This window comes from Micromys minutus (assembly GCF_963924665.1).
Source record: "Micromys minutus genome assembly, chromosome: 8".
Taxonomy (NCBI): Eukaryota; Metazoa; Chordata; class Mammalia; order Rodentia; family Muridae; genus Micromys; species Micromys minutus.
Window position 1 is genome coordinate 66318183 of NC_137977.1, and position 124938 is coordinate 66443120.

The window sequence follows — 124938 nt, forward strand, 5'->3', positions numbered from 1 at the left end:
TCTAGAATTCCTTATACACTCTATAATCCCTTATACACTCTAGAATCCCTTATATACTCTAGAATCCCTTATACACTCAGCACCTTTTATGCACTCTAGAATACCTTATAAACTCTAAAATCCCTTATACACTCTAGAATTCCTTATACACTCTAGGATCCCTTATACACTCTAGAATTCCTTACACATCTAGAAACCTCTAGACCCTAAGGCCACAAAGCCTCCTGTAATTAGAGCAGAACTGCCCACAAAAGGGTTGGAGGAGCGGCTGTAATTTCAGGTGAGAGTCCAGACTTCACTCAGTTCCTCAAATAACAACAGTCCAGAGGCCCAATCAGAATAGTCTCCTGCAGCAAGTACGAATGCTAAGATGACAATGGAGGCTGTTTGGCTCTGACGACCCTATATTTTCACACTACTCTGGGAGGTCCATCCAGTGCCTTTGAACAGACCTTAGTGACCTGAACTCCTGAGTCCCATTATCCAAACCCACAGGCCTCTCCCACGCTCCCTGCTCCAGTACAGACACTGAAGTCTTTAGCTTGTACATTATGAAAGACATTGGTAGACAGACATTCTAAAACACAGAAGGTCAGAAAGAGGTGCACAGAAGTCCTGATCGCCACATGAAGCTTGTCTCTGGGTCCAGACCCACTGGAGCTACCCTCACCTGCTGCATTGGCTGGTTCTGTGTCAACTTGACACAGGCTGGAGTTATCACAGAGAAAGGAGCCTCCCTTGAGGAAATGCCTCCATGAGATCCAGCTGTAAGGCATTTTCTCAACTAGAGATCAAGGGGGAGGGCCCAGCCCATTGTGGGTGGAGCCATCCCTGGCCCAGCCCATTGTGGGTGGAGCCATCCCTGGCCCAGCCCATTGTGGGTGGAGCCATTCCTGGGCTGGTAGACCTGGGTTCTATAAGAAAGCAGGCTGAGCAAGCCAGGGGAAGCAAGCCAGTAAGTAACATCCCTCCATGGCCTCTGCATCAGCTCCTGCCTCCAAGTTCTTACCCTGTGTGAGTTCCAGTCCTGACTTCCTTTGATGATGAACAGCAATGTGGATGTGTAAGCTGAATAATAATTTTCCTCTCTAACTTGCTTCTTCGCCATGATGTTTTGTGCAGAAACACAAACCCTGACGAAGATACCTTCCTTCCTGCATACCATGAAAGGGCTTCAGGGAGAATCCAAAGTGGTTTCTCCAAAACGGAAGCAGCCAATAGAGTTTGCCTTCTCTCCCCTGATCTGGCAGCAATATCATCTATCATAAATCCAGGCATTAGAACAAATTAATAATGTTAGAATAAATAAATATAATTTATTAATTAATTATAAATAAATATAAATAAATAAAATAAAGTAATAGTTAGGATTTCTATCTTCAGCTGGAAATAAATTTCTGTTTTCCCAAAGGCTGGGGTAAGACTCAAATGCTCTAAGCTCAAATAACATCCTGCCATATTTCGAGGCTGACACCAGCTGCACTCTCTATCGTGAAACCATCCATCATTCAGAAGAACGGGGTGAGTTCTTCAGGAAACTGGCTAAGATTGCATGTGCCAGGGTAAGTCTGTAGAGACGTCTATCAAGGGCTCATTGCATATGAATTCCCACCACAGGCCAGAGATGATTAAATAATTTTTGTAGAACAGCATTTAAAAATTTTCTCTTGTCCATATTTTTTCATAATAGTCAGCAGAAAACGGATTACAGTTCTGCCAGAAAGGAATAACGTGGCATTTGAAAGGAGTCCAGTGGCACACGTTAGCACAGGAAGCTCATTAGACCCTGAGAAGGGGGACGGCGGGTGGGGGGGTAGTTGGAGTCCCTCCGCAGGGCTTCATCTCTGACCCGGGAAATGTTACTTTTTCTTATTTTTTTAAAGCATGACGCTTTGAACGCAGAGGGCAATTGTTTTCTTCACATTTACACAGCGTGGTAAACAAATGAGAAACTCATCCTCACGTCTGCCCGGACAAAATGCAGTGTTAGAAGTCACGCTTTGCTACGTTAAGAGCTGAGAGAAGCCTGTGCTTCAGTCCAGCTGCTGGCATTAACCGCCATGTCAGTCATGGCCCAAACGCTTTGATGACCTTAGGAGGAAGCAATAACACATGAGCTTAGCCAGTCAGTGTGCCTGAGGTCACCTAGTGCCCATCATACATGTACACATAAACACACGTGTGTGTACACAGATAAACACATGCTTGCACAAACACAAACACATACATGTACACAAATAAACACATACAGGTGCACACAAACACACATACATGTACACACATAAACACATGCAAAGTAAAAGTAAGGCTGGGGAAATATTTTAAATGGTAGGGTATTTGTCTGACATGCACTGGCCCTAGGCTCAACATCAGCCTTGAGTAAAACATCTGGAAAAGCCATCCTCGTCAAGGCTCCCTCTGGCAGAGACCCACGGCCTAACATGAGGTAAACAGAGAACTCAAATTGAAGATCTTCATTGGGCCCCTTCCTTGGAACTTGGGGAACCCCTTGGAAGAAGGGGAGAAGAATTGTAGGAACCAGAAGGTCCAAAGACTCCAAGAGAACACATCCCATAGAATCAACTAAGCAGGGCTCCTAGGGGCTCCTAGAGACTGAGGCAGCATAGCAAAGCCTGCATGGGTCTGTCCTGGGTCCTTTGCATGTCTGTCACAGCTGTAGGCTTGGTCTTTCTCTGGGGCTTCTAACTGAGAGCAGGGCTGTCTTTTACTTTCTCCTGCTTTTGGGACCCCCTTTCTCCTCCTGGGTTGCCTCACCCAGCCCTGACATGAGAGCTTCAGCCTCTTCATAATGCAGCTTTTTATGCTGTGTTCAGACGACATCACTCAGAGGCCTGCTCCTTTCTGAGGGGAACTGGAGGGGGAGTGGATCCGGGAAAGGAAGTGAGTAGGTGGGAACAGGAGGAGAGGAGGGAGGGAGGCTGTGGCAGGGTGTATTGTATGAGAGAAGAGTAAAAGAAAAAAACATGGGAAAGGGGAGACTGCTTTTACACAACCCCGACCACATTGTGTTGCCATGGAGACAAGGCCATAGTTACACAGTGTGTGGCTATTGCTACATCTTTCTTATTTTAGTAACTTTGTGGACAGAGTCTAGTTTCTTAACTGGAGTTGAATCTTCTGGTTGTCATACAACCAGTTTTATATAAGAACATTCATCTCTAGAAACAGGAATGTCATACAGATGAGCTAAACATTGCCCGGCGTTCTTCACTTCTGCTGGATCCTTTAAGGGTGACACAGATAGAAGCAGAAATTCTCTGGGTCCTTTGGCTTGGGACCAGTTGGGGTGCAGTTCAGTGGTGGAACTCTTGCCTAATAGACGTGAGGCCTGGACAGCCTCCCAGAACTCTGTGCTTGCATTCTCACACATACATTACTGAGTAAGTACCATTTCACTTACACAAGCTAACTGTGTGCTTATAATTAGTGTCGATGTGTTTTATAAAATGCACGCATGTAACCTGTGCCCTGAAGGCTGTCGGTGTTTTCTGAACGCCATATCACCTCTTCCTTCTTCCCTTGGAATAATGAAGCTGAAAGTTTGACCCGAGAAGATTCTTGTGAGTCTGTGGACAAGGAGAAACCCACCTTATTCCAAAATCTTGTTTTTATTTGTTTGTTTGATTGATTGATTGATTGATTGATCGATCGATTGGTCAGTTGCTAGGTTTGTTTCCTCTGTTCGGTTTTCTAATGTGTGCCTGCAAGACCAGAGACACAGCAGACATACAGGAGAAAAGGGAGGAGAACACTGAAGTTCCACCCGATGCTGCTGAGAACCAGATTTGAGAATCAGGTTTTCCTGAGAGTATCCTGTCCTGCACTCTGTCTACGGTGACCCGCTGGCCTCCAAACTGCTGGTGCAACCTGTGTCACCCTTCCTGTGAATAAGTAGGCTGGAACGACACACCTGTCCTCTAGGGGGCACATGAGCACCACGGGCTGGGTTTCCTGTCACTGTAACAAGGTGAATTTAGGAATTTCCACTGCCAGTCTGGAGTTCTTCTGACATTACATCTGTTTGTTAATGATGCGGATAACTGCCAGGCAAATGAGCAAGCCTCTCGACACTTCAGAGTCACATGTCTGGGCTGTGGAAAGAGCCCAGCCACGTGGTAAGGAAGCCATTGTCTCTACACTGCAAATGGAGAGCCTGTGGCTCAGAGAGGAGCAGACCCCCCCCTTGCCACACAGACACACAGCTCAGCTACCCTGGCATGGCTCACAAAGAAGCTGTCCCCAAATGCAGAGACAGAACAGGGAACATCAGGCCAGGAAAGCAAACGGGGAGGTATATAAGCAGGTTGCTGTTAGGTAGATGGGTTCAGCAGATTTACAGGATGGGTCAGCTGCCCTTCCCCAGTCTTCTCCAAAGGGAGGCAAGAGCTTCTCTAGGAACTCCAGATAATGCTGGGTCACTGGGCTGACCCTTCTCTGCTGTTCTCTGTGCTGAATTAAAGACAGGGATGATCGCACGCCTGCGCAGGATGTCTTCTGCCAAGCATGAGATGACCAGGTGCCAACCAGGCTGAGTTCAGAGCTATCCCACCCATGTGGGATTTGGGAAAATCTTGTCTTTAGCTCCAGACCCTCCCGGGACCACTGAGTAGGCCTGCATGGGGACTTTGCATGGCACCTGGGCTCCACTCCAAACCCACTGACTGATCCTAAGTGTGCCTTGCTGGCTCCTAAGCTCAGGTTCCCCTCTGAACAGCTTCAGTGCAGGGATGGAGAGAGTTAATTCCACAAAGCGCTAGGTCTCTGGCAGATGTTGGCTAAGCATCAGTTGTGACTTGATTGCTTTGCAGTGGTTCCCTGGGGCTTGGTGGCAGACCTGTCCTTTGACCTACCTGTTTCTAACAAGTTCCCCAAGTGCTTCCGTTCCCTTCCCTCCATCTGGCCAGTTCCTATGCTGTTCAGCACTGCTCCGCAGGCTCTTGGGGCTCTGAAGCTCTGCCTCGTGCTATAGACCCTGTTCTCTAGGCCTGCATGCCCTTCCCTGTTGCCAAAGGGTTCCATGTTCCTCAAGAGAAGCACCTTGTCTTCATGCTTCCTGAGAGCTGGCTTTTGTTGTTGCTGTTCGTTTATTATTGTTGGTTTATTATGTTTTACTAAAGAAGTAAGTGAATGAGTGTCAGGAAGTATGAAATTCTTAATAATTAAGATTGATGTTTTAAAAAGTGTTTCTTTCTCTGTGGTTATCTACACAGACCACAACAACCCCTCTTCTACATTCTGCCTCTCACCGACGCTTGCAGCCACCTTGGCACACAGCACACCCAAGCTTGGGGCTGAAGACAACCAATGAACTGCACTCACAGCCTCTGTGGGTCTGAGCTTGGGAGCACAGTAAGCAGTGACTTGTTTCTGCTCTGTGCTGTCTGAGCTCAGCTTGGGAGGACTCAGAAGAGGGTGACCCCACGGCGGACTTCCTGAAAGGCTTGTCCCTTCTCACAGCTGGCAGTGTTTCATGCAGCTGTCAGGCAGAGGGTGTACACGTGGCTACTCCACGATTCTGTCTGGGCTGCCTCAACCCAGGTTCCAAACAGGACAGCTCTTCTGAGAAACCTCGGTGGCGTTGCTGTGATCCAGCCTCCGACACGCAGCCTCCTTCACGCCGCGGATGGCGCTCAGTGGTGGCGCGCAGAGGATTGTCTGATGACAGAAGAAACTATAACGCTTCTTCGAGGTTCGCAGGGAGGAGACAGACACTGCACGCCCACAGCCCAAGTGCCAAGTCACACAGGAAGGCAACAGAGTGAGACTGGAGATGATGTTGGGCTTACTGTGGGAAATAAATTACCATACTGACTCCAACTTGAAGTTAAAGCCCCCATGGAAGCATAACCAGAGTCTCGCCCGTGGATCTCTATAGGTTGTCCAGAGCATCCGGGCCCTAAAGATAACTACATGCTTTTGTTTAGTCCACACAATTGTGAAACTCCAGTTAAATGAGAATATTATGTCTTACACCTGATAAAATAATAACAGATTGGTGGTGAAAACTGTTTTCTCTCAACCAGACGCCCCTGCCCTAATTCCACAAGAAGTGCAGCAAAGGAGCTCTGATGAGTGTGCACTTGGGTCTACAGCCCCACGTGCTCTTCTTGTTAACGTCAGGCATTCCTCAGACTGTACTTTCTGTAAGACACTCACCTGGTTTCCTCACAGCCTGCGAACACGGCCAGTCCCACTCAGTCGTTCACTAGAACACGTAGTGAGACAACAGACTTGGGGCCGGTTCTCTGCAAACTGCAGATCACAGAGCAGGGGTGAGAGTGAAATCCAGTCCTTTCACGGTCGGATGGGATTATAAATGTAACTCTGAAAGGAAAGACCGAAAACTCAGATATGAACACGCTGAGAGGTATTTAGAACAATTTTATTCTGTGTACATGTATGTGACTGTATTAATATTTGCATATGGAAGACAGAAGAGGATACCAGGCCTCCTCCTCTCCCTCCTCTAATGCTTCCCACTTTATTCCCTTGAGACTGAGTCTCTCACTGAGCCAGAAACTGGCTGTTTTGTTTTAACTAAGCTGGCTGGCCAGAGAACTCTGGAGAACCACCCACCTCCCCGTTCCCCAGGTACCTGTGATCACAAGATCAAGGAGGCCTGAAACTCAGGCCCCCAAGCTTGCACACCAAGCAAACTCTCCTCAGCCTTAATCTCCATCTTAATTTCCCATGGTGCATTTGGAGTCCGACTTGCTAAGTGCAGGTCTCACACAGAAGCCGATGGCGCCTGCTGAGGTGTAAGATTGACCGATTATGTGGCTACCCTACCCTCTAGGGGCCTGAGGTTTTGTGAGAGAAGGAGGTAACTGTACTGTGTACCATAGCTCCTTAAAAATACCAAAGACAACAGGAGGCCTTGTCACCTCTTGACAAAAAGTGACTATCAATTTCACCCAAAGGGCTGAATTGCAGCCATTTTGCTAAGGGTAAAAGTTGTCTCCACAGTGAGACTTGCTTTACCTCCTCTGGTCCTTGGATCTTGTGTTTTTTCTTTAGCCAGCAGGTCAGGAAGCTGCTAAGCGGTGGCCCTTCAAATACTGACCAATGTCCCTGCTAGATAGCCTACTCCACACATGATTCTTTCTGTGAAAATCTCTATGGAGTTTGGGTATCTGATCTCCTATCTACCCCATGCAGTTAACATTCCATAAGTCCTTTGCCAAGGGTCTAACAGGACAGTCGTACAGGTTCTCTGCCACCCCAAGAGAACCCTACTGCTTCTGAAAATCAGCAGAAGCCTTGGAGGGCAGGAGGCTTTGTTCCCATAGTGGCTAGTCAGCTCTGGGAAGCCCAGATTCATTGACACCGGGGGGGGGGGGGGGGTGCTGGGACACATCTGTTTTCTGGTTGCTGACAGGGAGTTTTGATGCATGAAGTGTGGGACCTAGCGTTCCAACATCCTCTGATGTCCTGGGTACCAAGGGTGACCTGAGCAACTGTGAGCGTTATATGTCACTCTCCTGGGTGACCCCTCTTGCTTAAAACAAGCTTATGGTCATTCTGTCTTAGGTTGGACCAGCACCTTTTTTCCTGCCTTCCTATTCTTACCTCCAAATCCCAGAACCTACATCCCTCCCCAAACACACTCCATAGGCTTCCTAGGTAAGGACCAACTGACCAGGTGTATCTAGACTGCTGTAGAAATATTTGCCTTAGGAAGACTGGCATTTGGACAGTCACTAGGTGCTCCACCTTCCAGAGGATGTGAAACTCCCTGGGAGTCAGCTCTGAGTCGGCCTGCCTTCTGCTCGCCCTTGTATGCCTAGTCTGTGCCCCGGGTTGTCTGAATAATTCCCTAGTATGATTTATCTTAGGAAGAACTGCAGACTTACTCTGTGGTGGTCCCGTCCACTAGTCCCTCCCACATATCCAGAACCAGGCCGAAGGAGTCAATAGCCATGTGCTAGCAAGGAACTTGCATCCAAGAAAGCAGCGTCTACACAGGGGGTTCCTGAGTGGCAGAACAGTAAACTTCCTTGCTGGAGTCCCACGAGCCTACTTTGTGATGTAACAACAGGCATCCTAGGCCTTCCAGCCAGCACCTGTGGTCTCAGCTCCAGCTTCAGGCCCTGAACATAGAGATGCACCTCAGGCCTAATGGGGGGGGGGGGGGGCAGGTTCCAGGGCTCAAGGTATCCCGTGGTTCTGGGCGATGTCGTTTAGACCTCTCTGGAGAGACCCTGTTCTTCAGATTTCTGGATCCAGAAAGTCCTGATAGCAGCGGTGAGGAACGAAGGGCGGTGACGAGCAAAGCCCCGCCCCACCGATCTCAGGGCTGCCCTGCCCCTGGGTCTCCGCGTGTCCCCCGCCCTCCCAGTGGCGTGCGGTTACCTGCTTGCAGGCAGGGGGAGGCGGAGTGGGGCGGGGCGGGGCGGGAGCAGGGTGCGCGCCCGTCCCCAGGCTGTCAGTCACCGTCGCTGCGCGCCAGCGAGGACGAGCCTCTGGGCTCAGGCCGCCGGAGCCTCGCGACCCCGAAACGCAGTACTCACGCCCCAGCAACCCGGAGCCCAGCGCTGGGTCCCTTCTGCTGGGCTCCCGGGCCTCACTTGGCATCCGAGCCGCAGCCAGCACCGGTAAGTGGTCGTTAGCAGGGACGCGCCGAGCGGCCCTGGTGCCTTTGTCTCGGGGCCCCTGCGAGCGGGAGACTCCAGTACGGAGTCAGACTCTCAGAGAGGCGAAAGAGGGGGCGCTCCATGAGAGCAGCGGAACTCTTTCTCCTTCTTCTAGACCAGGAGTGCCGGGGTCACACCTGACTAGAGGTGCAGGTGGCCCGGCAGGTGGCAGCTAGGCGACCTCCGGAACCCGTCACCACGTCGGCAGCCCCATCTTTCTTAGAAAGGGTGGACCCGAGCATAGACTCAGGTCTACACCAGTGGGGACTGGCAGCCTAGGAGCATACTGGGGTGGTACCAGCCAGGCCTTGAGATCCTGGGGTCGCTGAAACTCGTGAGGCCTAGGCATGGTCGGGGGTGGAGTTTAGGGATAGGAGGTGACCTCTCTCTAGAGATACCGCCCTCGGCTACGGAGAAGGGGTCTGATGGGCTCAGAGGCACACTAGTGGTCTGTCCCAGCCTGCGGTGCCTGCTGATCACACACCTGCTGCCCAGCGGGCGATCCTGCCCTGCCCTTCCCCACGAGGAAGGAGAAGCAGTTTCCCTTTGAGCAGAGGGCGGCGACAGGCACTTGTCCAGGCTTCCGCCTTCTCGGGGCTTGTCTCAGGTTCCTAGGCCCTTGGGCGCCACGCTCAGCCCCTAACCCACCTGAAGCCACCTGCAGCCACCTGCTGGCACTGAGTCCAGCCTGGCCCGATGTTCCCTCGGTAACTTTATCTCCTGGTCCTGCTGAAGCGCGGGGTTCCAGCGGCCCCCGGGGACAGTCCCGGTGTTTTGCTGTGGTTTGTGATAAACTCTGGTTTTTAGGGCAAGTTCGTGCGGCGGCGGGTGTCCCGCTTGGGATTTTGAAATGGTAGCCCAGGCCCCTGGTTTGAAACATGGAGCAAGGCTTGGACGAGGGTTTGGTTCTCCGAGGCTCAGGTCTGACTCCTTGTTATCTGCCAGCAGAACAGCTGCTGATCCTCACAACACAAGAGTGGATCTCTGTGCTGGGGAAAGTCTTGGAAATTGGATTGGGAGACAAACATCAGGCAGACATCATCTCTGCCTGTGCGTGCGCGCACACACACACACACAACTAGAACAACTTTTTCAGAGGAAGAAAATCTTAGAAGGTCTCATTTAAGACCTGTGACTTTGGAGAGTTTATCTAGCTAAATTCAAAGGACCACCCACTCACTACCCATGGCTCTTCCAAATAGAGTTTTTACCCTGCCAATATGTCTGCGGTGGGGGTGGGCACTTGGGGTTCCGGGAAGAGGCCGTCCCAGGCCAGAGCGCCTGAGAACCAGAGGCATGTAGTGAGTTCTCAGACAACCGTACAGGTGCACACCAGCCCAGCTTGTGGAGCCATCCCCAGCTAGATTCTCGGAAACTTGAGAGAGAAAATACAGTTTGAAATAATCCTGAACGTGAGATGCAACTCCGAAGGATTTAATGTTCTGAAATGATGACTTTTTTATCAACTTGAGACTGAAAAAGAAAACCTAGTGTGTTAAAATCCACTGTGTAAATCCATTTAAGGCATGACTAGATATGGTGTGTTGGTTCTTTGTGGAAATGGTGTGTGTGATTTAAAAAAAAAAAAAAAAAGTGTGAACTCGGAAGAAGAACATAGCCCATCCTCCAAGGATGTTCCAATTTAGACTGATCCTGGGGCGCTGACGCTCATTTTGTTTCCTTTTTGGGTTCCCTGAGTTTCCTTTAATCTTGATTACATTTACTTATTTATGTGTATGTGTGGGTGAATCCGTGGAGGTCAGAGGATAGTTTGCAAGGAGTGAGCTCTCCTTCCACATATGGGTTCCAGGGATAAATTCAGGTCGTCCAGCCTCGGTGGCAAGTGCTTTTTACCCACTGACCAGTCTCACTGGACTCTCTCCAGCTGCCTTTCCAGTAGCAGGTGGCAGTGACTGACCCCTCACTAAGGCTCCCTGCTGAGAGCTGTTAACTAGGGCATTTGCATCTTAACTGCCTTGAGAGAGCTCCATCCCCTTCATTACACACAGACTGAAGTAAGGTGCCTCTGTGAGATTGCCACCTGGCCCCATTTGACCCCCCATGGCCACTTGAAGGTACCTCAGTTTCCTTTCTCCCTGAATACTCACCACTCGGAGCTGGAGAGATGGTTCTGTGGTTAAAGATGCCCCACTGCTCTTGGAGAGAGGACTGTAGTTTGGTTCCCAGCACCCACATCAGTTGACTCACAACTGCTTGTAACTCCAGCTCCTGGGAATACAACACAGCTTCTGGACTCTTGAGCACACCAGCGCTGACAATACGCACATACCCTCACACAGACATGCATACATTACCCAAACCGAAACGGTAACCTACCACTAGTGAACGGCCATGCCCATTAAAATGCCCAGTTTCCATCCCCAGGGTCACCCACTTTGTTGATATCTCTTCTTTGGTTTCCATTGCTGTCAATAAAGAAGAAAAGCAAGTGCCCCTGTGCTTCAGAGGGCTCTTGAGTGTAGTACAGGAGGTCTGGGAGGGAGAGGGAACACATCGGAAGCCCCCTGTGCCTGCCAAGTAGAAATGAAGAGCTGCTGGAGCTTCCTCCCAGGAAGACTGAAATCTCTACTGGGAAGACTTTAGCCACAAAACAAAGTCAGTGGTAGATACCCATTAGCCATCCAAGTTGATCCTTTTGGAGGCAGCAGCTCTGAAACTCAGGAGCCTGCTACACTTAGAACAGATGGACAGAGGGGTGGCTGGACTCTCAAAGGCACACCCAGACTGCTGAGCAGGGATGGGGCTTTCTCTCTGACTGCTGCTGCTGCTGGCTACTCAGAGCACACTGTGTGTTCTGAAGCCTGCAGGATATCTGCCCGCTCAGGACATTTACAGATGTGGTTCGATGGTTCGGAAGGTTCTTTTGTTTTGGGCTTTATAAGCAAATCCAGGAAGCTCTGGGTGCAGTACTATTAAAATGAGAGAGAGGAGGACGGAGACAGAGAGAGAGGAGAAGAAAAGGAAGACAGTGGGCAGTGATGTTCCTGGTTGGGTTGGTAGAGAGCAAGAGCATAGAGAGCTCGCTTAGTGTGCACAAGGCCCTGGCTCGGTCCCCAGCAGCCTGTTACCCCAACTCTTGGGAAATGAAGGCCGTAAGACCAGAGTTCAAGGTCAACTTCTGGCAAATAGAAAGCTTCAGGGCATCTGAATAATGAGGCGTGAGACCCCATCTCTAATAAAAATAGAAATAAAAAAGATGTCTGAAAAATGGAATCGACAAGCAAGCTTAACCTCTGGGACTTGAGACACTAGATGTGTGACTAGACACTCCCTAAGGCCTAAGAGATCAACCCCAAATAGATTAATAAGGTATAAAAAGAACTTCAGCCCACAACTAATTATCGGGGGGGGGGGAGGGAACGAAAGCAGTGATAAGATACAGTTTCACATTCTTTATGCCAGTGAGGATTCTTAGATCCTGACTGTGACAAGTACGAAGGAAGATGTGGAGAAGGGGCTCGCCATTATCGATTGGGCGTGTCAGCAAGAGATAAACGTCTTACTGAATGACCTAGAAAAGCTGGTGTTGCATATGCCCAAAGTAGGCTCTAATTTCTGAATATCCTGAGAAACCTAACTTAACCCTAACCCCTAACCCCAACCCCCGACCCTGACCCTAACCTTCTGAGTGACTCGTAAGTGTGTATTCAGTTGAAACAATCTGTTAAATGTTTCTGTTTGGGAATAACAGCAGCCCTATTGCAACTGAAAGATATCAGAGGGAGCCGGGGGTGGGGGGGGATGTGCCTGTAGGCTCAGGAGGATGGCCGGGGGTGGGGGGGGGATGTGCCTGTAGGCTCAGGAGGATGGCCGGGGGTGGAGGGGGTGGATGTGCCTGTAGGCTCAGGAGGATGGCCGGGGGTGGAGGGGGGGGTGGATGTGCCTGTAGCGCTCAGGAGGATGGCCGGGGGTGGAGGGGGGATGTGCCTGTAGGCTCAGGAGGATGGCCGGGGGTGGGGGGGGGTGTGCCTGTAGGCTCAGGAGGATGGCCGGGGGTGGGGGGGGGATGTGCCTGTAGGCTCAGGAGGATGGCCGGGGGTGGAGGGGGTGGATGTGCCTGTAGGCTCAGGAGGATGGCCGGGGGTGGAGGGGGGGGTGGATGTGCCTGTAGCGCTCAGGAGGATGGCCGGGGGTGGAGGGGGGATGTGCCTGTAGGCTCAGGAGGATGGCCGGGGGTGGGGGGGGGTGTGCCTGTAGGCTCAGGAGGATGGCCGGGGGTGGGGGGGGATGTGCCTGTAGGCTCAGGAGGATGGCCGGGGGTGGAGGGGGTGGATGTGCCTGTAGGCTCAGGAGGATGGCCGGGGGTGGAGGGGGGGGTGCCTGTAGGCTCAGGAGGATGGCCGGGGGTGGGGGGGGGGTGTGCCTGTAGCGCTCAGGAGGATGGCCGGGGGTGGGGGGGGTGGATGTGCCTGTAGGCTCAGGAGGATGGCCGGGGGTGGGGGGGGTGGATGTGCCTGTAGGCTCAGGAGGATGGCCGGGGGTGGGGGGGGGGATGTGCCTGTAGGCTCAGGAGGATGGCCGGGGGTGGGGGGGGATGTGCCTGTAGCGCTCAGGAGGATGGCCGGGGGTGGGGGGGGATGTGCCTGTAGCGCTCAGGAGGATGGCCGGGGGTGGGGGGGGATGTGCCTGTAGCGCTCAGGAGGATGGCCGGGGGTGGAGGGGGTGGATGTGCCTGTAGGCTCAGGAGGATGGCCGGGGGTGGAGGGGGTGGAGGGGGTGGATGTGCCTGTAGCGCTCAGGAGGATGGCCGGGGGTGGGGGGGGGATGTGCCTGTAGGCTCAGGAGGATGGTGAGTTGGCCACAACTTTCTGGGCTACATAGTGAGACTCTGTCCGAAAAGAGAGAAGGAGAAGATGGGATGGAGAGAGGAAGGAAGGAAGGAAGGAAGGAAGAAAGGGAGGGAGGGAGGGAGGGAGGGAGGGAGGGAGGAAGGAAGGAAGACAGGCAGGGAGGGAGGGCGGAAGGAAGGAAGGAAGAAGGTAGAAGAAATTAATACATAGCTCACACACACACACACACACACACACACACACACACACACACACAGCCCTCACCTTGTCTCCCCAATGATAACATCTTTCAGATTACAGCTCAGAACACAACCAGAAATTTAGCTGCGACGCCAACCATTAACCTTGCTCAGACTGCAGGCTCCACCCGTTTCCACACCAACGTCCCTACGCACTATCTGTGTCTGTGCATCAGGCTGTGTCTGTGTCTCTGTGCGTTTTGTGCCTGTGCCTATGTGTTTGTATCTGTGTGTGTCTGTGTACTTTGTGTGTGTCTATCTGTCTGGATACATGGGATATCACCATGTTGAACATCTGACTGATAACATCATCAAGGGTGAACCAGAGCCATCTCTGCAAGCTCCGTGCTGTTCTTCATAGGGGAAGCCAACTTCCTCTGTTCCCCTCACTCAGTGCAGGCCTCCAGTTCTCCTCCATTTCTCTGGTGCCGGCATCTCTGTACAAACGCATTGATGTTGCACCTCCCGGGCTCAGCATTTTTCCTCGGTTTTGAGTTTCACCATCACACAGGTGCCTGAGTGCTTGTGCCATGGTGTATTCTGTGTTGTGGCTGCGGCGACCTTTGTGGTGCAAAAGCTTCACCGTCCAGCCACCTTGGAAAAGTGCTTGGGTCCTTTCGGAATGGAGTTGTTGCACACACAACTTCTATGAGCATCCACCATTGCTTATGTGAGCATGGTTTTCATACCTCTGGGATCAACACCCAAGTGCACTTGCTGAAGCTCATGGTGAGGACCTGCTTACTTTTGTAAGGAATGGGCACCTCATCCCCAGGATGCTGTGACACTCCACATGCCACTCCACATGTCTGAGAGACTGGATCTCACACACGTTCGGGATTGTCGCTGGCTTGGGGTTTTGTTTGCTGATGTGTTTATAAAAAGATAAAGAAAAGATATGTCCTGGGTTTCGGCACCAGTGTTATGAAAAATATGAAGAGAGTGGAGGACATGTTCTGTGGAGGCGTGGTGAGGTGTGGGGGAAGGGGGTGCCTTCAGCAGACCCATGTTGAGGCATTTCTTCTCCCTGAGGGACCTGCCACACGATGGTATAGTATGGAATAGAGTTTATTCAGGTCATGGGGAGGGGAGCTACGAGGGTAGTAGAGACAGAGAGAGAGAGGGGGGAAAAGGGACGGAGGAAGGGGGGGAAGAGGGAGAAGAGGTGTAAAGAAGTAGGGGCCAGCCATGAGCACGTGAAGAGAGGGGGGAATGGGGAGAGGAGGGACAAAGGGGTAAGAGCAAGAGGAGAAGGGAAGCAGCCCCCATTATAGTGCCAGGTGACTGGGGCGGAGCATACCTGGCTGCTTCCAGGTAACTGGTGTGTAGTTTAGACTGAATCCTAACATTTGCTCTTCTGACATACGAATGGGACACCCCATGGTGGTTTTGACCATGTCAGAGATGAAGTGTATGCATTTGCCATCCTCAGTCCTTCAGCAAGAAGGCTGCTTGCTTCTTCCCCTCACGTTTGCATCAGGTGGCTGGTTTCTGTTACTATTCTCTTTGGCTTGTTCTTCTACTCCGGAAGCCCCGACTTCTGGCTCTTTGCTGACAGTTTCTCCCGCCAGCGTTTTCACATCGTCCATGGGATTGCTCAGAGAGAAAGTTGGCTCTATCATTATTATGTGCAGTTCGGGGAATTCCTTTTCCCTTTATTCACCTTTTCCATTTATAACACCTTTATTTTATATAAAGGTATAAATGGTAGTATATATCTTCACTCCCAGCACTTGGGAGGCAGAAGCAAGGGCATATCTGTGAAGTTCAAGCCAGCCAGAATGAGACCTTATCTCCAAACAAACAGAAAGGAAAGAGAAAAAAGAAGCCAGAGACTTCCCTACCTGTTTCAGGGCTAGAGACCCTTTTGCTTTTCTTTTTCTGTTGCGTTGACAGAGTTTGGTTTCTCATCTCAGACTTTAGCCAGTGATCCATTCTTAGTAACTTTTGTGAAAAGTATGAAGTTTAAGCTGAGGCCTTTGGTTATGCTATATTTCGGGCTTAATGAAAGACTGTCAGAAAGGATAAACCAGGCAGGGTAGCGGATAGCTTTAATCCCAGCACTTAGGAGGCAGACACAGCTGGATCTCTCTAAACTCTAGGCTGGCCTCTTCAAGTTCCAGGCTAGCCAGGGATACACAGTGAAGCCTTGTCTCACAAGAAGAAAAAAAAGACAAACAATGGAAAAATGTTTTTGTTTCTGTGTCTCGTCCTGTTGTCTTTGCTGGACCCTTAAGTGTTGTGCTGAATGAGATTCCCAGGACTGGCCGGAGAACAGAGCATTCTGTGTTCTTTGATTCATCATTTGTATGGTAAAGAAAGTGTCTACCCCTCTGCTGTGCACATCCTTCTGTAGGGGTGGGGCTTCTTGGTGCTGTTGCTCACACTGCATAGCAGCCCTGCAAGTGTGTGGCCCATCTTTGGGAGTACCAAGTGACAGTTGTCCTATCAAATGTAGCTCACTTGGTACAGTGTTTGCCTTAAATACATGAAGTGGCCTTTGATACATCTGATCTCACTGTACAGAGGAGGCCCAGCAAAAGCCTGCACTATACAGAAATCAGACATCTAAACCTGCCTTCTGCCTCTAGAAGCCAGATGAAGGGTTAAGGCGTGGTTTCACTGTTGCCTTAAGAGACCAGGTACATTAAATCAATGATTGAAAAATCTAGAGTATAAGAAAAAATGATTCTCTCATGTTTTAGGAGCTATATTTCCTCTCCCTGTTGTCTTGAGTTTTGTGGTGGTGATGATGGTTTGTGTGTGTGTGTTTGTATGTGTGTGTGTGTATGTGTGTTGTTGCTTTGGTTTGTTTTGTCCTTGAGTTTGGCTCTCATGTAGTATAGGTTGACCTCAAACCCATTATGGAGAAATGGGGGGTGGGGGTGACCTTGACCTGATTCTCTTACCTCCAACTCTCAAGTGCTGGGATTACAGGCATGTGTTACCATTCTCTTGTTTGCATGTGTATGTGTGCGGGAGGGATAGCTTGTATGTAGGAGTAGGGGTGTACATGCATTGCATATGGGAGGGAAAGATGTGGGGGAGGCTTCCAGGGTGCCTGTTTGTGGAATGGGGGCAGAACTGCTGGTTGTTTTTATGTAGATGTTTGATGACATAATAACCGTGGGGTATCCTGAAGTACAGTGTGAACATTAGCTAAAACTGTCGTCCTAGAAACAGCAAGAGTATACACCATATTTCACAAACAGGCATGATGTGTGCACCACATCATATGCCACCATACGTGGCAGTGTTTGAAGCACTGAGCTCTAGGGGAGATGGTGGCTCTTAATTACATTATCATCTCCATGTGTCCAAACCCATTGCTGCAGAGAGAAGGATTGAAAGCAGATGCTAAAAGCCAGCCCTGCTGGATTCCAGACTGCTGGTTGGGAACTGTTATAGACTATTTATACACTAAATCTATAACCAGACTAAATAGATAAAGAAATGACAAATGGATGGGTGGATAGATAGATAGATAGATAGATAGATGATAGATAGATAGATAGATAGATAGATGATAGATAGATAGATAGATAGATAGATAGATAGATAGATAGGTGATAGGTAGATAGGTGATAGGTGATAGATAAATAGATGATACATAACACATGTATAAAGGGGAAGATGAATAGATAATAGAAAGATTCACGGGAAGTTAGTAAAAGAAAGAAGAAAGGAAGAGGAAAGAAAAAAAGAAGATAGACTAGATAGGCTGACTCATAATAGAGAAATGGATTAGATACACACACACACACACATACATACACACACATACACACATACATGCATACACACACACACACATACACACATACATACATACACACACACACATACATACATACATAACATAGTAGACAGGTGACAGAGAGATGGTAGGTAGAAATAGATGATTAATAGATAGGTAATATAAAGAGAGAATAAATAATAGAAGAAGATTTATGGATTAATAGATAGATGATGGGTAGATAATGCACACACACACACACACACACACACACCGATGAGCACCAGTCTTCAGGACTTCATTGACTGGTCTTCCCGACACAGGCAGAGTTTATGAGACTCAGCCTAAAGTCAGAGGCTTACATGTGCCCTCTTTCTACTGAACTAACTTAAGTATTGGGAGCAAGGGGCTGCTCTGAAACACGAGCAGCTGCCCTCCAACTCCAGCATCAGCTCAGCCTTCTCTGGAGAGTCCCATCCCCTGCCTCTGGAGTCTTCCGGGGCTGCTGATGAGAGGCATTCAGGGATTAATTACACCACTTACTAACACAGAGCTCCTGTGTTCACATGGGGCCCGTGCCCGATAAACCTGATGAAAACCCAAAGTCCTTCAACCTGAAGGCACTGCAGTAATCGCGGCTTCCAGGACAGCAAGGCCTAGCCACTCATTCCATGGTAAGATGGCAGAGAGCTCAGAACTGGCTGATACTCTGCTGGGAGTGAGAAGTGGCACGTGTCTGTGAGTTCCTTCCGTCCTGTAGTAAACTGCACACTGAATTGTCTGAAGGCAGATCTTCTGTTCAGGGCAGACCCGGAGACTCGAAATATGAAGGTAGACAGAGAGTAAGGGTGAGGTGCCAAGCCCAGCAGTGTCTGCAGGCTTTGAGGAAGAAAACAGCACCCATCTGAGGTCACCGCACTGTGGTGGCAGCTGCAGGCTGCACCTTGCCCAACATCACACCCTATCCTATTTGAAACGGATCAGTGTCTACGGTACCCTAGTGTCACAGATGGTCACAGCTGTGCTCTCTGCGGGCTGACCTAGTTTTGATACTTCTGCTTTAGCAAGGTCTGGCTGGAGCCTCAGGAGAGTGTGTTCCGCCCACTAGGACCGGAGGGGGGAAAATAACTCATTCATAGAAGCGCCCTTCCCCCACGGCTCTGATCTTACTTATGTTTACTGAGATACTGGGATTGTGACAGACACATTAAATGGAGAGTGATCCTTTTTGAAAGGCACAGTCCCACCGTTGGAGACTGGAGATCTCACAGTCCTGCACGTAGGGGTCTGACCCTACCGTGGCCACCAGTCAGCACATCTGAGGCGCCAGCCACCTGCTCCTTCCCTCCTCCTCTGCCTCACTGGGTTCTAGCATGTAAGGTGTCAGCCCAACATGAGGGAGGGCAGGCCTTGAACACTCAGAACTTCTCTCCTGGGTCCTGGCACCTACCTCTGCAACAAGCTTTGCTTCCAGTGAGTGCTCCCTCAGGAACAGTGTGTGATGAGGTGAACCTGCTTGTGCAGGGGTTCCTTCTCCCGATGCGTCTGCAGCCCTTAGCTACTGCTCCCCCTCCAGCTGTGTAAAGGTGCGTGGTCTCACTGCCTCTGTAGCTCCTGGTCCTTATGCCCCTGGTCCTCACAGTGCCCAGACTCTGGTTTTCACACTGTCCAGTGCAACCTTTCTTGTTTATATGCTGTTTGGGTCTAATGCCACGCTACAACTCAAGGGGCAGTCTGACACCTGTGGAACATGTAAACATCTCCTTTCTCCCACCCCCACCTCTCCCCCCCCCGGGGTGTGTGTGTGTGTGTGTGTATGTGTGTGTGTGTGTACTCCTGACCTGGGTAAGAGAAAGTGACCTTAGAACTTTGCACTTCTTTTAACTGATCGCACTGAGCACCTACTATGTACTATCGCAATTCAAGGTGCTGAGGACACCTCAGTGCATAAGGACCCCCTTTGCTACCTTCCCAGTGAGGTGATGAGAAAGCAAAGGCCCTGCGTATTATCCTAGAGCAGTAGCACCCAGAGTCTGGCTTGGAGAACTTTCAGAACACCCAAGGTCAAATGAAGCAAGTCTAGAGCTGCTTCCTGGGTTCCCCTCCATCACGGGATGGGCAGAGCTCAGGGGTGGCCTAGCACAGCGGCAGGCTGGGAAAGCAAGCAGGCAGTTTCTCTGCCAGAGCTCTCGGCTGCCTCTGGCCCTGGTCACTTGGCAAACACTGCGACACTGACTGTTGTCTCTCACCTTGGACTTGGCCTCCAGCATCATGAATCCAGTGTCAGCAGCTCACACCTCCTCAGGAAATGTTGTGCTTCTAAAGATACCCCTGTCCCTGAGCATTCACAGCAGGTTCACACCTATCCCAACAGATATCAGAGCGCTGCAGAGGCGAGGGCGAGGGGAGCTGAGCCTTCCAAACCTGGTCCCATGTTCTGAGACAAAAACTGGACCACACTCAGAGACCAGGGGACTACCAACGACAGGGACAGGAAGAATTCAGGCCTCTTGCTCCAAGGCCATTTCCTCCTGCTCCACCAAATACCCCTTTAAGTAGATTCTGCTGCCCTTAAAACACACACTCATGCAAACACAGACACACATACACACACTCACTCACACACAAACACATACTCACTCACACACATACTCACTCACACACAAACACATACTCACTCACACACACACTCACACACACACTCAGTCACACATACACACTCACACACACACACACACACATACCACACTCACTCACACACAAACACACACACACTCACTCACACACACACACATACACACTCACACACACTCACACACACACATACACACACTCACTCACACACATACACACACTCACTCACACACACACTCAGTCACACACACTCACACACACACACACACACACACTCACACACACACACACATACACACACACACACACCACTTGGATTTTATGACCGGGAACAAAGAGAATGTACAGATTTTATAATTTGGAGAGAGGCATGATCACAGTTTACCGGGCAAGACCCCACCATGATATTTGCATTTCTCAGGCCAGCTTCCCCTGCTATGTTTGACAGGCATGCCTTAATCATCTTGATTTCATTAGAGCGATAAGATCATACAGCCTCAGTCTCCTGACACTCACTCGGGCCTTCAAAACGACCCTCACCTTTTTTAGACCCAAAGGTATTATTTAAACCTCATGTGGCATGCAGAAAACACTTAAAGCTGAGACTCAAGGGACAAACTTCTTGGTCCCTGCTGTGCCCGGTGAGAGTTGGACTCTCTACCTCTTTATAACACTGGACAGGCTTGTTAATTATTCAGTTAAGCCCATTTCTCAATAACTGTTTGAAAAGGCAACTGATTTCATGCTGCATTCTTAGAAGTTTCCTTATGGGGCTAAAAAGATGACTCAGTAGTTAAAAGCATTGGCTGCTCCTCCAGGGGACTGGGGTTCAATTCCCAGACCCCACATGGTGCCGCAGAACTCCAGTTCTGGGGAACTCAACATCTCTTCTGTATTCCCCTGGCACACTCGCATAGTACACAAACATACAAGTACGCAAACTCATGCACACAGAATGTTTCCTTATTTGTTGACATCTTGTGATTATTTTTTTCCCGGTGAAGGAAAGGCACACAGAAGATTGTCAGTCATGTTTCAAGTAGGCGCAAGTCGCAGGCAGAAGCGACTCCTCTAATCTTTTGTCAGAGCTCCTTAGTCTAAGACTGGCACCCATCCAAACCCCTCTTTCTGTAACACCAAGACATCTGGTCAGTTTGTGCACTTTGAGCAAAATCTCCAAAGGCAGTGTTCTGCACAGAAGTCAGGAGTGGGGCCCAAGTGAGCCACAGGACACTTCTGTCCAGCTCTGCCTGTGACTGCTATGTGGACTTCTGCCACTCAGTGTCACCAACCCTCACATATGTCCATGCTTAAAACCTTTAGGTTGCATCAGAAAGAACCTTTCTGGAAGTACAGGCAATCCAGCATATGCTAAGTTAGACAAAGGGGGTCCACCCAGAGTCCTCTGCATCATGTCTTACTGTCCCTTCCTTTAAATGACATTGCCACTTACTGCATTCTGTTATCTGGTATGTAGTATGTGTGTATGTGTTTGTGTGTGCATGCATATGTGTTTGTGTGTATATGTATGTGCATGCATATGTGTTTGTGTGTGTATGTGTGTATATGTGTGTGTGTGTGAGTGTGTGTGTAGGCCATAGATGATTGTGTTCTTCCATCTCTGTCCTCTCGTGTTTGGGGACAGAGTCCCTTTGTGAACATGAGACTCAGTGCCTAAGCTCGACTTCCCAGCACTGGGGTTACAGGTTTGCAGCACCACACCTCGTTTGTTCAGTGGGTTCCGGGCTCCATATTCAGACTCTCAGTAAGCCCTTTACTCGCTGAGCTGTCTCCCCAGCCCATTCACAGAATCTTTATCTTCTGTCTTAGGAAGACTAGTTACAAGTTAATCCCATGCCTTTGTGAGGAGAAAGGGCATTTAGGAGAGAGACCAAGCTGTTTCTCCAAGGTCACCGTGAGTTTACGCTTCTTATTGCATTCTTTTCCCTGATTATGATCTGAAAGGCTCTGGAAAGTTCCAGAGAGTCCTAGAAGGAAGTTATTCAGTAAAATGCCACCGGTGCCTGTAAAGACATGGCACCCATCAGGAGATGGGATCCAGGCCAGGTCTCCCATGAGACTAACGTCACAACATGACATAGACCAACAATTCTGGGATGCTGTCATCTTGTTTCAGAGAAGGCAAGTTTGTGTTCAGCATGGCCCAAACTCTAGGTCACCTGAGGTCACCTGAAAACTGTGACCAGTGCATGAACCAGCATATGGCTCCCTCCATAAGTCATGCTAAGCCCCTGGAAGTCACATTGAGGAGGCTGAGCTGGAGGAGGGCAAGTACCACAGACAAACATAGTTCTGCTGGTTGTCACTGGTATTCCGTGCCCGGGGTGTGTGTGGCTTCTGTAATTAGCATGTTTTGCTTTAGTCATGCCAAACTTGTCATAGCAATGGTGTGACTACCCACCATTTTGGGAGGGAGATGCCCAAAGATAAAGTTGGGGTCTCATTCATGTCCCTGCCTGCATTCATTACTAGAACTCCATGGAACCACCAGCAAGTGCAGTGTGCCTCGTGGGCATTTACAGATAAGGAATAGCAGGCACCAAGTCCCCAGGGAAGGTGGGACCCATAGGACGCTGCCCTAGCATGTCTGTTCCTAGAGCCTCGGGTATTTCCTCTCCAGTACCATCCCAACCAGGGCGGGGCAGCTGTGCACCACATGCTTAGGATACAATGCATACCTGTGACCCGGCCTCACGGAAGCCAGCGGGGTGGGACATTTCTTCCTCATGACCAGTTCAGACAAACATGACTTAGGACCCAGCAGGGATGGCACAGGAAGGGAGCATAACTGCAGATACCTCGGTGAGTCGTCCTTCTCAAGAGCCAGGCCCCCAGGGGTGTGCCGCCCCAGCCTGTCTGGTCTCACAGACCTAGCAGCTCCCGAGTGACCCTATTATTTTCTCTTGGAGACTTCTATACCTTCCCATAAACACTGCCAAAGCTGAACATCCTTTCTAATTCCATAGCTAGACAGGTACAGAAACCTCAAGCAGAAATCTGTGGAGGCGGCTCAGGAAGTGAAGCGCGTGCTTGTCACACAATCATGAAAGCCTGAGTTCTGTCTCCAGAGCCCATGGGTAGGTAGGTGGCGTGCACTGATAATTCTGGCGCTGGGGAGACAGAGATAGGCAGATCCCCAGGACTCACTGAAGGGTCAGACCAGCCTAATCCCTGAGCCTGAGGTCCTAGGGAGAGACCAGGTCTCTAAAAACAAGGTGGAGAATGCCTGAGGAATGGTGTCTGAAGTTGACCTCTGACCGACACACGGACACATGAACATGCACACATACACTTGCACGCTTACACACACTCCTGCCTGTGCATGTGTGCACATACACACATAGTCCTGTAGTTGACCCAGCCTGGGCTGGAGGGAACTACTGTGCAGTCTCTAGTCGGTTCTGTACTGGGAAGGATGTCCTGAGAGCAAGCCTGCAGCCTCAGGACCAGAAGTCCGCTGATTCACTCTGGTGATGGTTTGCCAGAATCAGCTGATGCTCTTAAGTGATAAACTCAAGGGATGAAATTGAATCAGGTTTCCACAGATTCTGTTTTTCCTGCAGTTCTGGAACATTCTTCTAAAGTGAATTTTAATAACCTTCAGACAGTGTTCTGTGCTGGAGACCTACTTAAACCTACCAAGTCTCAAAAAGACAGGCTAGCGATAAGCAGATGGGTGTATTCCCTGACACTCCAAAGCAGTAATTCCTGGGTCCAAAAGAAAAGACCCGGAAGAGAAGCCATAAGTAAGACATGTCCTCAGCTGGGAGGATGGGGACACAGGATGGAAGGAAGCCACATAGGAAGCAACTTGGACCCAAGTGCACACGCACTCACACGCACACGAGAGAGAGAGAGAGAGAGAGAGAGAGAGAGAGAGAGAGAGAGAGAGAGAGAGAGAGAGAGAGAGCAGAGTCAGCGTCTGCACAGGACAGAGAGGGAGAGCTAGAACCAGCCAGAGAGGCAGGGAGGGACCTGCCCTGTCTGCTGTTTCCTAGTGATAAGCAATGTCAAGTTCTGCTATAGAGGAGATCCCAGTCCAAGGAGCCAGAGACAGGTAGTAAGAAGGAGGGCTCAGGGAGGGACAAACCAATTGGTGGAAGTGCTGGGACGGGAACACAGGCTATTTAGCCCTTAATGAGTGTGGTTTCCTGACTTTTACACAACTGAGGTGTGGTGTGTGTACCGGACTAGATGGGGATGCTCATGGGTCAACAGCCAGCTGTTACTTCTTGGTTAAAGTAAGTTTATCCCAAAGTCCCTCCACTGCAACTATGAACCAGTCGGTCCGTTCTGTGTCTCTCTCTCTCTCTCTCTCTCTCTGTGTGTGTGTGTGTGTGTGTGTGTGTGCCCATGTGTTCTGAGTGTATATAGATTATGTCTATACATGTCTGTGTGTATATTATGAATGCATGTCTTTGTGTGTGTATATGTGAGCATATATCTTGTATACGAGCATCTATGTATGTCTATGTATATGTGTGTCTGCATGTGTGACTGTATGTCTGTGTGAATGCATGCACACATGTGCTGTTGCTTTGGTGATGCTGCTTGTTAGCCGTTCCTATGCTCTGAGCACAGGGTGTTACAAGAATGTTGGTGATGGAGCAGTGATCTCATAGGTGCTGACAAAAGTGTGTGAGGCAGAGGAGAGGGATGAGACGCAGGAAGAGACAAAGACAGAACGAGACGGGCTCAGAGAGGACCTGGACACCAAGGTCTAAGCCTGGCCACTCAGCGCCTGTCCCCTTGCGATCTTCTATTTTAGGCATGGCCCGTGCTCTATTGGATTTCTATAAAAATCAAGGAAGCAGAGCCACCCGTGTCTCCCACAAGAAGCTATCTGTGTCCACATCCTGGGTGGGACTTATTTTATCTGCTAAAGGGGGCACCGGAGAAACTACCCAGCTTAGTCCAGGCCGGAGTGTCAGTCTGTAGTCTGGGAGTTCCTGAGGGGAATAGGAGTCTCTAAAGAGGTCATGGGCCTGCTGAGCCTGGTACACAGGAACCTGGTACACAGGAAGAGTTCTTGTTGCAGAGTCTAGCAGGAAGCCTCCTGTCCTGCAAAGGGAAGATGCTAGACTTCTGAAACGTCCCCTCTCCAACTTATATCTCCTTTAGTCATCTCCGGATCATCAGTCTCTGTTTTCAACTCAACTCTACCCAGGTTTTCTTCAAAGAAGCCTTATGACCCATGCAGTCTACACTTCTTTTTTTTCGGCGGAATTCTTCTAGACCCATTGTCTGTCTCCTCCCAAGTACTACAGCGTTCCCATGAGCGTTAGTTCCACGACTGATGCTAAGAACAGTCTCTAGGAACTTATGGCCTAGGGCTGGAAAGCAGAGTCACTGGGCAGTGCAGATACCTAAATCTACAAAGACCAGCAGCCATGAATAGTGATAAAATTCATGGGCTGGCTGCTGAGAATTCAGCTTGAAGGACTTGGAAAGGCAGAGAAGGCAACCGCTCAACAGGGACTTTGTTTACTCTCCTCTTTCCTCAGTCACAGCTACTGGGATAGTTTTATAAATTCTGTCTCAATGAGTATGCTTTGCTAGAGAGTATCCTGTGTGTGTTACAGTCTACAAATACAGAAAGACTTGTTTATTTGGCGACTCTTCATATATATACTATGTGTGTCTATATGTGTGCGCACATACATGTGCATATGTGGCAATCGGAGAACAGCTTTTAGGAACTAGTTCTCTCAATCCCAGGGCTGGAATTCTGATCCTCCATCTTGAAGGTCAGGGCTCTACCCACTGAGCTATCTTAATGGCCCCAGGATCTGTTCTGTTTAAACATTCACAAAGGCGGCTTTCTTGGGAAGCCTAAGAGTCCTCTTTTGCATCACACATGGGGAAACTCCTTTCTGTAGAGCTGGACTGAAAGTCCCATCTGCATTGCAACCCCTCAGCTTGGCCACAGCGGTGAGAGAGAAAGTAGTGTGGAGTTCAAGCAAGGCAGAGGCTTGGGCCAGGCAGCTTCAGACATTTCTGATGCATGAGTCATGGTTTGTTGACTCTTTATCTGCATGAAAGGGGCAGATTCCTCGGGAATTAAGCTTAAATGAGATAAGCGGATCTGCTGAAGTAAACCAACTCTCAGACCCACCACCCACCTTCCTTTCTCCGCCCTCACCGCTACGCCATCGGCGATGCACAAAACTCTCAAAAGACACCTCCAAGTTTTGAGCCAGACAGAAGTAGAAAGATCATCACTTCCTCGTTCTCCTGAGCGTCACTTCCTGAGCCGTGTACTGGGATGGGGCTGGCAGGGCTAGTGCTGTAGAGTTTCTTAGTTTCCAAGGTTTACGGAAACGTGAGGGATAAAGCATACGGTGGCAAAAAATAATCCCCGCAGCTCCATGGAAACGCCTATTTTAGGACCGCTTTCTTGAACACAAATTTAGAAAAAGAAAAAGAAAAAAGAAAAACACTCACACACACACATTTTGCAATCAACAGCATGTCCTTTAATGAGAGAGAGAGAGAGAGAGAGCGTGCCAAAAGCACTTGAAATCTGTGAAAGACTGTAGCTGCCATGCGTGTCCCATGTACATCCCGTGTATGTCCTGTGTATATGTCCCGTGTACATGTTCCATGTATGTCCAGTGGTCCACTGGACACCTCTCTTCTTCATGTTCAAGTACACACTGCAAGTGCTAAGCCACATGCCCTGATAAGCAGCAGACACTGTGAAACACATAAGCATCTCCTGGACATTGTATATTTGATATCTGGACAGCAACTATGGTCACTCTTTCACCAGATCGGCTTTTGGGAGGAAGAGAAGGTGGCGTGGAAGCCAGTCTTCTGGCTATCTGTCTTCTACTGTCCCTCGCAAATATGTCTCAGTGAGGTTTTTATAGAGGCCACTACGATTGTGTTAATCTCAGAGCTTTGAGGAGAAAGAGCACAAACGCAAATCATGACCAAATTTATTAAGGAAGAAAATTGATTAAAGCAAGTTTGCTTATTCTCATATAAGGGCTATCTCTCCCTAAAGGCAGGGTTCAAGAGATTAATATTGGAAATCAACAAGATAAGGGTTTTTATAGTAGGGAGTAGGGGGCTTCCAAGTAGGATATTTGGCAGAGGATTAGGTGGGGTTACAGAAGCATGGCAAGTTGGTTATAACAAGGTGGTCATGTACGGGTGTCATTAGAACCTTTTCATACAAGGGCATTGTGGTTTCCTGAAAGTACAGAACCACTTGTAGTGGGGTAATGCCCAATTCTTGAGAAAGGGAGATTTAATCATTGACAAGAATGAACCTCGTTTTCCTTGACTATAAGATGCCTTTTAAGCCTAAGATGGAGGCAGGCTGGTTATCAGTTGCACTCAGTCATCTCAGAAACACCCTGTGCACATTTGTGTAATACCCAAAGGTCCCTTGGAACTTCAATGGTTGCTCTTGCTTCCTTTCTTTCCCCACCTCCCCATGCACGGCTCTCAGTGGGTCTCCCCCCACCGCCCGCCCTTTTCTTTACTTGGCTGTGGAGTTCGCATCTTGGCCAACGGTGTTATGTAATTCGAGGGACTCTTGGGGCACTGGCATTTCGGCCATTTGCCCTTCCATTGGCCTTGGCAGTTTCAGTGGAGGCTCTTGAAGCTGGAAAACCTTGTCTCAGCCTCAGCAATATGCTAAAGGTAGAGAGGAGATGGCGTCACCTCATCTGCTTACCAAGTCTACACAGGAGGTGAGGCCTGAGCACTGGAGACAGACAGGAACAATTTACCCCTCAAGCATCTTTACCCTGATCCCAGCCTAACCACCCCTACAGTTCCCAGGCTTCCTGGTCACCCCAAGGCAGGATGAGAACTTGATCACTTCAACTACATAAGACATTGAGGTTCAAAGGAGTGGCGCCTCACCCAATGTCACCCTCCTGAAGGCTCCATCAGGACGGGGTTTCACTTGTCCCTTGTGCCCGTCAGAAAGTCTAAGCCCCTTGCAAAACACTGGTGGGAAATTTCCAAGGAGCCAGGTACCCAAATCACTGGTGCCTTCCACAGGTGCCCAGGGGCTCCGATCCAGCTGGTTCCTCCAGGGTAAATTTTGGAAGCACATAATCAGAAATAGAAATAAGAGTTAAGACTGGGTTTGCCTCCTACCACATCTTGGGGAATAACTATCCCCAAGAGTTTGTTTCAGGTTCCACTTGGCATCGGAGAGATAGTCTTAGGACAGACACGGTCCAAGACTGTCCGAAGTCCTGCGGGCTGAGAAGCTGACCACTGTAGAAGAATGTCACAGTCTCATGGGTGTCTCCCTCATCCTTCAGCCTGCGCGACCACCAGGCTTCCTACAGAGTCTGTGCTGCCACCATATTTTTTCTCCTGCTCCAATACTTAGATTCACTGCAAGACTGGACCTAAAATAAGGCTGACTGCAGACACAGGCAGCTCTTCCCAGAAGCTGCTGGTTCAAGTGCCCAGTCCCTAAGCAGGGACTAAAAGCAAGGCTAACTGTCTGTCACCAGGGCCTGACAACAAAGGACCCACAAGCTTCCTGTTTCCACACTAAGCAAGGACACAGTCCTGGAGGGCAAGCCTCAGGAGGCCCTGGACACCTGCAGGCACTTTATGTCACTTGCCTTTCTTCTGCTGCCTCACATGTCATGAAGGCCGATCACACCGAACCAGTGTTATTTATTATTGCTGTTATTTTAAAGGCAGGTTGTTACAATGTAGCCCTGGCTTTCCTGGAGCTTACTGCTTAGACCTAGGCTGGGCTCAGTCTCCCCAGTATACCGTGTCTCTTCACTATAACTAAGTTCATGAGTCTAGTTGGTGATTTTTTTTTCTTCTTTTTACTGTAGTGGCAGTTGTGTCTGGCACCCTGGAGGTTTTAAAATATTGGTGGAAATTATCATGTATCAGCATGGAGTCTCGCTACAAAGTATGATGAAGTGTTGGCTTGGTGGGACAGCTAAACTTGAAAGGCCTGAATCAAGCCAGTTCCCCTTTGTCTGGAACACATAGGTGTGGGGGAGGGGCTAATAACTAAAATCTGGTTCCCTAATTGTTTTGTGACTGGGTCAATAAAGACAGCAGAGGCCAATTGCTGGCCAAAGGGAGTAAGGTGGATTTTACAGGTCCCAGGAGGGACAGGAAGGGATGAGGAGAGATTTGGGGATTGGAACCAGGCTGAGGAGGGAGAGAAAGTAGCTAAAATGCAACTGATAGTTTGAAACCTTCGCAGGTGGCTGCCGAGGCTAACTAAGGAGGCAAAATATTCTTCACCCAGCAGTTGGGTTATCTGGATGGTTGTAAAATATTAAGGCTGTCTGGTGTTTCCCATCCACAATGATAAGGGCACAGCCTAGGGGCGGTCATTAGAGGCTTGGCAGAGCTTGTCGTGGGAGCTGGTTGAGTCACCATTGCTGGCACCAGGCAAAAAACAAGAGTGCATATTTTAAGATTACATGCAACACATAGGTGGCCCCACAGTTTCAACTTGGGACAAGTCTTGGAGGCTTGCTTTTTGGAAGAAGGGAACATCACAACTGGGCTTTTAAAAAATGGTGTGGAACTGGAGGTCAAAGTTCAGAATGATAGGATGCATTCCTAGATTCAAGGTTGACCACGCACAAACAGTACACAAGCTTGGGTCCCACCGCAGGAAATGGAAGACTCATTCTTTCATAGTCTTTTCCCTCTCCAGTCTTTTAAAATCCCAAAGCCCTCAAACCTCCAACTCCCATTGACAGGGTTGTTTCAGAAGAGTTGTGTCAGTTTAAATCATTTGATAGACCAACCGTGGGTGCCTAAGAAGCTTTGCCTGTTACAGACCACACACACCAAATTCAGGGGTCGCCCTGTTCTTCCTCATTGGTAGCCATTTTCAGGACCTTGTCTTTCGTTTCCCAGACGGAGCATGGTGGCTACTTCCACGGAAGTGGTCTCTTCCACTGAAGAGCTCTTTAATACCCCACCCACTCAGACCCAGCTACCTGGAGTCGCTAACGTCTCTCTACACCCTTTCCCCTTTGCACAGGGCTATTACCACCGCACCTGTGGGTCCTGTACCCGGAGGGGACTGCCACCCTGTGGGCAGAATTGCAGAATAAGTTCTTGGTGCTGTTTTCGGTTGTATGTTGAACAATGCCATGACTTGGAGTGAGTGTCAGAGGGACCCACAGACATGGTTTGTAAGATGGAAAACATCACTGACCTGTAAGATGTAGTCAGAGAGCTGGACAATTCACATCAGGATGCTCGTGTTGTGGCTTTTAAGGATTAAAATACTTGGGGTGCTGCACTGTTAAACCAAATGGAATCTGCAGAGTTTGGGAATCTGCTCTGTACTGGCTGGTTTTGTATGTCAACTTGACACAAGTTAGAGTCATCAGAGGAGAAGGAGCCTCCACTGAGGAACTGCCTCCATGAGATCTCTCTCTAAGGCATTTTCTCAATTAGTGATCAATGAGGGAGGGCCCAGCCCATAGCAGGTGGGTCCATTCCTGGGCTGGTGGTCCTGGGTTCTATAAGAAAGCAGGCTGAGCAAGCCAAGGGAAGCAAGCCAGTAAGTAACATCCCTCCACCTCTGTATCAGCTCCTGCCTCCAGGTTCCAGCTCTGCTTGAGTTCCTGTCCTGACTTCCTCCAGGGATGGACTGTGATCTGGAAGTGTGAGCCAAATAAACCCTTTCCTCCTCAACTTACTTGGTCAAGGTTAAGGTCAAGGTCATGGTCATGGTGTTCCATTGCAGCAATCAAAGCCCAGTCTGAGGCATACTGTGTTCCTTCTCTTTTCCAAAAGGTCAGACAGCAGCTGCCTTTATGCTGGAAGACTGGAACCCCAGTCTAGTGACCCCATATCAGTAATCCAGGCTGTGGGGGTGGGCACTGAGAGGGAGACCTGTGCCCAGTACCAACATCTCTTCCATCCTTCTTCCTCCTCACTTCCTTTTCCTCATTTCCTCTTTCACCTTTTTTGTTTTGTTTGTTTGTTTTTTTTTGGGGGGGGGGGTTCATGGTTTTCTCTTTTATATTTTACTTTTGAGAAAGGAACTCATATGGCCCATTAACCCTATCTGGCTTTGAACTAGCTAAACAGCAGAGGACAGCCTTGAACTACTAAACTCCTATACATCGCTAGTGCTGAGATTACATGTGTACAAACCACTCAAGTCACTGAAGTGCTCCAGGTGTGGGCGGGATGGAAAGCCTAGTGCTGGGCTCCTCGAGTCCATGAAAAGAGCGAATTTTAAATGTGCCTTTTTATTTGGGTTGCTCTGTATCCTGCTTTGTTTCTACTTTAAAAATCAAAGGTACTCGGACAACTCCTTTTGTTACGTTTCCTGGGCTTGACAGGGGAGCGAGCTCTGGAGTGCTCAGATCTTTAAGTGACCCTTAACTGATTTCCTGGAATAATCAGATCACAGGCTGGACAAGTGCCACTCTATAGAAGGATTGGTTAGTCATGGCCGGAACTGGTGGGTTGCGAATGGCTTTGACCAAACACTTCAACTCTGTGCGTCTGTTGGAAGAGAATGGCGTGTGATTGCTGCTAACACTGAGGCTAGAAAATGAAAATGAGGAGCACATGCTTGTCTTTATCCAATTTTATCTTCCCCACAAATTCTGCACATCCTTTGGATAGTTGTAAAAGAAACAGCTTGGCTCTGACCTTGGCCACCCATAATGGCCAGTCTCTGCAGGAGGAGGCATGAACATCTGTCCATCACCTTCCATTTGGAAAATTATACAGAAGATTTTCTGACATCTCAGCTCATCTTTCCCACCCATCCTCCTCCCCATCCCCACCCCCACTCTGTGTTACACTCAAATCTGAGTTGGAGCCCTGGGTAACTCTGTGCTTGATGGTTGGTGGGGTCTTTAATGGGCGGACATCTTTATAGATGATCAAACACTCAAAAGTTGGTCACTGAGCAGAGAGTTAGACAGTTGCTGCCGTTCTGTTTTTCTAGATCTTTCCCTGAGATCCGAGGAACAATAATTGGGGGCAATTTTGAATTCTCAAGGACTTCTGTGGATCATGGGATTTTGCTGTGGTCAAGGCCCTCCAGAAATACTGATTTTTGAAGCTGACACCCTCTCTTCTCTTCTAGCTCTGGAACACCCCACTGAGTCACCATGGGAAACCACTCTGGAAAGCGAGAATTAGCTGCTGAGAAGGCCAGTAAGGTAAGGCTTGGCTGAGGCCAACTCTCCAGCTCCCCCCCCCCAGGGGGTCAGTTAGTTCAGCCAAAGTCAAAGTGGGGCTTTGATAAGAACAGCTCCAGAATGGCTGGGTCCTGCTGTTGTCTTTAGGTATTGTTTTCATTTATTTTGGATTGCCTCTCAGTGGGTACATCCTAGCCTGGGGAGCCAATGAAGAAGGAGAGGGATGTCTCGGCACACAGGGAGAAAGAGAGGGAGCCAGGGGTGAGGAAGAGGCTCCACCTCTGCCATTAGACTCATCGTAGACTCAGTATTCTCTGGAGGAAAGGGACTGTAGGGTCCCTTTGCTCTCGGGAAAACTTTTGCCATATAGCATTTCTTATTTGTGACAGCATTTCTAAACTCCACTATCTGCTTAACCTCTCTGTTGAATCTGTGAACCCCGATCCTAGTCAGTAATGAACCCTCGTTCCCTGCATTAGCGCACCTCCCTACGCTGTAGAGAAAGGGCCCTTTGGGGTGGGAAAGCTGAACCTGAGTCTCGGGTGTGGTCAAAGGTGGGCTGTTTCCTCTGCCTGGTGTGATCAGACATCTGCCTTCTGAGGTCAGCTGTGGAAAATGTAGGTAGATTCCCGGGCTTTCCCCCATGGAATCAGACACATCTCTCCTGGTTGTCACCCAGGGTCTTGCTCTGCCCTGTCTGTACCTCAGAGTCCCCAACAGTCCACAGGAAGACGCTCCGCTGCGATATGCAAGGCTCCTTCGTCTACTGTCATCCCACACTTGTATGACCTCTTTCCTGGTGGGGTCTGACCAGTGGTGTTACTGTTATTTTCTGAGTGTCTCCACACTCAGTGTCTTCACACGGACCCTACATGACCACAGAGTACCATTGCCCAAATTATTGTCCACTCTTCACCACGGAAGAATCATTTCTGATCATGAGGAAATACAGTCTTAGTTACTTTTTTATTATGATAAAACAATATGACCAAAGCAATTTATGGAAGCCAGGGTGTACTTGGGTTATGGTTCCAGAGGGATAGAGTCCAGAAGGGTGGGGAAGTGTAACTGCAAACAGTATGCATGCCAGCCGGTGGGAACTGGATGCTGAAAGCTCACATCTTGACCCACAAGCATGCAGTAGAGGATGGTATCGATCCTTTAAGCTCTCAAAGCCTACCCCCAGTGACATGCCTCCTATGGTGACATGTGTCCTCCAACAAAACCACATCTCCTAACCCTATCCAAACAGCACTACCAACTGGGGACCGCATGTTCAGCGCCTGTACCTTGGGAGCATAGTCATTTTCATTCAAACTTCCACATAGGCCCAAGTGTAACAGCTTTCTGAGCCCCGTCCCCGATCCCACCACCGCCTAAAACATAAAAGAATAAAAACTGTCCAAATTCTTTTCCATCAGTCTCGTGCCCAACATAAAAGAGTGTGCCTACCACTATGCACAAGAGGTGATGGGTAACTCCCATAGGAGCACTTTTCAAACACCCACCACTGCCCCTTTGCTGCAGCCTGGATAACATTCCTTTTATACCAACAAACAGTAAGGCCTGTTTGTCTGACTCCCAGGTGAGATTCGATTTCCACGTCAGCCGAGAAACAACCACACAACTTCCTGAGTTCTGTGCTGCCCGTGCTAGGACTTTACCTGAAAGTGTAGAGCCGGATTATCCAGCTTCTCAGTTTATAAATATGTAAACGACCATCCGAGATATTGAGTGCCGTGGGGGTGACTCATCACTGTAACACAGTTAAATGCTGATGATAGGTTTGTGGCTGTGGTTGTCTGTAATGTTGGACCCTGGCAGGTTTGCTCACGGTGAGGAACGTGCTTTGGCCAAGGCTGCTTGATTAGCATCTAACTCTCCCCAAAATCGAAACTGTCACAGCCTGAGGGCATCCCACCTCTCAGAGTGACTGATTTGAAACCCCAGCTTCAAAAAGCTCCACCATCTTCTTCCTGTGGTCTGACACTGTAAAACAACACGGTTAAGCTTTGAACTTGCTTCTTCCTGTCAAAGGAAGATTACAGCTCCCAAGTGAAGCCTCTCTTGAGCCACCTGTCCCCTGAGAACTTTCTTTTAAAGCTCTGAGGATTTAAAAGCCACATCTCTTTAAAACTATAGTTTCCATACAGAAGAGCTCTTTCCCAGGCATTTTGTTGTTCTTGAGAGGCCAGAGGGAAAATCCTCTTGCTTCAGAGCCCTGAGCTATCCTCTGGGGATAGGGAGGATCCTGCAGGGAGAGCTTGTCCCCCATTCATTATCCACCCACCCACCTGGAGTCACAAACTGGGACTGGCCCAGAGAACTACAGGTATCTTTTTCCCTTGAGGAATTCCCCTCCTCCTACTCTGAGGCACAGGGGCAACCCAACCAGCCTTCCCTGCCTCTCCTTACAACTTCAGCCACGCAGCTGCATGCAGATAGTCTTCTCGGTTTATCTCTGAACGTCCATGAAACAGAATAAGGCGCCCCCAATGCTGTGTCTCCAAGGCTTGGGCACCCCACCCACTACAACAGACCCTCAGGTGCCTGGCAGATGAACCCTAATTAGCACTCTTCTCCCTGACACTCAAGCATCCCTGGCCTCTTTTCTCTATGCACCATGCTCTAGTTACCAGGCAAGGTTTTCACAGAGGGAAACATCTTTCTGCTGCTGAGGAAGTGAGGGGAAGGTCAAGTGTGCCATGCGGGGATATTGGCAATCCCTAGCTGAGACACTGCTAGGCAACCCCGGCCCTGCCATCCAGATGAAGAGGAGGGTGCTGGAGTCCCAAAGAGGAACAGAAGCCACTCATTGGGGGTGGTGGGACTGGGCTCCTGAGTCACGATGTAGTTTCATAGACTGGGTCTCGGTTCCTCCAAATACTGTTCCTACTTCCTGAGACAGGGAAGTCCTCATCTTCGGTGGCTCCTTCTCAGTCATAAACAGCTGTCCCTCGCTAATTCGCCAGATTTTTTACCAGTCTTTCCATTCGATGCCCTGTGTCCATCTGTGCTGTTGTAGTTTGGAAAATCAGGGGAGGAAATGACTTCAGCGGTCCTAGGTAGTTCAGGTGACGCACTCAAGCGTCTGTTCACAGAGCTACACTCACGAAACTGCTTCCAGGAGCGAAAAGCAGACTCCTGCCAGTGATGCCCTATGCTCAGCAGCCCAGTACAAGATAGTTATTTTCTGAGCTGAAGCTTAACTGAGTTTCCTCATTGAGGGCCCATCTTTAGATAGTTACTTTCTGAGGTGCTGGGAGTTAATATTTCAGTGGATGAATCTGAGAATAGGAAGTTCAGTTCCCAACATATGTATTATTTGATTAAGCCCCGGTAGCCACTGGATGGTAGAGAGATTATCGAAGAGAACTCTCTAGGCCTAGCTTGGCACTTGGCTTCAGCATCTGAGCCCTCACCTGAGATGCTATCGACTCCTCCTGCCAGACAGATGCCATAGCATGGCCCAATTTATCATCCTGTCTCTCTCCAGAGAGACCCAGCCACATGACACCTCAAGAACTGGCCTAACCCACAGGGCCTGCGGGTGCCTGTGTCTTATCTTCTTGGCATCCTCTGGCTTGACACAACACTTGTAATCCCTAAGTGGCAGCATTCCCTCAAAGTCCAGATATCTACCGGGTCTGGAATAGTTCACTCGAGCATTCTTTCATGCGCCCTCAGTGTCTTCCTGAACGCCCAGGAAGCGCTTGGCACTGCTGCACTCACAAAAACCCCACCTCAGGTCACCAGCTGCTCAGATGACACTGGGCTACAGCCTCCTCAGCTGAAGTTATACTCTGGATGGAAGCCAGTGAGGTCCACTGCATTCAGAGGCGTAACAGGATTCAAGATGGCACTGGGGCTGCTTAGCTCCTCTTGTCAAGTTGGCAGGCGGGAGAGTCACCTGAGGAAAGGGAACCTCAGCTGAGGGGATGCCTTGATCAGACAGGCCCGTGAGAGATTGTCTTGACTAAGGATTGATGTGGGAGGACACAGTTCACTGTAGGCAGCACCATCCCTAGGATCCTGTGCTGTGTAGCAAAGCTAGGTGTAGGCAAACTAGTGAGCAATCTAGCAAATAGCATTTCTCCATGATTTCTGCTTCAGTTTCTTCTTGCATTTCTTCTCTGGATTCTGTCAGTGACAGGTTGTCACCTGGAAGTCAGTATGAAACTGTTTTCTCCTCCCCCTTGCAACAAGGATGGAACGCAAACCTCCTAGTGATACAAAGAAGGCAAACTAGACTAGTGATACAGAGAAGGACCACAGAGCAAGCCCAAAGGAGCCTCGGGCCTTAGAGAAAAAGATGTGGCACTTTAGCACGTCTGAGGATTGGACAGAGGTCAGAACTTTCTGAGGATTGGGACAAGTGTGTTAAAATATGATTTTAAAAGAAAAGAAAAAGAAAGAGAGAAGATGTTTTGGTGCTCACAATACCATCCTTTGCCACAAACCTCCTCAGAGTGCTGGAGGCCATGGGGTCTGTGATTCAGCTAACTTCTCCCCCATACCAGCTTTCTAGCCAGGGAGAGCCCGTGTCCTTAAAGGTCCTGTTCTGTTGCTCATCATGACACTTGTCATAGAGGATGCTGGAAAACCTGGGTCCATTTTAAGGATTGCTGTTATTGAGGTTGCTAGCTTCTTCACAACCCCTGGGATCTCCATTTTCTTTCATAGTGCCAGGTGGAGGGAGTGTGTATCCCTCAGCACATGCTGCTGAGAAAACAACCTGAAGGACATCCCAAGGGTCAGCTGCTTCCCCGAGGAACATGAAGACACGGGTGCCATTGTTCCTTATAGCCTTTGCCAGACCAGCATTTTCCAGAGAAGAGGGGTCACCCTGTGAAGTGCAGAGGACAGATTCATCACTAGACAGTCAATAGATAAAAGGGGATATGAGAGACCATGGGCCAGGCAGGGCAGCGTGTGACCCTTCGGCCACCCCTGCCTTCAGTGGAGAAGCCCGATGCTTAGCCCCACTGAGCATAACCTTCGGAAGCCAATTGCTCAACAGTTCACCAGCATTGCTCTGTTGGTGAGGGGAAGTCACTGGAATGTTCTGGAATAGTTCTGGTCTTTATAGTCCTCTGGGTTCACTCCCAGCCTTCTTTGTGGCCCCCCTTTCCACCCATAGAAAAGACTGGGTTTCACACTGTTCAGAAACTTTTGTTGGACATTAGAATTCTCTCACATTTGGCTTTTGGGTGAAGAAGTTTTGGGTCCTTACTCTGGGGTAACCTATCTTTGGCAAATAATCTGCATAGTGTAATCATTGTCACAACCCTAAGGGGGGGGGGCTCTCTCTCTCTCTCTCTCTCTCTCTCTCTCTCTCTCTCTCTCTATCTATCTATCTATCTATCTCTATCTCTCCCTCCCTCCCTCCCTCTCTCTCCCTCCCTCCCCCCTCTCTCTCTTTCTCTCTCTCATTGAGACTGATATTAAAAAGACATTCTGAGAAATGAGACACTTAGTTTGCAAATATAGACAGAGTTGTCGAAGCAACACAAAGCTTTCCACTGAGATGAAACAGTATTTCACTCTGACAGGAAAAATCTGTTTCCATGAGAACGCAGGCACCACAGCTGTGAGGGGTGTGTGCAGACAGCTCCTCGGGGGCGCTCTGTTTGGAGCTTCCGCTCTTTAGGGGATGTGCTGCCAGGTCTATAGCTTTTCAGTAAGCTGTGTTCCTTCACTCACACCGCCTCAGGAGTGAAGCGGCTAGACTCTGACAAACTTGGCTTACACTGCCAAGTCTGCTCCCCACACAACTTCAGTTCAGATGGGGCAGCCATGATGTTGCCCTGCTGATGAACACACCAGTGGCCCCAGGTCATGCTGGCGTCCAGTCATGGCTTGCTGAATGGCCACCCAAACACTATAGCCAAGCTGTTCGGAGTGTTCCAGGAGGTGCCGTGCCATGCCACGCCCTGTCAGTGGCTATCGGTGACGTCTTCGTGGAGAGGGCAGGGACTCCCTGTCCTCGGTGCCCAGATGGGAAAGGGGACAGGACTTCCAGGCTCTGTTCCTCTTTCCTGCTGACACCCTGGATCTTTCTGTATCACAGAACAGGGGAAGAAAGTGCCCAGACGCTCCCCACACACACACCTGAAGACACCCACATCATTGTGAAAAGGCTGTGCTTGATGAATATCAAATTCACTGGGGAATTTTACCTTTCTGTTTGACGGCAGTGTGTGGGTGGGGGGTTATCGACTGTGTGGGCCGGGTAGGGATTGCGCCTCTGTGTGGGCGAGGTTAGACCCACGCATGTGGAAGCTCCATCTTTTAGGCAAGTCACATAAACACTGTGTTTTGAGAACTCGGGCAGTTCCCAGTTACCACAGAACGAATGAGAGTTTAAGGGCTAGAAGGCACGGGCTAGGTGACACCCACGTGGAAGTGCCGGGCAGTGCCCACAAGGTTCTTGGTGGAAATGTTCTTGGGTGCGTTGAGTTACAAATGATTTTTCTCTGTGGTGAATTCAGAGCAAAAGGCTTCAAAGAACAAGCAGAAGGTAGACTCGGGCGTCTGTGGCAGGTGTTCTACCGATCCAACAACTGGGGAACACAGACACCTTTGTCAACCAAGGGTGGCCACAGGTCTCAGCTAAGAAAGTGTAATTATTAACTAACAGCAGGCTGTGTAATTAGCCAGTGGATCCAGAGTCTCCACCCCTGAACTGAGAATGTTGTTGCTGCTGCTGCTCCTGTTAGAAAGCTGAATGCCTCCGGTCACAAAGCCCAGTGAAAAGCCAGCAGCCCAGTCACGTGGTCTAGAAACACAGCCCCAGGCTCCGTTCCTCTCAGATTCTGGATCCAGCTGCAGCCCCTTGTCTCCAGCAGGCTGTTAGGGATCTCTGGGCCTCGTCACACTTTCTCTGAGTTCACCCTGTGGACTCAATGCTCAGCAGAGTCGGGTGTGTGTGTCTTGGGGGTGACATCAAAGTCCAGAAGAGCTCTGACCACCAGCTTAGGCCTGGGGCCTTGGAGGGATGAAGGCTGAGAAAACCCCAGGGCACTCAGAGCCCAAGAAAGATAACATCTGCTCTTTTACCCATATTGCAGGATTTGTCTGGCTAGCTGGCTGGCTGCTTTTGTCTAGCTGGTAATGTGTTTGGTTTTGTCTGTCTGTTTGTTTGGTTGTTTGTTTGGTTGGTTGGTTGATTGGTCGGTTGGTTGGTTAGTTGATTGGTTGATTGGTTGGTTGGTTTTGGCTAGTGAATTGGTTTTATTTCTTGGCTCATGAGCTGACCAGTTTTTGTTGATTGATTGGTTGGCTAATTGGTTGGGTTGGGGTTGGTTTTCATTAGTTTATTGCCTAGTTGACATCATAGGGTTTTATATTATTATCATTATTAGAAACTGACACAATTTGTAAACATCTGTCACAGAACTTTCAGGGCACAACAGTTGTTAAATATAAGCAGTCTGTTTGGCACTGGATGTTAAGTGTGAATGTCATAGACTTCACAGCAGTATAAACAGAAACAACAGGGTGTGCCCCCCCCCAGATCTGTATACTAGGAAGCCTTGGGGTACAGAAGAGTGTAGCTGATATCCAAGAACCCAGGACCCAAAGCTCTGGGGGTTCCCCATGCTCACTGGCAGGAGCCCCGATTACAGGCAGATGCCAGAAACACAACAGTCATCAGAGATGGAATGCCCACCCAGACAGAGCATGATGTCTGGTGCCTTATGAAGCAGGGCCATGAAAGTAGAGAGCAGGAAGTTTGTGAGGGACTTAAATTGTTACACATTCAGTCATGGGTTCACACCTGATTTGAAGGAATGCAAGAAAGACAGAGCAGGCGTTCATTTCGACCTCTTGGTGACTTCCCACAAAGGCCACCATGCCAGTTCAGGAGGGTGGGTGGGGCTTGCCTTTCTGGAAGCATGTGCATTTCCTTCAAATGTCACAGGGTCAGAAGGCTGTGGTTGAATGCACGCTGTTTGCATGGTAATTGTCCTGCTCACCTGTCCTCTTGCTTGTGAACCTCACTGGGCCACCACTTACTGTCCCATTCAAGAAAAGCCCAGAAATGCCACTGGTGACTAGACCTTTGAGGCCATGTTCACCTCAGACTCTGAAAGTGTAGAGAGTTTCCTTCATAAGGTGGTTTTTCTCCTCAGTGACCTGGTTTGTAAAGCTTTACACTGGAATCAAGAGGGACTTTTTAAAGATGGTTTTTATTATTTGTGTGTGTGTGTACACACTCGTGTGCACATGTGAATACATGTGTGCAGGTGCCACAGAGGTCAGGGGTTTTGGATCCCCTGGAGCTGGAGTTAACAGGCAGTTATGAGCCACCTGATGTGAGAATTGAGAACTGAACTTTGATCCTCTACAAGAGCAAAGTGCGCCCTCAGCTCCTGAGCTATTATCTTCCCAGATTCAGAAGCAAGGTTTGTGATGGTACGAATGTCTGTGCTTGTATGTGTGAATGATCTGAACTATGTGTGTATGTGTGTATTTATGATGTGTGCTATGTGTGTGTGCCCATGCTATCTGAACTGTGTGTGTGTGTATATGTCGGTATGTGTGTATTTGTGGTGTGTGCTATGTGTATATGCACTTGCTGTATGTGTATGTGTGTGTATGTGCATGCTCTGTGTGCATGTGTATACACACATGAGTGGTATGTACTATGCTATGCGTGTGCTCTGTGGCTGTGACTCTCCCTCACAGAGGCCAGCTCTGAACCTCTCGACATGAGCTGCAGGCGAAGCTTCTTTTACTCAGTTTGAAGTTCTGCATCAGGTTGGTTCAAACACACCTCGCTATTGCAATCTGATGCCTCCATTAGTCGAAGAATCAAACCTTTAAGACGTAGTCACCAGGTAGTTGTGGAGAAAGTTCAACTTTATGCTTCTGCCTCGGATACTTGGCACAGAGTTCTCATTATTTAATGTCTCCTAATTATACTCCATAAGCCCTAAGCAACCAAACACGCCTTAGTAAATAAACTAGGCAGGCCCCAACTGTGCAAACAGCCTGTGGTGATACAGGATCCTTGCCACATAGATTATTCACCCTGTGGCAGTTCATAACTGTACTAAGGCATATGACCGAGACCCTTACAGGTGAATGGGGGCAGGGTAAAGCCGTGTAGGGAGTGTTGCTTCCTCTCTGGCAACCTCCACGAGGAGGGAAAAGAGCTGCTCTGAGATCCCTCTCCCTCGTCGCCTGGAGTTGAGAGCTTTGGTTCCAAAAGCTTGTTGCTTACTACCCGGGCTTTGCCCTGTGCTGTAGGCCCTCTGGCTGCACTGAGTAATGGAATTCCATAATGTGAAATACGGCGGCCTCACTCTGGGTTCCTCCCAGGGTGGGAAAAGATGACAGAGAACTGGAAGGAGGGGTCGAAGCACAGAGTAAAGCTACCAGGTGCACCCACCCTCCCTCAGGCCGAGGAGCCCCTCACACACACTCTGTGGTATAGACCAGGTACAGTTCCGCATTCTGCCCCTCCGCCACCATGGCTCCAGGTTACACTTTTAGCCTTTACCACTTACTTGCGGCAGCCATGACTCCGATGGTTTGGCTTAACTACCAAAGGGCACAGTGACTGGAAGAGCATTTGTATTTAAGTTTTTCAAATAACATGAATTAAAACAATCGGAGGTTGAGTTCGATGCTTTTGAAGCAGATTATTTGATGTATTTCAAAAGGAAACTCGGCTTAGGGCTCGAAGGCTGTCGGGAGAGGGTGCTGCTTTTGACCAGGCCTTCCACACATGAGTTTTTCTGCTTCAATACTGAAATCTACAGTACCTCACCACTCTGAGGAGGGACAGCCCAGCCCGAACCCTCCTAGTCAACACCTCAACCTTGACAAAACAGCTCTGAACACACAGTACCTAGGGTCAAACCACATGGAGGGAGCTGAGTGTAACATCTCTAAAGTCCTGCTTCTCTTAGTGCTTAAAAACCTAGCTTCACAACTAGCTCAGAAAAACCCCCGTGCATGCTTCCCGGGCCGTCATGTGACCTGTGCACATGAGCAGAAAGCTCTAGAAGGTTTTTCATAATACCTTTACAACTTGGATCTTCTGGTAACCACATAGTGGTTTGATTTTCATCTCCACATGGAAACCAAAAGATATCTGGGGTGCAGACACCTTCCTCTGAGCACATTTTTTGCAAAGAGGTCCACACACAGATGGCTGTTAAGAGCTGGCCTGTATTGATCTTGGTAATCGGCAGCTCCTTGCTGTGTGCGGTATACTCTCCACCCACAGTGTATCCTTTCCAAAGCTCAAGTGATTGACCGTACCCTGGGTTGTGTGGACAGGGCGCCAGATGGGTGTGTTTCCCCAGCCCTCCCAGCAAGCTAAAGAAGGGTTGCTACTCCCCACGACTCACCCTGAGGCCACAGGGCCACAGAGCTGACTTTGAAAGAAGCGCTGCCGAGATAGAAAGGAAAATCCATTTCACAACCTGGGTGTGGTTCTTTGAGGCAAAAGGGTGGCGTGTAGCTGCTATGACAAACTCCAGGGAGTTTCAGTCTGGCTCCCTGTCCTCAGTCCTGTTGCATTGATACATTCCTTCTGTATCTTTCTGATCTTCCCTGAGCAGCTTTTATTGTTACCTTTCCAAAATGTGGCAGTTCAAAAGCAGTGAGGAGAGCCGGTAGCCTTGGACTAGCAACAGTGCCCACCTTGACGGTTTGCCCACATGACCTGCCTGCCCTGGGAGAGGGAAGGACTCTGGGAGATTCACATATATTCAGGGAGACATCTGCACTCTTGATGCATTAGTCTTTTGTTTTAAGCAGAGATAGGTCTTATCTCAAAGACAGGACCTGACTTAAAGTCGTTAAATAGGGGACTACCCAGAAACATAGAGGGCTATTCTACAGAAAGATAACAAAGCAGTTATGTGTTACACAAAACTAAAGCGTTTGCCTTCCAAAAGGCAGCTTACTGTTTCTAAAATGTGGCTACATTTTAATTAAATAAAAATCCCTCTGTAACTTCTTTTGGTATTACCGTTCTGGGTTACATAAGGGCATTGTCACGCAAGTGTATAAAATACTTCGAGCCCCTGTCCTCTGGTGTGTCACCAACCCTCTTCCGTTCACTTCCTAGACAGTCTTGCTTCTGTTTCATGGCAACCAAATGAGTCTGTGTAGCTACATAAAATCTAGGGCCCAGGAAAGAAAGAACGTATGCGGCGGTGTTTTTTCTGAGGCTGGCTCCATTCACTTTGTAATGAGTTTGTCTTAGGCTCTTGTTAGTCTGGAAACTCACTGAGCGTTAAACTACAGTTGACTGCACCAGGCTGGGCAGATGCATCCCTCTCTCTTGTGCCCTCTGAAGGGACCATCCTTCCCATTACTGGGCCAGCTGGGGTAGCAGTAGCAACCAGGAATAAACAGCAAGGTATCTGTGCTCCTAAAATAGAAGCCAGTTTGTCCAGTTGCATAACAGACCTCAATAAGCAGTCTCAGTGCTTCGCTGAGTAGTGTTTACCCGGCTGTGACTTCCCAAAGCCGGTGCTCAAACAAAATCCTGAGTGCATTTCTGTGCATTCATTATTTAAAGACCTCTGCACTATTAATCACATCCCAAAGAGATCTCCCGAATGCTCTACTGTAAAGCAAAGATGTTACAGGACTAAGCTAAGGAGGTGTTTCCGCAGGACAATGGCTTCAGAGCTGCCTGCAACCAGATTGCTTTGCACAGTACACCAGAGTTCTCACTTTGGGCAAAACCTGCAAACAGTTTTATGGGTGTGGGACATTTTTCCTTTAATCTTCTTTTTATTTTTCAGTGCTAAGGGGTGGAACCTAGTGTCTCTTATGCTAGACAAATGCTCATCAGTGAGCTGTACTCCAGCTCTATAGGAAGGGTGTGTGTGTGTGGGTGGGTGGGTGTGTGTGGGTGTGTGTGGGTGTGTGCACTCGAACAAGAGTGTGCATGCCTGTACATGTGCATGTGCATGTGCATGTGTGTGCATGTGTGAGGGTGTGTGTGCACATTCCACGTTCGTGTGCATGTGTGTGTGTCTGTGTGTTTAACACCTTTGCTAAGGTGTAGTTTTTATATGTACAGACTGAAAATGTTCAATGTGGTTTCAGCACATCCACAGCTGTGTGCTACCATCACACCGTCGGGTTTTAGAACAGTGACTCAGATAAACCACACCTGCCCCCACTGTCTCCTGCCCCATCCCTCAGAAGCCCCTGTCCTCTGTCTCTGTATTTCCCCCATTATAGGAGGTCACACGGATGGGATCATCTGGGTGGCCTTTGGTATGGGGCTTCTTTCCTAAAACACTACATTTTAAAAATTTCTATCTTACTGCACCTCTCTTTCCACTCCTCCTCTCCCCTCCTCCTCTCCCCTCCTCCTCTTCCCTCCTCCTCTCCCCTCCTCCTCTCCTCTCCTCCTCTCCCCTCCTCCTCTCCCCTCCTCCTCTCCCCTCCTCCTCTCCCCTCCTCCTCTCCCCTCCTCTCTTCTACTCCCTTCTTCTTCTCCCTCCTCTCTCCTCCCCTTCCTTATTCTCTCCCCCCCTTCCATCTTCCCTCCCTCGACCCTCTCACTCCTGACTGAAGTCCCATTGTTCAGACATCTTATGTTTCAATTTCATGCTCATAGGTTGATGGGTATATGGGATGCTTCCTCCGTGAAGTTATTATAAAAATCCTTCCATGAATACTTACACACAGGTGTTCAGATAGACTTGTGTTTCGTTTCTCTCAAGAATATACCTAGGAATACAGTATATAATTCATCGCTACCTATGTTTGGCTTTCTGAGAAAGTGCCAGAACTGTCCACAGCAACTGTACCATCTGGCTTAACTCAGAACTTGTCTGAGGGCCCCATACTTTATCCTACAGCTGGTTCTGACTGTACCATTTATATCTAAATGTCCAGAGCTGGTTCTGAGGGCTCCAGCTGAGATGCCCAGTCTCACCACACACCACAGCCTTCCTGGTGTGTGAGATGGGGCCTCACTGTGGCTGTGATGTGCACACTGGATGGGTAAGGATATTGAGCACCTTTTCATCATCTACTGGCCAGCTATAAACCTTCTCTGGGGAAATGACCCCTACTATCGCTTAAATTAGATACGGTGCTTGTTGTTGACCTGTTGGAGTTTGATATACTATAAATACTTGACGCACATCAGATAAAAGGTTTCTAAGTAGTTTTCCTATTATATATATATTTTAAAAACTTTCTTGTGTAATGTGGTGTGATATGGTATGTGTGTATATATTTATGATGTATGTATAAGTGTGTATGTGTTTATGGTGTATGTGTGTGTGTGTATGTATGTATGTAGGTGTGTATTTATGGTGTATATGTAAGTGTGTGTGCTTATGGTGTATATATAAGTGCATGTATGTGTGTGTATATTATTTTAGGGTGCCATAACATACTAGTGGAAGTCAGGGAAAGTTTTCAGGATGCAGGCCTCTCCTTCCAACCTGGAATCTAGAAACCAAACTCCTGTGGTCTGCACCTGCTCACTGGCCCCTAGCCAGCTGTTACTCACCCTAACTCAAAGAAGAGCCACAATCAGAACAGAATCTGCTTTAGAGAAAATAAAGTCCGGTCTGGTGGCACAAGCTTGTAAAGTTGGCACTTTATGGAGCTGTGAGCAGCAAGAGTTCCAGGTCAGCCTCATATGTGGAGTTTGAGGCCAGCCTGGAATACATGGGGCCCTGTATTAATACATGGAGGGGTGGTGAACAATACATTCAGAATTTTTTGTAGTCTGACTAGCACACACAGTACTTTTTCTTGTGCTAGTTCTTCAGCATTTTGATGATTTCAGCCACATTGTCACCAGATTTAAATTTTAAAATATACAGCAGTATAATGGATCACATACCGCCCCCGAGGGCGTGCGGACGCTGCGCACGTGGACTGTGGGAGGTGCTGAGCCTGTCTGTGTCTTATGGGGCTCAAGGAGCTGCTTCTCCTGGAGTCTCTAGCAGATGAAGCCCAGAGGTCCCTTGGAGAACACTGGACTGAGAATTTGGGTTGTGTATGTGAAGGAGAAAGGCAGAGGGCAAGAAAGGCCACACTCCACTGGACCTCCTTGTGTCCTGGAGTGGGGGGGGGGCGCTCAGCTTCCGGGTCTCTGATCCCAGGCACTGATAATGGACACTAAAGTGTACTCACCACGTGGATATGAATGTGGCCACAGGCTGCCTGCCCTGCTGAGCCATCCTTACTGGAACCTCTTACTGGAACTTTGTCACAGGCTTACCCCCAGCAGCTCAGCTATACTTCAACCTGAGGGCCCCAGGGCAGCAACTCTTTGGTGACCTCTCTTCTCAGCTGAGCAATCCTAAGTCATTGTCACTTGTCTGTGATGTCTTGCCTAGTCGCTTTGGACACCTCTCTGCTGAGTCTCCCACTGAAGCTGGGACTGACAGTCAGGAATGACAGGTTTCCTCTGGGTCTGCGTAGTATGTGCTCTCCTCGGGCATTGGGTCCCAAACCTGGGTTCTGCAGGTTTCAGCGATGGCCCTCTGACTCACCTACAGACTCACAGAGTCTACACTCTTCTGGGAAGATCATGGCAGGGTGCCCTGGCACGGCCCAGGTTCCACAGCCCCATGACTGAGCACGTGACGCAGTCCCTAGCTCTCGGCCACAGGGAAGACCAGGAGCCAGAGCTCTGAGACAAAGTGTGTGCTTGAGGGCTACAGTCGAGGACCAAGTGGGGACTGGAGGAGAGATGGCAGGATCTGATGAGCAGAACCTACTGGAGTAGGCGAGGAAAGAGGAGAGCCACACCCTTTACCCAGGGCCAGCAGATGGTTCCCGCTTATGAAGACTTGCCAGAGGACGGCATCCACATTCCCCTTGTCCCAGATAGAGGAGGAAGAGGTGCAAAGCTCATAATCTCTGGCACATGGTCTAATATTTTCATGTTTATCCTGCGCCCTGCTCTCCTGAAAATCCCTTTTTATAGACACTCATGGCTGTACATCGTTTACAGAGAGGATCTCATGCGGTACTGAACTCCCTGTGTGTTCAGCCATTAAATGTTTGAACCTCCTGCCGTTACCTCCTCAGCCTGAGACTATGCATTTGTACTTGTCTGTGTGGGGCTACGCGGATCGAACACGGCGCTTCATGCATGAGAGGCAAGCACTCTACCCACTAAGTTACATTTGCAGCCCTCTAACTGTTTCTCTCTGAAATGGCATTGTCAAGACAGGTACCAGGCTAGGCTTGCGCAGGACTGTGATCCTCTGTCCAGACTCCAGGGTCTCTAAGTGAACACCCCTGCCTGGAATGCTAGCTCCTGCTTTGGGTCTTAGGTATTAGACATAGATGCTTCAGGGTAGCCAAGGTTTTGGGCAACCTACATTGAGAGGAGAAGTTAACTTCTGTCTATAACCTGTTCCTTTTTGACCCGTTGGGTTTTAAGGGATTCAAAACCCTCAAACTCCACTCTTACATGTGCTTTTAGTCTGTGGCCATGGTTCAGAGTTTAACACACAACTGGTTCTGTAGTGCACGGCTCTGTGACATGTCTCAACACCGCTGTTCTCCTAACTGGTCTACACGTGAGTCAGAACACTGTAATGTCTTCCTGTCCCAGAGCCTCTTCTGCTACCTCCCAGAACTGTATACAATACACATCAACATATCTTCTGACCACTTGAATCCCTGATGCTTCTCACCATTTATCCCCCAGGAATGCCAGGTAAACAACCAGCTGCTTGTGACTGAGTAGACCCAGAAATGCTGTTGGTGAGTGGGTGTGTGAATTATGTGCACAGGTGTGTGCCCATGTGTGTACTATGCAGAATGCTAGTGGCTATGCCCACTAGAGGAATGACTGAATAGCAGGTGATACTCTTCTGGGACTGTGTGTCACCCAAGTGCCTGGACACTACTTAGGAGCACTTGGTGCCTGGTTCTGAGTCACACTAGGATTCCTCCACTGTATTCAGCCTAAATCTGGCTTGGCAGCTCCAGTCTGGGGTCTCAAGAAGACCCACCATGTGCAGCAGGTCTGAGGAGGACAGAGAAGATGGAGATGAAGCCTGGGCCCCTAGGTCTCTTCTCCCAGGCCTCACACAAGCCCCACCCAGCCCATGGGAAGCTGCTCCCTGACATTTCAAGGTCAAAGGCCACTGGGGGTTCTCTTTCAAGTTTTGAGGTGAGGTGGGTTACGGGCTCCTGATAAATCAGAAGCATTCCTTAACACTGATGTCACCGCTTTCCTCCCTCCGCCATCTTTGGCTGTGTGTGCTAACATTTGTCTGAGGCTGGCTGTCAGGATGTGGCTTCAACAACAGTCACATAAGTCAGAAACCTACACAGCCAGACCTTGATCTTATTGAAGTGGTAAGGAGCTTGTTCAATATTCTAGACGGCCAGAGGGGGTGTCTTACTGACGTCCCTGGCTCTTAGGTGGCCCCATTGTCTTTCCTGTGTCACTACCATTCCCTATGCATGGTTAAGTGCGCTTTCCCTGTAACAAGGACTCCATTCACTAGACCAGGCCGGCACTAATTTCTCTTAACTTTATTGATGCTGTGAAGGCCTTATTTCCATACAAGGTCAGAGTGCCAGACGGCAGAAGTTATAACACAGACATATTTTAAGGACTAGGGAACCCAAGGAGGGGAGTGAAGGTCAGCAGTTAACAGAATTGGAAGATTTGGGAAAGGTACCAACAGATACCAAAGACCCTAGCAATAAAGTTTGTTGAAAGACAGGGAAGAGGAAAGGCACGTAACGGGCATGATTATCGGTAGGAAGCTCAGTGCATCTGCTAGCACGAGCCTCAGCAGGCGCTTGTGAACCTTGGTGTCGAGCATGTGGGTTAGCTGCAGAGACATCGCACTGTCCACAGTTGCTTTGGGAATTAACAGGTGTTGCTCGCCCTCCGTGTCATTGATGCTGTAAGCACCCAGAACCCGAGTTTGCTAAGGGATCCTTGGCTGTGTCTCTCATCTGTCTTCTTTATAGAAAGGTGAAGGAAGAGGGAATGTTTGGTGGCTGTGTAACCAGGTGTGGGGTAAGGCGGTGCTACCTCAGGCTCATACTGAGGCATCCCTTTCCCCTGAGGGACCAGCTATAGGATGGTATAGTGTAGAATAGAGTTTATTTAGGACATGGGGAGAGGCGTTGAGAGGGTAGTTGGGGCAGAGAAAGGCAGAGAGAGAGAGCAGAGAAGTAGAGAAGTAGAGGCCATGAGCATGTGGAGAGAGGGGGAAGGGGAATGGGGAGAGAAGAGAAAGGGGCAACAGGACAGAGTGAGAAAGGAAAGCAAGAGCAAGGGAGAGAGGAGGGGGCAAGCAGCTCCTTTTATAGTGAGTCAGGCACACCTGGCTATTGCCAGGTAACTGTGGGGCGGAGCTTAGACAAAATGCTAACATCATCCATGGCCAGTCAGATGCTGCAGCTGGGTCCTCCATAAATGAGTCACCTGTCTGCCGTAAAATGTTAGCATCCCACCACACGGCCCCGTGAACCACCACCCACCCTGAGTGCACACACACTCATCACAACCCACAACTGGTGGCACATGCCACATCTGAATCCCACACATTTTTCAAGACCTTCTTCTCTTCGGGCATCAAATTCAGCTCCTGAGACCGAGAGATCTGTGTGTCTGGGGGCGGGGGGAGTTCCAGTGACAGGAGATATCAGGTGCTTTACCAGCAGTCACTCAGACACAGCCAAACCCGGGACACCCAAGGACGCTGGAGCCCTTCTCCGCCTCTGCAGCCCCGTTCGCTTATCTAGGCCGCAGCCCCATTCGTTCTGAATCAAGGGTGCCCAGATGACTGGGTTCACAGACGGCTGGGTTGTGTGGACTTTTGGAGGTGGGAGCTGTTCTTGGACCTGCTTTCTGGCGCCATGTATGCAGCTCATTCCTTACAGAGCAATGCTAGAACAAGGGAAGGGAATCCCAAGAAAAGGGAGCCAGGCAACAACATCCCACACGCATACACAAAAAGAAAAAGACCTGGAGCCAAGCTGGGAGCATTACAGGCACCAGGGAGCTGGTTTACCCGGAAGGCATCCACCTCGGTTCCATCTCCTTTAACAGGGCATTCATTTCTTCTGCATAGAGGACACTGGGGTGCAGAGAGGTTAAACCCATGCCCTAGGTAACAAGTCTAAGTTGTTATATACGCCTAGGCTTGTTATCCCAATTGCTGCCTGCCCCTCTACTTCCCAGCGACCCCATGCAAGGAGGAAAATAAAACGAGACCCTGTATCTGACCTAAGCTGAAGGCTCTTAGAAAAGGAGGGGCTGACCAGTGGTGCAAACTGGTGTGGAGGCACCAGGGATGTGCATTGGTGGCAGATGACAACCAAGCAGAGGCCCGTGGTGATGGGTCTGGAGAGGGTGGCAGCCTGTTCTCTCTGCTGCAGAAGTCCCCCTACCCATAGGTGCCGCGGCTGTGAGAAGCTGCCCAGAGTTGGCCAGGCACCGGTTATGACTAAAATCACCATCTGGAAATGACCAGAAGGGACTCCAGGGCAGTCCAGCAGGGCCATTATTGTAATGATTCTGAGCTGGGGGAAATCATCCCAGGGATTCACTTTCTGAGGACTGCAGGGAGACAAGGAGGTGGGGCAGGACAGAGCACTACAGCTGGGTGTGAATTTGATATGCTCTGTGAATGTGACGAACTAAAATTAACCAAAGAGATGGTCACACATGCATAAGGGAACAGAATTAACTGTACGCTAAATGTTTCAACTTAATCGCCTGACCTCAAAAGCCACACATGGTGGTGAACTTCTAGGATCTGACACTTGGGGGAGGCAGAGGTGAGAGGGGGCTACAAGCTCAAGACTTGGCCTGGCAAGTTCCAGTCCAGCCAGAGCTATCGAGTATAACTCCGTCTCAAAATAATTTAAAAGAAAAAAATCAAGTAATGGTGACGCCTACTTGTAATCTCTGTTCCAGAGAGGTGGGACAGTGAGAGGTGGGACAGTGAGAGGTGAGACAGTGAGAGGTGGGACAGTGAGAGGTGGTGGGACAGTGAGAGGTGGGACAGTGAGAGGTGGGACAGTGAGAGGTGGGACAGTGAGAGGTGGGACAGTGAGAGGTCTGGATGTTACACTCATGCATGTGCACCCATGCACACACACACACACAAAACAAAATAAAGCTTATAGTCCTGCTCTGTTTTCAGCAGAAGATGGAAGAGCAGGCAGGAACTTTCCCTTCCTCCCACACAGAGTCCCCCCAGGAGTACCAGGAACCTAGTAAGGGGTGGCCCAACCCTCCCTGTGGGCCATTCCTTTCTTCCGAGGCACACAATGTTGAAGTTTGGTCTCTTTTTACTTATTGTGATGCTAAATACTGACCCTCCCACAGAATCTGGTTGCCTCAGGAATGAGGAGATCCTCCTGTACATCCACTGACGCTATGCAACCTTGTTTCTTAATTTAAAACTATTGGTTGAATAAACATGCCTAAAGCCTGGAGCTGGGCAGAAGAGAGGTGGGCGGGGTGTTGGTTCCCAGGCCTGGGGTCTGAGGCAGGATCACAGAAGGAGAAGAGAGAGGAGGTGAGAGGAGAAAATGCCATGGGGTTGATGAATCTTGAAAACATGGCAATGAAGGTTGACCAGTTGGAGTAAGAGCAGCCCATGCGGTACATGGCTGGTCATAGCCCAGTGTGTTGATGGGGAAGTAGGCACTAAGAGCTTATAAGGGTAGATATGTGCCCAGCTCCAGTGCTTTTACACTTCTCATAAAGGCTTTGTGTCTTTTATCTTGGACCTGAATGATCAAAGGTGGGGTAGAAACCCCTAACTGAGATTAATTTATTACCACAACAAGGCATGGCTAAGTGTTAGCATACTGTCCCCAGAGTCCTGATTGGCTTCTGAACAGCCTTACTTAGAATTCAAAGAAATGTGGTGGAATGTCAAGTCTGCCTCTGTAAGCCATTTGAAAACGAAGAGTGGCCAGACAGTCTGAGGGCAGGAATTGCCTGGATACTGTATTGTGTCCAGACTGACACTGACAGGCATCCATTAGGGTGGAGCCAGAGCACGCCCAAGTCTTATAGCAAAGAAATCGCCAGAGCTGAGCCCCAGCGCCCACCTGAAGACAATGTATCCAGATGTATCTCAATGTGTCTAACAAAGTGTCTAACTGTGTTTGTTGGTGTGTTATTTTTTTTTTTTCAGGATGGTGAGATTCACCGAGGAGAGGCTGAAAAGAAGCAAAGTGTGGGCAAGCTTTCTCAGACGGCCTCAGAAGACAGCGATGTGTTCGGTATGTAGCAGCGGGAAGAGGAAAGCGTCTGTCGTGCTTGGACTGTGAGCCCACGCATTCTCACTGAGAAAGTTGTGTTTCAGGGGCCCCTGGGTCGTGCATGTCTTTGTGGGGGTTTGTTATTGTTGTGCTTCTGGTTTTGTTTTGGTTGGTCTTTGTGTGGGTATGTGTGTTTCCGAACGTGCGCACAAGCTTGCATGTGGCACCGTGCCTGTTCAGAAGTCAGAGGGACATCCTGAGTGAGTCTTCGCCTCCTGCCTTATGAGAAACATGTAAGAGCTTCCAGAGAGCAGTCTCCACCTCCTTCTCTTAGCATGGAAATTACAGATATGTACTGCTACACTTGGTTTTACGTGGATTCTAGGCAGCCATCATGACCTGTCATGCTACCCACTGGGCTTTCCCGCCACCTCTGCCTTCATCTGTAGACACACCTGGGCACTGCTGTGGCAAACACTGCCCTCCTGCAGACCTCCCCCCATGACCGAAGGCTCTGTCACATTTCGTGTTCCTTAAGGCTCCTGGAAGTCTTGCTCTCAGCCAGTCTATGGGAACAGCAGCAGCAGGCCCCGCAGTGTTGAAAGCAAGCTGATGGGGAAGCAAGCTTGCCAAAGCCTGTGTACTTGGGCTGGCTGGAGACAGTGACTCAGCTGATGTTGGGAATAACTGTGGTTTATGAAGGGCTCGGTTCCGTTGCCTCACGAGCACACACCGCCCTGCACACGGGTTTTGTTTCTTCCTATTTCTCAGAAAAATCAGATGTAGGTGGGTTTTTTTTTTTTTTTTTTTTTGAGGACTGTGATTATCTAGAGCCCGAGGGGCACTGCTGTCTCTTGTCTCCCACTTAGGGAGACAGGAGAAAGAAAGTGTGATTGAGAGCCAGGCTTCACGTCCCAAGAGGACACAGCAGCCAGGCCCTGCCGCCGCAGGGCTCAAGGCTCAGGTTCTGCAGCCTGGGCTTCAGTCCCTCAAAGCCAGTGCCCATAGCCACACTCCCTAGCCCCGACTTGCCTATGCAAAGGCCTTTCTACATACTTTTCCCCCACTAGGCAGGCAGCGCCATCTACCCTGCCGTTTCCTTATTGTTCGTTCTTATTAACTTGGTTTCTTCAACTTGTCTTTCTTCCCTGCATTGTCCTTCTTGAGCAAAGATCTGTTTGTTGAAAAGCCTCTGAGGTCAGTGTGAACCCAGGGACTGAAAACCGTGACTGGGGGCCAGAAGTACAGTGGGTGGCAGGCCAGTGGGGAAGGGGCTCTCCAGTTTCTGTGGCTATGTCCACTTCTATGGGAATTTTCCAGGGGCATTCCCATCTTAGGGAAGTGGGGTGTTCGGTTTTCTTCATGGTGGAAGGAAGGGTAGGGGACAGCGGTGTGGCTGCCTGACAGCAAGGTGCACAGTTTAAGACACTCAGGGGCACGGCACAGAGCACGTCTGGCTGTACTCTTTAGGACGGTTCGGAGTCGTCTGGGATGGGTCCCTAACTTGTGTTTTCCAAGTATGTACATAGAAACAATGGACATCTATATACACAGAAGAATATCAGGGATACCATGTTTCATCTTTAGTATTAATTATTGTTTTATTATGCTGGAGTGAGTGCTTTACTACTGAGCTGTGACCCTAGTCCCAGTTAATTGCTTTTTAGTTTACTTGTAGTGATAGCAGCCTCTGTGTAATATTGTACTGTGTGTGTGTGTGTGTGTGTGTGTGTGTGTGTGTGTGTACACAAAGTGTATGTAATACATAAACCATGTCTCACAAAAGGCCTCTGGGAGCATAGATATTCCAATTCCTGAGGCTGTGTCCATGGCCTTTACCCTGACTGGAAGGTAGAGGCCAAGAGCAACGCAGAAGCTACAAGGCTCTCCTCCACACAGTGGCTGCCAGATGTTCCTGAGACCTAGGACACAGATGTACTCATGCCTGTGGCATGAAGTGCTAGTGTAGACGAAAGAGGATACGAGTCACCCTCATGCATGCACAGCTCATCCTGGTTCTGGCTGAGTCAGAGCCCAGGGGTGTGTGAGGAACATGCTACCTGCAGATGTCCTAGGTTCACTCAACCCTGAGTCGGGGAGGCTGGGCCCCGAGTACTCCTCAGCAATCCTCAGTGGTACAGACCAAAAACAGGGTGAGCTGCCAAAGCCCTGTCCTTGAACTTGATAACTTTGCCTCATGGCTCTCTCTGGAATAGACACAGGTTCCAGGATACAGGTGAAAAATGGCAAATGAAGACAGAAAACTCAAGTGACCCTGGCTGGCTTCTCTGTTTTATTTGGTTGGTTTAGTTTGGTTGGGGCTTTTTGGGTTTTGTTGCTGTTTTATTGTTGGTGGTGGTGTGGGGGAGGAGGTGTGTATGCCCTATGTCGTAGGTCAGAGGAGGCCAATTTTTGGAACCTGAATCTCTTTTCCAACATGTGGGTACCAGGGATCAAACCCAGATTGTCGGGTTTCACATTGACTGTGACCATTCCTCCCGCCTGAACATGGACCATAGATCCTAAGAAATCTATCAGAGAATTCTTTATAAACTGATTGTGTGGCTCAGACGTGGTTCCAAATGAAACCAGCCTCCTCCACTTCATAAGGGCTTCTCTGACTGTCCAGGAGCCTCATAGCATTTTAAAAAAGCAAACCCCCTTGACATCCATTTATTTTGCGAACATGGAGTCCTTTGGATGGGATGAACTGGGCAGAGAGAAGTTTGTAGGCCGGCCTGACTGGCAGCTAGGCACAAGTGTGAAGGGATGGCTGTAAGCCCCAAGCTAAGCCAGTCGCCTGAATCCAGACTCACCAGAGGCAGTCCTTGCCTAATCAGCTGCATACCAGCTTTGAGACCTTACGTTAATGGGTAAAATGCCACTGAAAGGTTGCTTCCGTCTCAGGGGAGTGTCTCAGCGGACACCGTGTTAAGTCTCCATCCTCTTCCTCTGTCCACAGTGTTTGCAGCACTGTGGTTACACCTCAGGCCCGGTTGCCTGGCTACACAGGAGGAAGGAAGTGTTGCAGGGCACCATAGCCTAGGAAACCATGTTGACCCCATTTTGAGGAACCAGGCTGTTGCTCAGTCGGCCAGTTTTTTAAACACTGTTAAGCCACACACACCCACACACACTGCACATACCATCCTGTCATTAGAAGGCAATGGAGAAGAAAGGCAACATGCCCCACCCACTTCCTATAAAGCTCTCAGGACAGGGCTACTCCCCCCCCCCCCCCCCGCAGGTCCTCCATGAGATGAGCAATTCTAGTAATATATACCATGTACCAGAAGAGGGTGCCACTGCTCTGCAGAAGTGACCGGTTCCTTCTAGACAGTTCAGGACTGAGACGCTGCTCAGTGGGTGCACAAACTTGACTGGTGGTGCAGACAGGATGTCTGAATGTTGGGGTCACATCACGTCTTCCTTCCACTGCTATCCTGTTTCACCCGTCTGTCAGAAAGATGCACAGGTGAGGTCAAATCTTATGGGGATGGAGACGGAGCTGTTTCATCAGAGATGTCGGCATGCACTTGTCTCTGTGGACCACAGCTTGGTCGGTCTGCAGTAAGGGGCACCCAGGAAGCAATAGACTACCAGAGGCTATGCGGTCTAGATCAAGTGCAGCTAGCACAGCCGTGATTGCTGTGGTGGTGTTCAAGTGTGAGATTTGGCCACCTTGTGGCAAGTCAGATGTCTTGTGTCACACGGGAGGTGGCAGAGCCGTGCCATCTCTGCCTTCTGCTTCTTGGCCTCCTCGGATGTGAGGAGGGGGCAGGACCGAACCTCTGTGAATGGTAAAGTGTCTCATGTGCACACGCAGGAGTCTGTGGCTATGTGGGCTCCTATTTTTCTTTCTTTCTTTCTTTGGGTTTCTGACACTTTCGGTTTTATTTCTTTTATACATATGGGTATTTGCCTGCACATGTATATGTGTACCATATGCATACCTGGTGCCTGAGGAGGTCAGAAGAGGGCGTGGCATCCCCTGGAACGGCGGTTATGGATGGTTGTAAGCCACCGTGTGGGTGCTGGGAACCGAACCTCAGGTCGGCAACAAGAGCATCAAGTACTCCTAACCATTGAGACAAGATCTTCCTCTTGCCCAGGATAACTAAGAACTCACTACACTGCTCTGGTTTCATCCCCTCCCCCACTGAGAGCTGTGCTTCCTGGTGCGTGTGGTGCAGCCATACCAGCTCCTACAAGTACAGAGTTTTACACAGCCATTTCAAAGGGTGCAAAGTTGTGTTCAACACATTCTAAGAGTTTTCCAACTCACTTTTTTTTTTTTTATTAAAGATGACAGTTACACAGTGGCCATGGGCCATAAACTGTCATATCAAATGGTTTCTCAATTGGGATAACCTTCCACCAAAGCCTCAGCCTTCTGTCAACAGACCTGATATGACCCAAAGACGTGGAGCTGAGCAAAGCTGGACCTTGCCGAGCCAGGACTTGGACGAGTATGGCATACAGGTTCCCATGCTAGAAAAACCCAGAGGTGGGAAGTCAGTGCTACCAAAGCTAAGGCCCCACATCCCCTGTCCAACTAGAGGTGGGCTCCAGGAAAAGGACAAGAGAAGGTTGCCTGAGAGCAGCTGAGGGCATCCGTGAAACAGCGGGTAGGCATCCTGGTCGTCCTGGACACGCCTGTAATCCTGGTGCTCAGGGGGCGGGGGCAGTAAGAACGCTGCTTACAAACAAACCCATCACAAAGCTGGAGCTCAGCCATGTTGGGCGTGCTGCAGGTTCATTAGCACTTCACTGCTCTGTCACTGGAGACAAGTGCCCGTCCTGTGTGGTTCATGGACTGGAGAAGAACCAGACAGCATTTGCCGCCAGTACCTCATTGGTCACACTGGCACCCAGAAGGTCGTAGTAAAAATGTCATCTATGACAAGTGCTGTGAACGCAGCTTTGAGTGTTGTAGATATGGCTCAGTGATGTGAGTTCAGATTCACGACACCAGTAAACAAGGTAAATATGGCACGTGAGCACTTCCAATGGGCTTGCGATATTCTAGGATGGGCCCGAGAGGTCAGGGGTCAGGGGTCAGAGGGGTCAGGGGACATTTTAGCACAAATTGACACATTGAAAGCAAAGGTAGTTTTTGCTGTTGTTGTTGCTTTTAAAGTAGCAGATCAGTATTCTGTTGTTGAGAGGCCGCCTCAGCGAGAGGGTACACAGAAGCCAGGAAGCCATTGCAAAGAGTGGTGGGAAAAAGGGACTGTGCCTTGACCAAGCGCCTGACCACAGGGAGGAGCCCCTTCCAAGAGAAGACAAGCCTCTGGCTGAAAGATCAGGGCAGGAGATGAGGAGGACAAGTTTGCTCTTTCCAACTGACTGAACCAGGCGATTTTTACACACTCAGCACCATTCCTGAGAGGGAGCCCCCAGGTGTTCCCTGGAGCAGCCCCCCAGCCATCCTAATGGACTCAGCTACTCCACATGCCTTATTAGTGAGGACAAATGGAGTTGGGGTTGAAGATGGGAATTTTTCTTGCATGCGTGCGGGCCTCCAGCCTCCTGCCCTACCCTGGGCTCCTGTTATCTGGGAGTGGAGTCTTGGAGTTGGTGTGGACGTGCCCAGAACATCCCAAGACCAGAGTACGCAATCTCTATGTCGAATTTTTCAGTCTTTATTTTCCCCTGTATTTTTACAATAAATATTGTGCTGTATTTGTTTCATTCCTTTACATGGGTATATACGTAATAAATACATTAAAGACTTTAAATTAATTGGTGGGTTAGAGAATATACCCCAACTATCTGATGGACTATTTTGTGTTCCGACCTGTAATGGTCCCGATGAAAACTCGTTTGAAAACCTCTTGCTCTCTCCTATGTGGTCCAATTTGAGAATGTAGAATTCCAGTTTCTCTGGAAACATTCAAGACCCAGAAATTGCAGGTTTCTGGTGTGATTGCATTTGCCCGGTGCCCAGTACCATGGTCTCCGGGGCCTCATCAGGAGCAGGGTCTCTTGCTCAGTTCTACAGGCCTTTGAGTTTGTGACATTAAGACTTCAATCTTTAAGACTTCTTTCAAGAGATTCCCAAGACCTTTATGGTCCAGCGACTTCAGCTGCATATAAGGCTCATCCACAATTTAATCCCTTAGATGATGTTTCTTCTGTCCTTGAGTTGCTGAAGTAAATCCACCCCACCTTCTGCTACATAAAGAAGCACCAGGAAACAGCAAGGGTCAGACTGAAGCAACATGGAACCCCAGCAGCACAGACACTCCCGTGGCCAAGATGTGGGTACCACACGGGGCGAGTGATGGATGTGCTCCTCAGATATCCCTGAGGCAACCTTGAGGGATACCTCAAGCCTGTACCTATCCATTCAGTGACCCCTCCCAGCGACATTTCCCAAGTTAAGAGAACACTCACATTAGGGCAAGCGAGCTACACCTGACAGCCTCATGACCAGTGGGCTTAGGTATCCTCACGCCTAAGTCCTTGCTGTTTGCAGCCCACCCGGGCTCACCGCCTGTGCCTTTTCTCAGGATACCAGACGTCTTTCTTGGCACCTCTAACCTCTAATCTTGGGGTTCTTGTTGTATCTTTCAATTCATCCTCACACTTTCCTGGCTTGTGCTTTCAGGGAACCTCCTTGGGGATCCAGTCCCTCCACACATTGTCTGCGCTCCCAGGTGTTCCTCGGGAAACGCTCTGTGACCTTTGAAGCCTTTCATTCTGCGTGGTCTGTCCTAAGCTTAGGCAGCAGCCAGACCCACTTTGACTGCAGCTCCACTAGAGGAAGTGTCTAGGTGCCTGAACTTGTGCAAGTGCACCTCTAGAGGGCGCTGTACAAGCAGGCTAGCCTCCTTAACACTGGCATCCAGGAGGGGAGCCCCTGTGAGTCTCAGTGTCTCCTCAGTGACCCCCAGTCCTGGACTGAGACACAACCTATCAGAACTCCTACATGTTAGAGGCTCAGAATCCCAACTGCTTTTGTTCCTGCTCAGAGGGCAGAACAGAGTGCCTAGGAGGAAAGGGGAAGGGTGGCATGTCAGCTGGAGACGCTACTGCCAGGCAAGGTGACTTTCATCACTTCCTTCCTGGCCCTCTGACTAGGAGTGTCAGACAGTCCCGCCTCCAGACACCAGGAAGAGGAGCACAGAATGTGGTACTGCCCCCAGTGGGCACTGTCTCTTCTTCTCTGTTGCTTGGTCCCTGCCCCGGGGAGATAGAGAACTGTCAGTGTGTGCACTATTAATCTCTATTAATAGTTGGGGGCTCAGGGCAGCTCCTCTCCCCTCCTCTCCTCTCCTTGCTCCCCCTCACCTCTGCTCGCCTGGCTCCGTCCTGCCCCTTCTCTCCTGCTTCTCCTCTCCCCTCCTCTCCTCTTTTTTGAGGCAGGGTTTCTCTGAAGCCCTGGCCCTGGATGACCTAGAACTTACTATGTAGACAAGGCTAGCCTCAAGCTCACAGAGGCCTGCCTGTGCCTCCTGAGTGCTGGGATTAAAGGCATGTACCACGATTCCCGCCCTACTAAAAGAAGCTTGTTCAATACTGAGGGCACAGTAGGAGGGCCCAACTCTACCCCCTGCTCTCTGCACCCCTCTTCCCTCTGACACCTCCTCTCTTGGACATCTCCTCCCTCAGGCACAGTCTCTGCAGCCCTCTGAAGTCCACCAAATCCCCCATTCTGTATCTCTTAGGGCCTAGGCTATTGCGAGTGCATGTGTGGTGTATGCAAACCAGTGCACACGAACGTGTGTTTGGCATGTACCTATGGGTGTGTGTGCATGTGCAGCATGTGCTTACAGATGTAAGTTGTGTGTGTGTCTGTCTGTCTGTCTATGTGTGTGTGTCTGTGTGTGTGTCTGTCTGTCTATTTGTCTGTGTGTGTGTGTCTGTGTGTGTGTATGTCTGTCTGTTTGTCTGTGTGTGTGTGTCTGTCTGTCTGTGTCTGTCTGTCTGTCTGTGTGTGTCTGTTTGTGTGTCTGTGTGTGTGTGTGTCTGTCTGTCTGTGTGTCTGTCTCTCTCTCTCTGTGTGTGTGTGTGTGTGTGTGTGTGTGTGTGTGTGTGTAGGACTCCTCGACCGAGGCTGAGCTGCCTCTCCTGTGGGTACTCATATGGAGGATGGTAAAGAGAGTAGGTAAAGGTATCCAGGGACACTGCCTTGTCCCCACTTGTTACAGCGTGTCTCACAGGGAGCTGAAATCCCCCAGCTGGGAGCTGAATCTAGCAATACCATCCCAGGTGGGAGGAAGAGAAGGGGAGTGACTGAGTAACAGTCCCAGGGCGCCCAGGGCTGTGCAGGCGGACTCCCACAGAACAGCCACGGCTGCCTGTGCCTAAAGGGCTCAGAAAGCCTGCGCTGGAGAGCCCCACCTTAGAAATGCCCCCGAGTCACTTACAGTCAGCAGAGCCACAATAGGACAGAAAGCAGATCCTGAGAACAAAAAGGGATACAGTCTCCCTAGCACAAATAGCAGATGTGACGGGCTCTGGCCAGTTCCAGAGCGATGTGCCTGCAGCCCAGGGACGCTGGGAGCTATCCCTCACAGGGCCCATCCCAGATGTCTTGTACCCAGCACCATGGTCCCTTTTAAGTGCCTCGGGTCTGATCTTAATTCAGAAGCACTTGAGTTTAGCCTTCACCAGTGAACAGGACCGTCTCACACTGCCTCACCCTTGCCTGAATCTGTCACTGGACTTGGGAGCTCGTGTGTCCTGTAAGAAGGTCACACTTTTCCAGTTCACGTCTCTTATACAAATGTACTGTGTGGGCGTCGCCATCTTGAAAATCAGGATGTCCTTGATTTCCCAGAAGGACCCTCAAGGGAATGGTTATTTCTTCTCTCAGGGGCACGTTCACGTTGACATCTTACACATTCAAGAAATAAGAGTCAGGAAGATGTTTGCCTTGCCGTCCTGAGACACCCCAAATGTGCTGTACTCCCCCCATTCCTGGCTCTCTGTCCACTTCACCCCAAAGCCCGACAAGCTCTCCTGTATCCTGTGAGGAGGGTGACGGGACACTTACTTGGAAAGCTTAGTAATCACTGCTTCCATCCTTCCCGCTCTGGACTCAGACCCTGGACAGAACCCCAGCCACTCAGCAGCTACGTCAGGCGTGGCGCTTCCCACAGCACATCCTGTCTCACACACACCTGCCCAGAATGTATCTGGATGTGGCAGCTCACGAGAGTAGCCATGGCCACAAACTCGGGTTGTTTGGGCATCCCAGCAGGTGACCTACTGTTAACTGAGCAGGATTTGCCACACTCACACTCACACTCACACTGGCGAACTCACCTGCCACATGCAATTCACCTGCGACCCCACTTTGGATGTCCCCGTGGAACCCGCACTGGAGGCTCAAAACTGTGCATCAAGGATGTCCCTTGTCTGTACTGACACCGGGAAGGTCAGACACAACTGTGGCTGAGGAGCAGAGGCTCCACAGTATCTCCCTCTGGTGGTCCATGGGGAGCTAATGGCAGGACTTTGAGTTTTTTAATGGAGTCAGAAGTAGAGATTCATCAAAGGCATAGTCTACTTCTGCATTTTATTATTCTGTGGATGTGGCTGAAAGAAAAAGAGGTACAGAGGTACAGCCATAGCCGTCACCCAGCTTTTCCTTTGGAGTACTGGTACAGAGGCTGTCTGCCTGGTTGTTCAGGGATAACGGGGATCCTATCACATCTTCGATCTTTCTGTCTCTCTCCCTCTCCCTACTCTCCACGTGTGCTCACATACACAGACACACACACACACACACATGCATTCACTATGGGCATCCTGACCACAGCCACACTCACACAGAAGGAGAACTCTGAGGGAGCTCAAACCACTTGGCCACCCTCGAGGTCACAGGCCCAGGTCATTGTAAGAAGCCTGGACAGGAAGGACAACCAGCGACAGCCTATGGCTCATAAACAGATGTCTGTGTGGGTTTGGTACCAAGTTGACACTCAAGCTTCCTCAGTTTCCCCATGCAGTGCAGGCTCCGGTCACCCTCAGGGATTTCCCCTTTCTCAGTAGAGGGGAAGCTATAGCTGCCCTGGGCTTCAGGGTGCCAGGTAGGGCAGCTCAAATTTACAGTGAGAATGTTGACAGTCTTCAATGTTCGAGGCCCTCAAATTGTTCTTTTTTTCTCCTCCTTTCTTCCTTTGTTGTTTTGTTGAGACGGCGTGTAGACCAGGCTAGCCTCAGACTTCCGGTGCCCTTTGTGCCTGTGTCTCCCGTAGACAGCAAGGGTTGGCCATCCCAGCATGCTTGGTTTCTTTCCTGGTTCTCTGTACATCGAGATCCTGGATGGGCAGGGCATGAGGGTCTTTGTCCCTCAGCCCAGGGAGTCTGTAACTCACTAGTCAGGGGATTTTCCACAAAACAGTCATATGTTGGATCAGGAACTTCTTGAAGTCACGAGGTGAACAGGGGTGTGAGGTGGATGCTCAGAGAAACCTGTTTTTATTTGCTGTTTGATTTTTTTACTCTTTGGAGACCATAACGCACCCTACATTCGGCCCCAAATTAAACAGAGCATGTTTCTGAGGAAACAGAGCTTGTTGAAGAGGAGCACACTTCGCTTGGCAAGTTTAAGCTGGTTCCTGGTTACCGAGTGGCCAATGTAGAAGTTACATGTTGTTAGCAGTAGCTGCCTGTAGGGGTGGACTTGCAGCAGCATCTCCACTAAATCCAAGCAGAATGTTTGGGAAGAGGCAGAGGGGTCCTTGGAGACCTTCCAGGCAAGTCTTCCTTGCTGTTCTCTCAAAACACCTCAGGGGCCGATCCACTATTCCTGTTAGAGTGTGCGATAAAACAGAAACTGGGCTCAGGGAAGGTGGCTCCATCCGTAAAGCCTGTGTCTCACAAGCACAAGGACCTCGGCGTGATCTGCAAAACGTGTATGGAAAACAGTCGGCCACATTGGCACATACTTGCAACCCCAATGCTGGTCTGGAAAGATGTGCAGATCCCTGGGGCGCACCAGCTGCCCAGTTCAACCTGCCTGGTGACCTCTAGGCCGGTGAAAGGCTCCGTTTCCCAAACCGGAAGATAACACCCAAGGACCAATGCCCAGGGTTGTCCACTGGTCTCTATACAGATGTGCACACAGAGCACAGACGCCTTTCTAGTAAAGTAGTGCAGGCCGGAGGGAAATGCAGCAATGAGCAGGCTCTCACAAACCCTTCATCCTCACTACATCCTGAGAAAAGATTCCCTGTTATTATTTTGAAGAAAATGTATTCATCCTACAGATAGTTCTAGAAGGCTTGTTCACGTGAACCGTCACTCTCCCCACCAGCGTTGACGTTGTCATTCTCCTGGGTGAGATTCCCACTCCACTCTATAAATAAAAACCAAATACTTTACTGCTGACCCCGAAGCCTCCAGTTTCACATCAGTAAAACTGAGATGATAGTGTCCACAAGGCAGGCACCATCTGTCAGCAAGACTTTATTTCCTGCCCACCTCTGCCTCCTTGATCACAAATCTAACCACTTCCTGTGGCAACGTTCCTGTTTCTATGTCTCTGAGTAATGCTCAGAACTCCCCCAGGACACAGCAGAAACACGAGACATGTTGCCTGGCTCCTCAGGGGCTTCAAGGCAGAGGTGCAACAGCAGCCTAAGCCAAAGAACGGGAAGCAGGGGAGCAGTGCAGGGGGTGGGGGAGCAGTGCAGGGGGTGGGGGAGCAGTGCAGGGGGTGGAGGAGCAGTGCAGAAGGGAGGGGAGCAGTGCAGGGGGTGGGGGAGCAGTGCAGAAGGTAGGGGAGCAGTGCAGGGGGTGGGGAACAGTGCAGGGGGTGGGGGAGCAGTGCAGGAGGGAGGGGAGCAGTGCAGGAGGGAGGGGGAGCAGTGCAGGGGGTGGGGGAACAGTGCAGGAGGGAGGGGAGCAGTGCAGGGGGTGGGGGAACAGTGCAGGAGGGAGGGGGAACAGTGCAGGAGGGAGGGGAGCAGTGCAGGAGGAAGGGGAGCAGTGCAAAAGGTAGGGGAGCAGTGCAGGGGGTGGGGGAACAGTGCAGGAGGGAGGGGAGCAGTGCAGGAGGGAGGGGGAGCAGTGCAGGACGGAGGGGAGCAGTACAGGGGGTGGGGGAACAGTGCAGGAGGGAGGGGAGCAGTGCAGGGGGTGGGGGAACAGTGCAGGAGGGAGGGGAGCAGTGCAGGAGGGAGGGGAGCAGTGCAGGAGGGAGGGGGAGCAGTGCAGGAGGGAGGGGGAACAGTGCAGGAGGGAGGGGAGCAGTGCAGGAGGGAGGGGAGCAGTGCAGGAGGTAGGGGAGCAGTGCAGGAGGGAAGGGAGCAGTGCAGGGGGTGGGGGAACAGTGCAGGGGAAGGGGGAACAGTGCAGGAGGGAGGGGAGCAATGCAGGAGGGAGGGGAGCAGTGCAGGAGAGAGGGGGAACAGTGCAGGGGGTAGGGAGCAGTGCAGGGGGTGGGGGAACAGTGCAGGAGGGAGGGGAGCAGTGCAGGGGGTGGGGAAACAGTGCAGGGGGTGGAGAGCAGTGCAGGAGGGAGGGGAGCAGTACAGGGGGTGGGGGAACAGTGCAGGGGGTGGGGAGCAGTGCAGGGGGTGGGGGAACAGTGCCGGAGGCTGAGGAGCAGTGCAGGAAGTGGGGGAGCAGTGCAGGAGAGAGGGGAGCAGTGCAGAGGGTGGGGGAGCAGTGCAGGGCATGGGGGAACAGTGCAGGAGGTGGGGAAACAGTGCAGGAGGGAGGAGAGCAGTGCAGGAGGCTGGGGAGCAGTGCAGGGGGTGGGGGAACAGTGCAGGGGGTGGGGAACAGTGCAGGGGGTGGGGAACAGTGCAGGGGGTGGGGAACAGTGCAGGGGGTGGGGGAGCAGTGCAGGAGGTGGGGGAGCAGTGCAGGAGGCTGGGGAGCAGTGCAGTGGGTGGGGGAGCAGTGCAGGGGGTGGGGGAGCAGTGCAGGGTGTGGGGGATCAGTGCAGGGGGTGGGGTAACAGTGCAGGAGGGAGGGGAGCAGTGCAGGAGGGAGGGGAACAGTGCAGGGGGTGGGGGAACAGTGCAGGGGGTGGGGGAGCAGTGCAGGGGGTGGGGGAGCAGTGCAGGAGGGAGGGGAGCAGTGCAGGGGGTGGGGGAACAGTGCAGAGGGTGGGGGAGCAGTGCAGGGGGTGGGGGAATAGTGCAGGGTGTGGGGGAGCAGTGCAGGGGGTGGGAGAACAGTGCAGGAGGGAGGGGAGCAGTGCAGGGGGTGGGGGAGCAGTGCAGGGGGTGGAGGAGCAGTGCAGAAGGGAGGGGAGCAGTGCAGGGGGTGGGGGAGCAGTGCAGGAGGTGGAAGAGCAGTGCAGGAGGGAGGGGAGCAGTGCAGGAGGGAGGGGGAGCAGTGCAGGAGGGAGGGGAGCAGTGCAGGGGGTGGGGGAGCAGTGCAGGAGGCAGGGGAGCAGTGCAGGAGGGAGGGGAGCAGTGCAGGAGGGAGGGGGAGCAGTGCAGGAGGGAGAGGAGCAGTGCAGGAGGGAGGGGAGCAGTACAGGGGGTGGGGGAACAGTGCAGGAGGGAGGGGAGCAGTGCAGGGGGTGTGGGAACAGTGCAGGAGGGAGGGGGAACAGTGCAGGAGGGAGGGGAGCAGTGCAGGAGGGAGGGGAGCAGTGCAGGAGGGAGGGGAGCAGTGCAGGAGGGAGGGGGAACAGTGCAGGAGGAAGGGGAGCAGTGCAGGAGGGAGGGGAGCAGTGCAAAAGGTAGGGGAGCAGTGCAGGGGGTGGGGAACAGTGCAGGAGGGAGGGGAGCAGTGCAGGAGGTAGGGGAGCAGTGCAGGAGGGAGGGGAGCAGTGCAGAAGGTAGGGGAGCAGTGCAGGGGGTGGGGAACAGTGCAGGAGGGAGGGGAGCAGTGCAGGAGGTAGGGGAGCAGTGCAGGAGGGAGGGGAGCAGTGCAGAAGGTAGGGGAGCAGTGCAGGGGGTGGGGAACAGTGCAGGAGGGAGGGGAGCAGTGCAGGAGGGAAGGGAGCAGTGCAGGGGGTGGGGGAACAGTGCAGGAGAAAGGGGGAACAGTGCAGGAGGGAGGGGAGCAGTGCAGGAGGGAGGGGAGCAGTGCAGGAGAGAGGGGGAACAGTGCAGGGGGTAGGGAGCAGTGCAGGGGGTGGGGGAACAGTGCAGGAGGGAGTGGAGCAGTGCAGGGGGTGGGGAAACAGTGCAGGGGGTGGAGAGCAGTTCAGGAGGGAGGGGAGCAGTGCAGGGGGTGGGGGAACAGTGCAGGGGGTGGGGAGCAGTGCAGGGGGTGGGGGAGCAGTGCAGGAGAGAGGGGAGCAGTGCAGAGGGTGGGGGAGCAGTGCAGGAGGGAGGGGAGCAGTGCAGGAGGCTGGGGAGCAGTGCAGGAGGGAGGGGAAGAGTGCAGGTGGTGGGGAACAGTGCAGGAGGTGGGGGAGCAGTGCAGGAGGCTGGGGAGCAGTGCATGGGGTGGGGGAGCAGTGCAGGGGGTGGGGGAACAGTGCAGGGGGTGGGGGAACAGTGCAGGAGGGAGGGGAACAGTGCAGGGCGTGGGGGAACAGTGCAGGAGGTGGGGAAACAGTGCAGGAGGGAGGAGAGCAGTGCAGGAGGCTGGGGAGCAGTGCAGGGGGTGGGGGAACAGTGCAGGGGGTGGGGAACAGTGCAGGGGGTGGGGAACAGTGCAGGGGGTGGGGAACAGTGCAGGGGGTGGGGGAGCAGTGCAGGAGGTGGGGGAGCAGTGCAGGAGGCTGGGGAGCAGTGCAGTGGGTGGGGGAGCAGTGCAGGGTGTGGGGGAGCAGTGCAGGAGGGAGGGGAGCAGTGCAGGGGGTGGGGGAACAGTGCAGAGGGTGGGGGAGCAGTGCAGGGGGTGGGGGAATAGTGCAGGGTGTGGGGGAGCAGTGCAGGGGGTGGGAGAACAGTGCAGGAGGGAGGGGAGCAGTGCAGGGGGTGGGGGAGCAGTGCAGGGGGTGGAGGAGCAGTGCAGAAGGGAGGGGAGCAGTGCAGGGGGTGGGGGAGCAGTGCAGGAGGTGGAAGAGCAGTGCAGGAGGGAGGGGAGCAGTGCAGGAGGGAGGGGGAGCAGTGCAGGAGGGAGGGGAGCAGTGCAGGGGGTGGGGGAGCAGTGCAGGAGGCAGGGGAGCAGTGCAGGAGGGAGGGGAGCAGTGCAGGAGGGAGGGGGAGCAGTGCAGGAGGGAGAGGAGCAGTGCAGAAGGGAGGGGAGCAGTACAGGGGGTGGGGGAACAGTGCAGGAGGGAGGGGAGCAGTGCAGGGGGTGGGGGAACAGTGCAGGAGGGAGGGGGAACAGTGTAGGAGGGAGGGGAGCAGTGCAGGAGGGAGGGGAGAAGTGCAGGAGGGAGGGGAGCAGTGCAGGAGGGAGGGGGAACAGTGCAGGAGGAAGGGGAGCAGTGCAGGAGGGAGGGGAGCAGTGCAAAAGGTAGGGGAGCAGTGCAGGGGGTGGGGAACAGTGCAGGAGGGAGGGGAGCAGTGCAGGAGGTAGGGGAGCAGTGCAGGAGGGAGGGGAGCAGTGCAGAAGGTAGGGGAGCAGTGCAGGGGGTGGGGAACAGTGCAGGAGGGAGGGGAGCAGTGCAGGAGGTAGGGGAGCAGTGCAGGAGGGAGGGGAGCAGTGCAGAAGGTAGGGGAGCAGTGCAGGGGGTGGGGAACAGTGCAGGAGGGAGGGGAGCAGTGCAGGAGGGAAGGGAGCAGTGCAGGGGGTGGGGGAACAGTGCAGGAGGGAGGGGGAACAGTGCAGGAGGGAGGGGAGCAGTGCAGGAGGGAGGGGAGCAGTGCAGGAGAGAGGGGGAACAGTGCAGGGGGTAGGGAGCAGTGCAGGGGGTGGGGGAACAGTGCAGGAGGGAGTGGAGCAGTGCAGGGGGTGGGGAAACAGTGCAGGGGGTGGAGAGCAGTGCAGGAGGGAGGGGAGCAGTACAGGGGGTGGGGGAACAGTGCAGGGGGTGGGGAGCAGTGCAGGGGGTGGGGGAACAGTGCAGGAGGCTGGGGAGCAGTGCAGGGGGTGGGGGAGCAGTGCAGGAGAGAGGGGAGCAGTGCAGAGGGTGGGGGAGCAGTGCAGGAGGGAGGGAAGCAGTGCAGGAGGCTGGGGAGCAGTGCAGGAGGGAGGGGAAGAGTGCAGGTGGTGGGGAACAGTGCAGGAGGTGGGGGAGCAGTGCAGGAGGCTGGGGAGCAGTGCATGGGGTGGGGGAGCAGTGCAGGGGGTGGGGGAACAGTGCAGGGGGTGGGGGAACAGTGCAGGAGGTAGGGGAACAGTGCAGGGCGTGGGGGAACAGTGCAGGAGGTGGGGAAACAGTGCAGGAGGGAGGAGAGCAGTGCAGGAGGCTGGGGAGCAGTGCAGGGGGTGGGGGAACAGTGCAGGGGGTGGGGAACAGTGCAGGGGGTGGGGAACAGTGCAGGGGGTGGGGAACAGTGCAGGGGGTGGGGGAGCAGTGCAGGAGGTGGGGGAGCAGTGCAGGAGGCTGGGGAGCAGTGCAGTGGGTGGGGGAGCAGTGCAGGGGGTGGGGGAGCAGTGCAGGGGGTGGGGGAGCAGTGCAGGGGGTGGGGTAACAGTGCAGGAGGGAGGGGAGCAGTGCAGGAGGGAGGGGAACAGTGCAGGGGGTGGGGGAACAGTGCAGGGGGTGGGGGAACAGTGCAGGGGGTGGGGGAGCAGTGCAGGGGGTGGGGGAGCAGTGCAGGAGGGAGGGGAGCAGTGCAGGGGGTGGGGGAACAGTGCAGAGGGTGGGGGAGCAGTGCAGGGGGTGGGGGAATAGTGCAGGGTGTGGGGGAGCAGTGCAGGGGGTGGGAGAACAGTGCAGGAGGGAGGGGAGCAGTGCAGGGGGTGGGGGAGCAGTGCAGGGGGTGGGGGAACAGTGCAGGAGGGAAGGGAGCAGTGCAGGGGGTGGGGGAGCAGTGCAGGAGGGACGGGAACAGTGCAGGGGGTGGGGGAGCAGTGCAGGGGGTGGGGGAACAGTGCAGGAGGGAGGGGCGCAGTGCAGGGGGTGGGGGAACAGTGCAGGGGGTGGGGTAACAGTGCAGGAGGGAGGGGAGCAGTGCAGGAGGGAGGGGAACAGTGCAGGGGGTGGGGGAACAATGCAGGGGGTGGGGAGCAGTGCAGGGGGTGGGGGAGCAGTGCAGGAGGGACGGGAACAGTGCAGGGGGTGGGGGAACAGTGCAGGAGGGAGGGGAGCAGTGCAGGGGGTGGGGGAACAGTGCAGGGGGTGGGGGAGCAGTGCAGGGGGTGGGGGAATAGTGCAGGGGTGGGGGAGCAGTGCAGGGGGTGGGAGAACAGTGCAGGAGGGAGGGGAGCAGTGCAGGGGGTGGGGGAGCAGTGCAGGGGTTGTGGAACAGTGCAGGAGGGAAGGGAGCAGTGCAGGGGGTGGGGGAGCAGTGCAGGGGGTGGGGGAACAGTGCAGGAGGGAGGGGAGCAGTGCAGGGGGTGGGGGAACAGTGCAGGGGGTGGAGGAGCAGTGCAGGAGGTGGAGGAGCAGTGCAGGGGGTGGGGGAGCAGTGCAGGGGGTGGGGGAGCAGTGCAGGGGGTGGGGGAACAGTGCAGGGGGTGGGGGAGCAGTGCAGGAGGTGCTGATTCTCCCTGAAGCTGCCGGTGTGCCTGGCTCCTCCCAGGGCTGCTCAATGGCCAGAGTGCAGAACATCAGTCTGTTCTGGCCTTTGGTTAATGGCTGATGATAGGTATGTGATACAGTTGGGGTTTTGGAGCAGAACTTACTTCTGAAGGTGCAGATGTCTGACCTCTTTACTGTGTAGCAGGTGCAGGACTCAGTAGACGTCCAAAGGATGCACAGTCTCTGGCATATTTAAAATAAAATATTAAGAATGCGTATGGTCCTCCAAGTTGCACACACCCATCTACAAGCATTCTCTTTTATGTTCTGATTTATTTCCTGCTCTTGAAATGGTCAAATGAAGCAACAAAACAGTGGAGTCGCAGTGTGATTGCTTTTATTTTTAGAGCACTCCTTCCCCGCAGGGAGAGGGCTTGGAGTGTTTGCAACCACCGTCCCCCTCCCACACCAGCTTCAGCCACTGCAGCCGCGAAGCTGCCGTCTGCGCTGAAGAGATGGCGTGCTCTGCACAACTGTGCAAATGGTGTTTGCATGTGTGGTCTTAGGCTACCGTGGTTCTCACCCGGCATGCTGTCCTGGGTTCACCCACACTCTGTTCCTTTTCTCCATGAGTGCAGGGACATTGGTGGCATTTCTGCGCTGGCGGCCATGAGTCATATGTCTATGAGCTTTAGCTCTGGTGTTTCCTGTGGGCACAGGCACTGGGCTCTCTGGCAGATCTTTGTGGTGGTCTCTGAGGGACAGGGATGGATCATTCTGACTTTACATGTGGGTCTCTCCTTTGCATCCAGGTGGCTCTTAAACCCATTTCCCAAAGTCTTCACATGGGTTAGCCTGTGGCGGGCAGGAAGGAGCCCTGGTGCTTTCTGAGGTCAGAGATTTCCTGTCTCCCAAAGGTCAAGGGATTCCACTTACCTGGTTTTGTGTGGCAGTCTCATAACCTGTGCTAGACTGAGCAGCCAGAGGGAGGACAGGAAGGTGACAGGAGACGGTATGACAGGGGTTGAGCGAATCCTCCCGGCTTTACTTGGTCGCTATCTGTAAGACCCAAATGTAGATGCCAAGGAGAGAAAAATGGAGGCTTCAGACACAGCTGCCTGGGCCACAGAAGATGAGGGGCAGTTTCTGGACACAGATTGACTCAGGGTGGACCAGGGTAGCAGGTCAAGACTCTGGAACAGCACTTTAGGAAGCCTGTCTTTGGGTCTTTGGAGGTCACCATGAGCTAGTGCAGAACGACCCATGGTTAGTGACTCCATCCTGGCAAGAACTCAGGGCAGAGGCCTCTGCATAAGGAACTGAGACAGCCGCACAACCAAGAAGAGGTTCTGAGGGCCAGGCAGAGGTCAAGTAGGAAGCCTGGGACAGGACAGGCTGCAGGCGCTCAGCCCCGCTTCATTTGTCAGGCCCTTGTGGCACTGGTGACACGAGTCACTTCCCAAGGCTCTGAGTCAGATGGAGCCCTGGCTGCCCCCGGTGCCCCACCATTCTCCCTGCCGACTGTCCTGTTCTATGTCTGCTTAATGGTGCACACAGCCACCTCACTGGCCCTTGGAAAACAAACTTCCTCCAAGGAGTTCCCAGCAGGCGGCCAGAAATGGCCACGCCACTGCCTTGGGATCTGACGGCACAGGGGTGGTGTGCAGATGGTGTGGTGGGTGGCAGCAGCAGGCACTCACATCATGGAAAGAACAGCAGGAGAGATGAGCGAGGGTGTAGAACACCCTCAGAACCGAGGATGTAGAACACAGGCTCACACACGGAGGAGGGGGCCTGGGCTGTTGCAGAAGTTGGTCAGGGAGGGGTGGTGGAAGAAGCAAGGCTGGGGTGTGGTGGGAAGGAGTGTGCCCCGTGTATTCAAGTTTGTGGGTGTGCACAGGCTGCCGGCTGTTCTACATGCTGTGCTCAGTCCATTTTAGACCCCCTTGAGGACCCGGTGACAGATAATCTAATGCCTGCCACACAGTCCAGAGATCAACACCATGTAGCACACTGAGCTAGTGCCACAAGCCACACGGAGCAAGAACCCAATCCATTCCAATTTAGAGAGCACTGATAAAGGTTAAAGCCTTGCCTCAAGTAAGTTGCTTCCTAGTGATGGTGGTCTTCCTCTACTGCATGGGGGACAGGCACAGAGGTTCAGGTGAGAAGGGACTGGCTGGCCCACAGAAGCCCTGCGCTGGTGACAACACTGACCTGGGTGGTCAGAGAGGAGACATGTCTGTAGATTGAGGGTAGTTCCTACTTCCCCATGTTGGTATCTAAGGTAGCCAAATGAGACTGGGGGGGAGTTGCCTCCTATGTTGAATTAAAGAGAAAATAAACACTGTTAACAGTTTGGATGCATTCTAGGACTAAGGAGGTGGCTCAGTGAGCCAAGTGTCTGCTACACAGGAATGATCCCTAAGCCCGGCTCCCAGCACCGTGTCTCACGCCTGTAACGGCAGCACTGAAGGGCAGAAGCCGGCAGATCCCTGGGGGTTGCAGACCAGACAACCAAGCAGAGAGCACCAAACCCCATAAGAGGCTCTGTTTCAAAGCATAAGGTGAAAAAGTACTTGTAGAATGATGTCTGTCATGCACCGGCAAAAGTATCAACACATATAGGTGTGCATGCACACACACACCAAATACATACAAACACACCACATACCACATACCAAACGCACACACATCACACACATATACACACCATGAACACACACACCACACATACATACACACCACACACACATGTACACACCATGTACACACATACACACCACATGCAGGAACACATGTACACACACACGATTCACATATACACCCACATACTATGTGCACATATACACATGCACATATACAAAACATACACAGACATACCACACTACATAGCAAACATGCCACAGATGTGTACACACTACACACACCCATATACACACCATGCAGAAACACACATACACCACATGTACATACATACCATGTACACACACACACACACACACACACACACACCTTGTGTGAACAAGTCCATACCAACAGTCAAGAACTGGACCAGACTTTGCCTGTGGCCATTTTTTAACCAGTGTCTCAGGAAGCATTCCACTAATTGATTGCCTGGCTTTCTACTCTGGAAAAGGCCTGTTCTGTTACCCAAAAGTTTTCAAAACTTTTACCATCTCTTCGCTCACTTGAAGGGACTATTTTTATCCTCAAAGCCCAGCAGGGGCTAACACCAGCTGACACGGAGCTGACACCATGGGGCGCTCCCTTGATGGTGGGTCCTGGGACTGAAAGACAGCATTGTATGGGGCCTGATTGCTGTGCCCTGCCAGACATTTGACACCATTGTCCCTGTGGTATCCAGGCACAGTAAGTGCTGCACACAGATCTGCTACTGTCCCCAGAAGGACCTAAAAATAACTCAGAAATGCCCAGTCCTAAATGCCTCCATTTTGTTTTATGTGGTGAGCCCACACTCCATGAGGGTGCTAATCATTTCTGACTTTTCTTTTTATATTTACAAATACTTAAAGAAATACTCTTTAGCTGTGTGCAAAATAACACACAGAAATGGGATGGTTGAAGTCTGTTCTGTTTAGTAGTGAGTGAGAAGGGAAGCCATCCTGGCTAATTCCATTGTGGCTTCTCCGTCTTCAGCATCCAGCGGCCAGGACCAAAGCCCTTAGGAGATGGAGATCATGGTTTCTGAAATGTGTCCCTCAGATGAAAGTCAGGAGAAGACACCAACCTCCTTCTCCTCCCAGTGACCTGGACAATGGTGGGAAATGCTTGATTTACATATTTAAAACAACAACAACAAAAAAAAACTTTAGAGAATCCTGCAAAGCGGCAGCCTTGTCTGCTCTCTACACTCTGGTGGTCTCTTGGCTTCCCTTTCTCTTTTGTTCTCTAAATTTCTCCTGTCTGACTCCTCTCCTCTCCCCATTCTCTTCCCCTCCCTCATTTCTCTCTCTCCCCCATCTTCTCCTTTCCCTCTCCCTCTCCCCCCCCTCCTTCCCCTGGTGTACATTCATTGTACATAGTTCTGCATTTCATAGAAACAATTTCTTTCAAATATGCTGTTCACTTTGACAATATTCATCCCATTCCTCCTTCTCCCTCCTTGCTTTTCCTCCTCTCCTCTCCCCAGTCCTTTTTGCACTTCATGTCATTATATAGGTGGTTGGATGGATGGATGATGGGTGGGTGGATGGATGGGTGGATGATGGGTGGTGGATGATGAATGGTGGATGATGGATGATGGATGGATGATGGATGGATGATGGATGATGGATGGATGGATGATGGATGGATGATGGATGGTGGATGATGGATGATGGATGATGGATGGATGGATGATGGATGGATGATGGATGGATGGATGATGGATGGTGGATGATGGATGGTGGATGATGGATGGATGGATGATGGATGGATGGTGGATGGATGGATGATGGATGATGGATGGATGGATGATGGATGGATGATGGATGGTGGATGATGGATGATGGATGATGGATGGATGGATGATGGATGGATGGTGGATGGATGGATGGATGGATGGATGGATGGATGGATGGATGGATGGATGATGGATGGATGATGGATGATGGATGATGGATGGATGGTGGATGGATGGATAGATGGATGGATGGATGGATGGATGGATGGATGGATGGATGGATACACAGATACATACATAGAGTCTAAAATTGAGAAAAACATTCAGTATCTGTCTTGTCTGCTTTTTGAGTAATATGATCTTCAGTTATACCCAATTTCTAACAAACAACATAATTTCATTCTCTTTAATGACTAAAATTCCATTATATATACACATATACATACACATACACACACACAAACACACACACCATATTTTCTTCGTCCAGTTATCTGAACACCCAGGCTGATCCCATAACTCAGCTGTTAGGAATAGTGAGGCAGTAAATATGAACACACAAGCTCATCTATGGTGCATTCAGCACCCCCCCCCCACACACACACCTCTAGGAGTGGCACTCCTGAGACACGCCATTCTATTTTCAGTTTGTAAGGACCCTCCACACGGTTTCTGTAATGACAGGACTGGCTTTTATCCCCACCAGCAGAGCACAATCTCTCTCCCTCATCAGCATTTAGGTTTGTTGTTTGTACTCTTGATGCTGGCTAGTCTGGCAAAGCACTTTTGGTTTGCATTTCTCTGATGACTAAGGATGTTGAGCATTTTTCATGTTTGTTGGCCATTTGTGCTTCATTTTGAGAAACCATTAGAGAAAATAGTTTGGTACAAACATGAGCTACAGCTTTCTGAAAGGGGCTCTTTGTGTCTCACAGCTCGGTGGAGTTCTGCCCTGCTTCCCTCTCCCACACCCGCTCTCTCCTTATTCCCTCCTGGGTTTGGGAGCTATTCCTCCTCCCCTGGGCCCTTCTAAGGCTCTCCAGTGGACCTGGGAGAGGGTGAGAATTAAGTATGAGTTATGTCAGAGCTCGAACTAAGATGGTCACACATTCATCTTCTGATTCAAAAATAATTATCATTAATTTAATTCATAAAATTAAAGTTAAAACCAACTGCATCCTTAAAAGTGCCTCACTTGCCAATGACAAACCTCTCTCTCCCTCCCTCCCTCCCTCCACACCTCTCTCTCTCTCTCTCTCCCTCTCCCTCTCCCTCTCCCTCTCTCTCTCTCTCTCTCTCTCCCTCCCTCCCTCCCTCCCTCCCTCCCTCCCTCCTTCTTCTTCTTCTCTCTCTCTCTCTCTCTCTCTCTCTCTCTCTCTCTCTCTCTCTCTCTCTCTCTCTCTCTCTCTCTCTCCTCGTATCTCATATACCTCAGTCTGACCTAAAACTCCTTATGCAGTCAAGGATAACTTTGAACTTCCAATCCTCTTGACTTGAGTTCCAAATGCCAGGATTACAGGAGTGTCCCCCACATCTGGCTGATGTAGTGTTGAGGATCACACTAAGGGTTCCCCTCATGCTGGGCAAACAACTAGGCTATACCCCAAAGCCACAAGGTTTGGACACAGCTAATGGCTTCTCCTCTTGGCATCTTACGCCAGAAGTGACAGGTGTGAAGCTGACCTCCAGCTGCTGGCATTTGTGTGGTGTTTTACATTACTGCAGAGAGAAAGGCTACCACCCTCTGCCTGGAGACACTGAGCAGGGAGGACATCCCCATCAGCTCTGCCACTGGTGTACAACCACAGCAGACAGTCCTATGTCTGACCAGCTGTGACTGGCCCAACAGGCCTCTGTTTGCAAGTGCCAGGAACTGTACGACCTGTGCTTTTTATATGCCGCACATCCTCTCTGACTTGTTTAGTCATCTAAGCAGGCAGCACACATTCTTAGCTTCCAAGCTCAGAAAACACAAGTCGTGGTGCAGGACAGCATACACCTGTCACCGGGAAGTCAGGTGCCCTTGCTGACTGACAGGTGTGCTCACTGCAATCTGCATAGGAGAGGTCTTCAGTCATGTGGTTCCTTACGTCCAGTAGTACCTAGTGACGATGGCAGATCAGCTGATCAAGTCTCCTTGCTGAGCATTTGTTGTGCACACACAAGTCAGTATGAACGTGTTCATCCACATGTTAACGTACATATACAAGCTGTCCACACGTTAACTCACGCACACACACACATACATATATAAGCTGTGCACACAGTTCAGTACATAGCAATTGCTCCATGCTTTGTCCCAGGCAGGTACTAGAAAAACAGAACGGAACAGGCATAGTCCCAGGTACCAATCTCTGGGAAGCAGTAAAGCAAGGAGGAGGGAAATAAATGAATAGGGGTGTGGCACCTGCCTTCTGCACACAGGTGAGCAGCACACCTGGCCTGGGCTCCTTTTCTGTGTGGTGGGCTTTCTTGTGCTCACATGGTACAGCACAGTGCATGCGTGGAGGTGAGCAGAAAGTCCTCTGCTGCAGCAGTTGGCCCTGTTCTTCCGGGCCAGGCTCTTCCAATTTGGCAGTGCAAGTCAGAACTTGCCCCTAACCCATCACTTGACAACTCAGTTCTTTTCCTTCACAGGAAGGCAATGTTCCTGATTCCATTAGCCTGAGATTTCTGGCACAGAGCCTTCTCGGTTTCCATGCCAACCGCATTCAGATGTGATGGGTCCCTGGGTAGGGTGTGGAACTGTCTTCTAAGTGGCAGGATCGAGTTGTTAAATTATCAGCCTTGGACCCGACTGAAGCTGTTATCCACAAGAACAGTTCTTACCACTGTAGAGAACTGTTATCTTTGGGGTTTCGATACTGATCACCTGGTGCCTCCCATCTGAGAGGCTGAGTTTGTATGGAAGTAACCTACAGTCACAGCGGTGTTGGAGCAATGTGCTTCTTCATAGCAGCTGAGACGCAAGGCAACCCTCACAGACTTGCCACCTGCCTGTCTCCAGCAGGGCCTCAAAAACATCAAGTATCTTCAACATGGAGGATAAAGGGTTTCTCCAGTACAGGATCTGAACTCTGGTTACACCATTACCGTTCAGATGCTACAAGTTATCCTCTGGCTCCAGTCCCTGTTCATATTGGTTGTATACCCCAGGGAATGATGGAAAGAGTCCCCAAATCCTATGGAATGACCTCAACTCTGAGATTAGACTGTGTCAAAGTAGCTTCTACCTCCACCACATCTGCTAGGCAGCCAGCGACTCCTGTAGCCACAACTCAGTCTTTCCTTGTTTTACTTCACATACCTAGACATCCATATTCCTACAGAATGCAGCCCTGATAACAAGTAGACGGGTCCTTATGGCTGACAAGTGGGCTGGAACTGATGACAATGGGTTTGGGAGGGTACTGGTCAAAAGTAGGCGGGACCTGGTGAAAAGTGGGAGGGGCTGTCCTGTTGCTGTCTCTTCTCCACTCAGTACTTTGTCTGCAGGACAGATGCTTCAGCCCTGGGAAGGAGCTTGTCCTAGCAAATTGTCTACTAATGCAATGGTTCGGGGGTGTTATTTTCTGACACAAAGTATCAGAGCGGAGTCTGGAGGCACACAGTGTAAGGCCAGCTGCAAGAGGTCAAGGAAAGGAAGATAGTTCAAGGCTTACTTGCGCTGTAGAGTGAGTTCAAAGCCAGCCTGAACAAATTAATGGGATATATTATAATACAATATAGTATAGTATGCTATCATCAAACCTTGTCTCAAAATTTAAAATGAAAAGAGGGCAGAGATGCAGCTCTGTGGTTGAAAACTTGCCACTTGCTTCACCTCATGTGCTTAAGTCCCCAGGTTTCATCTCCAACACTGGGTATAGTGAAAATTCTGAAATTTTGATCTCTTATTTAAAACAAAATCATGGAGATATTATAAAAATGTGCTTTCATTTTTAACCCCAGGTGTGAGGATGTGGGGCTACTTCAGACTGTCCACAGTGCCAGACCATGGTTTGCCTCTTGCTCTAGCAGTGGCGTGGTTTTGCCAACAGCAGATAGCATCTGTGACTTTTGGAATTCTGGGAATTTTTCAGAGAGTATATAAATGCTAGAGCCCTGGGAGGCATTGGTGGTAGTTGGTGGTTGTTGCGGGGGAGGGTGTTGTTGTGATTTGTTAGTAGTCATGCTCAAAGAAGAAACAACAAGAAGAAATTAGATCCAAAGACCTCCTTCTCTCTTTTCTCTTTCGTTCCTACCTGGTGATGGGAAGGCTAAAGCTGGTGGGAGAAAGGGTGGCAGGATGAGGAACCCAAACGTAGCAAAAACCAGCTGCAACTGGTTTTAAAAAGCTAAGCCTTAGAGGTCATAGCATTCTGCAGGGATGCAGGAGCATTACTCATCCTGTGGCGCTTCTGTAACGCCTTTAGGTCCTAGGCCTTGTTCCTGGGAGTACGGCCATCCGTTTGCTGTCAGATACTCCTCAGAGACTTACTATAGACCTAGGCGTGCCTGTGTTAGCTCAGGCCAGAATTGATGGATCTGTGACCGGACAGATCTTGCCTTCTTGCCTTACCGAGAGTCTGTAAAGCAGGCTCAAGGGCCACTTACAGGGGTAAAGGCACTAGCACTGCCTTCTTCTTTCCTTATCATATCTGATTCCCAACAGTGCTCCACTAAGAGAGGGGAGCACACTTCTAAAGGACTCGAGGTAGTGATGTGTGAGCAAACAGACAAAACACAGACCTTTCAGAAGCCCATAGGACACAACTAGGCAGTAGGAGGATGAATAAAGCCAAACAAACAACACCTGAGTCAGAGGAAGAGAGGCTGACCACGTGCACGATTTGATCTGGCTGACACTGTGGCTCCACACCACCCGCCCGCCCGCAGCACGCTGATCATTCTGGGAGAACAACGCCTGGGCAGATGAACATGGGAAACGATTCCTTCAACTCAGAGTCCTCTGCACCTCAGAGCCGCTGAGACGCCTGGGGACGGAGAAGCATCTTCCTACCACTTAGCCACAGAGCAGCTTCTCATGCAGTGGCCCAGCATGGCAGGAAATGGAGGAGGGAACTCTGGGAGAGCAAGGAACAGGAAGCATGGGACCCAGCTGTTGGGCAGAGGGGACTTCAGATGCAGAAGCTGAAGTCCCCAGAAGCCTGCTGTGAGATGGAGAGCCCATGTTCCACAGAGAAGGAGGAGGAAGAAGGGAGAGCCAGCAGGCCTGTGGGGTTGGCATGTGTCAGAGAAGACCTGCTGAGGTCCCTGTCCCTAGCATTGTTTCAGTGTGGGACAGAGTGCTGACATCGGTGGTGAAGAGGAAGGAAGGTGAGAGCCCATTGGACAGGCTCTGCCAGTGGGAACTGGGAGATGGTGGGACGAGAACCTTGCTGGAGCTCTCAGCTGGAGGGCCCAAAAGTAGCAGGCATGTGCTGTCCCAAAGCACGGAGCTGCAAGTCCAAATTCATATGTCCACAAGCTGTAACCTCCCAGGAGTCTGGGGGCTGAATGGAGTGTGTCCTGGTCACCTCCAACTTCTGGTGTTGCTGACAACACATGACATCCCTGGGTTTATGGTTGCAGTTGGCCCCTTTTTTGTGCATGAGCTTTTTTCTTCTCACAAGGAAACCCCCATTAGATTGGGGTCCACCCTAACCCAGGGAAAGTTCCTCTTGACTTAATTACATCTCCTTTGACCCTATTTCCAAAGTCATATCAACCAGCGGCTAAGCATGACTCTGGGGGTGCTGTCACCCTAGGGTAGCACTGTATGCCCCAACAAAGGTGGGAGCCGAGGTCTTACATTGGATCTGTTGCCTTAAGGAAGCCAAATGATGCACAGTCATGGGGGAGGTGGGTGCCTGAAGCCTGACAAAGGAAGTCTCTTCAGTTCAGCATAGAAGGCAGTTGAGGAAGCATGTGCTAGGATTGTACTTTTATTTCTGGTGACAGTGACTGCTGGGGTAGTGGTGATGGGTCTTAAGCAGGACACTGAAAACAAAAGAACCTTTGGAGCCTAGAGAAGCAGGGGGGTTGGGGTACTACCATCTAAGACTGGATGCTATCCTGGGGCCACACAATCCAGGCATCAGTCTTTCTGTGGGGCTAAAAACCAGAAGATTTTGGTAGATTTTGGAGATGTAAATTAATGACAATTGAAGAGGCAAAGAAAATGAAGACCTAAAAGAGTGGCCATATGGTGAGCCAAGCAAGGTGGGGTGTGCATAGATTACTGAATGGATGGATGGGGAGAAAAATAATGGATGAAGGATAAGTAGATGATAGATAGATAGATAGATAGATAGATAGATAGATAGATAGATAGATAGATACATACATACATACATACATACATACATACATAGATTGATGATAGACAGTAGTGGATGGATGGATGGATGGATGGATGGATGGATGGATGGATGGATGGATGGGTGAGTGGGTGGATGGGTGAGTGGGTGGATGGATGGATGGATGGATGGGTAGATGTATGGGTGGGTGGATGGGTGGGTAGATGGATGGGTGAATGGGTGGGTGGATGGGTGGGTGGGTAAATGGATGGATAGATGGATGGATGGATGGATGGATGGATGGATGGATGGATGGATGGATGGATGGGTGAGTGGGTGGATGGGTGAGTGGGTGGATGGATGGATGGATGGATGGGTAGATGTATGGGTGGGTGGATGGGTGGGTGGGTAAATGGATGGATGGATGGATGGATGGATGGATGGATGGATGGATGGATGGATGGCAGATAAACACATAGGTGAAGTGGATAACTGATAGATGGGGTAGATACATATTAGATGTATAGAACATTTATTTGTCCCAGGGATTAAAAACTTTTATGACTGAGTGCTATAATGATTTATCAAAACAAGACTATGAGAGAGCTCTAGATACTCGGGCGATTTTGCACACGAGGTCACCAAGCCTTAAAGACATAAAACCATGTGCTGTAAGTAATGGAACCAAGGACTGAGGTCAGCTCTGTGTTATTCCAGACCTCTGGACCATGTGTTCACATCCGGTTGAATTTCCATCTGGTATGCGCTGTGAACTGGCTCTGTCATGACAACAAGATCCAGGAATCACCTTTAGCCGAGTTAGGGGAAACTGTGTGGATACAGGGCTCCTTTTTATCACTCAGGTTTACACCGACTGCATTAGGGCAGCCAGATGGTGGGCTACTGCCCTCATTGTGCAAAGGAACCTCTCACTCAGCAAGACTCAGACTGGCCAAGTATGTGGGTAGGCCCGGAGGAATATAGTCCAGCTCTTGCCTGAGGCTCTCCGGTTATTGTGACCCCTTTCTTGATGTGGGAGGGTCCCTGAGTGAGCTATTTAGAGTACATAAAAACTATATGTTCTGAGCACACAAAAGAGGCATTGGTGTGTGACGGGTGGGTTGACAAGATTCGTTTGTGGAAGTGCTTAAAGCCATCGCTGCGGGCAGCCTGGCAGGCAGCCACATGCCTTTCATAGATGCAGAATTTCTGTCATAGCAAGTCCACAGGCTACACCATGGGCCTTTTTGTTTCCTATGCCCTCTCAGGTGACCCAGAGCCCAGGCAGCCAGTGGCAGAAGTATTCCATGAACAAGGAAGGTCCTCTCTAGCCTGGCCCACACTGCCAGATTCCACAGTTCCTCTGCAGGCCTAGGCTGCCTCTCAAGTAGGCCAAGTGGTTAGAGGCCTATAGGTATCCCCACTCCCCTCTTCTCCAGGTAGGATTAGGGATAGATGCAGCTATGTGTCTGCAGCATGCCCCAAAGTACATGCCTCATGGCTTCATCAAGGGCTGTGACCGCACAGATGTGACTAAGTCTTAACTCTGCCTGGCCCCAGACCTCCCCTCCTCCTCTGCTGACAGCATCAGGAGTACAGCCCAAGCCCATATTCATAGGGGTGGAGCCTGCAGGCCCCCACCCCCGTAAATCACCTGCATCCTGGCACCCACTTACCCACCCATGCTCACTGAATCCGTGCGCTGAGACGCACGTCGTCTTGGCTCGAGAACTCCGAGCAGTTTTCCCCAAGCTGGCCAGACTGGAAGTCTCCAGATTTACCCATTTCTCTGAAAAGCTGCTGCAACTGAAATTCCCACAGATTGGATTCCCACAGATTGGAGCAAACAATTGGGCTTTAGAAGGACCCCAGAGGAAGTCCTGGTTACCTTACATCACTGGTGTCCTGTATCCTCCACATTAGTGTCCTGTATCCCAACACACACACACACACACAGAGAGAGAGAGAGAGAGAGAGAGAGAGAGAGAGAGAGAGAGAGAGAGAGAGAGAGATTTCCTGGGACCACAGAAACAGTGTCACACTGGTATTTTGGAAGCAGCTACTTTTTTCTCTGGCTAAGACCATCTCTACCTCCTAAGTATTTCTCACCTATAAAGAAAATTCAAAAGACTTCAAAAAGACCAATAAAGACTTCACGACTCCTTCTGCTGCAGCCAAATGGCCACACGCAAGGACGGGGCTGGGGAGGGGGAGGGGTGCAGATTCTCTCTGCTCTCACTATAAGAGAAGGCTGGCAACAGGCCTGTGTGCTAGGCCTGTGCTACCACACAGTAAGAATGTTTAGCATGTCACTGGACAAAAAACATAAAAGGAAGGCACATGCTTTACACCATGAGTTTAAAAGCTCAAGCAGATAGTGATGTTCTCCACATTACAGATGACATGGAATAGTCTCTCTATCCCTCCATTAGCAAGTAGAAATTGGTCAGAACAGTTCCGAAGCGGCCTGCTTGCGCATATTTAGATAGATGGCTCTATTTGGGGCCGTACTTCCTGTAGGGACCCTAGGCTAGATGTCAATGTCACCTCAACTATCCCGTGGGATCCAGCTGTTGACTTTGACCCGTGAGAAACATAACCAGACAGAGTCGCCCTTGCCGTGCATAGCTTTGAGCTCCAAAGGCAGGAGATCCTGTCCAAGGTCTTCATGCGGTGTCCCATACCCTGATTGCCTATGGTTCGGCTTTCCTTCGCCTGTGTTTGTGCACAGAACCATGTAGCAGAATCAGCATTTCCAGAACTGAAGGAGGAAGGGAAAACGATGCCTTCCTACTATGTCCCAGCTTCTAAACCCCGGGAACAAGAACCCCATGCACTTTTTACACTTTTTAAATGCCCGCATTTCCTTAGATGGAGTCCAGACTGTCAGCCCCGAGAAGATGGCTGGAAGGACATTTGGGGTGTGTGGGAACGCAGAGGGCCATTTGCAGATGTGGTGAAGCACACACTTAGCGCCAACCACTGTCTCACTGGAGACTGCAGTGTTATCTGAGGGTGTGACCATGAGTGAGACCCTCATGCTGAACTACAGCCAACCCTGGAGGACCTTAGACATTCCAGAGGAGACTGGTGGCACTGCTGTCCCGTCTGCAGGGACTGGTGGCACTGCTGTCCCGTCTGCAGACACAACATGGTACTGCACATTTCAACGCAGTGACTTACCAAGGACAGTTTGAGGGCAGGAGGACACGGTCAGCCTCAGAGGCTAACCCTGTGGGCCTCCGGAGACCCCCAGAAGCACCATTTATCTGTATAAAGATGTCTGATCCCCGTTACCTCCATGTCCCGAGTTGCATGTAGCAGACCACCTTGCACACACGGGCCTAAGACTTGCCCATGCAATGGTTTGTTTCCCGTGGAGCTCTGGTGCTAAATTTATTATCTCGGTACTTGGGAGCCAAGATGAACGGTTACCTCTATGAAACCTTCTACGTAGCCACAAGGTTTACGTAATAGATGTTGACTCACATAACTGATTATGTTGGTTACAAAATTGACATTGGCTTCTAAAGCAGACCCAGTCAGTGGTGGGTTAAAAGAAATTCACACTTCAAAATGACTCGTTGGCTGGATCTGATGATATGAACCCATAATCCCGGCAAGCAGAACCGTGAACTCAGAGCTAATCTATAAGTACGTAGGGAAAGTTTGTCTCAAAGATGAAGGACCTGGAGTTGGGGAGATGGTTTGACTGCTTACACAAGCATCATGGTTTGAACTCAGAAGCCCAGAGCCTACATAAAGCCTGACATATTAGCATGAGAACAGGAGAATCCCCCAAAGCCAGCTAGCATGGTGTAGACAGCAGTCGGCAAAAGACCCTGTTTTGAGATAGATGGCAAGGAGCACCACCTAAGATTATCTCCAGATCTACACACACACACACACACCAATGCTTCGTGCACATGCTGTGCACACAGCCCAAAAAGACATGCTATGCCCGACAAACGCCCACTCATGTGAACACCCACACAAAGCCTTTTTACATAACAATAAAGGACATGTAAACTAGTAATATGTAGTAGATTGAGGAGCCGTGGGAAGTGAACAAAAGACACCCTGAAGTGCTCACTGAGCACAGAGATGTCACACCCAGACGAGCATGGCCAGTCAGAAGGCATGACAGGGAGACTGACCACAGTGGACTTTGGTTCAGGGACCCCGAGGCAGCTCTCACACGTGGCCCATGTGGCACCCTGTTAGGGAACAAGAGGACAAGCAGGTGGAGGCGTCTGTCCTCTTTGTGGAGGATACAGAGGTGTCGAGAGGATCCATGAGCTGCCAGCCTGGTGCTGATATACCCCTGACCACTCAGTAATCTCTACACCACAGACCCCCGTGACAAGACCCGAGGAATACATCAATGGAGCAAAACCCAGACACAGGGTGTGAGGGGAGGATAAGGAAGTGGAGGAGGTCAGAGGAGAAATGTGGAGGGGGAGAGGAGGAAGAAGAGGAGGTGCTTCATGGGTGTCGTCACATGGAAAAGATTCTGAAGAATCGGTGGGCACAAGAGAACTCTGAACATAGAGATGACTGGACAGAAAGCCAAGGTCACACAGAAGATGCACTACTGGGACCTTTCGCTAGCCAGCTCAGCGAAAGATGAGCCTTCTGGAGTCACAACTCCAGATACCTTTAAATGGTAAATGTCACCCCAAATGCCAGAGCCCTGTGAGTTTCTGTGCTCTGTGAGTTACTTTGAATCCCTGGCACCCCTGGATTGCTCAGAAGAGCACTTCCCCTTCTCCTCTCTGACAGCCAGGCTGTCTTCTGACCTATGCTTTCTAGGGCTTAACAGTAGACTGGATTTTTTTGGAAATACTCTCTATGCCCATTTTGGTAAGATCAGATCTGGGAGTGTCAGTAAGGATGAGACAGATCCATTCTGTAAATGAGGTCTCAATGGAAGGCCTCCCAGCTTTCACTTGAACAAGGCAGCATTCCTGTATGTGTCCTACCGCCTGCCCGTGGGTGGCAGATTTAGACTCTTTACCACACTTCTTGCAGGAAGGGAGGAGCCACTTTGGAGACACAGAGGGCTCTCTATATCTCACAAATAACTGTATTCAAAGGACACAAAGCCCAACTGTTGTAAAAATATTAGTATTCAGATGTGCTTGTGTTTTGTTAGTGCATTTAATTCCTCACAGTATAGCTGTTGTCTTCTCCCCGCATTTGCAAGCATTTCTGTCAGCCTCAGAATTTATAGCACAACTCCAGAATCAGGCTCCTAGGCTCTCCTGTCCGGCCTCCACCTGTAAGTCATCCCTGCATCCCTGCAAACCCCACCTCTCCATGGCTCCCCAGAGTGCCCCGAGTGCCTTTCAAACACTGTACCGTGACAGAGTCCTGTTGAATCCAGTCAGCGGTCATGAGGAAAGGTGCCAGCAAACATCTCCGCCCACTCAGCCTTACCCCGAACTGACTGGCCTGTTTCCACCCATCGTGATGGCGCTCATCATCCAATAGAGGCCCGGGTGAGACCACAGCCGTCCTGGTTCCCAGAGTCAGGGTTGCCTCATCCCTCATTACCAGCAAATATTTATACTGCAAGATGGGATTGTGGTCCAGCCTTGGAATAAGGTCACGTTTATCAGCTTTGCTGACGGTCATCAATGTCATTTGTGGGTTGGTTTAAAGGCCTACACGGTTTTGATGAGTTTGGAAGCTTCTGGGTGTGGGTGTTGTATTTATGCAAACTTCTGTTAATATACACAACTGAGGGCACGACCTGACTCGGGCTTTCATCGACTGTTCCAGAGCCAGTAGCTTGTCATTCATGTGGCCACACACCGTATCTGATCAGAGGAGCACCAGGTCATTTCAGTTTACCCTAGAAACCTTGAATAAATAAAAATAAAATAAAATAAAATAGCCAACTGGAATCAGAAGTCTTCTGGGGTTTCCAACTAGGAGATTTCTAATATATGTTCCATCTTTTTCTCCATCACCTGGGACATTGGAAGCAGGAAGCCAGCACATTGTCACCCTGGTCTTGTCAACAGTTAGCGTATGGCAGTTCCTTCTGTGTGAGCCCTGGACACAAATCACAGATAGAGAAGCAGGAGGCCTGCACTTCTAGTGTTCTGTCTACCTTCATGAGTGCACGCATGTGAGTTTGGCCCTCAGCAAGTCTATCTGTGTCTGGTATGAATCACATGTCAGCTATGCTGGCCCCAAAGAGCTACTGCTGAGAGCAAACAGGAGAGCCCAGACAGGAGAGCCTGCTCATTACCCACAAGACTATCTAGTTACCCACAACGATTTTAACAAGTGTGAATCCTGAGAAGCAGAGACACCCCAGCCGGGAGAGCCTGCTACAGGCTTGTCCTGGTTACCAGCACCAAGATTTTAAGGATTGTAAGTAGCAGAGAGGACATTCTCAGGAAGTTCGCCTCTTCCAGAATTATCCAAAAGCCCGGTATGCCCCAGATCACCCTCTGCAGTGGCATGTTTTCCTGTTGCCCAGACAAAATACCCAACCCAGGGAACTTTAAAGAGGAGAGGGTTAATTCTGGCCCACACTTGGAAAGTATAGTCATAGTTAGAAAAGTGTGGCTGTAAGAGCAAGTCTGACAGTCATACTGCACTCTCGGTCAGGAAGTAGAGACAGACAGACACAGAGAGACAGACAGACACAGAGAGGCAGAGGCAGAGAGAGGGGGGGGGGAGGGAGGGAGGGAGGAAAGGAGGGAGGGAGGGAGGGAGGAAGGGAGGGAGAGAGAGAGAGAGAGAGAGAGAGAGAGAGAGAGAGAGAGCATGCTTCATTCCAGGCTCCTAGCTGGTAGAACCTCATCATTCACATCTAGGGTGCATCTTCAGTCTGCAATTAACCTAATCTAGAAACCACACACATGCCCACAGGTGGTGCTAATTGTCTCCTAGGCGATTCTCATTGCGCTTCAACTCGTCTCCTGGGTGATTCTGTGCTTTGATAATGAACTTTACAGTCACATCTCATCACAAACAAAGACCCTCACAGGGACTGTCCAGAGTGAAGCCTTATTGATCTTTTTCTCATTAGTGTGTTCATATTATCCGACTTACAGAAGTTGTGCATTAAGGCTGTGGTTCCTTCACCAGGCCCAAGGCCGTCTTTCTCTGGAGTTCTGCTGGACAACTGGCCCCTGTGAGGTGGATGGAGAGATGGCTGTCAGGCTTGTGTGTACCATCTCCTCCTTGAGAGGTAGTCAGTGCACGCACACACACACACACACACACACACACACACACACACACAAACACAGTGTGACTGGGATGAGCACCTTCTTTTGGGGAATCTGGAATCTCCATCCTCACCAACCAGGAACTCTGAGGAACAACCCCCTCCCCAATTCCCTGAGGACAATACACCAAGTAGTGACTTAGCAAATGGCATTGTACATGTATGACTGTGACTTACTATCGGATGGAGTGTAGTCCCCCCGCATCCGTGGTCACATCTGCTTCTCGATGGGCTGGACTCCATCCTCGCTGCGACTCACCAGGACTGCCAATGGAGTTGTCCAGGTCCTGTGGGCAGTCCTGATGATTCACAGAAACTGGGGTGCTCACAATGCCCTGACACAGCTACCAGAGAACCTTAAAGGAAAGTGTCCACCACAGCCACATTTCACCTCTCTTGGCTTCTTCCTTCACTCTCCTTCCCCAGAGTATAAACCTGGAGAGTCCGTGGGACTTCCTGTCCTGTCCTCCTGGCCCAGGTACCATGTCATGTGAGGGTCTCCTTGCTCACCAGTGCTTAGGGTCTTCCCTGGACCAGCCCTCCTGCAACCATGGGCGTACTACCTCTGCCCTTTCCAAACCCAGCCTTCAGCAGACAATGACCCCATTCTACCTTAGATCACCCTGAGTACCTCAGGACCTGGAGCTCCTTCCTGCTTAGGCCTCCAGGGTGTATCTGCTTTGTCACTCCAGCCTCTTTCCTCAGGCTCTGGACTGTCCATTAGCAGAGGTAACCTCCCCAGGGCCTTCTTGTTGGCCCCTCATCTTCTGTCTCCTGATGAGAGAACACACACATGGTACCTGACATGTTACTGCACTGTGGGATCCAGTGATTCCTCTGTGGCAGTCAGGAATCCAGAACTGAGCTGTCTGAGAGCCACACACTTCAAGAGTCCATCCTATGGCTGCTACATGCAGGTGGGGCCCGCATTCCTTGCTGTCCTGTGGCTGTGGCTGTATCTCTGACTCTCCTCTGCCTTCCACGTTCCTTCTCTGGTATCGGGTCTCTGTGCCTCAGTTTCCCTCTCTCACAAGAACCCCAGCTGCAGGATTGCACCCACCATATGCGCCTGTCTTCACCCCACCACTTCCGAAAAGACTCCTATTTCCAGTTGAAGTCACAGTCACGAGCAGAAAGAGGGCTAAGATATGAAAATGCCGATTGGGGGAGGGGCATTAAGTTTCTAGCATACATTTTCTTCATCTGATTTCCCCACTAGAATGTAAGTTTTGTGAGAGAAGGGACCAGATCTTGTTCATCACTGTGGCTCTAACATTTAGAGAAATGTGTTCCTTCTATTCAATAAGTAATCGATGGAGGGTTGATGGAGGACCAGTAATGCATAGTCGCATGCAGGGGCGCAGATTGTTGGGCAGATGGATGAGGTGGGGTGAATTAAGAATGGATAAAGACGTGGATAAATGAATAATGTCAGATAAATATTACTGGGCGGACAGATGGGTGGGTGAGTGGGTAGATGGATGGACAAACAGACAGATGGTAGGTAGAAGAGACAAAAGATGGATGGATTGATAAGGTGAACAGATAATGGATAGACTGGAAGGATCGTCAATAGAGAGAGGGTAAGTGGACAGATAAATGGATGGTACTATAGGAAAGTGTGATCTAACCAAATTTCTGTAGGTCAGTAATAGAGTTGAGGAAGAGGTTAAAGTACATCAGTTTACACTTCATACTAAGTTGAGAGGGGGTGGACTTGCTGGCATTAGAGAGGAAAATGTATTTTCTGTATACTCCGGTGTGAAGTGGCCAGGTCCCACGTGAAGCAGTCTGGGTACTGTGGCGGGCAGAGGAGCCAGAGCCAAATGCTCTGGATAAGCCCTTCCCAGAGCGGAGTCCAGGAGAGAGGAATACTCTGTGCCCTGATTCCCTGGACTGTAAGCTGCAGAAAGATGTGGGAAGTTCTATTCTCCACTGAGAACACTAAAAGCACCTTTTGTCAAGCAACGGCTTCACATTTGGGGCTTGTGCACTGGTGGCCTTGTAGACAGTAGACAGCCCACAAGATGCCTAATCTGCAGGGCTTCTCTGCTACAGTGAGCAGCACAGGGAATGCTTTGATCTGATCACTGTGGTCTCTCCAGCCGTCAGCCTCTAGGGCGGTTTTTTTGATAAGGATCTGAAGATGGCCCCTGAGCCATGTATACTGAGCAAGCTCAATCCAGGTTAGCTCCCTCTGGTTGAGGCAATCCTAAGTGCTATGAAGCTCCTTGGGCCCTGCACATATCTGGGCGTTTTATAGGAGACAGCTAGTTCAAGACCCCAGGAAGAAAGCGGCTTTGTCCCTCTCTAGGCCTTGCACAGGCCCACATTCATATCTCATTGTTGTTGCAGGGGAGGCAGATGCGATCCAGAACAATGGGACCTCGGCTGAGGACACAGCGGTGACAGACTCCAAGCACACAGCGGACCCAAAGAATAACTGGCAGGATGCCCACCCAGCTGACCCAGGGAACCGCCCCCACTTGATCCGCCTCTTTTCCCGAGATGCACCAGGAAGGGAAGACAACACCTTCAAAGACAGGCCCTCAGAGTCCGACGAGCTTCAGACCATCCAAGAAGATCCCACAGCAGCTACCGAAGGCCTGGATGTGATGGCATCACAGAAGAGACCCTCACAGCGATCCAAGTACCTGGCCACAGCAAGTACCATGGACCATGCCAGGCATGGTTTCCTCCCAAGGCACAGAGACACGGGCATCCTTGACTCCATCGGGCGCTTCTTTAGCGGTGACAGGGGTGCGCCCAAGCGGGGCTCTGGCAAGGTGAGCTCCAAGGCATAGAGGAGCTGTGGGTTTAACTGCAGAAAGGAAGGAGAGTTGGGCAGGAGAACTGGGCCACTCAGCATCACTGACATGTCCGTGTGTCTGAGATACTGACCCTGATCCGACAATGCTGATGGCCTGGGGAAGTGGGCGTGGAGTGGGCGTGGTCGCCACTTAGCCTGTGTCTACTTGTTTTGTTCCCTCTGTCCTCTTCACAAGGGACTGCGGTTGAGTGTCACTCAGGAATGCTAGGGCCTTATGCAACCTAAATTTTGAGGCACCCTGGATGAGGCATCGAGACTACCAGTTCTTAGGTGTACTTGACCTATGCCTGGGGCTTCAGCCGATTCCTGCACTTTGCTTCCTGTTTCGATCCTGATTTGTGTTCATTCCCTGCTGGGTTCAGGCTGCTAATGTCTTGCCGCTGTGAAACAATGGTCCGATTGAAGCGAGAAGGAGCAGACCAAACCTCTGCCCCTCCAGCAGACTTTCCCCTTTGTCTTAAGTAGTTTGGTTAGGGGTGGGGGGGGGGGGAGAACGGATGAATGTTCATGACAAAAGAAAATGTGATTCCATTAATTTAAATATAACTTGGGCTTCATTATGTTTCAAAAGCAAATGTCCGGTGAATTTAAATGTATCAGAACATAAAATGGTGCAGGTGGTCCAATTTCCTAGGGCAACGTCAGGGGTGGTCCGTGCGTGAGCCTGTGGTTCAGGTTTGTCTAGCAGCTAGTGTCAAATGGCTGCCACCTTGTAAGCGTATGGCATTTCTCATGACTCTGTTGGATGGCTGAGCAACTCTTGGGAGAGATGTGGGTGGGACATTTAAAACAAGCCCGGGTTTTTGAGCACCCTCACAGCCTAGGAGATTTTTCTGTCTATAACTTGTGTCTGTTTTCAAAGCCCTGGAAAACTCAAAGAGGCTTTTGACTGGAGTACGGGGCAGTGGCCTCTCCACGGCAGTTTCTGAAATGCTGTGTCGCCTCTGGCCACCACACTGTTGAGAGTGGGGATGGTTGTGAACTGCTGGACTCGGTAACAGCCCTCCTGCCCTGCGGCCACCTAAGCCCCTTGGTGTCTCAGCGGCAGTCTGGCCCTCGCCCGGATGTCACTGATACTTGATTGTCACTAACACTTGCTTGCTAGCAGAATTCAAGCTGCACCACAAGACTGGCTCCTTCACAGTCTGTACTTAGAGCTCTTGCCTTCAGCCTGAGACTTCAATCTTGTTTCCAATTCTGATTTCCATTGCAGTGGCTTCTCATACTCTCTTCTCCAGGCCTACAGTCTGGAGGCTCCTGACTGCCCCCTGTGGTCATCAGTGTACCCAAGCCCACACAGGCACACAGCCTCACCCAGTCCAGGCTGCTGAAGAAACAGTACTTAAAATTGTGCAGGAAAGATGAAATAGCCAGAGGGCGAAGATTCTAGAACCAGTTCTGTGGTCAAAACACGACTGAGTGTTCCCCTGCGGCTCCATGGCTCTCCCAAAGTGTGCAGATGTGCCTCTCTATCCACTGCTTTAAAATAACATGCTTTTCCAAGTTTTAAAAGAAGAAATTCAAAATTCAGAAGCAGTCCAAATATTTGCCATTTATATACATATATATGTATATGTATATATATACAATTTTTTTAATTGGGATTTTTTTTTTGAAGCTTAAGGTGCCAATTTTTTGCACCATTACTGTGCTTTTTGAATATGAAGGATTATTTAAATGAGCAGCCTTTGTACAAAAACCAAAAGTCCCTCGGTGTTTACGTCGTGGTTCTGACGGTCTTGTTTGTTAGTTGTTTAATTAGCATACAAAACTAGGGTTTGGGCATTTCCATGCAGAGTTTGTGCAGATGCTCCTCTGGACCTCCTGCAGCTTGTTCGAAGCATTACCGAAGGTGCCGTCCTCTGCTGGACGCTCCCTGTCCAGAACACGGCAGGGGTCAAGCCATAGCATCCAAGCCTTTTTGATTGTGGGTCCTTGGTTGCTTAACACCAGCATTGGAGGCTTAACTTGCTGGACACCCAAATCGCAATCCCCACAGAGGCAGCAAGGGGCAGTCACTACAGTGGCTCTTAGGAGTGTTTGTTTCTCCTTGTCTTTTGATGTTTATAGAGCAGGGCTTGTTTTCCTATACCACAAAGGTCCTTAAGAAAGTTGCAAAGAATAGAACCCAAAGTCTAGCCGTCACCTGTGACAAAAGCCAGCACCCTCGATGTCATCCTAAGATAGGCATCTAACAGGCATGCAGGGTGCTCGGGGAGGACTACAGGTACCACCACCTGCCACCTGGAGATACAGCCCTGTGACCACCTGTGTGGGAAAGGATCCCCAAATAGAAGCTGGGAGACTCTGAACCCCCTCTCTTACCCTACAAAGGGACTCCTGGTCATGTTGTCTCCCGCATCCTCCCTCCCCGGGCACGTGGTACCTCCGTGCCATGCAGAGCCACCACCCCCAGCTCCCAGAATGCAGGGACAACACCCGGCCTTTGTGCGTTTTCCGGGCTGGCATTCAAAGGCAGCACATGAAGAATGAAGAATGCCCTGAGAAGGCATATTCTGAGATCTGTGGTGAGAAGTCCATTTCCAGAGAGCATTCTCCTTTGTCCTGGGAAGAAAGGGAGGCTGTGCTGCAGGCCTCTAAGGGACAGGTCTCCCAGCCTGTAGAATGCCGGGGCCTTATGAGCCTGTGAGGAGGTGGCTTTGAGGAAAAGAACAAAGACACTTGCTCTGACCCCATTACTTCTCACCTAGCGGCAGGCACAGGCCTAGGGCAGTCAGTCCCCAGGCCCAGCAGCCAACGTCTTAGAACACAAATCCTAGAAAGATTCCTCTTCCCACCCAGAGCAAGTAGCATCTCCCGGGGGACCTAAGCTGATTATGTAGTGCCACATCCAGACAGCACAGCTGCCCCAGGAAGACATCTTTCGTTCTCCCGGGAGGGGAGCATTGCTCTTCACCCCTATTTTCGTCTCTATTTATTTTACCTGCTGTCCTTACTTCTAACCCGTTAGAACAGGCATCTCAATCAGTCTTCAGATGGCTGCTCTGTCTCTAATTTTGACAGGATGAGATTAAGATGCTTCCCACCGCTAAGTATTGGGTGTGGTGGATCTTGTAAATTGGTTAGAACATCTTTTTTTCTTTTTTCCTGATACTTTCCAATGGCATCCTGAGTTTTAACAGATGTGTCTCCCTTCTACAGTAAACTAAGTCTTCCCTGTTACTGCAGCAGCTGAAGGTTCCAGATAGACTTGCCATCCATCCTGTGGAAAGGTGACATTAGAGGTCACATGAAGGACACAGTGGAAGTGCCCAAGTAATACTCCCGGGGTTCCAGTGTAGCGCTACCGTCAGAGATAGAAAGTTTAGTCATTGCCTTCTGCTAACAGAGAGCTCAGGAGTCCAGGCAGTAGCAAAGAGAACAAGCACCCACCTACCACTCCCTGCCTCCAATCCATTTGGCAAGTTTCCCAGAGACTCTCTGGAGAAAGTCAGCCTGTGAAGGACACACTAGCATCTGTGCCTGTCTCACGCTTCTGAGACTTCTTGTATGGGTCGCGTTTATGGAGTATCCTCACTTGATCGGTTACTGACCTGGTATCTAAGTCTGCCTTTCCACTGCCTCGGTCGGCACAGCCATCCACGGATACTTAAGTAGGAATCCGATGGGCGTGACGCCCTCTGTAAGTGTGGGGACGTTTTGTAAATTGTGTTTGTATTCAATGGCCATTCCCTTAGGTGGTTGCACCACAACTTGATTTTGTTGTAAACTTCCGCATAAGATAAAATGTATATCTGCTTTTGTATGTGCTCATTAAACGTTGTAACAGACCTATGGCGGTGTACTAATTGCACGTGGACTTTTTAAGCTGTATTTTACTTTCCTAATGACACTGTGGGACTGGCATTTCCACAGCTCTGAGAAACACCTACAGGTAAGTCTGGCTACTCAAGCTCTTGCTGCCTCTGAAAATGGCTCAGCCCTGAGTCCTCTGTCTCTACCACAGGCTCAGGGTGATTTCTCATCATGGCAGTGTGGTATCTAACTCTTCCCCTTCCCATAGGCACGGCCCCTGTGTTCCTTGCAATGCTTAAGGAGTGTCCAGTGGGTGCTGGGGGATGTGTGGGCACAAAGGAACCAGCAAATAGTTGCTGAGTATCTGTCTCACTTTTCTGTTGCTGTGATTAAAATATCCTGAGTAAAGCAACTTACAGAAGGAAGAGAGGTCGTTTCAGCTTGCACTTCCACCAAAGAGCACATTGTGTTAGCAGGAGCCTGGGGCAGCTGGTGACATTGCATCCAGACAGGATCAGGAACTTTGTATTTGGTGCAGAACACTAGCCCAGCGAACCTTCCATAGGGTGGGTCTTACCACCTCAATTAATCTTATCAAGATAAACCCTTAAAAACCCAGAGGAATGTCTCTTCGGTGACTCTAGAATTATGTCAGGTCAGCAATCAGTGTTAGCCATCACAGACACCACAGCCATCCTCCTGGGCTCCCCAGGGACGGTGTGTTCAAAGGGTGACAAGGCTCTCCTGCCAAACTGGGAGGCAGGCAGGCTCCTCTCCAGGGTGATACGGGAGGAACCTAGACTCTAAGTGAGAGATAGAAGCAAAGACCAAGGGGATTCGAATGCGGTCTGTGTGGTATCTCCTCCTCCTTTTCAACCCATTCCACTTTAAGGGATTTATTTCGTGATGATTAGTACTCCTTTCCAGGGAGGTGGGTGAGGGAGATTCGCCGGCTGGTGACAAGCAGTTCTGACTGGTTGATGGAAAGTCCAGCTTGACGTCTGAAGGAATGGCTCATTGCAGGGAAAATAATCCCTCTTTTCACACTGAAGGTCACTGGGATGCCAAGATACTGGTTTAGAATTAAGAATGACTGGACAGTCCCATCCTACCATGGCTTAATGTTTTATCTTGAGGTTCTTTTGTGTTACTCTTGTTTCTCTGTGTGTCTTCTGTGCCCGGTCTCTATTTCTGTTGATTTGTTCATGAATAGAAAAAGCAGAGCCCAGCAGCTCAGGGAGACTGAGGTGTCCCTAGGGAACCCCTAAGTGCACCTCCCTAAGAGGTGTTCTTGCCCCGCCCCTGTCACCCCTTCCAACCTGCAGGTCAGCCTTGGGCTTGGAAGCACCTGTTTCTCAGTTAGTCTGTCACTGTGATGTGCAGCATAGACCCTTGTGAGCCTGCACAGCAGAGGAAGGCTCACCATTCTTTATCTAACCCTGTGCTGGAATGGTGACATCGGGGTACAGATCACACCTCTGTAAGTGTCACTAGGTCACACCACGATTTTGCTCCAAGCCGTCTGTCCACCCTGAGTTAAGATGGCAGACCGGTGGGGCTATGGGGGCGCTCACAGCGATGTTCATGGAGAAAGTCATCCCAGAGCTCTACAAAGGGGACACTGATTGGAACTGAACCTTTCATCTTCTGCACATTGTGTAGCCTGGGCTTGCTCGCTTCCCCTCTCTTGCTCAGTTGCTCCTTCAGCTTTTGTGTAGCCCAGGCTTGCTCAGTCACTCTCCCTGGCTCAGTTGAGGGGTCCGTCTTCATGGGGACAGCCAAACCTGCCTGAGGAGCTTTACTGTAACAACAAGACTCAGTTGCTCACCCTTTCAGCTCTCCGTGCAGATTTAAGTCAACAGGATTTCTTGCTAGTGTAGAAGTTGCCTCTCTTGTATGGGTGAGGACTCTTGTTTATGAGACAGACTGCTGAATGCAGCAGATCACCCCTGACTTTCCACTCCTACCCCTGCCTGCAGTGTTGACGTTTAGTGGTACTTCTAGAGAGACCAATGAGTCACACTATAGTCACCTTGCAGGACACAGTTAAGAAGACCATTCATTTGCAACAGAGCAAAAGAGTCTGGAACTTCCTGGAGGGATGGTCTCTCTTGGCTGATCACTGTATGCTCCCTGGTTCTCCTCCGCCCCTCCCCCAACCCTGTCCTTCTCTCCCCTGTTCTCCCCCACCCTATTCTTCTCTCACCCCCCCACTCTTCTCTCCCTCCATTTCTCCCACTCTCCGCCTCCCACTCCCTGCTTCCCTCCTGATTATTTCACTGTGATCCCGAAGGCCATTTGTCTGGGTGCTCTGATTCTGTTCTCTTGAGCTTCCTTGGTGTCTGCATGCTCTCTCGTGGCCTACGGGATATTCTAAATCACTCCCCACCACAAGGAGTGCACAGTTGAGGGTAGCATGATCCGTGCCAGGGAATGAGCTTCACCAACATAAAAGAATGTGGGCTAGAAAAATGTCACTCCATGTGACCTCAGGGGTGACCCTGAGCACCACAGCCTCCCTGTACTATGTAGTGCCACCCACTGCTGGTCCCTACTTGGAAATCCAGCAGCACAAGTGCCACCCCATTTTCCAGTAAGGAGAAGGCCTTCAAATGAAAGCCAGTGTAAAACAAAGCAAGTCCACAGTAGGTTCCCCACCAAACCTCCGCAACACCAGACAAGAACACGTTTGCCTGATGGGGGTCGGCTACACTGGTCCTAGAGATTTGTGGACGACTGTGGGCTCTGCGGGCAGTGCCCACACCGGACTCACCCGGCACACTCTGTCCTCCTCGGCAGGTACCCTGGCTAAAGCAGAGCCGGAACCCTCTGCCCTCTCATTCCCACAGCCGTCCTGGGCTGTGCCACATGTACAAGGTAAGTTGTGCTGACCAGCCAAGGGTCACCTGTGTGTGAAAATGCTCTCAGCTCTGTGGACATGTCTTTGAGAGGGTCATGCAGATAGGGACAGGCAGCTTCTTCAGGGGCTCCCTGTGTCCCAGGGGTCTAGGTTGACAAGGCATCTGTGAGTCCAAACAAAGATAAGAAAGAAGGCCCTGAACGGACACAACAGAGAAGAAATTTCCAAACAAAACCCACGTAGGAGGTAAGAAGCCTGTCTCTGTTGTAAAAGTCTCAGACAGGGCAGAGCTGTCAGGTCGCCATTAGGGACCAAGCTGTGGACTTGTGTCAGCCTCTGTAGTGCCACCCATGTTGGAAAGCCACCAAGAGGACAGGCCAGGAAAGGCCAGCCTCAGCAGGGCATTGCCTGCCCAGATTCCCTGCCCACTTTGAAAACAAGCTCCTACAGATGCCAAACACTCCAAATGCCAGCCTAGTTTAACTCAAATGGTAAGTGTCCTTAAGTCCGGTCCCCAGACATCTGTTGTGGATAGCATGGTTGGGCTTCTGCCCTCACCTCCCAGGATGGAAACCGCCACATTAGCACACTGTGGACGGAGCTGGAGAGGACAGAGACAAGAGGGGCATCCTTCAGTCGAGCACAGTTGGGACCGCTCCCCATGCCAGCTGAATGTGACCACAGATGGTGTCTCCCAGTGACTGTCACACACAGGTGCACGCCATATGATCCCTGATACCCGTCTTTCTTCAAAGACGGACAGTGAATGGCTGGAAACTAAAAGGTAGACCATTCTCCGCACTCCACGGAGAATCTATCAGGAGAAAGGATGCCTAGGGATCAAGTGACCATACAATTCTTCCGCAAGGTATTAAAAGTGAGCCAGTGAAGGGGCTCACAGCAACCAAGGCCAGCAGCAGGAAGAACGCCCATAAACACAGGCTTCGGACTTACTGGGTAAGACTCTTCACAGTGGGACTGTGTAGACGCGTGCACAGGAACTCTGCTTGAGGTAGGTGACCTGGAGAGCAAGCAGTGGGCACCTGAGGTCACTGCCCCATGCCTTGCCATAGAAACATGAAGAGTGAGCTTTCCCACTGGCCTCTACAAGAGCCAATCGGGCAGGGCTGAGAAGGCAACAGAGGAAAGCAAGGTTAGACTAGCCCAGGGCCTTGGCCGATGTGACTCCAGACACGGGCAGTACTGGGAGCCCTGGAGCCATTGTGATTCCTCATAAGTGACGTGACTGACTGGAAGCCCCATGCAGGGTCTGGTGTGGCAGAGTGCTGCTCCGTTTTATCTGTGCCTAGCTGCAAGGGCTGTTTCACCTCTGAAGCACGCCACTTCCCGTGAGTAGCTTCTGAGGGTGACCTGTGCCTCTAGCATTCATCTTTTCTGGGTCCCGCTGGGTCCCGCATCCACTTGGCTTTCCTGAACAGGGAAAGGTCATGGGCAACAGCACCTGCCCAGCAAGTACCTGGCCCCAGGACTTGGCATGCTGCTAGTGCAACAGGTGTGTAACAGGTGTGCAACAGGTATGAGTCCTTATGCTTCACCTAAGGGGAATAGGGGCTCGTGGGACCTGAGGCTAGATGTCTGAACCAAACCGTAGAGCACTTGGCTCACCTTGAATGACAGGGACACCGCCTACCCTGCTCCCTGCCCAAGACTTGAGACCCTCTGCTACAGAAAGCAGGCCCTATGCATAGAGAATGGAGATTCCTACTGGAACCCTAGGGTTTCCCACAGCAAGGAACTATCAACAGAATGTTTGCTTCTTCTCTAAAATTTACTTAGCAGAAAGAAGTCAGCCCCTCCTACTCTCAACATTTTTATCCCTAACGCATATATTTTAAATTTTCTGTGCATATATTCCAATGACCTGAAAGAAATAGGCTTGTCAAGGAGATAAAGCTATTGGGTGGAAGCCACAGCCTGGATAGTAATTTAACATTAGGACATCCTAAAGGTTAAGACAATGTTTTTCAACCAGTGGGTTGCAACCCCTTTGGAAGGGTCAAGTGACCCTTTCACAGGGGTCACATATCAGATGTCCTACATATGAGATATTTACACTATGATTCTTAACAGTAGCAAAATTACAGTTATGAAGTAGCAAAAAAACTAATTTTATGGCTAGAGGTCACCGCAGCATACGGAACTGTATTAGAAGGTCACAGCATTAGGAAGGCTGAGCCAGCCGCATCAGGAGCTGGAAACTCTCCCAGGGTGCTAAGACACGCTATGGGTTCCCAGTGGGACTTCCTTTGTATCTATTATTTGTGAGTTTCATTTTAGTTCGAACAGGGTCTGCACTAACTGGCTTGAACGTGCATTAGGACCGAAGGAAAGCAGACAGTGGTTATTAGGTGTCCTGAGTAATGAGAGAAAACAGAGATGTTAGACACGGTCTTTTGTCTCTGGTCAAAACGCAGAGGAAACTGCTAACCTGGCTGTCCTGGCTCTGAGTGGCCCAGCATGCTCCTTCCTCTCTCTTTAGCTCTGGAGCATGCTACTTACTAAGCTCAGAAAGCACCTCTCTGTGTCTGTAGAGAGGCATTCATGAATGTCACCATGGCCTACCCAAGCACCAGGCTCTCTCCTAAGCGTCCATCTGTTCCAAGAGATCCAGCCATTTTCTCTGAGCTGGTCATTCTCACTCTTTGGAGCCTGAGGAGCAAATGGGAAGGAGCAGGAGACAAATGGAAGAGAGTTTGAAAGCAAAATGCTAAAGTTCCAGAGTGGGGAAAGGTGCAGAGTTCAAGGTGAGGAGCAGCTCCCCAGAAATGCAGACAGGTCTTGTGTATCCTGTATGGGCAGCCCTCCTCCCCTTTCCTGCATCGTGGGTTGCTAGGCTCCTGCCTGGCATGGACTGGCACCAGGCAGGCAGGATGCTCTGCTGAAGGGGACATGAAGAACAAAGCTAGGAGCCAAGGAGACCCTGTTTACAAGGGTAGCCTCTCCATTCCCCTGTGCGTGGCTTGCAGGAACCCTGAGGGAGCAGTGGACAGGAATGGTCACCTCCACTGTCCACACCACCAGGTCCTTTGTCTCTGTTTCCTTTGGAAGTCTTTTTAGCTCCTTGCCAGTCTGGCAGGGTACCCCATCACTACTGTGAACAACCCCAGAGATTTCCCCAAAGGCCCACACTACATCAGACCCATCAGCTCTGGGGTTCTGGAATCTTTGGTCACAAAGTCAGAGGCAAAGACCTACCTGTCTGCCATGGAACATTCCAGGGCTGTGGCCTTCTCTGTTCTAGACTTGATCACTTGTGGAGCTGTTGTGACCAGAGGCCTGTTGGGTATCCAGAGAGAGCTTTGTGCTAATCTAGCAAGGAAGGTGTATGTGTGCTTGGACCAGACATCCCGCTGTGACATGGGCAGTCTCATCTCTGTGTAGTTCACTTCCAACCTGTTCTAGAAACACCCAAACAGCCCCAGAGTGCAATGCTCAACCTGAAGGCCCCAGAGGCTGGAGCCACCCACCTCTGAGCTGCTACCTCCCTTGGGCAGTTTTGTTTCTGCTCTGGAGTTTCCTCAGTTAAATGGGAGCATCCACTAAGCAAACGATACAACAAGCATCGCCCACTGGTCTTCAGGAGAGGTTCCTATCAGGCGAGTAAACACACCTCTGGATTCTTCCCTCTGGAAGGCAGCGCTTCAGCCCGTGCTGGGCTCCTTAGCTTGTCCACCCACAAGTGTAGCTTGTAAGTCTGAGTGCTGTCCACACAAAGGGACTACTGACATGTAGCACAGGGAGAGACCTTGCTGTTTGTTGAATCCACTCTTCTGGTTGCTCCACACAGGGCTCTGGGTAGATCTGGATGTCTTTGGTGTCTCTCTAGGTAAATCATAGGTTCAAGAACAGCTGGGGATGTATAGCATGTCCCTATCCCTGAAGAAAAACGCCGGATATCGTCAATGTTCGCTCTATGTTTTTCCTAAGACCTCTGTTTGCTATTTACATAAACTATTACACGTTGGACGTGTTAAAAACAGTGGGTACTTGCAGCAATAAAGAAAGAAAGGGAACATTAAAACCAATAACCACCCCACCTCCCACCATGTTTACAAGGAAACAGGGACAAAGTCTCAGGAACTACAGGATGCTGGGGCAAGGTGCCACCAAGCTGCTAGCCTACTCAAAGCTGAGAGGCAGCAAGGCCAGGTCTGTGACTTCCTACAAATGCCACAGGGCCCTTTGCTCACCTTGGTCACTGCTCTTCTGGGGACCCACTGTCCAGGAGAGATCTGAAAGCAGGCATCAGCGCTGGACCCTCTGAAGCCAGGAAAACACTGGAAGTGCTTGGCACTGCCTGGGCATATTCTGTCTGTCTGTCTCTGTGTCTCTGTCTCTCTCTCTCTCTCTCTCACCAAAGCTGTTTCAAGTGCACATCCAAGGAAGTGAGAAACCTAGAGGATTCTGAAGTTAATCCTTACACTGCCAAAGAAGGGGACAAGTTGCCAAAGAAGGGGACAAGTTGCCAAAGAAGGGGACAAGTTGCCAGAGGAAGCCAAGGGAGCTTTGTCCTTTCTGTCCTGGAAGAACAGGAAGGAGCTGGTGCCCCCCAACATTGCAACAGCATCGGAGTAACTCTTGCTTCACAGGTAGCTGCAGGTCAAACGCTTTGCTTGGGAACCCAACACTGGGATGTGTGACAAGGCACCGTCCTCCCACCAGGGACACAGAATGGATACCGGTGGTCTCAAGCTGTCTCCAGAGCAGATTCCACCCCTGCCCTGCCCTGTCTGAGGGCAAATGCAACACAGTGACTTTTGGGGGCAACCTGAAGTCTCCACCTATCCATGCCCGTCCAGAAAGTGGGAAAAAGCCACATGGATGCTGCTCAGTTTCATCAGCCATCAGCATCAGTGAGTGACTGTGACCCGTACATGCTCTGTCCCACAGACAACGCTCCACAAAGAACTGAAACTCGGGGGGACCGCCCATTACCCCTGGTCCCAGAATTTAAAATATATGGATTTTACTAGGGAAAAAGAGAGAGATAACACCCTCTCCTGAGATGATTAGCAACCGTTTGATCACAAATGGTATCATAGCTTCTTCTGTGGATGTACACCAGGCTAGAACTGGGACAGCCAGTGCTGAGAGGGACAGATGCTGAGATATCCTGAGATAATCACAGCACTTGGGCAGCCAGGGTGCAGAGAGTCAGAATCGAGGAAAGATGGCCTCTAGTGTGGACATGCTCCATCACCATCCTGAGCCCATTCTAAGGCCATTGTCAAACGTGTTGGTGGCCCATGGCGCTCATTTCAGCCAGGACCCCTCACTGAATGGTTTACAGATAGGTTGGCTGTTGACCAGGCCACTGACTCCCAAGTCAGACCATGGAATAAGGAAGCTAGCCGTGGCCTTTTTCCTCTGGAGACAGTGTTACTGAGGAGAGCTGATTTCCAAGGCACAGAAAGTGTGAGGAGGCAGCAGAAGCCAGTCCTGCCAGAGAAAGGCTCTGTGGGTGTCAGACTCGGGAGCACCGATGGGAGGAGACATAGACTTCCCTTTCACCTTCACAGAGGAAAAAACATTGTATCAAATCTAAACTCACTCTGTGGGCTGTTCTGAGAAGCAGTGCTATCTCAAAGCCAGAGCTGCCACCCCCGCACACAGAGCAGCCCCCAGTTCAATAAATCAAAGTTCTCACTCCAGCTTGCACTAGAAGGCTGTACTGCAGTGTCCTGACGCCACCATGTGGCTAAGATGTTCGCAACATTCCGTGATGCTGGGCTGTGCTGTGAAGGAACCCGAGTAGCAGAGCACTCGCCCAGCGTGTGTGGGACCAGGGCTCAGAATTAAATCTAAAGGAAAGAAAGGAACACATGTCAAAAGATCACTTGGATTGATTTTGTCTCCCATGGACAGAACAGAACACTCCTAACTGCTGGTTTGAGGCATAGTGTTTTCTTTGATCGAAATGGAGACGAAAGTTTTTTAGTGATAATGGCATGATGGCAAATCCTGCTTTTAACCTTACCTGAGGCTGATTTTCAAATACAACTTAATTAGGAACCGATTTCAGTGGACAACATCCATCTACAATGTTCAGTTCCTTTCCTCAGATATGAACAATTTCTTTCTGGCCCACAGCTTCAGAACCTCATACAAATCTGCAAACTTTGAGATAAATGGGCAAGACCCATGATTTTAAACTCTCCTCTTCTCCCACATCTTGTGACCTGCCGTGTAACAGACCATCAGCCTCCTGTGTCTGTCGCTAATCCCATGATCCTCCATGTTCTCCAAGCCCTGGTTCACTGTGGTCATCTCCAGCACTGGGCCAGCGGGAAGGTGCCTGAGCTCCTTTGCATGTCAGTCTCCCCTACAAATGAAGACGAGGCGGACAGTAGTCCTGGGTGATCTGTTTGGCTTCAGGTCAGTGAGGGGACATAGCATCTCCTGATTAAAAGTGAGTCAACTGTTCTTTTCCCATTGTTTACACAAATCTGCTAAGAGACAGGAGGAAGAAGTGTAACTCTAAAACCTGGATAATGCTGGTACGATCCCAGGCGAGGGGGGCCCTTCTCAGGTCAGAAATAAAGTAAGATGTGGAATCTCTTCATTTTGCTTAGCCATAAAACACTTCCTTGTGAAATGGCTATTCTTAAGGTTCATGACCTGTTAAATTGCAGAAGGTGAAGATGTGTCTCAGGCTGTCCTGAGAAAGCAGACACCGAGTCTGATGGCCACTGACCTCTCGTAGGACTTCCAAGCTTAGCCATCCCCAACTTTCCAACCTACAAAAGGTTGGAAAACACATAAAAACCCTCTGCAGAGATCGTGTCTGAGCGCCCCCTGCTGGTAGTGGGCACTGTTTCCCACCATCAGTAGAGAAATTGGATTTTTTTTTTTAATTGTACAAACAGGAAAAGCGTGGATCTTAGAAATCAGTTATCTGGTTGGCCAGGGTCCTCTTCGACAATTTTAGAATGACTTGTCTTAATTTTACTGTATGTCACCTCCAACGTTTGTTGCCATCTTTATTAATGTGATGTAAAGCTGTATTGACACAAGATGAGGTTCCTGATGTAACACTAAGAGAAAAAATAGGTGGAGAAAAGACTGTGTAGTAGGACCTCCTTTAAAGCCCTTGGAAGCCTTGGCTGTCCCATGGCAGAGCCATCACGTAAGTGACACCTTCTTGTAAGTACACACCATTTTCTAAACAATAGAACCTTCTATTTTTAAAAACAAGATTTTTTGGCAGACCCTCCCTTGTACCAAATGCTCAGCTCCAAACACAACCATGGGGTTCACTGACTGGGCCTTGGTATCAAAGGGGCCAGATGGCAAGACCACCAACCCACCTGGACTCCAGGAGTCATTGGCAGGCCAGCAAGGCCTTGGCTCTGTGGCCCTTCTCGCTGGCAGAAAACTGATGTTCTTGCAGTGGCCATTGGTAAGCTACAAGGGAGATAAGCTCTGCTGGGCACAGACAGACTGCACTCTTGGGGAACAGCAGTGAAGCCTCCCCTGTGGGCTCCTCGCTCAACCTTATGAGCAGAGCAAGGCTATATCTGCCAGGGAATACATACGTGTTCCACTAATCAAGAGCTCAGAGGCAGAAGTCCTTCCTCCCAAAGGCCCTAGCTCACAAGTCTGTGAGTGATCTTGCCCGTCACCTCTGGCAGACACTCAGAAAATCTGGAAGATCCATCTGGATGTGGAATGCGGAGGAAGCCATTGTAACTTAACTAAGCAAGAGTGGAAGGGGGCCCGGGCTGCCTTCCCATGAAGGTTCTGGTGGGAAAACTCACAAAACGGTGTGATGGTTCTGATGAGTACTGTGTAATCATAACCTGTGTTAAATGGGCTTATTTTGTTTTATAAACAAATATATATATGAAATAATATATAACAAAGTAGACTTGCTTTGCACCGAGTTCTATATGTATTAACAGATTTATAAGTGTGTATAACTACTACCTAAGACCACCCTGTGTGTGCACATGTCCCTCTTTCTTTTGTCTCCTAACTACAGCCACCCCTGTTCTAGTCTCCCTTCCCACAGGCTAGGCCTCTCAGACTGTCACATAAAATAGTATATAGAAAAAAATTTTAAATGGCTTCTTTCATGCAGCATGAAGTAGAGATGTCTCACTACATTTTCAAAAACGTTCATTTTGTCGCTAAGCTGCATTCCATTGAATGAGCATGTCAGAGGACTGGGCATGTTAAAGCATGTTGATTCTCTTGATGGAGAACACTTGAGTTTCTTATAGTTCGCGGGAACTAAAAAGTTCTACCAACCTTCAAGTGCAGGCTTCGAGTAAACGTAAGTTTTGTTTTTTCATTTAACATTTAAATTATCTTTCTTCAAAAGATAAGTACTCAATATATTCATGCAAAAGTTATTTTTTAAAATATAGCATTTCTCTTTCATTCTTCAATGCACGAAGTGTGACTTCAGGACTGCACCATAAATGCATAATCAGTGCCGTTAGAAATTGCAGAGTTGTCTTTCCCAGTGGATGCGTGATTTTGTGTTCCCATTGCAGTGCCTGGGAGAGTTCCAGTTGCTCCCTGAACTAGCCAACACCTGCTATTGTCATAATTTTCCTTAGCTATCTGAATAGGTGGGTAATAGGTGCATAATAATCATCTTATGGCGCCTGTTTGCATGATCTTCATGGCTGTTGGCACTGAGCTGCTGATGTGCTGATTTTTTCCCACACGTCTTCGGTGAAATGTTTGTCCAAGTGTTTTATCCAATTTTTAATCAATATGCTTTCCTATCTCTGAGTTTTGAAGATTTGGGAGTTTTTTAAACATATTTTATGTTTGCGGTTTTTTTTTTTTTTTTCTTATACATGATTTGCAAATATTTTCTCCCAGTCTGCACCTTGTCTGTTCATGCCCTTAACAGTGTTTGGTGCAGTGTTGAGCTTCAATGGGGTCTGATGGGATGTCCCTAGAAGAATAGTCTCCTGGTACCCACAGAGGGCTCTCCAAGCTGACGCTCCACAGCTGTGGCATTGCCAAAAAGGCAGCTGATAAGTAGGCGGCCCAGCCTTCGTATGGCAGTCAGGGAAGGTCTGGCTCCTCACAGCAGCTGAGGCAGAGCGAATGCCTTTCTGTAGCCATGGAAGCTGCTGGGCATGTGTGAAGTGAAGAGGCGTGGCCTCTAAGAGTTTTTCAGGATGGGAGCTCACTGTCAGAGGGGGAAGAATGGGAGGGAAGAAAGGGAAGCCGTTTAAAAAGTCCTAGATGGAGTCGGGGAGGGGATGCAGAGCTTGGCCTGGAAGGGTGAGCAGATTTGGAATGTGGTCCCTGGGAAGCAGTGAGCTTTGGTCCCTGTGCAATAGAGAGAGGAGGAGGACAAGAACTATGTCAAAGGTCTGGGATGTCGGAAGTGGGTGAACATCATGGGGGGTTAGGGGAATGGGGAAAGACCAAACCCACAGCTAGGATCCCTTCCAACTACTAACAAGGGCCCTGTCTGGTGCTTTCTATATAAGGCTATGGAGTAGGCACTTGTCCACAGCCTCAAGATGTACAACGCAGAGGGTAAAGCTACGTTAATGTTTAGTTCGCTAGGCAAGTGGCACCCTTGCAGCTCTAGTTCTCACCAGGAGCCACGCCCATCACGTACAGCCACACCCATCACGTACAGCCACGCCCATCACGTACAGCCGTACTGCTCCCTAAGCTTAGGGAGCCGCAGCTCATGCCTTCTAGGATGCTTCAAGTGACTGGATTACCATCCCCGACACTTGGCTGTGACCCCTGCAGACAGGCTATGTGTATCACTCCTGTTATTCTTGCGGCTGTTTGGCCGAGGTTCCTCTGAGCACAAGGGTGATTCTGAGTGTGCTGGGAACAGCGGAGGAAGAAATGAAACTTGTTCGGTCTCCTGAGCTCCCTGTCCGTGCTCTCTGACTACGATGATGCCGTGAAGGCCCTTCACAGCCTCTTTCCAAGGATTCTAACAAACTGATAGATGTAGACAGTTTCTATGGCAGTGTGGTGTGCAAGTCCCCTGTGTCGAACACAGGTACAGAGTGACAGCCAGAATGGCAGCATCAGGAGAATTCAGAGCCTTTTCGGTCTCCGAGCTTGCACTCGCTTGGGATAAATCACTGGCCGTGCGCTTGCTAGAGTATCTTACCGGCTGTATTCACTGGCCCAGAGCCCTCTGGTTCCGTCAGTTATGAATCCTCAGCCTAGATGGACACTCAGAGCAGGTGTTACTTCCATTTGACGTAAGGTGGGAAAGTGATCGTCCTCTATCAGCAGACTCAGAACCCTGGTGACATGAGGCAGAGACTACTAGCTCATGATTCCACAATCCCAAAGCTAACGAACAGACTCCCTCTGCCAGTCTTGGCTTCAGAAATAGAGAGTAGCCACTTTGCAGACTGTGGTTATACACCAAGCATGCTCCTCTAAAGCCCCTCTCCTAACTCGGGTGTCTGCCGGCGCAAGAGCAGCTTCCCAACCCTCAGGATGCACGGAGTAGAGACTCACCTTTCTCAGGACAGACCTTGCCCACCTACACCCTCTCCATCCTCAGCTGCACGCTCCTCTCTTTCAGGACTCACACACAAGAACTACCCACTATGGCTCCCTGCCCCAGAAGTCGCAGCACGGCCGGGCCCAAGATGAAAACCCAGTAGTCCACTTCTTCAAGAACATTGTAAGTGACTGTTCACAGGGGAACAAAGAAATCATCAAGAGAAAGGGTGGATCCAAGAGAGGTCTTGGCTCACACCTAGCCTCCTTGGATCCTTCTCAGGGTACCATGGGTTTGAGGAATACCACCCTCAGGAGGACCTAGTTCATCCCAGGTCCCAAGCACACTCTTGGGCACATCTGCCATGTTTAAAAGAAAAAAACTATATTTGAATAAGGATTTAATTTTCTTGAAACCAGACAGCTAGTAGATGCTTAATTAAAAATATAGACTTTGTAGCCCTGAGAAATGAAAATGGCAGGAATCAGTGTTGTCCAAGGGGGAATAGGAGAATGAACAAAGAAATAAAGGGTGTTTTAGACCAGCAGAATGGTTATGTGTGACATTGTAACACAGGACACGTGGCATTTGTCAGTGCACATAGGACTGACAAATAGGGTGCCACAAAGAGTGAACCCTGATGTATCCATATGATGGTGATGGTGATTATGGTCATGATGGTGGTGCTGATGATGATGGTGGTGATGATGATGATGGAGGTGCCGATGATGATAATGCCCCAATCTTTGTTTATCACTTAGAACCAACAAATCACACTAATGCTGATGCTAAACATCAGAAGTTAAGCAGATGTGTGGGAATGCCCTATGGGTATAGGGGAAATGTGTGATTTCATTACAATTTCTGTGTAAAACTAAAGTCTCCCACAAAATAAATGTCCTAGTTACCTCTCTATTGTGATAAGACGTCATGACTAAGGCGATGTACAGAAGAAAGATTTTGTGGGGCTCAGAGTTCAGAGGGCGAGTCAGTGGCTATCATGGTGGGGAGCATGGTGCCGGGCCAGTGGCTGAGAAATCACATCTTCAGACATGACCATGAGGTAGAGATAGGAGCAGGGCATAGAGATAGATATGCAGATAGATGATTGATGGATGGATAGATAGATATGATAAATAAATGATAGAGATAATTGGTAAATATGATAGATAAATGGACAGACAGATGTAGATAGATGATAGATAAATAAATGAGAGATAGATGATAGATCAATAGATATGATAGATAATAAAGAGATGATAGATAGATAAATAGATGGATGAATAGCTAGATAGTTGGTAGGTAGATCAATAGATATAATAGATAGATGATAGAAGGTAGAGAGATAGAAAATAGATAGATAGATGATAGATATATAAATAGGTGCTAGATGGATAGATAGATAGATGATAGACAGACAGACATATAGATGATAGACAGACAGACACACACACACACACACACACACACAGAGAGAGAGAGAGAGAGAGAGAGAGAGAGAGAGAGAGAGCAATCAGTGGGACTGGCCCACCCAAGTGACCTCTTCCAACAAGGCCACACCTCTAATGATTCCTCCAACTGGTCACTAACATTCACATATATGAGCCTATGGTGACCACTCCCATGCAAACAACCACAATAAAGTTTTTAGTTTTGTTTTGTTAAACTAACAGTGAGAGGCAGAGTGATTGCTCATCAATTAGTAGCACATACCACTGGTCTTAGGCTTTCGATTGCTGGGATGAAACACCATGACCAAAGGCAACCGGAGGCGGAAGGGCTTCTTTTCTTTCCACATCACACTTCCTCACTGAAGGAACTCAGAGCAAGAACCTGGAGGCAGAAACTGAAGCAGAAGCCATGAACAAAGGCTTACTGACTGCTTACATGGCTTGCTCAGCCCGCTTTCCTCAATATCCCAGAGCCACCTCCTCAGGGATAGGCCCACCCACGATGGCCTGGGCTCTCTCTCAGCAATTAATTAAGAAAATACACTACGGATTTGTAGGCAAATCTTACAGAGTCGTCTTCTCAAATACATTGCCTTTTCTCAAACGATTCTATCTTGTGGTCGGTTGACATAAAACTAACCATCTCACTGATCTTGCAAAGGATCAGAGTTCAATTCCCATCACTCATGTTGGTGCTTCATAACTGTCTATTTTCAGCCCCTGCTGGCTTCCATGAGCTCCTCCTTTCACATGCCCACACACAGACACGTGACTTTTCCCTAGATGGGGCATCATGTTGAAATGGAGTATCAGAAGTTGCACCATTTCCAGCCCCAGGAAGGGCATGATATAGAGGCACGGACTAGCTTTTGGAGCCATATCTGTGGACACAAACTAGAGGGATCCTCTGGGAGGGCGTGGGGCTTCCTACAGGAAAGTGAGTTACTGCAGCCCACACCTCTCTGTCTTCCAGGTGACACCTCGCACACCACCTCCATCCCAAGGGAAGGTAAGCCTTAGATGTTTTGATTCATTGAGAGTTCATTTATATGATTACTTTGAAAATGTGTTCCAAACGGAACCGGGCTCAAGGCCCCCTGAATCTGCCCAAGTCTGGCTCCCAGAGGCTCCCACTGGGACGGAGCTGCAGCGTGTCTCCAGCTATGCATCCCCGACCAGTGTGTCCAAACAGTGTGCCCCATGAGCTGGGATTCACACCCTGGCCTTGGAGCTTTGAGTGGGTCTGGAAATTCTTGAATGTGGTGCATCTGAGAGAACCTGTCCCTCTTGGGGTGGGGGAGGAATGCCATCTGGTTGTTCCTGTTGGTTTCAGGACTTTGTCCCGGGCGATCACCACGTCAGTGTTTCTGTCGTCACTGTTTCTTTCTCTTCCTCACAGGGGAGAGGCCTGTCCCTCAGCAGATTTAGCTGGGTAGGTGATGACCACCATTTCCTCTGCTTCCTCCTCCTCTGCAGCCTGCACAGCCCACTGACTTCCAAGTCCTTTCAGCCACTTAACACTTGCTTTTTCTGTCCTACCCAGCCCAGCCCGCCCACCACGCTTGGCAGACCGTTTTCTCTTCCAGGGCAGGAAGGAAGCCTTTCCGTGTGGATTGCTACCAGGCTGAATCCTGGGCATTGCAAAGCCCCATCCTCCTCCCCACAAGCATTCTGAGCTCCTTCCCAAGGAAGGGCCACATACTTCCTAATTCCCTTTCAGTGCCCCAGATAGAGAAATCAAGACCCAGCAGACCAAATACAGAACACTGCTGGCTATCTCTTAAAACAATACTGCTGATCCAAAGAACAATGCTAAACTCAATTGTTTCCGTTTCTAATAACCCCTCTACCCATTAATCCAGGAGATCCGGGGCTTTATTTGTGTGTTGATGATATCTAATACCGAGCCACTAAGCCTCCAAGAAAGATTCCTTAGGGGTTTTAAGTTTTTAGACACAAGATCAAAGTTTCAATGATGGGTTTTAACTGGTTGAACAGCTTGGCTTCTAAATATTAGCAAGTTTTGATGTCTATGCCAATTTAAAATGCTTACTGATATATCCTAACTAAGTATATTGACCCCGGCTGCTAGCAGGTACTAGATATGTTTTTTTTTCCCTTGTTAAATAGCTGTAATTTTCAAAGCTATACAAATGCACAAACACCAGCCTGTTAGCCAGCGGTGGGTCAGGGCGAGATCGTCTATCTATGGACAGTGTGGTACAGAGCCCGTCTGTATCAGCCAAACAATACACAAGAGGACAGGGGAGGGGGAGGGAGAAGGAGAGGGGGGAGGGGAGGGGACAGTAGAAATAACAGTAGGAAGAAGACAGGGTCAAGCATGGGGCACACACCTGTAATTCCAGTACTCAGTAGGCAGAGGCAGGGGAATGGATGAAAGAGCAAATGACCCCATACAGTGGGGCCAGAGTTGCCCTCTCTCAGAAAGTAAAAATAAGATAGACAGGAAGAGGTATAAGAGGAAAGACGGCTTGAAAGTCAAAGGAAATTCGGGGAACTCCTGGATCATTCCCGAACTTCCTCTTGATGTAAATGTGCCTATTTTTTTGGTCACATGGCAAATCTTCAGAACTGGTGAAGATTTGTGACTACCCAGCCCCCACTCATGGCCTCTTTTTGTCTTTACCTTTCTGTGCCAGCAGGGACAAGGATGACATGAAGAAGAACATCTTTCTACCCAGAATTCTTATTTTAGCTACTGCTGCCTATGTGTTGGGCGGGGGTTGTCAGGACATCGCGCAGTCACTGGTTTTGAGGGAGTGGGAAGAGGAGAGGCCCGTTGGCCCACAGGCAAGGTCTTGGTGTCTCTCTCTGTGATCTCGTTTCAGTCTTGCAAGGACCCCCTTGGGTCTCTCTTGGGCCCAAGTTCCTCCGGGTTTTCATCGTCTCTTTGCAGGATGGCCTTGTCTGGAGTTCAGAAACTCCTCCTTGTTCTCTCAGAGCTCTGTTGTCTGTGTCTTGATGCTGTCTGTGTATTCCAAGAGGAGCGCAGTTGGGAAAGTCCTGCATTAACTGATCTGAAAGTTGAGCTGTTCGGTTCTCAGAAACTCTTGGTTTTGATGACAGCCTGGACTCTGGGACCCAGAGTCCAACCAGAGAAGCCATTTTCTGCCACTTAGCTGCTCATATGCTTGGTGCCACACTCCCCAAGTGCCACAACCCTTTTCTGTGGTATCCAGGAGTCGGTGTATCCAAGAAACGTCGAGGATTCATGGGCAACTTTGTCTGACGCCGAGAGCACTTGCAGCTTAGACCTTGTCTCCACTCCTTACCCCAGCAGAACACCTATGGAAAAAGCCTCCTGATGACCAGGGGCCTCCATCTGTCCCAGACACGGGCCAAAGAGAGAGGATGATACAAGTAGCTGGAATAAGGGGAGAATGTTGGCTCATATGGCCAGGGTCTAGCTTCCATCTTGCCCGAGGCAGCCATCTTAGATGGTAGATGGCTGGATTGCTTCTCATCATCTGTCTTGCTTAATGTGCTGTGTGAATCCGCACAGAATGCTGAGGGTGTAGGTGTGGCTCAGGCTGGTCCTGATGCTGGAGTTGTCAGCGATAAGTGTCTTCTCATTCCTCTTGTCAAAACCAGCACAAAGTCTTGTGCCCTGCCCTTAGAGTGTGGCTCTGTGAGGCAGATAGAAACTCTCTGGTCAGCCTGTGGGCCTTCACACTGAGGCTCGATAAAGACCTTACCCAGAATGCCAATCTCATCACTCAGGGTTACTGAGGGCACCCTCTGTGGATGAGCCAGAGCTGGGACCCAGGGAGTCTTACACCTCCCTGTCCATCAGAGCGAGAGGTACCATGGGCCAGTGGAGGCAGCAGGAGGAGTGCCTGTCCTCCTTGGTGGCCAACTGCCTAAGGGCACAAATGCAAAGGTAGGGCACTTGTGACTCTGCCTTATTCTGTGAACGAAAGATCAGTACCAGCTCCAGTGTACAGGAAACTGAGGCTCTCACACTGGCCCAAGTCACCTACCTAGAAAGAGGGGGGAGCTATACCCAGGTTCAGCTTGCTTCCTGCACAGTGTCAGCAGCCCAAGGCACCAGATAAGAAGCTGATTCTTGGTCACCATGCCCACCACTGAGAGGCTGCCCTGGACCAGAGACTAGGAAATCTGCCTTTTACCGTAGGGAAGGTAAATTTTACAGAGTCCACAGCCCCCTCCTCCTCCTCTTCTTCCTCTTTCTCTGAGGCACAGAGCATGGGTAAGCGGAATCTGAGCTATGAAAAACCAGCAGAGAAAAACTTAAGGTCCAGGCAGAGGGTGACACTCCTGGCCCCTGGACTCCAGCACCTTTGGTGTGCTTCCTCCACTGATGGGGACGGATGTCCACGGTGGGAATCTGAGAGATGCTTTGCCTTTTCTCACAAGGATGCCCTGGCATATTCAGCACGCCTGGCCCTGTGTTCTCCTGCAACAGCCACTGATGGACTTGGGGACTGGCACTTCTCCTGCCCCTCCCCATCAGAGCTCCGTGCTGCTCTCGCTCCAGAATGATTCACCGATGCCACCTGGTGGCTAGTGTCCTCCTGGGTAGTCCCTGGTGGCAGCCATGAGCAGACACTGAGCTCTGGTCTTTTCTTGCAGGGGGCCGAGGGGCAGAAGCCAGGATTTGGCTACGGAGGCAGAGCTTCCGACTATAAATCGGCTCACAAGGGATTCAAGGGGGCCTACGACGCCCAGGGCACGCTTTCCAAAATCTTTAAGCTGGTAATGTAACATTCCTACCATGGGGAAACATCTGGGCACCTCTGTGGGAAGTGGGGGCCTGGAGCCTTGCTCTCTGTTCCCTGTGCCCCACTCCAGGCAAAACCGTGTCCCGGGTAATGACAGGGGCCAGGAAACGTGTTAACAGAAAGACAAATTCGAGAATCCCTAGCTGAGCTTACCCAAGGGTTCAGTGACCTCCCCCACCCACAACCTACCCTCCCTCTCTTGCTCTTAGCCAACATAGTTCTGCCCTCCTGCTGGGTATCTCGGAGAAATTAATGTGGAGCCAAGAGTCTTTTCAAACTATGCTGCCATGTTCTGCACAGGTCCTCACTGTGAGCCCAGACTGGGTCTCCTCTCTCCCTAGAGGTGAAAGTCAGGTTATGAATCTACCTCACAGAGCCTCTAGGCTGGAGAGAGGCGGGGTGAGGCACATCGGTGTCCTTCCTAGCAGCTGTTGGAGATGCAGCTTCCATGATAACTTAAGGCTCTGGGGCATTTGTCATCCTTGGAGTCCATGACTCCTGACTGTCCTGGCTCTGTCTAAGAAGTCCCCTTGCTTCCTAGTATGACATCTAAAGCTACTGTTCTCGGTCACTCCATCTAAGTGACGAGGCCTGTGTCTGGGCTCTGACATCACAGATAGCAAATGCACGCACAGTCAGCCTGATCTCTGCTCTCTGCAGCCGACTTCTTTTCTGAGGCAAAGATGAACAACGTGGACCATACAGGCTTTTGTGCACCACAGTCCCCCCCCACACACACACACTGCAGGCGTAAACCTCAAGGTGCCACCTACCATGGTGCCACTACCCCCAGTTCTTGCTTCTTTCTTGGATGAAAGGTTAATATCGCTGTAGGGTGGTATTCAGGCAGAGGTGGCGATTGTGCTGTGCTGACTTCCACTTTGTAGCATCTGCACCAGCTGTGCCGTTCCCACAGACTGGGCTTGGGTGGCAGATGGGACATTGCCCTGCTGGATTCCTGGTCCACCTCTCATGTTTTGCACCAGAGGGGGCTGAGTATTTGGAAAGGGGGAATTTTCATACTTTAGAGCTCAGCGCCTTTGTTTCTGGTAATGAGGAGGCAAGCTCTATTCTGGAACCATTTTTCAGGCCTTGGCTGACAATGGGGTGTGCAAAGGTTGGGATCTGAGGTACAGGTTTCCTGAAAGACTACTGCATCGAGGTTTCATGGTTTGTGACAGCTTGGGTCTGTGACATCAGCTCATTGAGTTACTCCCCGAGCCTTCCGTTGCATGGATTTACCAGTAAGGGTGTGTCCATGGTCATCAAGCACAGAGAGCAGACGACACGGGCTTCTGCATCCTCATGAAGCGGGTGCATGAGCATCTGCTGAGCCCAGACATGGCAGGGCATGTGGACTACACATTGCAATGTGCAGTGAGAGCCACACACCTAAGGAAAGTTAGGCAGGAAGCAAGCAAGTGACCACCCATTCTCTGTGTCAGGCAAAGTGTAGACACTACCCAATCCCCAAGGTAGAAATGAATTCTACCCCAACCCTTCAAGTTAACACTCTTTTTGACCCACTGCCTTGGTTCTGAAGACCGTAGAGGAGGGTGTGGAAAAGTATTTTTTCCAGTGACCTCCGAATTCAGCCACAGCTTACCTGTGCTGGATGAACTCACTGCCATCCTGGACTTTGTTTCCCTAGACCTCCTGCTGCAGATGCTAGCAGCTGCCTCAGCAACCACTCCCACCTGGGAAGCCACAGTCTAGCCTTTCTGCATAACTTCACCCTAGGCTCCGAAAGCCTTAGACACATGACGTGTGTCAGAATTAACCTGGTGTGTCAGAGTTGGGCTGCCCACTGTCTCCACCCAGGGGCCATGGCCCTGCTCTGAGGGAATATACATGGTAGTGGGTGGTACCTAAAGGATGATGGCACCATCACAAGGTGGGGCTGTTGTCCCCACAGCTCCACTCAGGTGCATATGTGACTTGTGTGCTGGCATCAGGAGTGTGTGAGACTTACATTTCTCAAAGAGGCTCAACACCTTCCCTGGGCTTCTTTCTGTAAACAGCTTTGTAAATGGCTCTAAATTTCTATGTAGACCAAGGAAGCTTTGACACTTTCTAGTGCCTGTGGCTATATATAATTAAACTATGTCATATAGATAGTTCATGTGGGCTGACAGGCTGTGTGAGGCTGGAAGAGCTCAAAGGGCTCGCTGGCTCTTAACGCTGCTCTACCCAGACTGCTTCCTGCTTGTCTGCTTTTTTGCTTGTTTGTTTTGTTTTGTTTTAAACTCTTAGCAGCCAACTCTGAAGGAAGGGCTCTCTGGTTTGCTAGTTCAGTATGACAGTCAGCACCTGTCGGGAGAGAATCAGTAACCCTCTCTGTCTTTGGGACCCACATATGATTTCTAGGTGGGTAAAGGAGCCTTGTGTAGTGTCCCCATGAGGCGGTAGGTGTCCATGCTGGCTGCATAGAACGCTCACTTCACATCCTCGGGTACAAGTCTAAGCCAACCTGTGCCTGGTGAGCACAGTAATGTCAGTTATGGGGCCTAAAGCTGCCCAGAAATGGAGCCAGAGGCACAAGACACGAAAGAGAAAATAATGGTCACAGTGCCCACCCTGCTGGCTCTAGCCCTCACTCCCCTCTGCTGGCTGAACTTGGTCAAATGACTCAACTTCTCTGATCTTTGAGTACGATAGAAAATGTGTACTCAGGTTGGCTGTGGGTACAAGAAAGAAATCAGGTAGAAGGGTCTCCGTTCCACGCAGGTGCTCAGCAGACGACTACAAAGTGTCCCTGGTGTGTCCACCCTTAAGTTTCAAAAAAGAAGTCATCTGAGGTCTGGCTGGACTCATGTATTTCAGCCCAGGCTACTGTATTTTCTAGAACAGAGATTCTAGGACTTCCCAAGAACTCAGTGCTCTGCAGGGACCAGACATAGCTCTGCCTGCAACCCATGTAGGAAAAGATGGGTCAGGGCAAGGCAGATCTCCAGGTAAGGCCAGGGCCCCCATCCTGGAGAAGGACTTCACTCCAGAGGTGACTTCATAACTAGACTTGAATGACATTGCTGAAAGGCAGTCCCTCGGGGGACTGACTCAGTGGCACCCCCTGAATCACGCCTCAGTACTCAGAAAGGTTTCACTTCAGCCTGGGTGTCAGGCTGTCATGTGGAAACCACAGGGCTTGTTCCATACATCGTGGCTTAGCTCAGGAGACATTACACACTCGTGTTCGAGAATGTGGCTGCCTCCTACTCTGCTGAGGAACGTGTGTGTCTCCATCTCTGGACTCAACGGTCTAAATGAAATCTTTAAAAGGTCTTTAACACAAGATGGGTAACAGATGCCCAGAAGAATCCAAACGATTAAAAAGAATGGCACAGAAAGAAAAGGCGTGAAGTCCCCCCAAGGTGTGTCTAGGTGAAGTGTGACCTAGGTCTGCCTCCTTGGTTTCCACCCTGCTGTCCCTGTAGGCTGCGTTACCTCTCAAGCTGATTGGGTGTGGTTCATTTTTAATGTCAAACTTAAATGTCTAGAAAACCCATCCATTCGGGTTTTAAGAGTTTTGGCACACCAGCGTTCACACACTCCTGTGTGTTATCAGTGTCTTTTGGCAACAGTGGACTGGCAGGGCGCTTTCCCTGTGCCCGTGGAAGCTCTTTTTTTTTTTTTTTTTTTTTTTTTTTTTGCTCATCAGCACTTTTTAGAACACACTGTGGACAGTGGTCCCAATTTAAACTGTCCTCAATCTCCTAGCTGAGAAAGTGAACTGTTTGGAGCAAGGTAACAAAGCAAATACAAGGCCGTGGGCGCCTTAGACCTAGTCACGCCCTGTGGCTCACCCGCAGGAGCCTTTGCCTGAAGCTACAAACTCCAGTCAGGGCTTTCTGAAGGAGGGTGTGAGAAATCGAGGGGCTAGTCTGTGCCCTGGGATATCACTTCCGGCCAGGACGGCTTGTGATTGGACAACCACAGAACCCGCACTGTGGAGGGGAAGAGACATCCTGCAGCCACCCGGACTCGCGACTAACTCCTGTCTTTTCCTTTTCCCAGGGAGGAAGAGACAGCCGCTCTGGATCTCCCATGGCGAGACGCTGAGAGCCCTCTCTGCTCAGCCTTCCCGAATCCCGCCCTCGGCTTCTTAATATAACCGCCTTAAACTTTTAATTCTACTTGCACCAACTAGCTAGTTAGAGCAGACCCTCTCTTAATCCCGTGGAGCCGTGAACGCGGAGGGGCCAGGCCCACGGCACCCCGACTGGTTAAAACCGTTTATCCCTTTTCATTTGAAGATTGAGTTTCCCCGGGTCTTCTCTGCCCTTACTTGTTCCCCGTGTTCCTTGGTCGACTCCGGAGGTCCAAGTGCACGGACACCTTTCAAGTTCACCCCTACTCCATCCTCAGACGTTCTTTTCACGGCGAGGCGCATCCCTCCAGCTTCCGTGGGCACTGCGGATAGACAGGCACACCGCCAAGGAGCCAGAGAGCATGGCGCGGGGGACTGTGTGGTCCAGGCTTCCTTTGTTTTCTTTCCCCTAAAGAGCTTTGTTTTTCCTAACAGGATCAGACAGTCTTGGAGTGGCTTATACAACGGGGGCTTGTGGTATGTGAGCACAGGCTGGGCAGCTGTGAGAGTCCAGAGTGGGGTGGCCCTGGGGACGCTTCCAGGCCAGCTGTTCCCTGCACCCCACCAGCTGATTTCGAGCGTGGCAGAGGGAAGGAAAGGGGCGAGTGGACTGGGCAATGGCCCCAACAGGAAACGGGGACTTAGGGGAACACGCTGGAGATGCCATGTGTGGCTGCCGAATGTCACCATCTCTCCTCCGTGGCTCCCCAGAGCAGGTGCTTTTAAGAACCCCGTTTCCTCTCAGAGCCCAGGGAGAGTCCAAGGACATGGCGCATCTGGAAGTGCAGGAGTTCTCTGGTGGCCTCGTGCTGTCCCTCTGGCCACGTCTCATATTGGGGTGGTCAGAGGCAGCTGGCCATGGCAGTGCCCATTGGTACACACTAATAACCTCAGTGGAAAATTAACCATTCCCTGCCTCCTAGAAAGGACTCGTTCTTAGCTTTAGGGGGTTCCTGTCACCGAATCAAGTCGCTGCCCTGGGTGCAGGGCTGGCCTGGGCGACCCTCCAGGGATAAGGAGCTCAGAATCCCAGTCTTCTAACATCAGTGTACACCTCTCCATCCCTCTAACATACTGACTGTCTTTTGCTTTAGTGTGTCTTCTATAGACCTTCCAAAGAGCCCCACACTGGCACCATCACCCCAGGAAGGAAGGTGATGGGTGTTACAGCCCAATATGCGTCTTGTTCACCTGTTCTAATTCTGAGTAGAGTGTGGGTCTGAGATAACACCTATTAATGTATTGCCACAATAATGTGAGGGTGAGAGAAAAGCAGGGAAGAAACTCCCAGAAACAAACCCTCCAGATTGTTCTGCAGGGATGTTCGCCCTCCAGTATGACTGAATGACCAACCTTGTCCGTGGCTTCATCCAGACAGCACAGCTGGACAGAAGCACCTACTGTTCTCGAATATTGAAATAAAATAATAAACTTGCAATGACCTTTGCACAGGTGTCTCATTTTGCATTCCATCCTGCAGAAGTGAGCCAGTGTAAAGCAGCGTGTGGCAGGATAGCGCGTTCTTCCTCAGGAGCACCGGGCTGCTTCACGGTGCCTTTGGGGGAATACCTCAAGGGGCATGTTGAGGAAGGCCATGCATTAACAAGCCAAGTGGATGGAGTAGAGATGACATAGGACAGTGACCCATGACACACAAGGGAAAGGATTTCCAGTCACTCTGGGGACAATCTTCAAAGCATTGTGCTATGAAGCACACAGCAGAGAAGCAGGTCACAAGCTTCATCCATGGCAGGGATTAAGTGGTTCATCCATCCTTCCTCTCCTCTCTTCCTCCTCCCCTCATTTGTCTTTTGTTTTCCTGGCCGTTGTTTTGGGTTACAAGAATTCTTTTTCTAAAGGGTTGCCCTTAATGCCTTTTCCTATTGGTTTTGAGAGAGCAAATGGCTCCTTTCTGAGCTTCCAAGGCAGGCTGTGGAATACCATTAGATCTGTCCGGGTCAGGCATAGGGGCACTCAGAAGGTGGCCGCAGGAGTATTGCATGCATCTGAGGACAGCCAAGGTTATGTAGTGAGTTCTAGGCTGGAGATGCTGTCTCAGAAATGCACACCATTAATCCTAGCAATGGGGGGGGGGTGCTAAGCTCTGGGAGCTTGAGGCCAGCGTGGCCTACAAAGTGAGTTCCAGGACAGCCAGGACTGTTACACAGAAAACCCCTGTCTCAACACACAAACACACACACACACACACACCACCACCACCACCACCACCACCACCACCACCACCACCACCACCAAACTAAAAATAAAACAGACAAACAGCAAAAACCTACCAGGGGTCAGAGAGCTGGTCAGCCCTTAAGAGGCTGCTCTTGCAGAAAATCTGAGTTTGTTTTTCAGCAACCACATGGAGGTTCACAACAGTATGTGACTTCAGTTCCAGGAACTCTGGTACCTTCTTTGGATCTCCACAGGCACACACAAGGCATGCATGCATGCAGCCATAGACAAGATGCACATACATACATACACACATACATACATACATACATACAGGCAGGCAGATGCTCACAAACACATAAACATTTTTACAGTCTTACAAAGATAACGAAAGGCTGATGTCCACTCATCCATTGTCTTTTTTAACCCAACAAAATTCTCCCAAACAGAGGATCTGGAAATACAAAGATGTCTGCACTATTTAACATTGCGTTGCTACACAATCTCCGTGACCTCATAGGAGCAGCTGCCCCCCGCTGTGGTCATTCACTACCTCTGGTTTATTTTAAAATCTCTCTCCACCATCTGTCCATCTCTTCTGCAATGAACCTTGAGATGTGGGAGGAAGGGATATAATACCCATCTCCCATTTAGGGCCAAACATCCTACTGTCTCTTTGTCTCTGCCCCTTGGCCAGCTGTGGATCTGTGTTAATCACCCCGTGTAAGTTAGTTTTCATCAACTTGACATTACCCTAACTGTATCTTGGAGAAGAGAATCTTAATTCAGAAACTACCTCCATAAGACTGATGTGTAGGCAAGTCTGTAAGACGTTCTCTTAATAGTTGATATTGGAGGGTTTGCCCTACTGTGGGCAAGTGGTCCTGGCTGGAAAGCGGGCTGAACAGGCCCTGGGGAACAAGGCAGTGAGCCACAGTGTTTCTCCACGGCTTTTGCCCCAGTTCCTGCCTCGAGGTTCCCAGCTTCTCTCAATGACGAACTTATAAACCCTTTCCTCCATGAGCTGGTTTTGGTCATGACTGAAGTAGAAACTTCTGGACTCTTTGGGAAGTCAGTTATGTCAATGATGTTTCGCTGGGGCACAAGGGTGAAAAGCAGACACAGGAAAGGACGTGATGTTTAGAAGGAATACAAATGTGACTGCACACATAGTGGAAGCTCAAGTAGTTTATCTTGCTCCACCTTGTTAGTCTTGATGATGACACACATGTATTAGTTCACCTTACATTGCATTGCTGAGCCTCACTTGTGGTGACTTCACAGAGAGAAACTCAGCTAAAGAATTTCTTGTGAGGTTCCTGCAGCTTCTTACCACTTCTGAGGACTCGGCCAGATTAGCCAGCTTCATGGGTTTCTTCTGGATTGAACTGCCCTTGCTGATTTGTGTGTGGTATCTGCCAAGTAGACTTCATACCAGTGATGACTGGAATCACCCTAAAGAACTATTTCTGAAAAGGTCCCCTTCCTCCTATCCTAATAACCTTTCTTTCCCACTGCCTCTGGTGGGTGGTAGGCTAGAGAGGAAGTTGAGCCCTTATTAAAATAGACTCTGAAAAATATATACCCACAGCAAGAGAAACCACAGCAAGATGTCATCAACTGCAAACAGAAGCTTCTCCAATAAGGGCTGAGAGATGTGTTAGTCTATAGATATAAACACAAGCCCTGCACAAACACAAGCCAGACAAAAATCCCATATGGAGAAAGACCACATGTAAGACTTCCCAGTGCTGGCCTCGTAGTTTCTGGCAATTGATAGCGGCCAGAAAATGGAAAGTCAAGTTTCTTTGAGAGTGCTGCTTCTGGTAAGTTGACCATGCCCAGTGGAAGGCCACACATCCAAGAATATGTGAGGATCACATATTGAACTTGTGTGGGTATAGGAAAGCAGGATTCCTTAGCCCTTAACCCCAGCCCAGATGGCTGCTCTTCTTAGTTCCAATCACAGCTATGGAGGTTTTGACCAATCACTCAGTACCAATGATGCTATTCCCCTGCTAGACCACCAGGGCTGATGGCTGTGCCATTGGGAGTTCCTCTAAGCTCCCCGTAGCCAAGTCTGGCATAAACTGCTTCATACAACCCAGTTGGGGCCATTAGTCCTGTTGGCCATCTAACTAACTGGCAGTCCCATTATTCAAAGTAGCTGGGACAGGAAGAGTCCTACAGATACTAATTAGGTGTTCGAGTTACCCCATCCCCCAATATCTTCACTTGTTTGTAAGGAAATGAATGTCAGAAGAAATGCTTACAAGAACAACTCGTTACTGAGCTGGGGTCATGACACAGCAGGTAAAAGTGACTGCTGAACACTACCAAAATTTGCACTGACTTCCACAGAGTATGCTCACACACACACACACACACACACACACATTTAATATAAAAATTTTAAGAACTCCATTGACACTAATAATTATGTTAATGATTCTTAACTCCTGCCCAGAGCCCATGTTGTCCCTATCTGTCCCCATAAACAGTAACAGTGGTAGTTACCACGTCAAGGCATGAATGAAGCATGGTTATTCTTACACGGGAACTTCCTACTCTCCTCAACCCCACAGTTGGCTCTAAGACTCCACAGCACCAATGCCTCATCTTGATATTGGGATTTGCCTATTGTGGACCCTGCACAGTCACTGGAATCCCAAATGAAGTGATATTAGGCAAGACTGACCAAACAGCATGTGCAGTCAAGAGCACATGGCTTGTTTACACCAGTGTTTACGGTAAGTCAGGTACCACGGTCTGAAGGCTCTGCGTGCTCAGCAGGTCTCTGTGAAGCAGGGGAGGGACCCTCGTCTCCCATCTCTTGTCCGCTGGACTCTCCACCACTGTGCACACTGTCACACACTGCTGGAGCCCGTTATCCCTTCCAGGCTGAGTGTCTGCAGAATGCTCCTGCAGCTCCTGCAGCTCCCATCAGGCCTGCTCGGCACTGGTCCCTTCTACCTTCTGACGTCAAACGGTGAAGAGGAAGGGATACGGATGCCACTGCTGACACCTGTCCTCTAAAGGGTGTTTACTGACCTTTTGGACAATTCTGTCACCAGAGTTGGAGACACTTTCAACTATCACTCAGGCAGACAAAGGTATGGCCGGCAGTAAAGGCCGTGTGGTACAGAGAGTAGTGTATCCCTGAAGAGTCACTGGTGAATACGGTTGTTAAAGGGTAACCCTTTCCTACCTTGTCTAGAGAGCTGAGATAGCCAGACATGGCTTCGGGAGGAGGGCTTGGAGCAGGGTTCTGACCCACGCTGCTGACTGAGGACACCTAGAGGGACTACAGGTGGTAGGTCGGCCTTCTACTTCCTTGTGGCAGAAGGGAAGCAGATATGGAAGGAGCAGGGGTTAGGGGAGTTGTGTAGTGCTGGCTAGAACTGGGGTGTCTGGATAAAGCAGTTACATTTAAATGGTAAGCAGGGAAATGCAAACACACTAATACACAGATACACACCGACACACACACAGAGACAGACACAAATATACAGATACACACACCCAGACACACACACAAACACAGACATACACACAGACACACAAACACACACACAAAGACACACACACACACATACAAACATAGACATACACAAACATAAACACAAACACACGCACACTCCAAGAGACAATAATGCGCACACCTACCAATGTTCTTCTAGGAGCAACGGCCGAGCCCAGGACTGGGAAAGAACAACTGATTGTGCCAAAGAAAAGTGCTCAGGAAACACAGCTACCAGAGAAAAGTGCTCAGGAAACAGCTACCAGAGAAAAGTGCTCAGAAAACAGTTACTAGAGAAAAGTGCTCAGGAAACAGTTACTAGAGAAAAGTGCTCAGGAAACAGTTACTAGAGAAAAGTGCTCAGGAAACAGTTACTAGAGAGAGCTCCCGGAGGTGAAATCTGGTCTTCTTTGAACATCTCACTGAAGCTGCTGGCTCCAGAGCTGAACGCCCTCCGGTCAGGTGTTCTAGCTAACACACTGGACTGCTGTGTGCATGGCTATCACTCTGCAGCAGCATGGGGGGTGGGGGCAGGTGAGAAAAAGCTTGCGCGTACCCACTGCAGATGCCGCTTTTAAAATCTATCTTCTACAGTTGATGGGACCCAAGGACGGAAAGCTGCCCACAGACAAGATCTGTGTGCAGAAACCTCATCCTACTGTTTCTGAAGCTGTTTCAAAAACGAAGACTGTATAGGGCTGGCTGGCTGCCACGCACCCGCTGTTAGAGTTAAGTGTAAGGTGTCTCTCACCCTCTGATTGCATGGCATTAGCAGAAAGCCCCCTCTTCATCGGTCCAGAATGACACGGGACAATGATCTGACAGCAGACTCTTGCCTGAAGCTTCCCTAGGGAAGTCTGATACTAGGTCAGATGCTTTGGAGAAAGCCAGTCATCAGCTGTTGTGTAAACATTCGTTGTGGATTGAGCCAGAGCCATCCCCAAGCCCTGGGGGATAAAGCTACATAGCCTTGTAGCTGCTGTAGCTTTAGCCCCCACCCAGCCCAGGAAAGCCCCGAGACCACCAGGACTGAGACCAGGAATGGTCTGGGCATCCATGCCATCACCACAATTCCTAGTGGGCAACAGTGAGGTCGGAAAGCTGCCCACAGAGACCCCTGGTCATAGGGCCCTACTTGACCTCTAGTTCTTCATCATGGCCCGGAAACCAGCCTTTCAGGCTGCCTCTGCCTTCCAAG

General features: G+C 50.3%; 1 protein-coding gene across 4 annotated transcripts; it reads left to right on the plus strand.

Annotated features, from left to right (window-relative positions):
* The first annotated feature begins 8501 nt into the window (after positions 1-8501).
* Positions 8502-119480, plus strand: MBP (myelin basic protein). Of its 4 annotated transcripts, XM_080920268.1 has the most exons (10): positions 8502-8615; positions 32175-32250; positions 52374-52461; positions 90177-90607; positions 97207-97284; positions 107823-107924; positions 110166-110201; positions 110592-110624; positions 113807-113929; positions 117970-119480. In XM_080920268.1, the coding sequence occupies exons 2-10, from the start codon at positions 32200-32202 to the stop codon at positions 118012-118014; spliced, it is 987 nt and encodes a 328-aa protein (XP_080776394.1). In that variant the 5' UTR covers positions 8502-8615; positions 32175-32199; the 3' UTR covers positions 118015-119480. The 4 variants fall into 4 exon arrangements, with proteins under 4 accessions (XP_080776394.1, XP_080776396.1, XP_080776395.1 ...); XM_080920270.1 differs by lacking the exon at positions 113807-113929; XM_080920269.1 differs by lacking the exon at positions 97207-97284.
* Positions 119481-124938: the final 5458 nt, after the last annotated feature.

Excerpts from the sequence above, each read along its gene's own strand:
- MBP (XM_080920268.1), top strand. The coding sequence starts at position 32,200 with ATGGGAAACCACTCTGGAAAGCGAGAATTAGCTGCTGAGAAGGCCAGT. Across the intron at positions 107,925-110,165 it reads TCCACTTCTTCAAGAACATT|GTGACACCTCGCACACCACC; the intron begins GTAAGTGACTGT and ends TCTGTCTTCCAG. Across the intron at positions 110,202-110,591 it reads CACCTCCATCCCAAGGGAAG|GGGAGAGGCCTGTCCCTCAG; the intron begins GTAAGCCTTAGA and ends TCTTCCTCACAG.